General features: G+C 49.0%; 1 protein-coding gene across 1 annotated transcript; it reads left to right on the plus strand.

The window, feature by feature from the left end:
- Nucleotides 1-26,022: 26,022 nt before the first annotated feature.
- LOC128823287 (hydroperoxide isomerase ALOXE3-like) lies at nt 26,023-115,889 on the plus strand. The gene is made up of 14 exons (XM_054005511.1): nt 26,023-26,169; nt 35,954-36,158; nt 39,830-39,914; nt 40,093-40,215; nt 106,867-106,970; nt 107,427-107,599; nt 108,200-108,343; nt 108,927-109,130; nt 109,513-109,599; nt 111,707-111,876; nt 113,743-113,864; nt 114,323-114,423; nt 114,978-115,148; nt 115,710-115,889. Exons 1-14 carry the CDS (start codon nt 26,023-26,025, stop codon nt 115,887-115,889), a joined length of 2,016 nt encoding a protein of 671 aa, XP_053861486.1.
- The last annotated feature ends 28,290 nt before the right edge of the window (nt 115,890-144,179 follow it).

Consider the following 144,179-nt stretch of genomic DNA (forward strand, 5'->3'; position numbering starts at 1 on the left):
GGACCAAGCTGAATTTCAAATTAACCCGTTTCTTTCCTCAATAGACAAATTGCTCCCATTGTGTGTCAGAGGCTTTTTGGTGATTAAAAGCTCCTCTGAGATGTATGATCTTATCTAGATTGAAGGTACCTTCTAGTGGGCATTGTTTAGATGGATTTTCATGCGTGTAATGATTCCAATTCTCTAAATACCTGCAGGTTTTAGGACCATAATGTATGTACATGAAATCAGATGGGATACCCTTAGGGGGTGAGAGGGAATCCTTAGACTGTCCCCCACTCATTTTCCAATCACACACACAGGGAGGATGCCCTGTCCGCTCTAGCGGCACATAAACTAAGGATCTCTCCCTACCGGGTACCCACACAGGAGAGGCTAACGAGGATGGCCACGACCCTCCTACACCTCCCTTCAGCAAAGAGCGTCGGCTAGTCTCGGAGAGACGGCGCCGCTTACTCTCGTTGCATCCAGTGAGATGATCAGACTGTCAGTGGCTCACACAGAGAGGAAAAGGGGGAGGGAAGATGGGTTCACACATTCCAGGTAGCTTCCTTGCCGGACGATGCCAGGCCGAGTTAGCCCACCATGGGTCGGATCTCCTAAAAGATCCACTAGTTACTGGGCTTGTGTTACAGTAGTTCTGGTCACGAGCCAGAAGACTTTGCAGAGTACTCTGGGCATCTTCCAGTAACTCTCAATTCACACTGATGTACACCCCCCCCCCCCCCAAGGCCTCTATTTCCAGGTACTATTCCCAAGTACCACGATGCATCTACACTATGAAGCGGTAACAACACCTCTTGAGGCAGTAAAACCCCCTCAGCACTGGTGCATACCCATGTATCATATCTATAAAGGGAAGGGTAACCGCTCTCCTGTGTACAGTACTATAAAATCCCTGCTGGCCAGAGACTCCAAAATCCTTTTCCCTGTAAAGGGTTAAGAAGCTCAGGTAACCTGGCTGACACCTGACCCAAAGGACCAATAAGGGGACAAGATACTTTCAAATCTTGGGGGGGGGGGGGAGGCTTTTGTTTGTGCTCTTTGTTTGGGAAGTTGTTCACTCTTGGGACTGAGAGGGACCAGACATCAATCCAGGTTCTCCAAATCTTTCTGAAAAAGTCTCTCATATTTCCAACTTGTAAGTAAACAGCCAGGCAAGGCATGTTTGTTTTCTCAACTTGTAAATGTACCTTTTACTAGAGTGTTTATCTCTGTTTGCTGTATTTTGAACCTAAGGCTAGAGGGGGGTCCTCTGAGCTCTTTAAGTTTGATTACCCTGTAAAGTTATTTTCACATCCTGATTTTACAGAGAGGATTTTTACCTTTTTCTCTAATTAAAAGCCTTCTTTTTAAGAACCTGATTGATTTCTCCTTGTTTTAAGATCCAAGGGGTTTGGATCTGTATTCACCAGGGAATTGGTGAAGGTCTCTCAAGGCTACCCAGGGAAGAGAACTAGCTTTGGGATGGTGGCAGCGGACCAGATCTAAGCTGGTAGTTAAGCTTAGAAGTTTCATGCAGGCCCCCACATTTGTACCCTAAAGTTCAAAGTGGGGAAGCAGCCTTGACATGGTGGCAGAGCGGTGGGATCATTTTAAACCAAAAGCCAGTAAGATTTTTTCTTCTCCTTTCTAGCTGCTTGGAAAGCAGAGCTGAAGGTAGATGCATATCTTATCTCTCCTTGCCTGAAGGCAGAGGTGTTAAGTTTTCTTTAACAAGGGTCTTTGTTAAAGAGAAGGGTTCAATCAGTGAGCAAACAGCTGGTAAAAGGAATTTACAAGCTGAATTGTTTTTTTTCTTTCTACTCGGGGATAGCTAGTTAGAAAGTCTGTTATCTCAGCAGCAGCCTGAGCTGAGTGCATCCCAGTTTCAGTCAACTGCAGAGGGGTGTGACCCAGCACAAGAAAACAGGAAAATGACTACCAAAGAAGTAGCTAACAAAATAGAACTGGCCAGACTAGAAGCAGAAGAAAATGAAAAAAATCCATCAGAGACTGCTTCAATTAAAAAAAACTCGAGCAACAAGCTGAAGAGAAAGCCAAAGAGGAGGCCCACAAGAGAGCTATGGAGATGAGAGAAAAAGAGATGAAGCATGTACTGGAATTAGCACGGGCTAGGCTGGATACAACAGCCAATCCTAACAACCCCTCTCCAGGTACCACTTCCCATCCCAGAAAATTCCCCACCTACAAGGCAGGCGATGATACTGAGGCCTTCTTAGAAAATTTTGAAAGGGCCTGCTTTGGATACAGCATCACTACAGACCAGTACATGGTAGAGCTGAGGCCGCAGCTCAGTGGACCCTTAGCAGAGGTGGCGGCTGAAATGCCTAAGGAACACCTGAACAGTTATGAACTTTTTAAAAACAAGGCCAGAATCAGAATGGGGCTAACACCTGAGCATGCTGGTCAGCGGTTCAGAGCCCTAAGGTGGAAACCCGATGTGTCATTTACCCGACATGCCTACCACATTGGGAAAAATTGGGATCCCTGGATATCAGGAGCAAATGTTAAATCTACGGAAGAGTTGCCCTTCCTAATGCAAATGGAGCAGTTTTTAGAGGGTGTTCCTGAGGAAATAGAAAGGTACATCCTAGATGGGAAGCCCAAAACTGTAACCGAGGTGGGGGAGATTGGAGCCAAATGGGTGGAGGTGGCAGAAAAGAAAAGCTAGTAGCAGTTGGAGCGAATATCAGAAGGGGCAACCTGAAACCAAACCTTACCACCGGGGACAACCGAAGGCCTCATCCACATCCCAAGGGAAACCCCAGATGCCTTCTCACCCCACCACACCAGTCTCCACCAACCAACATCGCCCCGGTGATACCTTAGCAGGGCGATGTTTTAAATGTAATGAACTGGGACATATAAAGGCTTATTGCCCCAAGAACCCCAACTGATTACAGTTCATTACGCCCCAATCACACCAAAGATCCCCAGACCCAGATGCCTCTCTCATACCTTCGGAGCGAAGGGAAACCTTGAGAGTGGGCGGAAAGAAGGTTATCGCTTGGAGGGACACTGGGGCACAAGTGTCAACTATCCACCAATCCCTAGTGGACCCCAAACTCATCAACCTGGGGGCTCCAGTGACAATTCAACCCTTTGTGTCACAGTCTGTAACCTTGCCTACAGCCAAGTTGCATGTCCAGTACAAGGGCTGGTCAGGAATGTGGACTTTTGCAGTCTATGACAATTATCCCATTCCCATGCTGCTGGGGGAAGATTTGGCCAACCATGTGAAGCTAGCCAAGAGGGTGGGAATAGTCAGCCGCAGCCAGGCTAAGCAAGCTTGCACCCGCATCCCTGTTCCTGAGCCATCCACCAGGGCCCCGTCTGTGTTACCAGAGACCCAAACAAAGGTGGTGGAACCGGATCCCCTGCCAGCGACTGCAACAGATGTAGTGGATCCAATCCCAGAGACCCAGCCAAAGCCAGTCCCAGAACCGGAACTGGCAATGCGACCAGCAACAGAACCATTGCCAGCACTGAGTCCAGCGCTTGCAAACCCATCTAACACTCCAACGCCAGAGGGCACCAACGAGCCTGAACTGGCAGAAGCAGCAGATAACCCTACCCAAGAGGCTCATCGAGAGACTGAAATACCACATAGTGCACCAGTGGACAGCGGTTCACAGTCAACGGAAACAGCCCCAGCACCTGCATCGCTTCCAGAGGGACCAAGCCCCAGTCCACAGTCCAAGGAGGAACTGATGTCTCCAGCATCAAGGGAACAGTTCCAGGCCGAGCAGGAAGCAGATGACAGCCTTCAGAAAGCTTGGGCGGCGGCACGGAGCACCCCACCGCCTCTCAGCTCTTCTAACCGATCCCAGTTTGTGGTAGAACAAGGACTTTTATACAAGGAGACTCTGGTGGGCACGAGGAAGACTGGCATCCTCAAAGACAGTTGGTAGTTCCCACTAAGTATCGGGTAAAGCTCTTGAGCTTAGCCCATGATCATCCCAGTGGCCATTCTGGGGTGAACAGAACCAAAGACCGGTTGGGGAAGTCCTTCTACTGGGAGGGAATGAGCAAGGACGTTGCTAATTACGTCCACTTTTGTGAGGTGTGCCAACGAGTGGGAAAGCCCCAAGACCAGGTTAAAGCCCCTCTCCAGCCAGTACCCATAATTGAAGTCCCATTTCAGCGAGTAGCTGTAGATATTTTGGGTCCTTTCCCAAAGAAGACCCCCAGAGGAAAGCAGTACATACTGACTTTCATGGATTTTGCTACCCGATGGCCGGAAGCAGTACCCTTAAGCAACACCAGGGCTAAAAGTGTGTGCCAGGCATTAGCAGACATTTTTGCCAGGGTAGGTTGGCCCTCTGACATCCTTACAGATTCGGGAACGAATTTCCTGGCAGGGACCATGAAAACCTGTGGGAAGCTCATGGGGTGAATCACTTGGTTGCCACCCCTTATCACCATCAAACCAATGGCCTGGTGGAGAGGTTTAATGGAACTTTGGGGGCCATGATACGTAAATTCGTAAATGAACACTCAAATGATTGGGACCTAGTGTTGTAGCAGTTGCTTTTTGCCTACAGTGCTGTACCACATCCCAGTTTAGGGTTTTCACCATTTGAACTTGTGTATGGCCGTGAGGTTAAGGGGCCATTACGTTGGTGAAGCAGCAATGGGAGGGGTTTACGCCTTCTCCAGGAACTAACATTCTAGGCTTTGTAAGCAACCTACAAAGCACCCTCCGACACTCTTTAGCCCTTGCTAAAGAAAACCTAGAGGATGCTCAGGAAGAGCAAAAGGCCTCGTATGATAAACATTCCAGAGAACGGTCCTTCAAAGTAGGAGACCAAGTCATGGTCTTAAAGGCTCTCCAGGCCTATAAAATGGAAGCGTCGTGGGAAGGACCATTCACGGTCCAGGAGCGCCTAGGAGCTGTTAACTATCTCATAGCTTCCCCCACCTCCAACATAAAGCCTAAGGTATACCATGTTAATTCTCTTAAGCCCTTTTATTCCAGAGAATTAAACGTTTGCCAGTTTACAGCCCAGGAAACAGATGACGTGGAGTGGCCTGAAGGTGTCTACTACGAAGGAAAAAGGGATGGTGGTGTGGAAGAGGTGAACTTCTCCACGACCCTTGGATGTCTGCAGCGACAGCAGATCAAGGAGCTGTGCACAAGCTTTGCACCAATTTTCTCAGCCACTCCCGGACGGACCGAACGGGCATACCACTCCATTGACACAGGTAATGCTCACCCAATTAGAACCCCACCCTACCGCGAGTCACCTCATGCCCAAACTGCTATACAAAGGGAGATCCAGGACATGCTACAGATGGGTATAATCTGCCCCTCTAATAGTGCATGGGCATCTCCAGTGGTTCTAGTTCCCAAACCAGATGGGGAAATACGCTTTTGCGTGGACTACTGTAAGCTAAATGCTGTAACTCGTCCTGACAACTATCCAATGCCACGCACAGATGAGCTATTGGAGAAATTGGGACATGCCCAATTCATCTCTACTTTAGACTTAACCAAAGGGTACTGGCAAGTACCACTAGATGAACCCGCTAAGGAAAGGTTAGGCTTCGTCGCCCAGGCAGGGGTGCATGAATTCAATGTACTCCCTTTCGGGTTGCGAAATGCACCCGCCACCTTCCAAAGACTTGTATAGGGTCTCCTAGCGGGATTGGGACAATCTGCAGTTGCCTACCTCGATGATGTGGCCATTTTTTCTGACTCATGGACAGAACACCTGGAGCACCTGGAAAAAGTCTTTGAGCACATCAGGCAGGCAGGACTAAGTGTTAAGGCTAAAAAGTGTCAAATAGGCCAAAACAGAGTGACTTACCTGGAGCACCAGGTGGGTCAAGGAACTATAAATCCCCTACAGTCCAAAGTGGATGCTATCCAAAAGTGGCCGGTTCCAAAGTCAAAGAAACAAGTCCAATCCTTCTTAGGCTTGGCCGGATATTATAGGCGATTTGTGCCACACTACAGCCAAATCGCCACCCCACTGACAGACCTAACCAGAAAGAAACAGCCAAATGCAGTTCAGTGGACTGATGAGTGTCAAAAGGCCTTTCACCAGCTTAAGGCGACACTCAAGTCTGACCCTGTGCTAAGGGCCCCAGACTTTGACAAACCATTCCTAGTAACCACAGATGCATCCGAGCAGGGCGTAGGAGCAGTTTTAATGCAGGAAGGACCAGATCAAGAATTCCATCCTGTCGTGTTTCTCAGCAAGAAACTGAGAGGGAAAGCCACTGGTCAATCAGCGAAAAGGAATGCTACGCCATTGTGTACGCGCTGGAAAAGCTATGCCCATATGTTTGGGGATGGCGTTTCCAACTACAAACAGACCATGCTGCGCTACAGTGGCTTCATACCGCCAAGGGGAATAACAAAAAACTTCTTCGGTGGAGTTTAGCTCTCCAAGATTTTGATTTTGAAATACAACACATTTCAGGGGCTTCTAACAAAGTGGCTGATGCACTCTCCCGGGAAAGTTTCCCAGAATCAACTGGTTAAAAATTGTTCTTGGAATGTGGAACATATTGTTCGTTTTTATATAATCAGTAGTATGTGTAAAGGTGCATGTGTCTTAACTCTGTTTTCTCCTAGAGCTCCAGGAAGAAATCACAGCCAGTGTGGAACAGGCTGTCCAACACTATCTGTGATTTGGGGGGGCGTGTCATAACTATAAAGGGAAGGGTAACCACTCTCCTGGGTACAGTACTATAAAATCCCTCCTTGCCAGAGACTCCAAAATCCTTTTACCTGTAAAGGGTTAAGAAGCTCAGGTAACCTGGCTGACACCTGACCCAAAGGACCAATAAGGGGACAAGATACTTTCAAATCTTGGTGGGGGGGAGGGGAAAGGCTTTTTTTTGTGCTCTTTGTTTGGGAAGTTGTTCACTCTTGGGACTGAGAGGGACCAGACATCAATCCAGGTTCTCCAAATCTTTCTGAACAAGTCTTTCATATTTCAAACTTGTAAGTAAACAGCCAGGCAAGGCGTGTTAGTTTCTTTGTTTTCTCAACTTGTAAATGTACCTTTTACTAGAGTGTTTATCTCTGTTTGCTGTACTTTGAACCTAAGGCTAGAGGGGGGTCCTCTGAGCTCTTTAAGTTTGATTACCCTGTCAAGTTATTTTCTCATCCTGATTTTACAGAGAGGATTTTTACCTTTTTCTCTAATTAAAAGCCTTCTTTTTAAGAACCTGATTGATTTTTCCTTGTTTTAGGATCCAAGGGGTTTGGATCTTGATCCACCAGGAGTTGGTGAGAGAAAGGAGGGGGATGGTTAATTTCTCCTTGTTTTAAGATCCAAGGGGTTTGGATCTGTATTCACCAGGGAATTGGTGAAGGTCTCTCAAGGCTACCCAGGGAAGGGAACTAGCTTTGGGATGGTGGCAGCGGACCAGATCTAAGCTGGTAGTTAAGCTTAGAAGTTTTCATGCAAGCCCCCACATTTGTACCCTAAAATTCAAAGTGGGGAAGCAGCCTTGACACCATGCATCTCTCATACGCATATATGGGGGCGGCCAAACTAACAGGTCCCCAGAACCACATACAACTACCTTAGTGGGGGCGGCAAAACAATTCCCCAGAACCGCTCTGCATCTGACCTTGCTGCACAGTCAATAAGTTCGGATGGCGTGAGCCCAACAGGGACAGACGGCCCCACGGACAGTCCTCCTCCGACACCCCAATAGAGATTTCAAAAGGTCTCCTACCTCTATTGTGGCGCCATGGGATTCAAAGGGGAACGATCCGTAGCAGCTGCTGGTGCCTCTGCGGGCATTGCCATCCCGGACGAGCCCCCAAATTGTCAGAGAATAACGGAGTTCTCACTTTTTGTTTGGGTACAGCAAGTCAGATACTTTATTTTCTCTCTATCAATTGCACAGAGGGAGAGAGCTAAACAGGTCTCTCAACAGGTAAACAATTACAGCAAGCATTTATACCTTTTGTTACAGACAATAATGAGCAACAGCTGCATTTTGTTTATACATAGGTCATTCTGATATCTTGTTTTGCTCACTAATGTAGACTCAGTCTACATTCCATATTATCTACACATTATCTGTATAAGGTCGCAACAACTTCTCACACAGTTCTTTCCCATTCGCCTCACACATTCCTCGCTTCTACAAATCTCGCGTTATTAGGGTTACAGTTAGCCTGACTCTTGCTAACAAACTGTCATGCATTGCAATCCTCTTCCTGTCAGTTCTTTCTCTGCTTCCACAATTCCTACTCTGTTTTAACCAGTTACTGATCTATGGGAGAATCCATGAACTTTCCTGGAAGACATGGCGACATCCTGGTGATCAAGTCAAGAGGGGAATTTCCCGCCTTCAGAATCACCCTGCATCACCATGTTCGGGGGGGCCCCGGGGCTCGCCGATGACCAGCTGTTGGGCGGGCATAATGCGCTTGGGTAGGGGGTGCAGAGAGGAGGGAGCAGTGGGCAGGCAGGACCTGTGATCCCTTGTGTGAAACAGGGGAATTGGCTCTGGGAACCTACCTACCCCTTCTCGCAGCTCCACGGTGTGGTACCCCTCAATCCATTGGTAGCAGGGGAAGCGGTAGATGTCCCTCTCGGGCGATGTCACCTGGATGCAGTTGCAGAGCCAGCTGTCAGAGGGGAAGAAGGAATAGGCTCCTTGTGCCATTGGATCAGCATGATCGGCCCCAGGCATTGTGTGCTGGGCACCTGCTATTCGTCCACCTGAGGAGAGAGGGCGTGGGGAGGGGTGGGGGGAGCAGGGTTAGACCCCCTGCAGAGTTAGGGGATGATAAGGATTCTCCCTAATTCCTGCACGCTGCTCATTGCACTTCTGCTCCGGCTTCTGGGGCAAAAAGGGAATCGCCCTGGGGTTCATGGAGGCTCTGCCTGAAGTGACCTCCAGGGGTCACCACTCACACAGAGATTGGGGGTCAGCCAGAGGTGGATTTACAGTAAAACACAGGGTGCCATGGCACGGCCTCCCCAAAGACAGGAGGCCCCAGGGCCGGGCAGCTGTAGGGGCAGAAGCTTGATCCTGCCGGCTCCTGGGGCTCCTGCTGCAGGCTCCGCCCCCACCGGCAGCCAAGATCCCACTCCCCCCCTCTTCCCTGAGCATTCCCTGTTCCCGCTCCTCCCCCTCCCTCCCAGCACTTCCCCCATTACCAAACAGCTGTTTGCCAGTGCTCAGGTCGCTCCAGGAGGGACGTGGAGGAGCGGGGCCACAGCGTGCTCGGGGGAGGAGGTAGAGAAGAGGCAGGGGTGGGGCCTTGGGGAAGTGGGTGGAATTGGGGCAGGGTGGGGCCCCCGCACTCCTCCTACACATGTGACTGTGGGACTTATTTCCGGGTGGAGTTCCTCTGGGCAGCTTTCACTGGCTCCCTTGCCACCTTCGAGGAGCAGCGGGCGCTGTCCGGGGTTCTCTGCTCGGTGTCCCCGTCAGGTTCCCAGCGTTTAGCCCTGTGCCCTCACTCCCCTCCCTGTTTTATCTTTAGATGTCCCCCATAATTACTTGAGATCCTGGACCTTGTGGATCCTCCCCTTAGGCTGGGGGAGGTCCTTTCGCAGTGGGCGGGCTTCTGCCTGCCCACTTCCATGATCCCAACAGGACCCCCCCTACACACACAACCCCAACCCCCTACCACAAGCTGCTCAGGACAGAGGGCTGGGGTGGGGCAGGAAGGACTGCCAAGACCCCAGCCCATGACCCCAGCCCACACACCCAGCCCTGACTCCTGCGCACCCCCACATACCCAGCCCCCTGCCCTCCCTGACTCCTGCACCCCCACACATATCCAGCCCCCCCACACCCCATGCCCTGACTCCTGAATCCTCCCACATCATCACCCCCACTCTGAGCACCAAACGGGAGCTTCTGCACCCCCCTCATTCCCACGTGCACCCCGAGCATCAAATGGGAACTGCCCCAGGTAAGCGCTCCACACCCCAACCTCCTGCCCCAACCCTGAGTCCCTGCCCTCACCCTAGCTCCTGGCCAGACCCTGCACCCCCAGTCCAGACCCTGCACCCCCCTCATACATCCCCAGCCCCCTACCCTCCCTGATTTCTGCACCCCTTCACACACACCCAGCCCTGATTCCTGCACCCCCCACATACCCAGCCCCCTGCCCACCCTGACTCCTGAATCCCCCCTCCACACTTTCCTACCTACATACCTTGCACCAAATGGGAGCTGCCCCAGGTAAGCGCTCCACACCCCAACCTCCTGCCGCAACCCTTAGCCCCCTCCCACATCCTAAGTGCTGGCCAGACCCTGCACCCCAACATTTAAAAAAAAAAATTAATAATGTGCTCTTATCCAAAGCACTTTACAATAGTTAGCTAACGGTACAAACACTATTTGGAAAGATCATTAAGTAGTCCACCGAGACCCTCAGCAATTTTCAAGCAGTCTGTGGAAAAATAAGTTAGATGACAAAAACAATCAAGGTACCTGTAGCGTGGTGGTCACCCCCACTCCGGTCCAGAGGGGTTAAAAACAGCCCTGGGAGGGGTGTGTGGCTGGAGAAAGCAGCATTTAGGCTGAGCTGATTGGGGGAAGTGGCTGCAGCTGGGGCCATGCCCCAAACAGACTCAGCTGGCCCTATAAAGGCAGGGAAGCCGGGACAGACATAGACTCTCTCTCTGAATGTAGAGAGAGAAGGGCCTGATTGCAGGGAGCTTTACCAGACAGCTAGATTGGGAGTAGGGCTGGGGAAGGGCCAGAGGAGCTGGGAGCTCTAGCCTAGGAAAGCCTCAGGCTGCAGGCCTGGCAAGGCCTAGTAGGTGTAGGGTTGTAAGGAGTAGCCCATGGATAGGCAGAGGCAACAGGTCTGAACCCCTTTACCTGTGATGAGTGGCTGATACTGCAGTCTGCCCCAGTGAATGAGGCTAGATGGTGACTGGCAGTAGCCTTACACTGAAGTGAGGTGGTGTTAGTGGGTGGGGAGACCCAGAGTGTGGGGGTACTGCTAGGGGGGCAGCAACCCAGAGAAAGGGGTACTGGGAGGTATGGGACTAGTGGCATGGTGGATCACCAGCCTGCAGAGGGGGCCAGTGGCATAGCGGATCACCGGCCTGCAGAGGGTGCTCTGGAGCTGGGATTAGGTAACTCCCATGGATGACCAGCAGGAGGTGCCGCAGGGGTGAGTCCAACTCCTTACAGTACCTCACTTTATTTTTATTTACTTCCTATTACTTATAGGAGGAGGATGAAGGGGGGAAAAAAATGAAAAATGGGGGTGGGGGGAGATAAGACAATGTTCTTTTTCTTGGCTGGGTCCCAAGGAAGAGCCCCAAAAATGAAGCTGCGCAGAGGGCCCCACTAACTCTAAATCTGGGCTATAATACTGGCTTAGGCTCCCCAAAAATCACACAGGGAGAGTTAGGCATCAAAGAAGCTACAGGCAACTAGGCACAACTTTGGATGCCTAACTGAAGGGTAGAGGGCGGTGCCTGATTCATAGCCACAAATCTTCCCCTGGAATGAGGCCCTTAAAACAGGCCAGTCCCTTCCTCACAGGGTCCTGCAACACTAGGTCCCAATCATTGGAGTGCTCATTTACAAATTTATGTATCATGGCCCCCAAAGTTCCATTAAACTTCACCAGGTCATTTGTTTGATGGTGGTAAGGGGTGGCAACCAACTGGTTCACCCCATTAATTTTCCGAAGGCTTTTCATGGTTCCTGCAAGGAAATTAGTTCCCAAATCTGTAAGGATGTCGGAGGGCCAACCTACCCTGGCAAAAATGTCTGTTAATGCCTGGCACACACTTTTTAGTTGCTTAGAGCTACTGCTTCCAGCCATCGGGTGGCAAATCCATGTGAGTCAGTATGTACTGCTTTCCTCTGGGTGTCTTTTTCAGAAAAGGACCCAGAGTATTCACAGCTATTTGCTGAAATGGAACCTCAATTATGGGGAGTGGCTGGAGCAGGGCTTTGACCTGGTCTTGGGGTTTCCCCACTCTTTGGCATACTTCGCAAGATCGGACATAAATAGAAACATCCTTGCCCATTCCCTCCCAGTGGAATGACTTCCCCAAACGGTCTTTGGTCCTGTTCACCCCAGCATGGCAACTAGGATGATCATGGGCCAAGCTCAAGAGCTTTACCTGGTCCTTAGTTGGAACTACCAACTGTTTTTGAGGATGCCAGTCTTCCTGGTGTCCACCAGAAAGTTTCCTTGTATAGAAGTCCTCTTTCTATAACAAACCGGGATTGATTAGAAGAGCTGAGAGGTGGTGGTTTGCTCTGTGCCGCTGCCCAAGCTCCCTGGAGGCTGTCATCTGCTTCCTGCTCAGCCTGGAACTGTTCCCTTGATGCTGGAGACATCAGTTTCCCACTGGATTGTGGGACTTGGGCTTGGTCCCTCTGGAAGCGATGTAGGTGATGCGGCTGTTTCCGTTGACTGTGAACTGCTCTCCACTGGTGCACTACTTTGTATTTCAGCTCCGGCTGAGCCTCTTGTGTAGGGTTATCTACTGCTGCCAGTGCAGGTTCGCTGGTGCCCTCTGGCGTTGGAGTTGTAGTCAGGGTTGCAAGCACTGGACTCAGTGCTGGCCGTGGTTCTGGTGCTGGTTGCGCTGCTCATTCCGGTTCTGGGACTGCTTCTGGTTGGGTCTCTGGGACTGAATCCACTACGGCTGTTGCAGCCGTTAGCAGGGGATCCAGTTTTACCACCTCAGTTTGGGGCTCTGATAACACAGACTGGGTCCTTGTAGAAGGCTCAGGAACGGAGCTAGGTGTGAATGCTTGCTTGGCCTGGCTGTGGGTGACCATTCCCACCCTCTTGACTAGCTTCATATGGTTGGCCAAGTCTTCCCACAGCAGCATGGGAATGGGATAATCATCATAGACTGCAAAAGTCCACATTCCTGACCAACCCTGGACAGGCAACTTGGCTGTAGGCAAGTTTAAAGAGTTTGACATGAAGGGTTGAATTGTCACTTGAGCCTCTGGGTTGTTGAATTTGGGGTCCACTAAGGATTGGTGGATAGCTGACACTTGTGCTCCAGTGTCCCTCCACGCGGTAACCTTCTTCCTGCCCACACTCAGTTTCCCTTCACTCTGAGGGTATGTGGGAGGCATCTGGGCCTGGGGACCTTTGGTGTGATTCCGGTATAATGAACTGCAATCTGTTTGGGTTCTTGGGGCAGTTGGCCTTCATATCATTACATTTAAAACATCGCCTAGCTGACTGGTCACTGGGGTGAGGTGGGTTGCTGGAGACTGGTGTGGTGGGATGATAAAATGTTTGGTGTTTTCTTTGGTATGTAAGTTGGGCCTTGGACTGCCCTCAGTGGAAGGGGTTGATTCAGGTTGCCCCTTCTGATATCCGCTCCAACTGCTACTAGCTTTTTTCTTTTCCGCCACCTCCACCCATTTGGTTCCGATCTCCCCTGCCTCGATTACAGTTTTGGGCTTCCCATCTAGGATGTACCTTTCTATTTCCTCGGGAACACCCTCTAGGAACTGCTCCATTTTCATTAGGAAAGACAAATCTTCCAGAGATTTAACACTTGCTGCTGATATCCAGGCATCACAATTTTTTACAATGTGTTAGGAGTGTCAGGAAAATGCCATGTCTGGTTTCCACCTTAGGGCTCTGAACTGCCGATGGGCATGCTCAGGTGTTAGCCCCATTCTAATTCTGGCCTTTATTTTAAAGTTTGTAACTGTTCATGTGTTCCTTAGGCATTTCAGCTGCCACCTCTGCTAAGGGTCCACTGAGCTGTGGCCTCAGCTCCACCATATACTAGTCTGCAGAGATGCTGTACCCAAGGCAGGCCCTCTTGAAATTTTCTAAGAAGGCCTCTGTCTCATCGCCCACCTTGTAGGTGGGGGATTTTTTGGAATGGGGACCAGTACCTGGAGAAGGATTGTTAGGGTTATCTGGTAGACCCAGCTTAGCCCATTCCAGATCTAAGTGCTTCAGCTCTAACTCTGTAACCAAGCATTTTGCCTGTTTCTCCTCTTCTGCTTCCAACTCCAAGTGCTTTAAGGCCATCTGTCTTTCATGTTCTTTCTGTCTCCAGCTTCCAATCTGACTAATTCTAGTTTCTTTTGGACCTCAAAAAGAACAGGAGTACTTGTGGCACCTTAGAGACTAACAAATTTATTAGAGCATAAGCTTTCATGGGCTACAGCCCACTTTGGATGCATAGAATGGAACACACACACACACACACACACACACACACACACACCATGAACAGGTGTGAGTTGTCTTACCAACTCTGAGAGGCCAATTAAGTAAGTGGGGGGGGGGGAAACTTGCTGTAACTTAACTCTTCTGCCTCCAGGCAAAGAAAAAAAACTTCAGCTGCTCTCATCTTTTATTTATTTATTTAAAGGTATCCTTTGAAAACCAGGGAGGTTTTCTTTTAAATCAGCCAAAAGAAAAAAAGGCTGATGTCTGTGCTTCTGGCTGAAATGATCCCACCACGCTGCCACCATGTCAGGGTTCCCTCCCTACTCTGAATTCTGGGGTACAGAGGGGGGGAGCCACATGAAAGACTCCCTAAGCTTATCCTAGAATCATGGAATATCAGGGTTGGAAGGGACCGCAGGAGGTCATCTAGTCCAACCCTCTGCTCAAAGCGGGATGAATCCCCAACTGAATCCATTTTATATTTCACCAGCTTAAGTTAAAACTTCCCCAAGGCACAAATTCCATTCCTTGTCCTTGTATGGTATTGCTGCCACCACCAAGTGATTTAAACATTCAGGGATGGGGCTACTTGGAGCCCTATTCCCTCCCCCCCAAAAAAATTCCCCCCAAGCCTCTTCACCCCCTTTCCTGGGGGGAGGGCTTGAGAATAATATACCAACCGTTAGGTTAACAAAGTGAGCACAGACCAAATCCCTTGTTTTTAGGACACTGAAAATCAATCAGGTTCTTAAAAGAAGAAAGTAAAAGAATCACACCTGCAAAAACAGGATGGAAGATAACTTTACAGGGTAAATAAAAAGACTTAAAACCCAGAGGATTCCCCTCTTATTCCTGTTTTGTAACTGGAAAGCAGAATCAAATTAGCTCTTAGCATAGGGAAAACTCACAAGCTAACAAAGAGAATCTAACACATTTCCTTGCTATTACTTATCATTTTTGTAATCTTAGATGCTTATTTCAGGTAGGGTTTTAGGAGATTTTTTTTCTGCCCTGTTCCCTCTCTGTCCGAGAGAACAAGAAAGGGAGCACAAACAAAACCTTCCCCCACAGATTTGAAAGTATCTTTTCCTTATTGGTCCTTTTGGTTAGGTGCCAACCAGGTTATTTGAGCTTCTTAACCCCTTACAGGTAAAGGAGGGATTTTATGCTACCTGTAGCAGTATGATTATGACAAAGGTAGTCAGGGAAAGTGTTGGACCCTTACTGAATCGGGGAGGCAACCTAGTGACAGATGATGTCACTGGGGGAGGGGGAAGTCCCAGATGACTGGAAAAAAGGCTAATGTAGTGCCCATCTTTAAAAAAGGGAAGGAGGGGGATCCGGGGAACTACAGGCCAGTCAGCCTCACCTCGGTTCCTGGAAAAATCATGGAGCAGGTCCTCAAGGAATCAATTCTGAAGCACTTAGAGGAGAGGAAAATGATCAGGAACAGTCAGCATGGATTCACCAAGGGCAAGTCATGCCTGACTGACCTAATTGCCTTCTATGGTGAGATATCTATGGATATGGGGAAAGTGGTAGACGTGATATACCTTGATTTCAGCAAAGCTTTTCATACAGTCTCCCACAGTATTCTTGCCAGCAAGTTAAAGAGGTATGGATTGGATGAATGGACTATAAGATGGATAGAAAGCTGACTAGATCATCAGGCTCAACGGGTAGTGATCAATGGTTCAAAGTCTTGATGGCAGCCGGTATCAAGCGGAGTGCCCCAAGGGTCAGTCCTGGGGCCAGTTTTGTTCAACATCTTCATTAATGATTTGGATGGTGGGATGGATTGCACCCTCAGCAAGTTCATGGATGACACTAAGCTGCAGGGAGAGGTACATATGCTGGAGGGTAGGGATAGGGTCCAGAGTGACCGAGACAAATTGGAGGATTGGGCCAAAAGAAATCTGAGGTTCAACAAGGACAAGTGCAAAGTTCTGCACTTAGGATGGAAGAATCCCATGAAACCACTACAGGCTGGGGACCGACTGGCTAAGTGGCAGTTCTGCATAAAAGGAAAAAAATATGGATGAGAGCTAGAAGGGGTTAAATGGAATCAACTACATCCAGTAATGGCAAAGTTCTTGGTTCAGGCTTGGTGCAGTGATGGAATAAACTGCAGCTTCAAATCAAGTCTCTGGAGTCCATCCACAGCTGGGATGGGTCCTTTGTTCAGAGCTTCAGTTTGTAGCAAATTTCCTCCCGAGGCAAGAATCGGGATAGAAGACAAGATGGAGGAGATGCAGCTGCCTTTTATATTCTCTCTTGTGGGTGGAAACCCCTTGGTTCTCCTGTACAAAATCACAGCAAGATGGAATTTGAAGTAACATGGGCAAGTCACATGTCCATACATGATTTAGTTCTTTACAGGCTGACGCTATTGTTTACCTGTTAGTTTGAACATTCCCAGGAGAGTTCCAATGTGGATTGGTGTCTCCCAAAGTCCATTGTCTGTTAAGTGTTTCTTGATTGGGCACTTATTGAGAATTGTCCCTTCTCAAGAAGCTGACCAAATGCTTTGCTGAGGCTACTTAGAATCATAGAATATCAGAGTTGGAAGGGACCTCAAGAGGTCATCTAGTCCAACCCCCTGCTCAAAGCAGGACCAATTCCCAGCTAAATCATCCCAGCCAGGGCTTTGTCAAGCCGGGCCTTAAAAACCTCCAAGGAAGGAGACTCCACCACCTCCCTAGGTAACGCATTCCAGTGTTTCACCACCCTCCTAGTGAAATAGTTTTTCCTGATATCCAACCTGGACCTCCCCCACTGCAACTTGAGACCATTGCTCCTTGTTCTGTCATCTGCCACCACTGAGAACAGCCGAGCTCCATCCTCTTTGGAACCCCCCTTCAGGTAGTTGAAGGCTGCTATCAAATCCCCCCTCATTCTTCTCTTCTGGAGACTAAACAATCCCAGTTCTCTCAGCCTCTCCTCATAAGTCATGTGCTCCAGACCCCTAATCATTTTTGTTGCCCTCCGCTGGACTCTTTCCAATTTTTCCACATCCTTCTTGTAGTGTGGGGACCAAAACTGGACACAGTATTCCAGATGAGGCCTCACCAATGTCGAATAAAACTTAGAATCAAAACATATTAAGATACAAGTACATAACCAATATTCATAACTTCAACTACAAAAATGATACACACAGCCAGATAGCATAATCCTAATCAGCAAATCATAATCTTTCCATTGACACCTTACATGACAACCTTTGTACAATATTTGCTGCAAATATAGAACAGTGGTTGTAACAATGATCTATACGGTCACAGTTTGTCAATAACATCACAGTGCTCTCCTTGGAGGAGCTATGGAAGCAAATTGGGAGCAAGAGGTTTTGAATTTTTTTTTTTTTTTTTTAAGAGATGAGCAGCAAAGGCAGCAGCAAAGCTGGGAATCAACCCCCTGGTCCCCAGTGCTGCATCCACTGAGCCATACTTCCCACTTGACAGGCAGGAACTAAATTGCTTTTGGAAATATTCTCTCCAGGCCTCTTAAAAGGGCACAAACCCTCCATCCACCTGCATGGAATTCGGAGGGAGGAGCACAGGCTGCAGGAGGGAAGCATTTGGAGGAGGCATGTGGAAGTCAGTCTGTGCCCATGGCTGGAATGGCACTGCCAGAAGTGTCTCTAGAAATAGCTCTCTTAATAAAGAGCCGCTGTAGTCCTACAAATGCAGCATTCTCTCCTGTCATTACCCGCCATGTGGCCCATGAAACAAAGCCCAGGTGGACTTTCCTTTGGCAGGTCACCTTTCAAGATGACTCACGAGCGACCAGGAAGAGCTTCCAGACTGAACTGTGGCATAACACAGGCCAGGGAATAATTTCTGTACAGGGCCCAGAACTTGTCATTGTACTGGATCTTCTATAGCAGTTGTTTCTAAACTTTTTTTCTGGGGACCCAGTTGAAGAAAATTGTTGATGCCCACGACCCAACAGAGCTGGGGATGAGGGGTTTGAGGTGTGGGAGGGGCTCAGGGTTGGGGCAGAGGTTTGGGGTGAGGGATGTGGGTGGGGCCGGGAATGAGGGGTTCTGGGTTTGGGGGGGGCTCAGGGTTGGGGCAGGGGATTAGGGCACAGGATTTAGCACGGGGTTTCCTCTGGCGGCTCCTGGTCAGTGGCACAGTGGGGGTGCTAATGCAGGCTTCTCGCCTGTCCTGGCACCACAGACCATGCTGCGCCCCGGAAGTTGCCAGCAGCCGGTCCGGCTCCTAGGCAGAGGATTCTCGCCCGCAGGCACCGTCCCCCCTCCGTGTGGAGCCGGTGCTCGCGGCAGGGGCAGCGCACGGAGCCCTGTGGCCCCTCTGCCTAGAAAATGGACCCGCTGCTGGCCACTTCATAACCTTTCCCCTGATACATATAAAGCATGCCTTGTAACGTAAGATCATTATCATATGAAAATGAGGAATCTGGGGGTTACAGTACTACGCTCCCCCAAGGTATAGAATGTCACAGCCAGGTGCCCCGGGGGGAATGAACAGAACAGGGCAATTATTGGGTGATCCATCCCCTGTCGTCCAGTCCCAGTGTCTGGCAAACGGGCTGGTGGAACCCAGAGCATAATGGGGTTGCGTCCCAGACAATCTCGGCTAATGACCATCGACAGACCTATCCTCCAGGAATTTAGCTAATCTCTAAAGTGTCTTATTTCCAATTGGAATTTGTTTGGTTTAAGCTTCCGGTCATTGGTTCCTGTTCTGACTTTTGCCACGAGTCTTCAAAGCCCTTTAGTTCCCGGGATTTTCTGGCTGTTACATAACATGACAATCCTCTCTTTCATAAGCTAAACCATGTCTCCCTGTCAGGCAATTTCTGCAGCCCTCAAATCACTTTTGGTGGATTAGAGATGGGGTATAGCATTACAGTTATGGGTAGGAGTTCATTTAGGGTTAGGGATGGGGTATAGGGTTACAGTTATGGGTAGGGGTTAGTTTTAATACTTGGAGTGAAGTTTAGGGTTGAGTAGGGGCTTAGGGTTAGAGAGATGTGATTAGGGTTAGTATGTTGCTATTTACCCCTTTCACCATGTTATATGAGACCAAGGTGGCATGGCAAAATGGGGGAGGGGCCATGATCTGCACTGGGGTCTGTGCTGCACCCAGGGGCTGTGGTCTCAGCTGGGACATGTAGGCAGTTCGGAAACAATATCAATAGCGCAATGAACTGACGTCCAATAGAAAAGGAAATAGTTATCCATCACTGGAAATGTCACTTGTGGAACTCCCTGCTGCAGGAAATAATTGAAGTCCAAAAGCTCACCCCTGACATCCTTGGGATTTCAGGATAATCCCTGGCAGGTTTCACCCAGAGATTGCAATGGAGCCCAGTATCCTTAATCTCATTTTATCAGTGGGGAAACTGAGTCATGCAAAGGCAGAAGGGAGTTGCCTGAGATCAGGCAGCAGGCAAGAGCTGGAAATAGAAAGCAGGTCATCTGACTGTCAGGCCCTTGAACTACCCTACAATGCTATTGGAAAGAGGTTTAGTTTCCCCAGGCATCTGTAAAACTGTGGTGGGGAGACACATTCAGATATTTCCCAGGCCAAAAGGGACTTTGGTGATAATCTAGTCTGCCCTCCTATTGCAGGGCATGGGATTTCATGGGAAGGAATAGCCATTTTTGCTGCCCCTTTCACGGCCTGATGGGGGATTTGAACCCACAATGTTTGGCATCAAAAGCAGGCATCAAAATCACAGAAATGGTAGATTGGCAGGACCAAGTAAACGTAGGCCATCCTGACCTGTATTTGTCCAACCTCTTCTTAAAACCCTCCAGTGATGCGAATTCCACAACCTTTCTTGGCCACCTAGAATCATAGAAGATTAGGGTTGGAAGAGACCTCAGGAGATCATCCAGTCCAACACCATGCTCAAAACAGGACCAATCAGCTATTCCAAAGCTTAACTATTGTTAGTGTTAGGAAGTTTTTCTGAATATCTAAAATAAATCTTCCTCACTGCAGATTAAGCCTTGGCCTTCACAACATCTGGCAAGGAGTTTGACAGGTTGACTGTGCGTTGTGTGAAGAAATATGTCCTTTTGTTGTTTTTTTTTTTAAACCAAGCTGCCTATTAATTTCATTTGGTGACCCCTAGTTCTTGTTTTATGAGAAGGAGTAAATAACACTTCCTTATTTACTTCCTCCCCATCATGGGCACAGGCTTTGTTCTACTACCAATTTAGCAAGGAGAGTTGGCTCCTTAATTAGCCCCCACCCCTCCTGCTGCCTTTCCTTAAATATTTCTTTCCAAATTGTGAAATCACCCACAATATCACTCACAGAAAATACTACACTGCTCAAACTCCTGGATGATTCAGCATTTGGGCTAATAGAAGTTCTGTTTAAAAGGAGTGATTTCCTTAACAAAAGGTGAGGTTGGGACACCTTCAGTTCGACTTCCCCTTCAAGCAAAAGCTTACCCTGCCTTTTCTTGAACATTTTTTAAAAACTTGTTCAAACTTGCCCGTCACCCCTGACACGGTTCAGCAAGTGACACAGCCTAGATTTTTGAAATCATAGCTGAATAATATTTACCTCTACCTATACATATCCTTCAAGGCAAGGAGGTTGATTTACCCCTATCTATATATGTATCTTTCAAGACCTAAGGGGTGGACAAACTCCTATATCCTTCACAGTTTGTCTGGTTGTCAAGATAGAAGTGCCAAGCTCTCTAGAGCTGGCGGTGTGCACACCAATTTTCACAATAGCCAAGACATATGCCAATATTCCCCCTTTTGCAATTCTCCACCAAAATGTTATACCAAGAAAATAAAAACCATCCGGATCTTATTAAAGGGAATAAGGCAAAATGCCACGTTTATTGTGAATACAGAAAGAATCAGAGTAAGCAATCAGTTATAGCTGTCACATCTCATTCACTCACACACACAAGTCCTGCAAAGTTGTTATAGTTCCCAGCCTCGGAGTTGCTCGTGCCAAGTCACTGGCCAGGTGGCCTGGACACGACTGTGCAGCATGGTCTTGTGAGATGCGCATCTGATGCTCCTGGAGGTTGGTTTGCAGAATCAGACCCGAAGTCCTCAGTCTTCAGTAGGGTGACCAGATGTCATGATTTTATAAGGACCGTCCTGATATTTGGGGCTTTGTCTTAAATTGGTGCCAATTACCCCCCACCCATCTCGATTTTTCACCCTTGCTATCTGGTCACCATAGTCTTCAGGTTCTGTTTATTCTCATACAAGTTTATAGAGTTTGCTTCATCATGCTGTTCTCACATTTGAGGTGTTAGTCAACCATGCAGATGGCACAGCAATGACAAAATGACAGTATGTTATTATATTTTTCTTCGGTTCTTCGGCCTTCCTGTCCTTGGGGTTATCAGGGTATCTCGTCCACCTCTTTCTTCAGCCAGACAATCTGATTTTAAGGTTGGCATCTCAACCTTTAATCTTTCATTGCTCATTCAATCATGCATACATACAATCACATTCACATTCCAATGTATATCCTGTCACATCTGCATTTTTATCACCTCCCCATCCTTTAACATAACCATTCTAAAATCAGTGGGACATGGCAGACTTCAATAAGTCTTTTCATCCTACTTGTTATATCTAAAGGAAACGAACAAGATAAGCACGGAAGAGTGGGGGGTTCACACATCTTATTCCAGAGTTCAGGAAAACAAAGTTGTACAGTACCAGCAAACTGGATCTCTGGATGTTTTTCTACAATTAGCACAGACCTTGCAAACTGGCAGGCCTGTTTCAATTAGCACAAACTCAGCAGGATGAGAGAGCCGGCTGAGAGACATATTTCTTTCTAAGGGTCAGTCCAAATCCCGGGGTCCGCTGTGGAGTCACTCTTTCTTACATTTCCCATATCAGAAATATACCAGTTACCAATCTAGTCCAACACCTGGTTTGTCACCGCTTGTTTTATCACCCTGTGTGTTGTACTTAAAGTACTGCACAGGATTTTTTCAGGGGGAATAAGGCAAAACGCCACATTTATTAGTAATACATGTATTTATTAACACTGTATTATATGCATATAATATATTACACTTACGCTTTTACACACACACACACACACACACACACACACACAAACCCATTTCGTCTTGTTGTTACCAATTAGTTGCTCCCCTTAACTTTACTGGCCAGGTGAGTTAGATGGGGGAGGGGGTGGAGCCGGGCTTCTGCCGATCCGGATCGATGCTCCCATGTTGACAAGACGAGACCCGGGGTCCTCTGCAAGACACCTTACTTTTATAGCAGCTTTCCTCTTATGCAAATCTAGACCAGATTCAAACTCTGTGTCTGTGTCCATTGGTCCTTTGTGCTGCTTTCTTTTGAGTGTTGTCCCAATGCTGCAAAGAGGGTGTTTCCAAAAGAAGGTGCTTGCTTCTAACCCCCGAGGCCGTCAGTATGTCTGCTTGTCTTTAATGAGCCCACTTGACACGTTTTATTGTCCTTGGGTCTGGCTCCCAGCCCCTCTCCAACAGTTGAGGCTGTCTGGAGGTGCTGCCTTCCATGCCTTGCTCATCCACACCTCATTCATTCAACAGGGCAATTGATTAAGAGTGGGGGGTGGGGGGAGAGCTCTTGTTCTACTGCTAGCAAACAGAAATTTTTTTTCTATCTTATTCTATCCTTAGGGGCTATAATATTATACCAAGGGCAATGCAAAGTTTCTAAATGAGGCTTTGATACAAAGTTCCATGAAAACAGAGGTTACACGTGGGTAGACCCACCACAAGGTTATATGAAGAGGCACAACGTAAAGTCATATGAAAATTATCAGAGATTGATCTACATTGTCCCCCTTTTGACCTCTCAAGAACAATTCTTGAGTGGTCACCATATAAATCTTTTGTATTTGTTGCAAACAAACCAAACACTTATAAGCAGGTGAATATAACTAAAACCATTACAATTGACTAAACACCAGATATAACATAAACACAAATGCAAACAATTATAATTATAATAATTGGAAATACAACAAAACCATTACCATTACAATAATAGGGTACATTGACAAACAAAATGAGGCCCAAGTTTGATGCTGCAATAGCCATCAAACAATAAAAGTCACTTTTTAAGCACACACAACAAATAAGATTTTGTAGGAGTACCACAGTTGTTATGCAAGCTTAAGCTGATTTGGACTTAAACTAACATTCAGTTGCCAAAATGTTGCAGAATTTTTTATTTTTAACAGTTGTTTTTAAGAGGTTTCTGGGGACCTAAAAGATGGGGCCATACAATTATGGGCCAAGGTTTTACAGGTTATGGGGGCCCAAGAACTACCCTTTAGGGCTTGGGGAAGAAGAACCAGAGTGCATAGAGGAAAGTGTGGAATTAACAATACAAGCAAATGTAACTAACAATACAAATGTATTAATAACAAAAATTAACAACACAATGACTATTAGAGAACCTAACAAAAAATAAACCTGATGCCCTGGGGACCAAAGTGTTTTGGACACAAGTGGTGATTGATAAATTGGATGGACATGGGGGAAGTAGAGAGAGGAAAAGACATTTGCCCTGTCTAGTGTAGTATCCCCTCTTTTTCTGGACCCAATGCTAGCACAGGACACCACCAGAGACAGACACAGAACACTGAACACAGACTTTGTCATGACACTAGAACCATGGTATTTTATCACTCTTCAGCTGGTACCAGCTCTCCTGATGTTCTGGTTCAGAGCCTGAAAGATAGAAGCTTGGAAACAAATTAGCACAGTGCTTTCACCATGGCAGAACCTGCTTGGTCTCTGCCACAGTGTGTTTGGTACTTGGGGCTGCACAAATGCTAATTAAATGGTGCATTTTTTGTGAGTGTAAATCCTCCCTTTCTTTCAGTAAAAGGGCGTTAACACTCCATCTAGAAAAAAAATTTTGTTTTAAAATCTCCAGCCATTTTGCCATGGCCTGGAGATCTGAGGCAGAAGCAGGCACTGTTGTTAACTGTTTCAGTGGCATTTTGGCCCTGGGAGGAGGAATTTACCCAAATATCCCCCTTCCCAATCTCCAGAGGGGTCCCAAAGGTCTGCCCCCTTCTGGGGTCTTAAATGTTTCTTCTTCTGATGTTACTGCTGCTGTAAGATTTGAGAGTGCTGTTTTAACTTTTTGTACCCAACCTGTTTTCAGTTTCTCTATCTGTTGCTTGCCTGGGCCCGATTCTGCTTTTTTCAATAAACAGTTTCTTTCCATGGGCACAAGCCTTGTTCCACTACCAATTTAGCAAGGAGGGTGGGCTTTCCAACTAGCCCCCACCCTTCCTGGTCCCATTCCTTAAACATTTTCTTCAAAATTGTGAAATTACCACAATATTACTTACAAAAACAAACAAACAAACAAACATAAACCACACTACACTGCCCAAACTCCTATATTCTTCAGAGTTTGGCTTAACAGAACAAGATCTGCATCTTATGTTTTTAACCCACTTTGGGCCAGAGGGAGAGACGCTAAGCTTCCCTCTGTGGTTCATACACCAATTATACAAATTCTTCCCCGGATTAGATCCTTCCCCGGATCAGAGTGAGAAACACTAAGTTTTCCTCTTTAGCTCAGTCTTGCTACGGCTGAGGGTGTATGTACCTCTATTACACAATTTAAACCTAAACTCCTATATCCTTCAGAGTTTGGTTAATTAACTGAAAGTTTACACTCTTTTTCCTATAGTGCCAGGCTTGCTAAAGCTGGCGGTGTGCACACCAGTTTGATAATAACTGTGGATTTTATGCTTGCTCCCCCTTTCGCATTCTCCACCAAAATGTTGTACTTAAAGTACTGCCCAGGATCTTTTCAGGGGGAATAAGGCAAAACGCCACATTTATTAGCAATACATGTATTCATTAACACTGTATTATATGCATATAATATATTACACTTACGCTCTCTCACACACACACACACACACACACACACACAAACCCATTCCGTCTTGTTGTTACCAATTAGTTGCTCCCCTTAACTTCACTGGCCAGGTGAGTTAGATGGGGGAGGGGGTGGAGCCGGGCTTCTGCCGATCCGGATCGATGCTCCCATGTTGACAAGACGAGACCCGGGGTCCTCTGCAAGACACCTTACTTTTATAGCAGCTTTCCTCTTATGCAAATCTAGACCAGATTCAAACTCTGTGTCTGTGTCCATTGGTCCTTTGTGCTGCTTTCTTTTGAGTGTTGTCCCAATGCTGCAAAGAGGGTGTTTCCAAAAGAAGGTGCTTGCTTCTAACCCCCGAGGCCGTCAGTATGTCTGCTTGTCTTTAATGAGCCCACTTGACACGTTTTATTGTCCTTGGGTCTGGCTCCCAGCCCCTCTCCAACAGTTGAGGCTGTCTGGAGGTGCTGCCTTCCATGCCTTGCTCATCCACACCTCATTCATTCAACAGGGCAATTGATTAAGAGTGGGGGGTGGGGGGAGAGCTCTTGTTCTACTGCTAGCAAACAGAAATTTTTTTTCTATCTTATTCTATCCTTAGGGGCTATAATATTATACCAAGGGCAATGCAAAGTTTCTAAATGAGGCTTTGATACAAAGTTCCATGAAAACAGAGGTTACACGTGGGTAGACCCACCACAAGGTTATATGAAGAGGCACAACGTAAAGTCATATGAAAATTATCAGAGATTGATCTACATGTGTGGGCAGTGGGCAGAGGCGTCCTTAAGCATTCATTGGAAATGAAAATTAGCCAAGTCAGCCTCACCGCCCTTTGCCTGTGTCCAACCCCCAGTGCTAATCCATGGAAGAACTCACCACTCACATCACCAGCTGCTTAATGAGGGCAATATAAAAACCAGCAGCGGGGCAGGACTGGGAGATAACGGATCTCTGGCAAGGACGGCCAGCCAGACAAGGGAACCCTCTAGATACACTCCTCTCTTCCTCACCAACTACGATGGGCACCTACAAAGTCCGTGTTGCCACCGGGAACTTCCTGCTAGCTGGGACGTTCAGCTCCATCTCCATCACCCTGGTGGGGACCCATGAGGAGAGTGACAAGAAGCCCCTCGACAACTGGGGGAAGGACTTCAATCCCGAGGCGGTGAGTACTAGTAGAACGGAGCCAGACTCTGTGGACAGAACCTCCCAGTAGAAAGTGGGGGGGTCGCCAATGCTCATGAATTGGGGCATCAATCCCGAGCTTCTGGAGTCATGGGGTTACGCTGGGCGACTCTGCGTTCATTTGAAAAAATATTGAATTTCTAGTCCCTTCGGTTGCACAGAAAACGTGAACTAAGTGCAGCTTAAAAGATCTCCAAATAGTTGGTGTTTTTTTCTTAAATCTCCAGTGCCTGGAGTCACATGATTTTTACAGTAGACTGGCAGCTTTTATTGTGAGAATGTTACTGTTCATGCTAGAGAGGAGAAAGGGGTGCAAATTTTCAACTCTAATTTTTTTTGTGGTGAAAAATTGGTATTTGGCACGACCTTTCACAAATTTGCACTGATTCCATTGAACTGTTTGAGTTCCAAAACAAAAAAAATCAAAATGTTTCAGTCTTCTCATTTTCAAAATGAAAGTATTCAATTTTTCTAGGCAATGAGCATTTCTTTTATGTTTCATTTTGTTTAAAACATTAAAAAATGCTTGAAATCAAAACAAAACATTTTATTTCAGGTCGAATGAAATATTTTGTTCAACCTGAAATGATGTCCCCTGACTTTTTGATTGGCCAAAAATTTAATTTTTTCGGTTTGACCAGAAGTGAATTGTGCCCCCCAATTTTGTTGGAATTGCCAGAACTGAAAAATCCATTCTATGTCTTCATTACACTGTGTGGGGAGGATGGTCCAGTGGTTAAAGTAGTTGCCAGGGCTATGACAGATCCTGATTCTATTCCCTGTGCTACTGCAGTCTCACTGTCTGAAAGCCTTTCTGTGACTCAGTTTCCCCATTTATATAATGGGGATAACAGCACTGTACTACTTCACAAAGTGCTGTGAGGGTAAATGTGTTAAAGATTCAAGGTGCCTCAAGACAGCAGTGATGGGTGCCAGACAGGTACCTAAAATAGACTAGCTGTAGAAATGCCTCAAAAATACAAAGCACACGGGTTACTGCTTTAATCTCATGATTTGTAAATCAAACTCATGATGGTTTGGGAGGGACGCTGAGGGATGGTGCATGTTGGGGGCTTTCCCTTCACGCCCTCCCCTGGTTCTTGCCACATGGACAGTAAGCAGAAGACCAGAAGTCCAAAGTGCAGGTAACATGATGTTTATTGGGGTTAGTTCCAAGCAAACATCCATCGCTCTACACGCTGGCAAGGTCTATTTCCCAGAGTTCTGTTCCTAGCTCTGATGCTGCAGAGCCCGGCCTGTGTCCCTGTTCCCCAATTTCCCCCCTCCTTCTTATCAGCCCCAAATATACCAGCCTTGCACACCCCTGGTTCCACCCCTTACAGCTTATGGTCATATTCCGTTTTGGAGAGGCGTGAGTCTGGGGTCTTCATCCTACCGCTTTTGTACCCCACGGGAGGGTGTAACGGCGCGGAGGACTCACCAGCTGCTGGTTGCTCCGGGGATTAGCTCAGTCCACCTCTGGAGCGCCCTCTGCAGGGGGTGTCCGTTGTCTGCTCTACTCCACTATTTCAGACCTGCGTTGCTTCCCCACTCAGCAGAGTCCTCTACAGGACACTTCCTTGTGGCAGTGCCCACAACTTCTTCCTCACCTCCCTTCCAGGGGTTACGGCAGTCCTGTGGCTTGCACCCGCCTCAGGGGCCAACCACAACCCAAAGTCTAGCCCCTCACTTCAGGGCCAAGTTGCAGTCTGTATCAGCCCTGCTCCTCCATGGCCAGGTGCAGTGCAAGGGGGGACCCAGACCGATCTGCTACTCTGGGTCCCTACCCAGGGACCCTCTAGCAGCAGCCTCCTAGCCCAGCTTAGCAGGTAACAGGCCAGAGCTCCCCCTCTGCTCCCCTGAGCCTGCCCAGCACTGCTCTATCTCTGGTGCTATCCCTGGGAGCCCATCCTTCTCCCTTGCTTGTTGGGGAGAGACTCCCCTCCGCTCTGCTGGGCCGCTCCTTATAGCTGCTCTGTCCTGGCAGCTGCCTCCCGTCCGGCTCCTAACAAGCCTCGCCCTAATTAGCTACAGGTTTCCACAGCTTCCCTGGCTGCTTCTGCCCCACCCCTGGCTGGAGTGGGCCACTTGCACTACTACAGCGGGGTAAGGAGTGAGGTTGTGTCCTGGGCAAAGCCAGGCTCTTCTCCGGCTTTTAGTGTGTTGTGTTCCTCCCCCCCAGCCGCTCTTGTCCCTCCTAACTGGATGCTTGATCTTGGCTGGAAAGAGGAGCCAGGCAGCCTCCCAGTGTATGCTCATAGATTACACTCCCAGCACGCCCTGTAACATTTTAGTTCCACCTCTTATCACCCCATCTGGTTGTGGGCACATGTAACATGCCGTGTCTTTGTCTTTCCTTCCCACATATCAGTATAAGGATCACACCCAAAATTCTATTTCAGGCTGACAAACAAGCCTATATCCTCACACTCCACCCCCTTCTTTTTCTTTTCTTCTGGGATCCGCTGGCCCAGGTATCCCGGGAAAAGCCTAGGACATATGGTGACATTTCCTGATAGGGCCAGGCATCAAGGTGGAATGTGCAGAAGTTCCATTTGCCCCACTGCCCCCTGTGCCTGCACCTTCCCTCGTATGGACATCCATATTCCAATGAGTGTGTCAGAAGCCCCATAATGCTGTGCCTGAGAAGGTCGGGTCTGGGTTGTGTCACACTGTGGTGGAGGGCCTCTTCCATGACAATTAGTGGTTGTACCTTGTGGGTCTGTGCCCCCCTTCACCACCACAGTAGACATTGCAAAATTAGCATACTTAACAACAGGCCAATAGCCATAATAATCCACAGTAACATCTGGAGCCCTGGTTATTGTAATATAGTCCAACATCCAGGCCACCATCAGAACTGCTCCTCCTCCTCTGACAGGGTCAAGGTCTTTTAACACCATTCTGGAGTGTATGTTTTAAATCTGTCCGGTTGTTGGCAGTGGCAGCGAGCTGCTCCTGCAGGTATTGGGTGCTTTGTCCGTATTATGAGTCCACTAGATATTCAAAGGCAAACGGGGTATTGTCCACACCGGCTTGAGCACTTACTATTCACTGCTACTAATTGGAAGAGTTTAGCAAGGTTGAGCAGAAGGATTAAGTAATTCAATAAGTCATTGTAATATCATCCAGATTTCCACCTGCTGCAATAAACAAGGGTTGTCTACCCATCCAAGTGCAGAAGTTGCTGTATTTCTTTGTGGAGTCACAGCCTGGTGTCTAAAGAGACAGAAGAGAAGCTGCCAAACTGGCATTGATATGTTTCACGGTAGGCCCTAGAAGCCAACACCCTGACTCACGATATGCATCTACTCGCTAGTACTAGATCTCACCGCAGCAGCGTTAAGTGCCATGCCAGCCCCGAGCTGCTGCTCCTTTTGGATGGCAGGCCTGGTGTTTTGGTGAGTAGCCAGTGCCAGGGGTCACAGGGGGAAAATTTGCAGGGACCGTAATGCCTGGGGGACAGGGCGGGCTAAAGGGGGGTGTCTAGAGCAAGACTCAAGGGGTTAGATAGCCAGGAGGTCGATCAGTATCGGAGACATCTGGGGCAATGCTTGGTGTTTTCATAGAGGGCTGGAAGATCTGGTACTTGGTGCCGGGTCAGTGGATTGGGTGGAGATCACGTGAGGCCGTGGGACAGGGCCAGGTGAAGCCATGGCAGAGGGCTGGACGAGGCAACAGGCATCAGTCTGTGGCTCAGCCAGCTTCCTCTGGCTCTTGGGGTCTTTATATAGAGAGCGTGGCCAGCCCAGCCCATCGGGGACCTGGGCCACGGCTGCCCCGGGGCTGCAGGTTCAAGGAGGGGCAGCGGCTCAGGAGGGCGCCCGAGGACCTGTAAGGCTGGGGTTCAATACTGGGGCCCTGGGGAGTGGGGTGTGAAGGGTTCGGTCACAGAGACCTCCTTGGGACTGTCACCTGACGTGCTGAAATTACCTCTGAGCCCGTTTTCCCTGCCAGCTTGGGACTCCAGACCCCTGGCTTGTTGAGCCAGACATGCCAGCCTGCTACAGCACAGACCCAGGTCTGAACCACGTCCCCCAAAGCAGCAGACTTAACTGAAAACAGCTCAGCAAGTGCTCCTGTCTCCAGCACCCAGACACCCAGCTCCCAATGGGGTCCAAACCCCAAATAAATCTGTTTTACTCTGTATAAAGCTTATGCAGGGTAAACTCATAAATTGTCCAGGCTCTGAGAGAGATGCACAGCTGTTTGCTCCCCCAGGTATCAAGCACTTACTCTGGGTTAGTTAATATACAAAAGTGATTTTATTAAGTATAAAAAGGAGGATTTAAGTGATTCCAAGTAATAACAGACAGAACAAATGGCAGGTTTCAGAGTAGCAGCCGTGTTAGTCTGTATCCGCAAAAAGAACAGGAGTACTTGTGGCACCTTAAATAAATTTGTTAGTCTCTAAGGTGCCACAGGTATCCTGTTCTTTAGAGAGAACAAAGTAAGTTACCAAGCAAAATCAAACAAAACACGCAAGTCTAAGCCTAATACATTAAGAAACTCCATACAGGTAAATCTCACCCTCGGAGATGTTCCAATAAGCTTCTTTCACAGACTAGACTCCTTCCTAGGCTGGCCCAATCCTTTCCCCTGGTACAACCCTTGTTAGTTACAGTTCAGGTGGTAAGTCGAGGATTTATCATGACTGGTGGCCCCCTTTGTTCTCTTCCACTCCCTTTTATAGCTTTGGCCCAAGGTGGGAATCCTTTGTCTTTCTGGGTCTCCACCCCCCACCCCATTCTCAATGGAAAAGCACTAGCTTAAAGATGGATTACAGTTCAGGTGACATGATCACATGTGACTGCCAGATTTCATTACCCACTTGCTGGCATACATGTATACAGGAAGAATTACGAGTAAACAGAGCCATTTACAACCAATTGTCCTGATTAATGGGAGCCATCAAGATTAGAATATCAGAGTTGGAAGGGACCTCAAGAGGTCATCTAGTCCAACCCCCAGCTCAAAGCAGGACCAATTCCCAGCTAAATCATTCCAGCCAGGGCTTTGTCAAGCCGGGCCTTAAAAACCTCCAAGGAAGGAGACTCCACCACCTCCCTAGGTAACACATTCCAGTGTTTCACCACCCTCCTAGTGAAATAGTTTTTCCTGATATCCAACCTGGACCTCCCCCACTGCAACTTGAGACCATTGCTCCTTGTTCTGTCATCTGCCACCACTGAGAACAGCCGAGCTCCATCCTCTTTGGAACCCCCCTTCAGGTAGTTGAAGGCTGCTATCAAATCCCCCCTCATTCTTCTCTTCTGGAGACTAAACAATCCCAGTTCTCTCAGCCTCTCCTCATAAGTCATGTGCTCCAGACCCCTAATCATTTTTGTTGCCCTCCGCTGGACTCTTTCCAATTTTTCCACATCCTTCTTGTAGTGTGGGGACCAAAACTGGACACAGTATTCCAGATGAGGCCTCACCAATGTCGAATAAAGGGGAACGATCACGTTCCTCGATCTGCTGGCAATGCCCCTACTTATACAGCCCAAAATGCCGTTAGCCTTCTTGGCAACAAGAGCACACTGTTGACTCATATCCAGCTTCTCGTCCACTGTGACCCCTAGGTCCTTTTCAGCAGAACTGCTACCTAGCCATTCGGTCCCTAGTCTGTAGCAGTGCATGGGATTCTTCCATCCTTAGTGCAGGACTCTGCACTTGTCCTTGTTGAACCTCATCAGGTTTTTTTCTGCCCAATCCTCTAATTTGTCTAGGTCCCTCTGTATCCGATCCCTACCCTCTAGTGTATCTACCACGCCTCCTAGTTTTGTGTCATCTGCAAACTTGCTGAGAGTGCAGTCCACACCATCCTCCAGATCATTAATAAAGATATTAAACAAAACCGGCCCCAGGACCGACCCTTGGGGGGCCATTGATCACTACCCGTTGAGCCCGACGATCTAGCCAGCTTTCTATCCACCTTACAGTCCATTCATCCAGCCCATACTTCTTTAACTTGGTGGCAAGAATACTGTGGGAGACAGTATCAAAAGCTTTGCTAAAGTCAAGAAATAACACATCCACTGCTTTCCCCTCATCCACAGAGCCAGTTATCTCATCATAGAAGGCAATTAGGTTAGTCAGGCACGACTTCCCCTTCGTGAATCCATGCTGACTGTTCCTGATCACTTTCCTCTCCTCTAAATGTTTCATAATTGATTCCTTGAGGACCTGCTCCATGATTTTTCCAGGGACTGAGGTGAGGCTGACTGGCCTGTAGTTCCCCGGATCCTCCTTCTTCCCTTTTTTAAAGATGGGCACTACATTAGCCTTTTTCCAGTCATCTGGGACCTCCCCCGATCGCCATGAGTTTTCAAAAATAATGGCTAATGGCTCTGCAATCTCACCCGCCAACTCCTTTAGCACCCTCGGATGCAGCGCATCCGGCCCCATGGACTTGTGCACGTCCAGTTTTTCTAAATAGTCCCGAACCACTTCTTTCTCCACAGAGGGTTGGTCACCTTCTCCCCATGCTGTACTGCCCAGTGCAGCAATCTGGGAGCTGACCTTGTGCGTGAAGACAGAGGCAAAAAAAGCATTGAGTACATTAGCTTTTTCCACATCCTCGGTCACTAGGTTGCCTCCCTCATTCAGTAAGGGGCCCACACTTTCCTTGATTTTCTTCTTGTTGCTAACATACCTGAAGAAACCCTTCTTGTTACTCTTAACATCTCTTGCTAACTGCAACTCCAAGTGTGATTTGGCCTTCCTGATTTCACTCCTGCACGCCTGAGCAATATTTTTATACTCCTCCCTGGTCATTTGTCCAATCTTCCACTCCTTATAAGCCTCTTTTTTGCGTTTAAGATCAGCAAGGATTTCACTGTTTAGTCAAGCTGGTCGCCTGCCATATTTACTATTCTTTCTACACATCGGGATGGTTTGTTCCTGCAACCTCAATAAGGATTCTTTAAAATACAGCCAGCTCTCCTGGACCCCTTTGCCCTTCATGTTATTCTCCCAGGGGATCCTGCCCATCTGTTCCCTGAGGGAGTCAAAGTCTGCTTTTCTGAAGTCCAGGGTCTGTATTCTGCTGCTCTCCTTTCTTCCTTGTGTCAGGATCCTGAACTCTACCATCTCATGGTCACTGCCTCCCAGGTTCCCATCCACTTTTGCTTCCCCTACTAGTTCTTCCCTGTTTTGTGAGCAGCAGGTCAAGAAAAGCTTTGCCCCTAGTTGGTTCCTCCAGCACTTGCACCAGGAAATTGTCCCCTACACTTTCCAAAAATTTCCTGGATTGCCTGTGCACCGCTGTATTGCTCTCCCAGCAGATATCAGGGTGATTAAAGTCTCCCATGAGAACCAGGGCCTGTGATCTAGCAACTTCTGCTAGTTGCCAGAAGAAAGCCTCGTCCACCTCATCCCCCTGGTCTGGTGGTCTATAGCAGACTCCAACCACGACATCACCCTTGTTGCTCACACTTCTCAACTTTATCCAGAGACTCTCAGGTTTTTCTGCAGTATCATACCGGAGCTCTGAGCAGTCATACTCCTCTCTTACATACAACGCAACTCCCCCACCTTTTCTGCCCTGCCTGTCCTTCCTGAACAGTTTATATCCATCCATGACAGTACTCCAGTCATGTGAGTTATCCCACCAAGTCTCTGTTATTCCAATCACATCATAGTTCCCTGACTGTGCCAGGACTTCCAGTTCTCCCTGCTTGTTTCCCAGGCTTCTTGCATTTGTGTATAGGCACTTAAGATAACTCAATGATCGTCCCTCTTTCTCAGCATGAGACAGGAGTCCTCCCCTGTTGCGCTCTCCTGCTTGTGCTTCCTCCCAGGATCCCATTTCCCCACTTACCTCAGGGCTTTGGTCTCCTTCCCCCGGTGAACCTAGTTTAAAGCTCTCCTCACTAGGTTAGCCAGCCTGCTGGCGAAGATGCTCTTCCCTCTCTTCGTTAGGTGGAGCCCGTCTCTGCCTAGCACTCCTTCTTCTTGGAACACCATCCCATGGTCGAAGAATCCAAAGCCTTCTCTCCGACACCACCTGCGTAGCCATTCGTTGACTTCCACGATTCGACGGTCTCTACCCCGGCCTTTTCCTTGCACAGGGAGGATGGACGAGAACACCACTTGCACCTCAAACTCCTTTATCCTTCTTCCCAGAGCCACGTAGTCTGCAGTGATCCGCTCAAGGTCATTCTTGGCAGTATCATTGGTGTCCACGTGGAGAAGCAGGAAGGGGTAGCGATCCGAGGGCTTGATGAGTCTCGGCAGTCTCTCCGTCACATCGTGTATCCTAGCTCCTGGCAAGCAGCAGACCTCTCGGTTTTCCCGGTCAGGGCGGCAGATAGATGACTCAGTCCCCCTGAGGAGGGAGTCCCCGACCACCACCACCCTCCTCCTCCTCTTGGGAGTGGTGGTCGTGGAACCCCCATCCCTAGGACAGTGCATCTTTTGCCTTCCAATCGGTGGAGTCTCCTTCTGCTCCCTTCCCTCAGATGGGCCATCTAGTCCACTCTCCGCATTAGCACCTGTAGAGAGAACATGGAAACGATTGCTCACCTGTATCTCCATTGCTGGTGCATGGACGCTCCTCTTTCTTCTTCTGGAGGTCACATGCTGCCAAACCGCCTCACAATCCTTCTGTCCCTGCTGCGCCTGCTCTGAATCTTCAGAACATTGTGGCCGTAGAAGCATCTCCTGACGTCTGTCCAGGAAATCTTCATTTTCCCTTATGCAACGCAGAGTCAACACTCGTTTCTCCAGCCCTCGAACCTTCTCTTCCAATATGGAGACCAGCTTGCACTTTGTGCAGACAAAGTCGCTTCTGTCCTGTGGAAGAAAGACAAACATGGCACAACCTGTGCAGGTTACAACAGCTGATCGCTCACCTTCCATATCACTGTCCTCTTAAGAGCTTCCTCAACAGTTGCAGGAACTACTCGGAGAAACCTGCAGATGAAAGCCTCAGTGCGCTCTCCCCAAGTGAACTCCCTCTGTTAGCCTCCTCTGTTCGCCGCTCCAGGGTCCATATTCTGCTGATTCCTAACCACCATTAATGACCCACACTTTGCATAATTACAATAGGACCTAAGAGTTATATTTCATATTCCTAGTTTCAGATACAAGAATGATACAGTCATACAAATAGGATGACCACACTCAGTAGATTATAAGGTTTGTAATGATACCCTACAAGAGACGTTTTGCATAAAGAATATTCCAGTTACACCATATCCACACTTATAAAAATATTTTTATAAAACATATGAAGTGCAAAGTCACACGGGGTGCACCTCTCATTAAACTGCAAGGCATGGATGGGGCAGGCTGGGCCCACGGTAGAGGGCTTGGATGGCCGGGGGGCAGGATATCAGCCTCTGCTTTAACTGAGGCCAAGATTAGATGCACAGGGCTGCTCTGACCCGTTTCTGACAGCTTCTAAAACATGGTGGGCACCGCTTGAGGGCTCACAAAGGCTTTAAAGGGATTGTGCCCTTCTCCTATACATTGCTCGGCTATGCTGAGGTACCTCAAGCTGTAGTGAAACCAGAAAACCTTGGCCTCTACCTCCAGGCTAATGAAAGGCAGGTGCTGAGTAGAACAGTAGTTGCAACAGTGACCTGGCCAATCTGTGTTTCCTTGGAGACATCCACACAGTGAAGGCACAGGAAGCTAACAAGTATTTTATTTGCAGGCGTGGGGCGGGAGAGAGATGCTGACGGTTCACCCCGAGTTGCTGGATTAATCCCTGAGTCACATCCTCATGCTGCGGTCTCTCCCCCCCCCCCCCATTGCAGGTGGAGGAGTTCAAGCTGTGCTGCGGGCGCTGGCTGGGGGACATCATCCTGGTGCGGCTCCACAAGGAGCCCTACTCCTTCTACCCCACCGACAACTGGTACTGCAGCTTCGTGGAGGTCATCTCCCCCCAGGGCCAGACCTATCGCTTCCCCTGCTACCAGTGGATCGAGGGCTACCGCACCCTGGAGCTGCGGGAGGGCAAAGGTAGCGGGCTGTTGGCGGGGATAGGGCATGGGGGCTGGCCTGGTGCCGCTTGGGTTCATAGCTAGCTAGTTATCCTGGTACACACCCCTCTATCTATCCATCCCCATCAACACCCCTTTATCTTTCCATTCATCCCTATACACCCCCTTTATCTATCCATCCCCATACAACCGCTCTAGCTACCCATCCCTAAACACCCCCTCTGTCTATCCATCCCCATTTACCCTCTCTATCTATCCATCCCTGTACACACCCCTACATCTATCCATCCCCATACAAACCCATTAACCTATCCAACCCCATAAACTCTTTCTCTCTATCCTTCCCCCAAAACAGCCTTCTGTATATCCATCCCCGTACACCTCATCTATCTATCCATCCCCATCCACACCCCTCTATATATCCATCCCATACACCCTCTCTGTCTATCCATCCCCGTACACCTCCTATATCTATCCATCCCCGTCCAATCTCCTCTATCTATCCATCAATCCATCCCCGTCCACACCCCTCTACTTATTCATCCCCACACAACTCCTCTGTCTATTCATCCCTGTACACCCCCTCTATCTATCCATCCCCATCCACACCCCTCTATCTATCCATCCTCATACACACCCCTCTATATATCCATCCCATACACCCTCTCGGTCTATCCATCCCCGTACACCTCCTATATCTATCCATCCCCGTCCAATCTCCTCTATCTATCCATCCTCATACACACCCCTACATGTATCCATCCCCATACAGACCTCTATATCTATCCATCCCCATACAGACCTCTATATCTATCCATCCCCATACCCACCCCCATCCATCCATCCCTGTCCGCACCCCTCTATCCATCCATCCCTTTCCACACCCCTCTCTCTATCCATCCCCGTACACCCCCTCTATCCATTTCCATACATGCCCTCTATATATCCATCCCAGTACACGCCCCTCTGTCTATTCATCCCCCTACGTCCCTTCTATCTGTCCATCCCCGTATAAACACCTCTGTCTATCCATCCCTGTACACACACCCCTATCTATCCATCCCCATACACCCCCTCTCTCTATCCATCCCTGTATAACTCCTCTATCTATCCATTCCCGTCTATACCCTTCTATCTATCAGTCCCCATCCACACCCCTCTAGCTATCCATCCATCCCTTTATACCCCGTCTATCTATTCATCCCTGCACACATCCCTTTATCTATCCATCCATCCACATACACCCCTCTATCAATCCCAATACACCCTCCTCTATCTATCCATCCACATACACACACTTCTCTCTATCCTTTCCTATTCACACCCCTCTGTCTCTACATACCCGTCCACAGCCCTCTGTCTATCCCTCCCCGTCCACATCAATCTATCCATCCATCCCCATACACCCCCTCTGTCTATCCATCTCCCTGTACACACCCCTCTTACTATCAATCCATCCTGTAGCGAGCTGGTGTGGCTCCCCGCCACCCCGGAGGGGGAAGAGCCCATCCAGAGGCCAGAGTGGGCGGAGCTAGGGAGCTCAGAACCCACCCCTCAGAGGGTCAGGCGGCGACCCGGAAGTATAAAGGCTTGTCCTCAGAGCTCAGTAAAGCCCCAGCTGCCGGAGAGACCAGACGTCTCCAGCCTAGCTCGTGGCTGGGAAAACTCCACAGCCCAAGGCGGCCGCCAGGAGCTGCCGGGGCTGCCCTGCGCCCGCTCTCCGGGGGAGCTGCCGGGGCTGCCCTGCGCCCGCTCTCCGGGGGAGCTGCCGGGGCTGCCCTGCGCCCGCTCTCCGGGGGAGCTGCCGGGGCTGCCCTGCGCCCGCTCTCCGGGGGAGCTGCCGGGGCTGCCCTGCGCCCGCTCTCCGGGGGAGCTGCCGGGGCTGCCCTGCGCCCGCTCTCCGGGGGAGCTGCCGGGGCTGCCCTGCGCCCGCTCTCCGGGGGAGCTGCCGGGGCTGCCCTGCGCCCGCTCTCCGGGGGAGCTGCCGGGGCTGCCCTGCGCCCGCTCTCCGGGGGAGCTGCCGGGGCTGCCCTGCGCCCGCTCTCCGGGGGAGCTGCCGGGGCTGCCCTGCGCCCGCTCTCCGGGGGAGCTGCCGGGGCTGCCCTGCGCCCGCTCTCCGGGGGAGCTGCCGGGGCTGCCGATCAATCCCTGCCCTGAAGAACCCATGGTCCTGGATCCCCTAGAGGCCGACACCAGGACCTCGGTAGGCCCTGAGGGGGAGTGTGGAAGTAGCCCGGGGGCAGCCGACCCCAGTCTGGCTGCAGCACTGCCAGAGCCTATGTTGGTGTGTTGGGGCCAGGATCCCCACTGACTAAGCAGTGGGTCTTCTGTCACTGCTAGGGCCCCGGGCTGAGACGCAATGGAGTGGGAGGGCCTGCGTCCCCCCGCCACCCAACCCGTGGGTGGCAGACCCCCCCCCTCTCCTAGGCCTTTGGAGGCTTGGAGCCTACTGTTTGTTGCCCCGCCCTGACCTAGGGCCTGGGCCTAATCCTGTTGCTTCCAGTTACAGCAAGGGCTGCTGAGGGAGACCCCACATCTGGACTAATCCCCCCCCCCCCCCCCCAAGCTCAACGGGGTGTAGCGAGCCAGTGTGGCTCCCCGCCACCCCGGAGAGGGTCGAGCCCCAGCAAACCCTTGTACAATCCCCATATACCCGCTCTATTTATCCATCCCAGTTCACACCATTTATTTATCCATCCCTGTACACACCCTCTATCTATCCATCCCCATCCACCCCTACATCTATCCAACCCCCTACACACCCCTACATCTATCCATCCCCGTTCACACCCCATCTATCCATCCTCATACACAGCCCTCTATCTATCCATCAATACTCATACACCCCTGGTATTTATCCATCCCCGTACACCCCCTCTATTTATCCATCCCTGTACACCTTTCTGTCTATCCAACCCTGTCCTCCCCCTATCTATCCATCTGCATATACCTCCTCTTTCTATCCATCCCTGTACACCTTTCTGTCTATCCAACCCTGTCCTCCCCCTATCTATCCATCTGCACATACCTCCTCTTTCTATCCAACCCTGTACATACACCCCTATCTATCGAACCCGTACACACCTCTCTATCTATCTATCACTTTATACCCCCTCCATCTATCAATCCCGATATACCCCCTTTATCTATCTATCCCTGCACACACCCTTCTGCTATCCAACCTCGTATACACACCCATATCTATCGAACCCCGTATACACACCCATATCCATCCATCCCTGTGCACTTCCCTGCATCTATCCATCCCTGTACACACCCCCATCTTTCCATCCCTATACACACCCCCATCTATCCATCCCTGTATATACTCTTCTATCTATCCATCCCCGTACAACCCCTCTATCTATCCATCCCCGCACACAGCCTTACATTTATCCATCTCTGTACAACCCCCCCATCTATCCATCCCGATACATCCCCTCTGTATATCCATCCCTGTACACACTCTTTTATCTATCCATTCATCCCCTTACATCCCCTCTATTTATCCATCCCCATATATCCCCTCTATCTATTCATCACCGTCCACACCCCTCTATCTATCCATCCCTGTATATTCCTCTAGCTATCTATCCACCCCCATACACCCGCTATCTATCTATCCTATCTATCTATCTATCCCATACACATCCCTGTCTCTCTCTCTCTGATGTTCTGTCTCTCCCCCAGGCCAGATGATTTGTAATGATGCCGATTCCCCATTGCTGCTGGAGCAGCGGCAGGCTGAGCTGAAGCACCGACGTGAGTGCTACAGGTGAGTGAGATTCTGATGGGGGTTGGGGGAGCTCCCTGTGGGTCAGGGCTGTGCAGGGTCCCGGGGATGGAGGTGGTGGTAGAAACCACAAGACAGGTAGGCCTGGGACTGCGGCTGAGTGATTGTCGGGGCAGCAGCAGGCCAGAGCTAATATCCCCTGAGGTCTCTCCCTGCCCAGGTGGAAGGAGTTCGCCCCTGGACTGCCCCGGTGCCTGGACGTGGACAACATCATTGATCTGGACACTAACTCCACCTACTCCTTAACCAAGAGCACCAACGTCCTGCTGCGTGGGATGACCGCGTGAGTGCTGCTTAACCATGGCCCAGGCCTGTTCTCAGTGCCTGCCTCTAGGCCTGCCACTAGAAACTAACCCCAATCCTGTACACTAACCCTAACCCCGTACACAACCCTATAGAGTAATCCTAACGCTGTACACTAACCCATCCCTATACACAACCCTATAAACTATCCCTAACCCCGTACACAACCCTGTACACTAACCCTAACCCCGTACACAACCCTATAGAGTAATCCTAACGCTGTACACTAACCCATCCCTATACACAACCCTATAAACTATCCCTAACCCCGTACACAACCCTGTACACTGACCCTAACCCCGTACACAGCCCTATAGAGTAATCCTAACGCTGTACACTAACCCATCCCTATACACAACCCTATAAACTATCCCTAACCCCGTACACAACCCTGTACACTGACCCTAACCCCGTACACAGCCCTATAGAGTAATCCTAACGCTGTACACTAACCCATCCCTATACACAACCCTATAAACTATCCCTAACCCCATACACAACCCTGTACACTGACCCTAACCCCGTACACAGCCCTATAGAGTAATCCTAACCCTGTACACTAACCCATCCCTATACACAACCCTATAAACTATCCCTAACCCCGTACACAACCCTGTACACTGACCCTAACCCCGTACACAGCCCTATAGAGTAATCCTAACGCTGTACACTAACCCATCCCTGTACACAACCCTATAAACTATCCCTAACCCCGTACACAACCCTGTACACTGACCCTAACCCTGTACACAGCCCTATAGAGTAATCCTAACGCTGTACACTAACCCATCCCTATACACAACCCTATAAACTATCCCTAACCCTGTACACAACCCTGTACACTGACCCTAACCCCGTACACAACCCTGTACACTGACCCTAACCCCGTACACAACCCTGTACACTAACCCTAACCCCGTACACAACCCTATAGAGTAATCCTAACCCTGTACACTAACCCATCCCTATACACAACCCTATAAACTATCCCTAACCCCGTACACAACCCTGTACACTGACCCTAACCCCGTACACAACCCTATAGAGTAATCCTAACGCTGTACACTAACCCATCCCTATACACAACCCTATAAACTATCCCTAACCCCGTACACAACCCTGTACACTGACCCTAACCCCGTACACAACCCTATAGAGTAATCCTAACGCTGTACACTAACCCATCCCTATACATAACCCTATAAACTATCCCTAACCCCGTACACAACCCTGTACACTAACCCTAACCCCGTACACAGCCCTATAGAGTAATCCTAACGCTGTACCCTAACCCATCCCTATACACAACCCTATAAACTATCCCTAACCCCGTACACAACCCTATAGAGTAATCCTAACGCTGTACACTAACCCATCCCTATACACAACCCTATAAACTATCCCTAACCCTGTACACAACCCTGTACACTAACCCTAACCCCGTACACAGCCCTATAGAGTAATCCTAACGCTGTACACTAACCCATCCCTATACACAACCCTATAAACTATCCCTAACCCCGTACACAACCCTATAGAGTAATCCTAACCCTGTACACTAACCCATCCCTATACACAACCCTATAAACTATCCCTAACCCCGTACACAACCCTGTACACTGACCCTAACCCCGTACACAACCCTATAGAGTAATCCTAACGCTGTACACTAACCCATCCCTATACACAACCCTATAAACTATCCCTAACCCCGTACACAACCCTGTACACTGACCCTAACCCCGTACACAACCCTATAGAGTAATCCTAACGCTGTACACTAACCCATCCCTATACATAACCCTATAAACTATCCCTAACCCCGTACACAACCCTGTACACTAACCCTAACCCCGTACACAGCCCTATAGAGTAATCCTAACGCTGTACCCTAACCCATCCCTATACACAACCCTATAAACTATCCCTAACCCCGTACACAACCCTATAGAGTAATCCTAACGCTGTACACTAACCCATCCCTATACACAACCCTATAAACTATCCCTAACCCTGTACACAACCCTGTACACTAACCCTAACCCCGTACACAGCCCTATAGAGTAATCCTAACGCTGTACACTAACCCATCCCTATACACAACCCTATAAACTATCCCTAACCCCGTACACAACCCTGTACACTAACCCTAAACCCGTACACAACCCTATAGAGTAATCCTAACGCTGTACACTAACCCATCCCTATACACAACCCTGTACACTAACCCTAACCCCGTACACAACCCTGTACACTAACCCTAACCCCGTACACAACCCTATAGAGTAATCCTAACGCTGTACACTAACCCATCCCTATACACAACCCTATAAACTATCCCTAACCCTGTACACAACCCTGTACACTGACCCTAACCCCGTACACAACCCTATAGAGTAATCCTAACGCTGTACACTAACCCATCCCTATACACAACCCTATAAACTATCCCTAACCCTGTACACAACCCTGTACACTGACCCTAACCCCGTACACAACCCTATAGCGTAATCCTAACGCTGTACACTAACCCATCCCTATACACACCCCTATAAACTATCCCTAACCCCGTACACAACCCTATAAACTATCCCTAACCCCGTACACAACCCTGTACACTGACCCTAACCCCGTACACAGCCCTATAGAGTAATCCTAACGCTGTACACTAACCCATCCCTATACACAACCCTATAAACTATCCCTAACCCTGTACACAACCCTGTACACTAACCCTAACCCCGTACACAACCCTATAGAGTAATCCTAACGCTGTACACTAACCCATCCCTATACACACCCCTATAAACTATCCCTAACCCCGTACACAACCCTGTACACTGACCCTAACCGCGTACACAGCCCTATAGAGTAATCCTAACGCTGTACACTAACCCATCCCTATACACAACCCTATAAACTATCCCTAACCCCGTACACAACCCTGTACACTGACCCTAACCCCGTACACAACCCTGTACACTGACCCTAACCCCGTACACAACCCTATAGAGTAATCCTAACGCTGTACACTAACCCATCCGTATACACACCCCTATAAACTATCCCTAACCCCGTACACAACCCTGTACACTAACCCTAACCCCGTACACAACCCTATAGAGTAATCCTAACGCTGTACACTAACCCATCCCTATACACAACCCTATAAACTATCCCTAACCCCGTACACAACCCTATAGAGTAATCCTAACGCTGTACACTAACCCATCCCTATACACAACCCTATAAACTATCCCTAACCCCGTACACAACCCTGTACACTAACCCTAACCCCGTACACAACCCTGTACACTGACCCTAACCCCGTACACAACCCTGTACACTAACCCTAACCCCGTACACAACCCTATAGAGTAATCCTAACCCTGTACACTAACCCATCCCTATACACAACCCTATAAACTATCCCTAACCCCGTACACAACCCTGTACACTAACCCTAACCCCGTACACAACCCTATAGAGTAATCCTAACGCTGTACACTAACCCATCCCTATACACAACCCTATAAACTATCCCTAACCCCGTACACAACCCTGTACACTGACCCTAACCCCGTACACAACCCTATAGAGTAATCCTAACGCTGTACCCTAACCCATCCCTATACACAACCCTATAAACTATCCCTAACCCTGTACACAACCCTGTACACTGACCCTAACCGCGTACACAACCCTATAGAGTAATCCTAACGCTGTACACTAACCCATCTCTATACACAACCCTATAAACTATCCCTAACCCCGTACACAACCCTGTACACTAACCCTAACCCCGTACACAACCCTATAGAGTAATCCTAACGCTGTACACTAACCCATCCCTATACACAACCCTATAAACTATCCCTAACCCCATACACAACCCTGTACACTAACCCTAACCCCGTACACAACCCTATAGAGTAATCCTAACGCTGTACACTAACCCATCCCTATACACAACCCTATAAACTATCCCTAACCCCGTACACAACCCTGTACACTGACCCTAACCCCGTACACAACCCTATAGAGTAATCCTAACCCTGTACACTAACCCATCCCTATACACAACCCTATAAACTATCCCTAACCCCGTACACAACCCTGTACACTGACCCTAACCCCGTACACAACCCTATAGAGTAATCCTAACGCTGTACACTAACCCATCCCTATACACACCCCTATAAACTATCCCTAACCCCGTACACAACCCTGTACACTAACCCTAACCGCGTACACAACCCTATAGAGTAATCCTAACGCTGTACACTAACCCATCCCTATACACACCCCTATAAACTATCCCTAACCCCGTACACAGCCCTGTACACTGACCCTAACCCCGTACACAACCCTATAGAGTAATCCTAACGCTGTACACTAACCCATCCCTATACACACCCCTATAAACTATCCCTAACCCCGTACACAGCCCTGTACACTGACCCTAACCCCGTACACAACCCTATAGAGTAATCCTAACGCTGTACACTAACCCATCCCTATACACACCCCTATAAACTATCCCTAACCCCGTACACAACCCTGTACACTGACCCTAACCCCGTACACAACCCTATAGAGTAATCCTAACGCTGTACACTAACCCATCCCTATACACAACCCTATAAACTATCCCTAACCCCGTACACAACCCTGTACACTGACCCTAACCCCGTACACAACCCTATAGAGTAATCCTAACGCTGTACACTAACCCATCCCTATACACAACCCTATAAACTATACCTAACCCCGTACACAACCCTGTACACTGACCCTAACCCCGTACACAACCCTATAGAGTAATCCTAACGCTGTACACTAACCAATCCCTATACACAACCCTATAAACTATCCCTAACCCCGTACACAACCCTGTACACTGACCCTAACCCCGTACACAACCCTATAGAGTAATCCTAACGCTGTACACTAACCCATCCCTATACACAACCCTACAAACTATCCCTAACCCCGTACACAACCCTGTACACTAACCCTAACCCCGTACACAACCCTATAGAGTAATCCTAACGCTGTACACTAACCCATCCCTATACACAACCCTATAAACTATCCCTAACCCTGTACACAACCCTGTACACTGACCCTAACCCCGTACACAACCCTATAGAGTAATCCTAACGCTGTACACTAACCCATCCCTATACACAACCCTATAAACTATCCCTAACCCCGTACACAACCCTGTACACTGATCCTAACCCCGTACACAACCCTATAGAGTAATCCTAACGCTGTACACTAACCCATCCCTGTACACAACCCTATAAACTATCCCTAACCCTGTACACAACCCTATAAACTATCCCTAACCCCGTACACAACCCTATAGAGTAATCCTAACGCTGTACACTAACCCATCCCTATACACAACCCTATAAACTATCCCTAACCCCGTACACAACCCTATAGAGTAATCCTAACGCTGTACACTAACCCATCCCTATACACACCCCTATAAACTATCCCTAACCCCGTACACAACCCTGTACACTGACCCTAACCCCGTACACAACCCTATAGAGTAATCCTAACGCTGTACACTAACCCATCCCTATACACAACCCTATAAACTATCCCTAACCCCGTACACAACCCTGTACACTGACCCTAACCCCGTACACAACCCTATAGAGTAATCCTAACGCTGTACACTAACCCATCCCTATACACAACCCTATAAACTATCCCTAACCCCGTACACAACCCTGTACACTGACCCTAACCCCGTACACAACCCTATAGAGTAATCCTAACGCTGTACACTAACCCATCCCTATACACAACCCTATAAACTATCCCTAACCCCGTACACAACCCTGTACACTGACCCTAACCCCGTACACAGCCCTATAGAGTAATCCTAACGCTGTACACTAACCCATCCCTATACACAACCCTATAAACTATCCCTAACCCCGTACACAACCCTGTACACTGACCCTAACCCCGTACACAACCCTATAGAGTAATCCTAACGCTGTACACTAACCCATCCCTATACACAACCCTATAAACTATCCCTAACCCCGTACACAACCCTGTACACTGACCCTAACCCCGTACACAACCCTATAGAGTAATCCTAACGCTGTACACTAACCCATCCCTATACACAACCCTATAAACTATCCCTAACCCCGTACACAACCCTGTACACTAACCCTAACCCCGTACACAACCCTATAGAGTAATCCTAACGCTGTACACTAACCCATCCCTATACACACCCCTATAAACTATCCCTAACCCCGTACACAACCCTGTACACTGACCCTAACCCTGTACACAACCCTATAGAGTAATCCTAACGCTGTACACTAACCCATCCCTATACACACCCCTATAAACTATCCCTAACCCCGTACACAACCCTGTACACTGACCCTAACCGCGTACACAACCCTATAGAGTAATCCTAACGCTGTACACTAACCCATCCCTATACACAACCCTATAAACTATCCCTAACCCCGTACACAACCCTGTACACTGACCCTAACCCCGTACACAACCCTATAGAGTAATCCTAACGCTGTACACTAACCCATCCCTATACACAACCCTATAAACTATCCCTAACCCCGTACACAACCCTGTACACTGACCCTAACCCCGTACACAACCCTATAGAGTAATCCTAACCCTGTACACTAACCCATCCCTATACACAACCCTATAAACTATCCCTAACCCTGTACACAGCCCTGTACACTGACCCTAACCCCGTACACAACCCTATAGAGTAATCCTAACGCTGTACACTAACCCATCCCTATACACAACCCTATAAACTATCCCTAACCCTGTACACAACCCTGTACACTAACCCTAACCCCGTACACAACCCTATAGAGTAATCCTAACGCTGTACACTAACCCATCCCTATACACAACCCTATAAACTATCCCTAACCCTGTACACAACCCTGTACACTGACCCTAACCCCGTACACAACCCTATAGAGTAATCCTAACGCTGTACACTAACCCATCCCTATACACACCCCTATAAACTATCCCTAACCCCGTACACAACCCTGTACACTGACCCTAACCCCGTACACAACCCTATAGAGTAATCCTAACGCTGTACACTAACCCATCCCTATACACACCCCTATAAACTATCCCTAACCCCGTACACAACCCTGTACACTGACCCTAACCCCGTACACAGCCCTATAGAGTAATCCTAACGCTGTACACTAACCCATCCCTATACACAACCCTATAAACTATCCCTAACCCCGTACACAACCCTGTACACTGACCCTAACCCCGTACACAGCCCTATAGAGTAATCCTAACGCTGTACACTAACCCATCCCTATACACAACCCTATAAACTATCCCTAACCCCGTACACAACCCTGTACACTGACCCTAACCCCGTACACAACCCTATAGAGTAATCCTAACGCTGTACACTAACCCATCCCTATACACAACCCTATAAACTATCCCTAACCCCGTACACAACCCTGTACACTGACCCTAACCCCGTACACAACCCTGTACACTAACCCTAACCCCGTACACAACCCTATAGAGTAATCCTAACCCTGTACACTAACCCATCCCTATACACAACCCTATAAACTATCCCTAACCCTGTACACAACCCTGTACACTAACCCTAACCCCGTACACAGCCCTATAGAGTAATCCTAACGCTGTACACTAACCCATCCCTATACACAACCCTATAAACTATCCCTAACCCCGTACACAACCCTGTACACTAACCCTAACCCCGTACACAACCCTATAGAGTAATCCTAACGCTGTACACTAACCCATCCCTATACACACCCCTATAAACTATCCCTAACCCCGTACACAACCCTGTACACTGACCCTAACCCCGTACACAACCCTATAGAGTAATCCTAACGCTGTACACTAACCCATCCCTATACACAACCCTATAAACTATCCCTAACCCCATACACAACCCTGTACACTAACCCTAACCCCGTACACAACCCTATAGAGTAATCCTAACGCTGTACACTAACCCATCCCTATACACAACCCTATAAACTATCCCTAACCCCATACACAACCCTGTACACTGACCCTAACCCCGTACACAACCCTGTACACTGACCCTAACCCCGTACACAACCCTATAGAGTAATCCTAACGCTGTACACTAACCCATCCCTATACACACCCCTATAAACTATCCCTAACCCCGTACACAACCCTGTACACTGACCCTAACCCCGTACACAACCCTATAGAGTAATCCTAACGCTGTACACTAACCCATCCCTATACACACCCCTATAAACTATCCCTAACCCCGTACACAACCCTGTACACTGACCCTAACCCCGTACACAACCCTATAGAGTAATCCTAACGCTGTACACTAACCCATCCCTATACACACCCCTATAAACTATCCCTAACCCCGTACACAACCCTGTACACTGACCCTAACCCCGTACACAGCCCTATAGAGTAATCCTAACGCTGTACACTAACCCATCCCTATACACAACCCTATAAACTATCCCTAACCCCGTACACAACCCTGTACACTGACCCTAACCCCGTACACAACCCTATAGAGTAATCCTAACGCTGTACACTAACCCATCCCTATACACAACCCTATAAACTATCCCTAACCCCGTACACAACCCTGTACACTGACCCTAACCCCGTACACAACCCTATAGAGTAATCCTAACGCTGTACACTAACCCATCCCTATACACAACCCTATAAACTATCCCTAACCCTGTACACAGCCCTGTACACTGACCCTAACCCCGTACACAACCCTATAGAGTAATCCTAACGCTGTACACTAACCCATCCCTATACACAACCCTATAAACTATCCCTAACCCCGTACACAACCCTGTACACTGACCCTAACCCCGTACACAACCCTATAGAGTAATCCTAACGCTGTACACTAACCCATCCCTATACACACCCCTATAAACTATCCCTAACCCCGTACACAACCCTGTACACTGACCCTAACCCCGTACACAACCCTATAGAGTAATCCTAACGCTGTACACTAACCCATCCCTGTACACAACCCTATAAACTATCCCTAACCCCGTACACAACCCTGTACACTGACCCTAACCCCGTACACAACCCTATAGAGTAATCCTAACGCTGTACACTAACCCATCCCTATACACAACCCTATAAACTATCCCTAACCCTGTACACAACCCTGTACACTAACCCTAACCCCGTACACAACCCTATAGAGTAATCCTAACGCTGTACACTAACCCATCCCTATACACAACCCTATAAACTATCCCTAACCCCGTACACAACCCTGTACACTGACCCTAACCCCGTACACAACCCTATAGAGTAATCCTAACGCTGTACACTAACCCATCCCTATACACAACCCTATAAACTATCCCTAACCCCGTACACAACCCTGTACACTGACCCTAACCCCGTACACAACCCTATAGAGTAATCCTAACGCTGTACACTAACCCATCCCTATACACAACCCTATAAACTATCCCTAACCCTGTACACAACCCTGTACACTGACCCTAACCCCGTACACAGCCCTATAGAGTAATCCTAACGCTGTACACTAACCCATCCCTCTACACACCCCTATAAACTATCCCTAACCCCGTACACAACCCTGTACACTAACCCTAACCCCGTACACAACCCTGTACACTAACCCTAACCCCGTACACAGCCCTATAGAGTAATCCTAACGCTGTACACTAACCCATCCCTATACACACCCCTATAAACTATCCCTAACCCCGTACACAACCCTGTACACTGACCCTAACCCCGTACACAACCCTATAGAGTAATCCTAACCCTGTACACTAACCCATCCCTATACACAACCCTATAAACTATCCCTAACCCCGTACACAACCCTGTACACTAACCCTAACCCCGTACACAACCCTATAGAGTAATCCTAACGCTGTACACTAACCCATCCCTATACACAACCCTATAAACTATCCCTAACCCCGTACACAACCCTGTACACTGACCCTAACCCCGTACACAACCCTATAGAGTAATCCTAACGCTGTACACTAACCCATCCCTATACACAACCCTATAAACTATCCCTAACCCCGTACACAACCCTGTACACTGACCCTAACCCCGTACACAACCCTATAGAGTAATCCTAACGCTGTACACTAACCCATCCCTATACACAACCCTATAAACTATCCCTAACCCCGTACACAACCCTGTACACTGACCCTAACCCTGTACACAGCCCTATAGAGTAATCCTAACGCTGTACACTAACCCATCCCTGTACACAACCCTATAAACTATCCCTAACCCCGTACACAGCCCTGTACACTGACCCTAACCCCGTACACAACCCTATAGAGTAATCCTAACGCTGTACACTAACCCATCCCTGTACACAACCCTATAAACTATCCCTAACCCCGTACACAACCCTGTACACTGACCCTAACCCCGTACACAACCCTATAGAGTAATCCTAACGCTGTACACTAACCCATCCCTATACACAACCCTATAAACTATCCCTAACCCCGTACACAACCCTGTACACTGACCCTAACCCCGTACACAACCCTATAGAGTAATCCTAACGCTGTACACTAACCCATCCCTATACACAACCCTATAAACTATCCCTAACCCTGTACACAACCCTGTACACTGACCCTAACCCCGTACACAACCCTATAGAGTAATCCTAACGCTGTACACTAACCCATCCCTATACACACCCTATAAACTATCCCTAACCCCGTACACAACCCTGTACACTAACCCTAACCCCGTACACAACCCTATAGAGTAATCCTAACGCTGTACACTAACCCATCCCTATACACAACCCTATAAACTATCCCTAACCCTGTACACAACCCTGTACACTGACCCTAACCCCGTACACAGCCCTATAGAGTAATCCTAACGCTGTACACTAACCCATCCCTATACACAACCCTATAAACTATCCCTAACCCTGTACACAACCCTGTACACTGACCCTAACCCCGTACACAACCCTATAGAGTAATCCTAACGCTGTACACTAACCCATCCCTATACACAACCCTATAAACTATCCCTAACCCCGTACACAACCCTGTACACTGACCCTAACCCCGTACACAACCCTATAGAGTAATCCTAACGCTGTACACTAACCCATCCCTATACACAACCCTATAAACTATCCCTAACCCCATACACAACCCTGTACACTGACCCTAACCCCGTACACAACCCTATAGAGTAATCCTAACGCTGTACACTAACCCATCCCTATACACAACCCTATAAACTATCCCTAACCCCGTACACAACCCTGTACACTGACCCTAACCCCGTACACAACCCTATAGAGTAATCCTAACGCTGTACACTAACCCATCCCTATACACAACCCTATAAACTATCCCTAACCCCGTACACAACCCTGTACACTGACCCTAACCCCGTACACAGCCCTATAGAGTAATCCTAACGCTGTACACTAACCCATCCCTATACACAACCCTATAAACTATCCCTAACCCCGTACACAACCCTGTACACTGACCCTAACCCCGTACACAACCCTATAGAGTAATCCTAACGCTGTACACTAACCCATCCCTATACACAACCCTATAAACTATCCCTAACCCCGTACACAACCCTGTACACTGACCCTAACCCCGTACACAACCCTATAGAGTAATCCTAACGCTGTACACTAACCCATCCCTATACACAACCCTATAAACTATCCCTAACCCCGTACACAACCCTGTACACTGACCCTAACCCCGTACACAACCCTATAGAGTAATCCTAACGCTGTACACTAACCCATCCCTATACACAACCCTATAAACTATCCCTAACCCCGTACACAACCCTGTACACTGACCCTAACCCCGTACACAACCCTATAGAGTAATCCTAACGCTGTACACTAACCCATCCCTATACACAACCCTATAAACTATCCCTAACCCCGTACACAACCCTGTACACTAACCCTAACCCCGTACACAACCCTATAGAGTAATCCTAACCCTGTACACTAACCCATCCCTATACACAACCCTATAAACTATCCCTAACCCCGTACACAGCCCTGTACACTGACCCTAACCCCGTACACAACCCTATAGAGTAATCCTAACGCTGTACACTAACCCATCCCTATACACAACCCTATAAACTATCCCTAACCCTGTACACAACCCTGTACACTGACCCTAACCCCGTACACAACCCTATAGAGTAATCCTAACGCTGTACACTAACCCATCCCTATACACAACCCTATAAACTATCCCTAACCCCGTACACAACCCTGTACACTGACCCTAACCCCGTACACAACCCTATAGAGTAATCCTAACGCTGTACACTAACCCATCCCTATACACAACCCTATAAACTATCCCTAACCCCGTACACAACCCTGTACACTGACCCTAACCCCGTACACAACCCTATAGAGTAATCCTAACGCTGTACACTAACCCATCCCTATACACACCCCTATAAACTATCCCTAACCCCGTACACAACCCTGTACACTGACCCTAACCCCGTACACAACCCTATAGAGTAATCCTAACGCTGTACACTAACCCATCCCTATACACACCCCTATAAACTATCCCTAACCCCGTACACAACCCTGTACACTGACCCTAACCCCGTACACAACCCTATAGAGTAATCCTAACGCTGTACTCTAACCCATCCCTATACACAACCCTATAAACTATCCCTAACCCCGTACACAACCCTGTACACTGACCCTAACCCCGTACACAACCCTATAGAGTAATCCTAACGCTGTACACTAACCCATCCCTGTACACACCCCTATAAACTATCCCTAACCCCGTACACAACCCTGTACACTGACCCTAACCCCGTACACAACCCTATAGAGTAATCCTAACGCTGTACACTAACCCATCCCTGTACACACCCCTATAAACTATCCCTAACCCCGTACACAACCCTGTACACTGACCCTAACCCCGTACACACCCCTATAGAGTAATCCTAACGCTGTACACTAACCCATCCCTATACACAACCCTATAAACTATCCCTAACCCCGTACACAACCCTATAGAGTAATCCTAACGCTGTACACTAACCCATCCCTATACACAACCCTATAAACTATCCCTAACCCCGTACACAACCCTGTACACTAACCCTAACCCCGTACACAGCCCTATAGAGTAATCCTAACGCTGTACACTAACCCATCCCTATACACAACCCTATAAACTATCCCTAACCCCGTACACAACCCTGTACACTGACCCTAACCCCGTACACAACCCTATAGAGTAATCCTAACGCTGTACACTAACCCATCCCTATACACAACCCTATAAACTATCCCTAACCCCGTACACAACCCTGTACACTAACCCTAACCCCGTACACAACCCTATAGAGTAATCCTAACGCTGTACACTAACCCATCCCTATACACAACCCTATAAACTATCCCTAACCCCGTACACAACCCTGTACACTGACCCTAACCCCGTACACAACCCTGTACACTAACCCTAACCCCGTACACAACCCTATAGAGTAATCCTAACGCTGTACACTAACCCATCCCTATACACACCCCTATAAACTATCCCTAACCCCGTACACAACCCTGTACACTGACCCTAACCCCGTACACAACCCTATAGAGTAATCCTAACGCTGTACACTAACCCATCCCTATACACACCGCTATAAACTATCCCTAACCCCGTACACAACCCTGTACACTGACCCTAACCCCGTACACAACCCTATAGAGTAATCCTAACGCTGTACACTAACCCATCCCTATACACAACCCTATAAACTATCCCTAACCCCGTACACAACCCTGTACACTAACCCTAACCCCGTACACAACCCTGTACACTGACCCTAACCCCGTACACAACCCTGTACACTGACCCTAACCCCGTACACAGCCCTATAGAGTAATCCTAACACTGTACACTAACCCATCCCTATACACAACCCTATAAACTATCCCTAACCCTGTACACAACCCTGTACACTAACCCTAACCCCGTACACAGCCCTATAGAGTAATCCTAACGCTGTACACTAACCCATCCCTGTACACAACCCTATAAACTATCCCTAACCCCGTACACAACCCTGTACACTGACCCTAACCCCGTACACAACCCTATAGAGTAATCCTAACGCTGTACACTAACCTATCCCTATACACACCCCTATAAACTAACCCTAACCCCGTACACAACCCTGTACACTGACCCTAACCCCGTACACAACCCTATAGCGTAATCCTAACGCTGTACACTAACCCATCCCTATACACAACCCTATAAACTATCCCTAACCCCGTACACAAACCTGTACACTAACCCTAACCCCGTACACAACCCTGTACACTGACCCTAACCCCGTACACAACCCTATAGAGTAATCCTAACGCTGTACACTAACCCATCCCTATACACAACCCTATAAACTATCCCTAACCCCGTACACAACCCTGTACACTGACCCTAACCCCGTACACAACCCTATAGAGTAATCCTAACGCTGTACACTAACCCATCCCTATACACAACCCTATAAACTATCCCTAACCCCGTACACAACCCTGTACACTGACCCTAACCCCGTACACAACCCTGTACACTGACCCTAACCCCGTACACAACCCTATAGAGTAATCCTAACCCTGTACACTAACCCATCCCTATACACAACCCTATAAACTATCCCTAACCCCGTACACAACCCTGTACACTGACCCTAACCCCGTACACAGCCCTATAGAGTAATCCTAACGCTGTACACTAACCCATCCCTATACACAACCCTATAAACTATCCCTAACCCCGTACACAACCCTGTACACTAACCCTAACCCCGTACACAACCCTATAGAGTAATCCTAACGCTGTACACTAACCCATCCCTATACACAACCCTATAAACTATCCCTAACCCTGTACACAACCCTGTACACTAACCCTAACCCCGTACACAACCCTATAGAGTAATCCTAACGCTGTACACTAACCCATCCCTATACACAACCCTATAAACTATCCCTAACCCTGTACACAACCCTGTACACTAACCCTAACCCCGTACACAACCCTATAGAGTAATCCTAACGCTGTACCCTAACCCATCCCTATACACAACCCTATAAACTATCCCTAACCCCGTACACAACCCTGTACACTAACCCTAACCCCGTACACAGCCCTATAGAGTAATCCTAACGCTGTACACTAACCCATCCCTATACACACCCCTATAAACTATCCCTAACCCCGTACACAACCCTGTACACTGACCCTAACCCCGTACACAACCCTATAGAGTAATCCTAACGCTGTACACTAACCCATCCCTATACACAACCCTATAAACTATCCCTAACCCCGTACACAACCCTGTACACTGACCCTAACCCCGTACACAACCCTATAGAGTAATCCTAACGCTGTACACTAACCCATCCCTATACACAACCCTATAAACTATCCCTAACCCTGTACACAACCCTGTACACTGACCCTAACCCCGTACACAACCCTATAGAGTAATCCTAACGCTGTACACTAACCCATCCCTATACACAACCCTATAAACTATCCCTAACCCCGTACACAACCCTGTACACTGACCCTAACCCCGTACACAACCCTATAGAGTAATCCTAACGCTGTACACTAACCCATCCCTATACACAACCCTATAAACTATCCCTAACCCTGTACACAACCCTGTACACTGACCCTAACCCCGTACACAACCCTATAGAGTAATCCTAACGCTGTACACTAACCCATCCCTATACACAACCCTATAAACTATCCCTAACCCTGTACACAGCCCTGTACACTGACCCTAACCCCGTACACAACCCTATAGAGTAATCCTAACGCTGTACACTAACCCATCCCTAACACAACCCTATAAACTATCCCTAACCCCGTACACAACCCTGTACACTAACCCTAACCCCGTACACAGCCCTATAGAGTAATCCTAACGCTGTACACTAACCCATCCCTATACACACCCCTATAAACTATCCCTAACCCCGTACACAACCCTGTACACTGACCCTAACCCCGTACACAGCCCTATAGAGTAATCCTAACGCTGTACACTAACCCATCCCTATACACAACCCTATAAACTATCCCTAACCCCGTACACAACCCTGTACACTGACCCTAACCCCGTACACAACCCTATAGAGTAATCCTAACGCTGTACACTAACCCATCCCTATACACAACCCTATAAACTATCCCTAACCCCGTACACAACCCTGTACACTGACCCTAACCCCGTACACAACCCTATAGAGTAATCCTAACGCTGTACACTAACCCATCCCTATACACAACCCTATAAACTATCCCTAACCCCGTACACAACCCTGTACACTGACCCTAACCCCGTACACAACCCTATAGAGTAATCCTAACGCTGTACACTAACCCATCCCTATACACAACCCTATAAACTATCCCTAACCCCGTACACAACCCTGTACACTGACCCTAACCCCGTACACAACCCTATAGAGTAATCCTAACGCTGTACACTAACCCATCCCTATACACACCCCTATAAACTATCCCTAACCCCGTACACAACCCTGTACACTGACCCTAACCCCGTACACAACCCTATAGAGTAATCCTAACGCTGTACACTAACCCATCCCTATACACAACCCTATAAACTATCCCTAACCCTGTACACAACCCTGTACACTAACCCTAACCCCGTACACAACCCTGTACACTGACCCTAACCCCGTACACAACCCTATAGAGTAATCCTAACGCTGTACACTAACCCATCCCTATACACAACCCTATAAACTATCCCTAACCCCGTACACAACCCTGTACACTAACCCTAACCCCGTACACAACCCTGTACACTGACCCTAACCCCGTACACAACCCTATAGAGTAATCCTAACGCTGTACACTAACCCATCCCTGTACACACCCCTATAAACTATCCCTAACCCCGTACACAACCCTGTACACTAACCCTAACCCCGTACACAACCCTATAAACTATCCCTAACCCCGTACACAACCCTATAGAGTAATCCTAACGCTGTACACTAACCCATCCCTATACACACCCCTATAAACTATCCCTAACCCCGTACACAACCCTGTACACTAACCCTAACCCCGTACACAACCCTATAGAGTAATCCTAACGCTGTACACTAACCCATCCCTATACACAACCCTATAAACTATCCCTAACCCCGTACACAACCCTGTACACTGACCCTAACCCCGTACACAACCCTGTACACTGACCCTAACCCCGTACACAACCCTATAGAGTAATCCTAACGCTGTACACTAACCCATCCCTATACACAACCCTATAAACTATCCCTAACCCCGTACACAACCCTGTACACTGACCCTAACCCCGTACACAACCCTGTACACTGACCCTAACCCCGTACACAGCCCTATAGAGTAATCCTAACGCTGTACACTAACCCATCCCTATACACAACCCTATAAACTATCCCTAACCCCGTACACAACCCTGTACACTGACCCTAACCCCGTACACAACCCTATAGAGTAATCCTAACGCTGTACACTAACCCATCCCTATACACAACCCTATAAACTATCCCTAACCCCGTACACAACCCTGTACACTGACCCTAACCCCGTACACAACCCTACAGAGTAATCCTAACCCTGTACACTGACCCTAACCCCGTACACAGCCCTATAGAGTAATCCTAACGCTGTACACTAACCCATCCCTATACACAACCCTATAAACTATCCCTAACCCCGTACACAACCCTGTACACTGACCCTAACCCCGTACACAACCCTATAGAGTAATCCTAACGCTGTACACTAACCCATCCCTATACACAACCCTATAAACTATCCCTAACCCCGTACACAACCCTGTACACTAACCCTAACCCCGTACACAACCCTATAGAGTAATCCTAACGCTGTACACTAACCCATCCCTATACACAACCCTATAAACTATCCCTAACCCCGTACACAACCCTGTACACTGACCCTAACCCCGTACACAACCCTATAGAGTAATCCTAACGCTGTACACTAACCCATCCCTATACACAACCCTATAAACTATCCCTAACCCCGTACACAACCCTGTACACTGACCCTAACCCCGTACACAGCCCTATAGAGTAATCCTAACGCTGTACACTAACCCATCCCTATACACAACCCTATAAACTATCCCTAACCCTGTACACAACCCTGTACACTGACCCTAACCCCGTACACAGCCCTATAGAGTAATCCTAACGCTGTACACTAACCCATCCCTATACACAACCCTATAAACTATCCCTAACCCTGTACACAACCCTGTACACTGACCCTAACCCCGTACACAACCCTATAGAGTAATCCTAACGCTGTACACTAACCCATCCCTATACACAACCCTATAAACTATCCCTAACCCCGTACACAGCCCTGTACACTGACCCTAACCCCGTACACAACCCTATAGAGTAATCCTAACGCTGTACACTAACCCATCCCTATACACACCCCTATAAACTATCCCTAACCCCGTACACAACCCTGTACACTGACCCTAACCCCGTACACAACCCTATAGAGTAATCCTAACGCTGTACACTAACCCATCCCTATACACAACCCTATAAACTATCCCTAACCCCGTACACAACCCTGTACACTGACCCTAACCCCGTACACAACCCTATAGAGTAATCCTAACGCTGTACACTAACCCATCCCTATACACAACCCTATAAACTATCCCTAACCCCGTACACAAACCTGTACACTGACCCTAACCCCGTACACAACCCTATAGAGTAATCCTAACCCTGTACACTAACCCATCCCTATACACAACCCTATAAACTATCCCTAACCTCGTACACAACCCTGTACACTGACCCTAACCCCGTACACAACCCTATAGAGTAATCCTAACGCTGTACACTAACCCATCCCTATACACAACCCTATAAACTATCCCTAACCCCGTACACAACCCTGTACACTGACCCTAACCCCGTACACAACCCTATAGAGTAATCCTAACGCTGTACACTAACCCATCCCTCTACACACCCCTATAAACTATCCCTAACCCCGTACACAACCCTGTACACTGACCCTAACCCCGTACACAACCCTATAGAGTAATCCTAACGCTGTACTCTAACCCATCCCTATACACAACCCTATAAACTATCCCTAACCCCGTACACAACCCTGTACACTGACCCTAACCCCGTACACAACCCTATAGAGTAATCCTAACGCTGTACACTAACCCATCCCTATACACAACCCTATAAACTATCCCTAACCCTGTACACAACCCTGTACACTGACCCTAACCCCGTACACAACCCTATAGAGTAATCCTAACGCTGTACACTAACCCATCCCTATACACAACCCTATAAACTATCCCTAACCCCGTACACAACCCTGTACACTGACCCTAACCCCGTACACAACCCTATAGAGTAATCCTAACGCTGTACACTAACCCATCCCTATACACAACCCTATAAACTATCCCTAACCCCGTACACAACCCTGTACACTGACCCTAACCCCGTACACAACCCTATAGAGTAATCCTAACGCTGTACACTAACCCATCCCTATACACAACCCTATAAACTATCCCTAACCCCGTACACAACCCTGTACACTGACCCTAACCCCGTACACAACCCTATAGAGTAATCCTAACGCTGTACACTAACCCATCCCTATACACAACCCTATAAACTATCCCTAACCCTGTACACAACCCTGTACACTGACCCTAACCCCGTACACAGCCCTATAGAGTAATCCTAACGCTGTACACTAACCCATCCCTATACACAACCCTATAAACTATCCCTAACCCTGTACACAACCCTGTACACTGACCCTAACCCCGTACACAGCCCTATAGAGTAATCCTAACCCTGTACACTAACCCATCCCTATACACAACCCTATAAACTATCCCTAACCCCGTACACAACCCTGTACACTGACCCTAACCCCGTACACAACCCTATAGAGTAATCCTAACGCTGTACACTAACCCATCCCTATACACAACCCTATAAACTATCCCTAACCCCGTACACAACCCTGTACACTGACCCTAACCCCGTACACAGCCCTATAGAGTAATCCTAACGCTGTACACTAACCCATCCCTGTACACAACCCTATAAACTATCCCTAACCCTGTACACAACCCTGTACACTGACCCTAACCCCGTACACAACCCTGTACACTAACCCTAACCCCGTACACAACCCTGTACACTGACCCTAACCCCGTACACAGCCCTATAGAGTAATCCTAACGCTGTACACTAACCCATCCCTATACACAACCCTATAAACTATCCCTAACCCCGTACACAACCCTGTACACTGACCCTAACCCCGTACACAACCCTATAGAGTAATCCTAACGCTGTACACTAACCCATCCCTATACACACCCCTATAAACTATCCCTAACCCCGTACACAACCCTATAGAGTAATCCTAACCCTGTACACTAACCCATCCCTATACACAACCCTATAAACTATCCCTAACCCTGTACACAACCCTGTACACTAACCCTAACCCCGTACACAGCCCTATAGAGTAATCCTAACGCTGTACACTAACCCATCCCTATACACACCCCTATAAACTATCCCTAACCCCGTACACAACCCTGTACACTGACCCTAACCCCGTACACAACCCTATAGAGTAATCCTAACGCTGTACACTAACCCATCCCTATACACAACCCTATAAACTATCCCTAACCCTGTACACAACCCTGTACACTAACCCTAACCCCGTACACAACCCTATAGAGTAATCCTAACGCTGTACACTAACCCATCCCTATACACAACCCTATAAACTATCCCTAACCCCGTACACAACCCTGTACACTAACCCTAACCCCGTACACAACCCTATAGAGTAATCCTAACGCTGTACACTAACCCATCCCTATACACACCCCTATAAACTATCCCTAACCCCGTACACAACCCTGTACACTGACCCTAACCCCGTACACAACCCTGTACACTGACCCTAACCCCGTACACAACCCTATAGAGTAATCCTAACGCTGTACACTAACCCATCCCTATACACACCCCTATAAACTATCCCTAACCCCGTACACAACCCTGTACACTGACCCTAACCCCGTACACAGCCCTATAGAGTAATCCTAACGCTGTACACTAACCCATCCCTATACACAACCCTATAAACTATCCCTAACCCTGTACACAACCCTGTACACTAACCCTAACCCCGTACACAGCCCTATAGAGTAATCCTAACCCTGTACACTAACCCATCCCTATACACAACCCTATAAACTATCCCTAACCCCGTACACAAACCTGTACACTGACCCTAACCCCGTACACAACCCTGTACACTGACCCTAACCCCGTACACAACCCTGTACACTGACCCTAACCCCGTACACAGCCCTATAGAGTAATCCTAACGCTGTACACTAACCCATCCCTATACACAACCCTATAAACTATCCCTAACCCCGTACACAACCCTGTACACTGACCCTAACCCCGTACACAGCCCTATAGAGTAATCCTAACGCTGTACACTAACCCATCCCTATACACAACCCTATAAACTATCCCTAACCCCGTACACAACCCTGTACACTGACCCTAACCCCGTACACAACCCTATAGAGTAATCCTAACGCTGTACACTAACCCATCCCTATACACAACCCTATAAACTATCCCTAACCCCGTACACAACCCTGTACACTAACCCTAACCCCGTACACAGCCCTATAGAGTAATCCTAACGCTGTACACTGACCCATCCCTATACACAACCCTATAAACTATCCCTAACCCCGTACACAACCCTGTACACTGACCCTAACCCCGTACACAACCCTATAGAGTAATCCTAACGCTGTACACTAACCCATCCCTATACACAACCCTATAAACTATCCCTAACCCCGTACACAACCCTGTACACTGACCCTAACCGCGTACACAACCCTATAGAGTAATCCTAACGCTGTACACTAACCCATCCCTATACACAACCCTATAAACTATCCCTAACCCCGTACACAACCCTGTACACTGACCCTAACCCCGTACACAGCCCTATAGAGTAATCCTAACGCTGTACACTAACCCATCCCTATACACAACCCTATAAACTATCCCTAACCCCGTACACAACCCTGTACACTCACCCTAACCCCGTACACAGCCCTATAGAGTAATCCTAACGCTGTACACTGACCCATCCCTATACACAACCCTATAAACTATCCCTAACCCCGTACACAACCCTGTACACTGACCCTAACCCCGTACACAACCCTATAGAGTAATCCTAACGCTGTACACTAACCCATCCCTATACACAACCCTATAAACTATCCCTAACCCCGTACACAACCCTGTACACTGACCCTAACCGCGTACACAACCCTATAGAGTAATCCTAACGCTGTACACTAACCCATCCCTATACACAACCCTATAAACTATCCCTAACCCCGTACACAACTCTGTACACTAACCCTAACCCCGTACACAGCCCTATAGAGTAATCCTAACGCTGTACACTAACCCATCCCTATACACAACCCTATAAACTATCCCTAACCCCGTACACAACCCTGTACACTGACCCTAACCCCGTACACAACCCTATAGAGTAATCCTAACCCTGTACACTAACCCATCCCTATACACAACCCTATAAACTATCCCTAACCCCGTACACAACCCTGTACACTGACCCTAACCCCGTACACAACCCTATAGAGTAATCCTAACCCTGTACACTAACCCATCCCTATACACAACCCTATAAACTATCCCTAACCCCGTACACAACCCTGTACACTGACCCTAACCCCGTACACAGCCCTATAGAGTAATCCTAACGCTGTACACTAACCCATCCCTATACACAACCCTATAAACTATCCCTAACCCCGTACACAACCCTGTACACTGACCCTAACCCCGTACACAGCCCTATAGAGTAATCCTAACGCTGTACACTAACCCATCCCTATACACACCCCTATAAACTATCCCTAACCCCGTACACAACCCTGTACACTAACCCTAACCCCGTACACAACCCTGTACACTGACCCTAACCCCGTACACAACCCTATAGAGTAATCCTAACGCTGTACACTAACCCATCCCTATACACACCGCTATAAACTATCCCTAACCCCGTACACAACCCTGTACACTGACCCTAACCCCGTACACAACCCTATAGAGTAATCCTAACGCTGTACACTAACCCATCCCTATACACAACCCTATAAACTATCCCTAACCCCGTACACAACCCTGTACACTGACCCTAACCCCGTACACAACCCTGTACACTAACCCATCCCTATACACAACCCTATAAACTATCCCTAACCCCGTACACAAACCTGTACACTAACCCTAACCCCGTACACAACCCTATAGAGTAATCCTAACGCTGTACACTAACCCATCCCTATACACACCGCTATAAACTATCCCTAACCCCGTACACAACCCTGTACACTAACCCTAACCCCGTACACAACCCTATAGAGTAATCCTAACGCTGTACACTAACCCATCCCTATACACAACCCTATAAACTATCCCTAACCCTGTACACAACCCTGTACACTAACCCTAACCCCGTACACAACCCTATAGAGTAATCCTAACGCTGTACACTAACCCATCCCTATACACAACCCTATAAACTATCCCTAACCCCGTACACAACCCTGTACACTGACCCTAACCCCGTACACAGCCCTATAGAGTAATCCTAACGCTGTACACTAACCCATCCCTATACACAACCCTATAAACTATCCCTAACCCTGTACACAACCCTGTACACTGACCCTAACCCCGTACACAACCCTATAGAGTAATCCTAACGCTGTACACTAACCCATCCCTATACACAACCCTATAAACTATCCCTAACCCTGTACACAACCCTGTACACTGACCCTAACCCCGTACACAACCCTATAGAGTAATCCTAACGCTGTACACTAACCCATCCCTATACACAACCCTATAAACTATCCCTAACCCTGTACACAACCCTGTACACTGACCCTAACCCCGTACACAACCCTATAGAGTAATCCTAACGCTGTACACTAACCCATCCCTATACACAACCCTATAAACTATCCCTAACCCCGTACACAACCCTGTACACTGACCCTAACCCCGTACACAACCCTATAGAGTAATCCTAACGCTGTACACTAACCCATCCCTATACACAACCCTATAAACTATCCCTAACCCCGTACACAACCCTGTACACTGACCCTAACCCCGTACACAACCCTATAGAGTAATCCTAACGCTGTACACTAACCCATCCCTATACACACCCCTATAAACTATCCCTAACCGCGTACACAACCCTGTACACTGACCCTAACCCCGTACACAACCCTATAGAGTAATCCTAACGCTGTACACTAACCCATCCCTATACACACCCCTATAAACTATCCCTAACCCCGTACACAACCCTGTACACTAACCCTAACCCCGTACACAACCCTGTACACTGACCCTAACCCCGTACACAACCCTATAGAGTAATCCTAACGCTGTACACTAACCCATCCCTATACACAACCCTATAAACTATCCCTAACCCCGTACACAACCCTGTACACTAACCCTAACCCCGTACACAGCCCTATAGAGTAATCCTAACGCTGTACACTAACCCATCCCTATACACAACCCTATAAACTATCCCTAACCCCGTACACAACCCTGTACACTGACCCTAACCCCGTACACAACCCTATAGCGTAATCCTAACGCTGTACACTAACCCATCCCTATACACACCCCTATAAACTATCCCTAACCCCGTACACAACCCTGTACACTGACCCTAACCCCGTACACAACCCTATAGAGTAATCCTAACGCTGTACACTAACCCATCCCTATACACAACCCTATAAACTATCCCTAACCCCATACACAACCCTGTACACTAACCCTAACCCCGTACACAACCCTATAGAGTAATCCTAACGCTGTACACTAACCCATCCCTATACACAACCCTATAAACTATCCCTAACCCCGTACACAACCCTGTACACTGACCCTAACCCCGTACACAACCCTATAGAGTAATCCTAACGCTGTACACTAACCCATCCCTATACACAACCCTATAAACTATCCCTAACCCCGTACACAACCCTGTACACTGACCCTAACCCCGTACACAGCCCTGTACACTGACCCTAACCCCGTACACAACCCTATAGAGTAATCCTAACGCTGTACACTAACCCATCCCTATACACAACCCTATAAACTATCCCTAACCCCGTACACAACCCTGTACACTGACCCTAACCCCGTACACAACCCTGTACACTGACCCTAACCCCGTACACAACCCTATAGAGTAATCCTAACGCTGTACACTAACCCATCCCTATACACAACCCTATAAACTATCCCTAACCCTGTACACAACCCTGTACACTGACCCTAACCCCGTACACAACCCTATAGAGTAATCCTAACGCTGTACACTAACCCATCCCTATACACACCCTATAAACTATCCCTAACCCCGTACACAACCCTGTACACTGACCCTAACCCCGTACACAACCCTATAGAGTAATCCTAACGCTGTACACTAACCCATCCCTATACACAACCCTATAAACTATCCCTAACCCCGTACACAACCCTGTACACTGACCCTAACCCCGTACACAACCCTATAGAGTAATCCTAACGCTGTACACTAACCCATCCCTATACACAACCCTATAAACTATCCCTAACCCCGTACACAACCCTGTACACTAACCCTAACCCCGTACACAGCCCTATAGAGTAATCCTAACGCTGTACACTAACCCATCCCTATACACAACCCTATAAACTATCCCTAACCCCGTACACAACCCTGTACACTGACCCTAACCCCGTACACAACCCTATAGAGTAATCCTAACGCTGTACACTAACCCATCCCTATACACAACCCTATAAACTATCCCTAACCCCGTACACAACCCTGTACACTGACCCTAACCCCGTACACAACCCTATAGAGTAATCCTAACGCTGTACACTAACCCATCCCTATACACAACCCTATAAACTATCCCTAACCCCGTACACAACCCTGTACACTGACCCTAACCCCGTACACAACCCTATAGAGTAATCCTAACGCTGTACACTAACCCATCCCTATACACAACCCTATAAACTATCCCTAACCCCGTACACAACCCTGTACACTGACCCTAACCCCGTACACAACCCTATAGAGTAATCCTAACGCTGTACACTAACCCATCCCTATACACAACCCTATAAACTATCCCTAACCCCGTACACAACCCTGTACACTGACCCTAACCCCGTACACAGCCCTATAGAGTAATCCTAACCCTGTACACTGACCCTAACCCCGTACACAACCCTGTACACTGACCCTAACCCCGTACACAACCCTATAGAGTAATCCTAACCCTGTACACTAACCCATCCCTATACACAACCCTATAAACTATCCCTAACCCCGTACACAACCCTGTACACTAACCCTAACCCCGTACACAGCCCTATAGAGTAATCCTAACGCTGTACACTAACCCATCCCTATACACAACCCTATAAACTATCCCTAACCCCGTACACAACCCTGTACACTGACCCTAACCCCGTACACAACCCTATAGAGTAATCCTAACGCTGTACACTAACCTATCCCTATACACAACCCTATAAACTATCCCTAACCCCGTACACAACCCTGTACACTGACCCTAACCCCGTACACAACCCTATAGAGTAATCCTAACGCTGTACCCTAACCCATCCCTATACACAACCCTATAAACTATCCCTAACCCCGTACACAACCCTGTACACTAACCCTAACCCCGTACACAGCCCTATAGAGTAATCCTAACGCTGTACACTAACCCATCCCTATACACAACCCTATAAACTATCCCTAACCCCGTACACAAACCTGTACACTAACCCTAACCCCGTACACAACCCTGTACACTGACCCTAACCCCGTACACAACCCTGTACACTAACCCTAACCCCGTACACAACCCTATAGAGTAATCCTAACCCTGTACACTAACCCATCCCTATACACAACCCTGTACACTGACCCTAACCCCGTACACAACCCTGTACACTGACCCTAACCCCGTACACAACCCTATAGAGTAATCCTAACGCTGTACACTAACCCATCCCTAACACAACCTTATAAACTATCCCTAACCCCGTACACAACCCTGTACACTGACCCTAACCCCGTACACAACCCTATAGAGTAATCCTAACGCTGTACACTAACCCATCCCTATACACACCCCTATAAACTATCCCTAACCCCGTACACAACCCTGTACACTGACCCTAACCCCGTACACAGCCCTATAGAGTAATCCTAACGCTGTACACTAACCCATCCCTATACACAACCCTATAAACTATCCCTAACCCCGTACACAACCCTGTACACTGACCCTAACCCCGTACACAGCCCTATAGAGTAATCCTAACGCTGTACACTAACCCATCCCTATACACAACCCTATAAACTATCCCTAACCCCGTACACAACCCTGTACACTGACCCTAACCCCGTACACAACCCTATAGAGTAATCCTAACCCTGTACACTAACCCATCCCTATACACAACCCTATAAACTATCCCTAACCCCGTACACAACCCTGTACACTAACCCTAACCCCGTACACAACCCTATAGAGTAATCCTAACGCTGTACACTAACCCATCCCTATACACAACCCTATAAACTATCCCTAACCCCGTACACAACCCTGTACACTGACCCTAACCCCGTACACAACCCTGTACACTAACCCTAACCCCGTACACAACCCTATAGAGTAATCCTAACGCTGTACACTAACCCATCCCTATACACAACCCTATAAACTATCCCTAACCCCGTACACAACCCTGTACACTGACCCTAACCCCGTACACAACCCTATAGAGTAATCCTAACGCTGTACACTAACCCATCCCTATACACAACCCTATAAACTATCCCTAACCCTGTACACAACCCTGTACACTAACCCTAACCCCGTACACAACCCTATAGAGTAATCCTAACCCTGTACACTAACCCATCCCTATACACAACCCTATAAACTATCCCTAACCCCGTACACAGCCCTGTACACTGACCCTAACCCCGTACACAACCCTATAGAGTAATCCTAACGCTGTACACTAACCCATCCCTGTACACAACCCTATAAACTATCCCTAACCCCGTACACAACCCTGTACACTGACCCTAACCCCGTACACAACCCTATAGAGTAATCCTAACGCTGTACACTAACCCATCCCTATACACAACCCTATAAACTATCCCTAACCCCGTACACAACCCTGTACACTGACCCTAACCCCGTACACAACCCTATAGAGTAATCCTAACCCTGTACACTAACCCATCCCTATACACAACCCTATAAACTATCCCTAACCCCGTACACAACCCTGTACACTGACCCTAACCCCGTACACAACCCTATAGAGTAATCCTAACGCTGTACACTAACCCATCCCTATACACAACCCTATAAACTATCCCTAACCCCGTACACAACCCTGTACACTAACCCTAACCCCGTACACAGCCCTATAGAGTAATCCTAACGCTGTACACTAACCCATCCCTATACACAACCCTATAAACTATCCCTAACCCTGTACACAACCCTGTACACTGACCCTAACCCCGTACACAACCCTGTACACTAACCCTAACCCCGTACACAACCCTATAGAGTAATCCTAACGCTGTACACTAACCCATCCCTATACATAACCCTATAAACTATCCCTAACCCCGTACACAACCCTATAAACTATCCCTAACCCCGTACACAACCCTGTACACTAACCCTAACCCCGTACACAACCCTATAGAGTAATCCTAACGCTGTACACTAACCCATCCCTATACACAACCCTATAAACTATCCCTAACCCCGTACACAACCCTGTACACTGACCCTAACCCCGTACACAACCCTATAGAGTAATCCTAACGCTGTACACTAACCCATCCCTATACACACCCCTATAAACTATCCCTAACCCCGTACACAACTCTGTACACTGACCCTAACCCCGTACACAACCCTATAGAGTAATCCTAACGCTGTACACTAACCCATCCCTATACACAACCCTATAAACTAACCCTAACCCCGTACACAACCCTATAGAGTAATCCTAACGCTGTACACTAACCCATCCCTATACACACCCCTATAAACTATCCCTAACCCCGTACACAACCCTGTACACTGACCCTAACCCCGTACACAGCCCTATAGAGTAATCCTAACGCTGTACACTAACCCATCCCTATACACAACCCTATAAACTATCCCTAACCCCGTACACAACCCTGTACACTGACCCTAACCCCGTACACAACCCTGTACACTGACCCTAACCCCGTACACAACCCTATAGAGTAATCCTAACGCTGTACACTAACCCATCCCTATACACAACCCTATAAACTATCCCTAACCCCGTACACAACCCTATAAACTAACCCTAACCCCGTACACAACCCTGTACACTGACCCTAACCCCGTACACAACCCTATAGAGTAATCCTAACGCTGTACACTAACCTATCCCTATACACACCCCTATAAACTATCCCTAACCCCGTACACAACCCTGTACACTGACCCTAACCCCGTACACAGCCCTATAGAGTAATCCTAACGCTGTACACTAACCCATCCCTATACACAACCCTATAAACTATCCCTAACCCCGTACACAACCCTGTACACTGACCCTAACCGCGTACACAACCCTATAGAGTAATCCTAACGCTGTACACTAACCCATCCCTATACACAACCCTATAAACTATCCCTAACCCTGTACACAACCCTGTACACTGACCCTAACCCCGTACACAACCCTATAGAGTAATCCTAACGCTGTACACTAACCCATCCCTATACACAACCCTATAAACTATCCCTAACCCCGTACACAAACCTGTACACTAACCCTAACCCCGTACACAACCCTATAGAGTAATCCTAACGCTGTACACTAACCCATCCCTATACACACCCCTATAAACTATCCCTAACCCCGTACACAACCCTATAGAGTAATCCTAACGCTGTACACTAACCCATCCCTATACACAACCCTATAAACTATCCCTAACCCCGTACACAACCCTGTACACTGACCCTAACCCCGTACACAACCCTATAGAGTAATCCTAACGCTGTACACTAACCCATCCCTATACACACCCCTATAAACTATCCCTAACCCCGTACACAACCCTGTACACTGACCCTAACCCCGTACACAACCCTATAGAGTAATCCTAACGCTGTACACTAACCCATCCCTATACACACCCCTATAAACTATCCCTAACCCCGTACACAACCCTGTACACTGACCCTAACCCCGTACACAACCCTATAGAGTAATCCTAACGCTGTACACTAACCCATCCCTATACACACCCCTATAAACTATCCCTAACCCCGTACACAACCGTGTACACTGACCCTAACCCCGTACACAACCCTATAGAGTAATCCTAACGCTGTACACTAACCCATCCCTATACACAACCCTATAAACTATCCCTAACCCTGTACACAACCCTGTACACTGACCCTAACCCCGTACACAACCCTATAGAGTAATCCTAACGCTGTACACTAACCCATCCCTATACACAACCCAATAAACTATCCCTAACCCCGTACACAACCCTGTACACTAACCCTAACCCCATACACAGCCCTATAGAGTAATCCTAACGCTGTACACTAACCCATCCCTATACACAACCCAATAAACTATCCCTAACCCCGTACACAACCCTGTACACTAACCCTAACCCCATACACAGCCCTATAGAGTAATCCTAACGCTGTACACTAACCCATCCCTATACACAACCCTATAAACTATCCCTAACCCCGTACACAACCCTGTACACTGACCCTAACCCCGTACACAGCCCTATAGAGTAATCCTAACGCTGTACACTAACCCATCCCTATACACAACCCTATAAACTATCCCTAACCCCGTACACAACCCTGTACACTGACCCTAACCCCGTACACAGCCCTATAGAGTAATCCTAACGCTGTACACTAACCCATCCCTATACACACCCTATAAACTATCCCTAACCCCGTACACAACCCTGTACACTGACCCTAACCCCGTACACAACCCTATAGAGTAATCCTAACGCTGTACACTAACCCATCCCTATACACACCCTATAAACTATCCCTAACCCCGTACACAACCCTGTACACTGACCCTAACCCCGTACACAACCCTATAGAGTAATCCTAACGCTGTACACTAACCCATCCCTATACACAACCCTATAAACTATCCCTAACCCTGTACACAACCCTGTACACTGACCCTAACCCCGTACACAACCCTATAGAGTAATCCTAACGCTGTACACTAACCCATCCCTATACACAACCCTATAAACTATCCCTAACCCTGTACACAACCCTGTACACTGACCCTAACCCCGTACACAACCCTATAGAGTAATCCTAACCCTGTACACTAACCCATCCCTATACACAACCCTATAAACTATCCCTAACCCCGTACACAGCCCTGTACACTGACCCTAACCCCGTACACAACCCTATAGAGTAATCCTAACGCTGTACACTAACCCATCCCTATACACAACCCTATAAACTATCCCTAACCCCGTACACAACCCTGTACACTGACCCTAACCCCGTACACAACCCTATAGAGTAATCCTAACGCTGTACACTAACCCATCCCTATACACACCCCTATAAACTATCCCTAACCCCGTACACAACCCTGTACACTGACCCTAACCCCGTACACAACCCTATAGAGTAATCCTAACGCTGTACACTAACCCATCCCTATACACAACCCTATAAACTATCCCTAACCCCGTACACAACCCTGTACACTGACCCTAACCCCGTACACAACCCTATAGAGTAATCCTAACGCTGTACACTAACCCATCCCTATACACACCCCTATAAACTATCCCTAACCCCGTACACAACCCTGTACACTGACCCTAACCCCGTACACAACCCTATAGAGTAATCCTAACGCTGTACACTAACCCATCCCTATACACACCCCTATAAACTATCCCTAACCCCGTACACAACCCTGTACACTGACCCTAACCCTGTACACAGCCCTATAGAGTAATCCTAACGCTGTACACTAACCCATCCCTATACACAACCGTATAAACTATCCCTAACCCCGTACACAACCCTGTACACTGACCCTAACCCCGTACACAACCCTGTACACTAACCCTAACCCCGTACACAACCCTATAGAGTAATCCTAACGCTGTACACTAACCCATCCCTATACACAACCCTATAAACTATCCCTAACCCCGTACACAAACCTGTACACTGACCCTAACCCCGTACACAACCCTATAGAGTAATCCTAACGCTGTACACTAACCCATCCCTATACACAACCCTATAAACTATCCCTAACCCCGTACACAGCCCTGTACACTGACCCTAACCCCGTACACAACCCTATAGAGTAATCCTAACGCTGTACACTAACCCATCCCTATACACAACCGTATAAACTATCCCTAACCCCGTACACAACCCTGTACACTGACCCTAACCCCGTACACAACCCTATAGAGTAATCCTAACGCTGTACACTAACCCATCCCTGTACACAACCCTATAAACTATCCCTAACCCCGTACACAAACCTGTACACTGACCCTAACCCCGTACACAACCCTATAGAGTAATCCTAACCCTGTACACTAACCCATCCCTATACACAACCCTATAAACTATCCCTAACCCCGTACACAAACCTGTACACTGACCCTAACCCCGTACACAACCCTATAGAGTAATCCTAACCCTGTACACTAACCCATCCCTATACACAACCCTATAAACTATCCCTAACCCTGTACACAACCCTGTACACTGACCCTAACCCCGTACACAGCCCTATAGAGTAATCCTAACGCTGTACACTAACCCATCCCTGTACACAACCCTATAAACTATCCCTAACCCCGTACACAACCCTGTACACTGACCCTAACCCCGTACACAACCCTATAGAGTAATCCTAACGCTGTACACTAACCCATCCCTATACACAACCCTATAAACTATCCCTAACCCTGTACACAACCCTGTACACTAACCCTAACCCCGTACACAACCCTATAGAGTAATCCTAACGCTGTACACTAACCCATCCCTATACACAACCCTATAAACTATCCCTAACCCCGTACACAACCCTGTACACTAACCCTAACCCCGTACACAGCCCTATAGAGTAATCCTAACGCTGTACACTGACCCATCCCTATACACAACCCTATAAACTATCCCTAACCCTGTACACAACCCTGTACACTAACCCTAACCCCGTACACAACCCTGTACACTGACCCTAACCCCGTACACAACCCTATAGAGTAATCCTAACGCTGTACACTAACCCATCCCTATACACACCCCTATAAACTATCCCTAACCCCGTACACAACCCTGTACACTAACCCTAACCCCGTACACAACCCTATAGAGTAATCCTAACGCTGTACACTAACCCATCCCTATACACAACCCTATAAACTATCCCTAACCCCGTACACAACCCTGTACACTAACCCTAACCCCGTACACAACCCTATAGAGTAATCCTAACGCTGTACACTAACCCATCCCTATACACAACCCTATAAACTATCCCTAACCCCGTACACAACCCTGTACACTGACCCTAACCCCGTACACAACCCTATAGAGTAATCCTAACGCTGTACACTAACCCATCCCTATACACAACCCTATAAACTATCCCTAACCCCGTACACAACTCTGTACACTAACCCTAACCCCGTACACAACCCTATAGAGTAATCCTAACGCTGTACACTAACCCATCCCTATACACAACCCTATAAACTATCCCTAACCCCGTACACAACCCTATAAACTATCCCTAACCCCGTACACAACCCTATAGAGTAATCCTAACGCTGTACACTAACCCATCCCTATACACACCCCTATAAACTATCCCTAACCCCGTACACAGCCCTGTACACTGACCCTAACCCCGTACACAACCCTATAGAGTAATCCTAACGCTGTACACTAACCCATCCCTATACACACCCCTATAAACTATCCCTAACCCCGTACACAACCCTGTACACTGACCCTAACCCCGTACACAACCCTATAGAGTAATCCTAACGCTGTACACTAACCCATCCCTATACACAACCCTATAAACTATCCCTAACCCCGTACACAACCCTGTACACTAACCCTAACCCCGTACACAACCCTGTACACTGACCCTAACCCCGTACACAGCCCTATAGAGTAATCCTAACGCTGTACACTAACCCATCCCTATACACAACCCTATAAACTATCCCTAACCCCGTACACAGCCCTGTACACTGACCCTAACCCCGTACACAACCCTATAGAGTAATCCTAACGCTGTACACTAACCCATCCCTATACACAACCCTATAAACTATCCCTAACCCCGTACACAACCCTGTACACTGACCCTAACCCCGTACACAACCCTATAGAGTAATCCTAACGCTGTACACTAACCCATCCCTATACACAACCCTATAAACTATCCCTAACCCCGTACACAACCCTGTACACTGACCCTAACCCCGTACACAACCCTATAGAGTAATCCTAACGCTGTACACTAACCCATCCCTATACACAACCCTATAAACTATCCCTAACCCCATACACAACCCTGTACACTAACCCTAACCCCGTACACAACCCTATAGAGTAATCCTAACGCTGTACACTAACCCATCCCTATACACAACCCTATAAACTATCCCTAACCCCGTACACAACCCTGTACACTGACCCTAACCCCGTACACAACCCTATAGAGTAATCCTAACGCTGTACACTAACCCATCCCTATACACAACCCTATAAACTATCCCTAACCCCGTACACAACCCTGTACACTGACCCTAACCGCGTACACAGCCCTATAGAGTAATCCTAACGCTGTACACTAACCCATCCCTATACACAACCCTATAAACTATCCCTAACCCCGTACACAACCCTGTACACTAACCCTAACCCCGTACACAACCCTATAGAGTAATCCTAACGCTGTACACTAACCCATCCCTATACACAACCCTATAAACTATCCCTAACCCCGTACACAACCCTGTACACTGACCCTAACCCCGTACACAACCCTATAGAGTAATCCTAACGCTGTACACTAACCCATCCCTATACACAACCCTATAGACTATCCCTAACCCCGTACACAACCCTGTACACTAACCCTAACCCCGTACACAGCCCTATAGAGTAATCCTAACGCTGTACACTAACCCATCCCTATACACAACCCTATAAACTATCCCTAACCCCGTACACAACCCTGTACACTGACCCTAACCCCGTACACAACCCTATAGAGTAATCCTAACGCTGTACACTAACCCATCCCTATACACAACCCTATAAACTATCCCTAACCCCGTACACAACCCTGTACACTAACCCTAACCCCGTACACAACCCTATAGAGTAATCCTAACGCTGTACACTAACCCATCCCTATACACAACCCTATAAACTATCCCTAACCCCGTACACAACCCTGTACACTAACCCTAACCCCGTACACAACCCTATAGAGTAATCCTAACGCTGTACACTAACCCATCCCTATACACAACCCTATAAACTATCCCTAACCCCGTACACAACCCTGTACACTGACCCTAACCCCGTACACAGCCCTATAGAGTAATCCTAACGCTGTACACTAACCCATCCCTATACACAACCCTATAAACTATTCCTAACCCCGTACACAACCCTGTACACTGACCCTAACCCCGTACACAGCCCTATAGAGTAATCCTAACGCTGTACACTAACCCATCCCTATACACACCCCTATAAACTATCCCTAACCCCGTACACAACCCTATACACTGACCCTAACCCCGTACACAACCCTATAGAGTAATCCTAACGCTGTACACTAACCCATCCCTATACACAACCCTATAAACTATCCCTAACCCCGTACACAACCCTGTACACTGACCCTAACCCCGTACACAACCCTATAGAGTAATCCTAACGCTGTACTCTAACCCATCCCTATACACAACCCTATAAACTATCCCTAACCCCGTACACAAACCTGTACACTAACCCTAACCCCGTACACAACCCTATAGAGTAATCCTAACGCTGTACACTAACCCATCCCTATACACAACCCTATAAACTATCCCTAACCCCATACACAACCCTGTACACTGACCCTAACCCCGTACACAACCCTATAGAGTAATCCTAACGCTGTACACTAACCCATCCCTATACACAACCCTATAAACTATCCCTAACCCTGTACACAACCCTGTACACTGACCCTAACCCCGTACACAACCCTATAGAGTAATCCTAACGCTGTACACTAACCCATCCCTATACACAACCCTATAAACTATCCCTAACCCTGTACACAACCCTGTACACTGACCCTAACCCCGTACACAACCCTATAGAGTAATCCTAACGCTGTACACTAACCCATCCCTATACACAACCCTATAAACTATCCCTAACCCCGTACACAACCCTGTACACTGACCCTAACCCCGTACACAACCCTATAGAGTAATCCTAACGCTGTACACTAACCCATCCCTATACACACCCCTATAAACTATCCCTAACCCCGTACACAACCCTGTACACTGACCCTAACCCCGTACACAACCCTATAGAGTAATCCTAACGCTGTACACTAACCCATCCCTATACACAACCCTATAAACTATCCCTAACCCCGTACACAACCCTGTACACTGACCCTAACCCCGTACACAACCCTATAGAGTAATCCTAACGCTGTACACTAACCCATCCCTATACACACCCCTATAAACTATCCCTAACCCTGTACACAACCCTGTACACTAACCCTAACCCCGTACACAACCCTATAGAGTAATCTTAACGCTGTACACTAACCCATCCCTATACACAACCCTATAAACTATCCCTAACCCCGTACACAACCCTGTACACTGACCCTAACCCCGTACACAGCCCTATAGAGTAATCCTAACGCTGTACACTAACCCATCCCTATACACAACCCTATAAACTATCCCTAACCCCGTACACAACCCTGTACACTGACCCTAACCCCGTACACAACCCTATAGAGTAATCCTAACCCTGTACACTAACCCATCCCTATACACAACCCTATAAACTATCCCTAACCCCGTACACAACCCTGTACACTGACCCTAACCCCGTACACAACCCTATAGAGTAATCCTAACGCTGTACACTAACCCATCCCTATACACAACCCTATAAACTATCCCTAACCCCGTACACAACCCTGTACACTAACCCTAACCCCGTACACAACCCTATAGAGTAATCCTAACGCTGTACACTAACCCATCCCTATACACAACCCTATAAACTATCCCTAACCCCGTACACAACCCTATAAACTATCCCTAACCCCGTACACAACCCTGTACACTGACCCTAACCCCGTACACAACCCTATAGAGTAATCCTAACGCTGTACACTAACACATCCCTATACACAACCCTATAAACTATCCCTAACCCTGTACACAGCCCTGTACACTAACCCTAACCCCGTACACAGCCCTATAGAGTAATCCTAACGCTGTACACTAACCCATCCCTATACACAACCCTATAAACTATCCCTAACCCTGTACACAACCCTGTACACTAACCCTAACCCCGTACACAACCCTATAGAGTAATCCTAACGCTGTACACTAACCCATCCCTATACACACCCCTATAAACTATCCCTAACCCCGTACACAACCCTGTACACTGACCCTAACCGCGTACACAACCCTATAGAGTAATCCTAACGCTGTACACTAACCCATCCCTATACACAACCCTATAAACTATCCCTAACCCCGTACACAACCCTGTACACTGACCCTAACCCCGTACACAACCCTATAGAGTAATCCTAACGCTGTACACTAACCCATCCCTATACACAACCCTATAAACTATCCCTAACCCCGTACACAACCCTGTACACTGACCCTAACCCCGTACACACCCCTATAGAGTAATCCTAACGCTGTACACTAACCTATCCCTATACACAACCCTATAAACTATCCCTAACCCCGTACACAGCCCTGTACACTGACCCTAACCCCGTACACAACCCTGTACACTAACCCTAACCCCGTACACAACCCTATAGAGTAATCCTAACGCTGTACACTAACCCATCCCTATACACAACCCTATAAACTATCCCTAACCCCGTACACAACCCTGTACACTGACCCTAACCCCGTACACAGCCCTATAGAGTAATCCTAACGCTGTACACTAACCCATCCCTATACACAACCCTATAAACTATCCCTAACCCCGTACACAACCCTGTACACTAACCCTAACCCCGTACACAGCCCTATAGAGTAATCCTAACGCTGTACACTAACCCATCCCTATACACAACCCTATAAACTATCCCTAACCCCGTACACAACCCTGTACACTGACCCTAACCCCGTACACAGCCCTATAGAGTAATCCTAACGCTGTACACTAACCCATCCCTATACACACCCTATAAACTATCCCTAACCCCGTACACAACCCTGTACACTGACCCTAACCCCGTACACAGCCCTATAGAGTAATCCTAACGCTGTACACTAACCCATCCCTATACACACCCTATAAACTATCCCTAACCCTGTACACAACCCTGTACACTGACCCTAACCCCGTACACAACCCTGTACACTAACCCTAACCCCGTACACAACCCTATAGAGTAATCCTAACCCTGTACACTAACCCATCCCTATACACACCCCTATAAACTATCCCTAACCCCGTACACAACCCTGTACACTAACCCTAACCCCGTACACAACCCTATAGAGTAATCCTAACGCTGTACACTAACCCATCCCTATACACAACCCTATAAACTATCCCTAACCCTGTACACAACCCTGTACACTGACCCTAACCCCGTACACAACCCTGTACACTGACCCTAACCCCGTACACAGCCCTATAGAGTAATCCTAACGCTGTACACTAACCCATCCCTATACACAACCCTATAAACTATCCCTAACCCCGTACACAACCCTGTACACTGACCCTAACCCCGTACACAACCCTATAGAGTAATCCTAACGCTGTACACTAACCCATCCCTATACACAACCCTATAAACTATCCCTAACCCCGTACACAACCCTGTACACTGACCCTAACCCCGTACACAGCCCTATAGAGTAATCCTAACGCTGTACACTAACCCATCCCTATACACAACCCTATAAACTATCCCTAACCCCGTACACAACCCTGTACACTAACCCTAACCCCGTACACAGCCCTATAGAGTAATCCTAACGCTGTACACTGACCCATCCCTATACACAACCCTATAAACTATCCCTAACCCTGTACACAACCCTGTACACTGACCCTAACCCCGTACACAACCCTATAGAGTAATCCTAACGCTGTACACTAACCCATCCCTATACACAACCCTATAAACTATCCCTAACCCCGTACACAACCCTGTACACTAACCCTAACCCCGTACACAACCCTGTACACTGACCCTAACCCCGTACACAACCCTATAGAGTAATCCTAACGCTGTACACTAACCCATCCCTATACACAACCCTATAAACTATCCCTAACCCTGTACACAACCCTGTACACTGACCCTAACCCCGTACACAGCCCTATAGAGTAATCCTAACGCTGTACACTAACCCATCCCTATACACAACCCTATAAACTATCCCTAACCCCGTACACAACCCTGTACACTGACCCTAACCCCGTACACAACCCTGTACACTGACCCTAACCCCGTACACAACCCTATAGAGTAATCCTAACGCTGTACACTAACCCATCCCTATACACAACCCTATAAACTATCCCTAACCCTGTACACAACCCTGTACACTGACCCTAACCCCGTACACAGCCCTATAGAGTAATCCTAACGCTGTACACTAACCCATCCCTATACACAACCCTATAAACTATCCCTAACCCCGTACACAACCCTGTACACTGACCCTAACCCCGTACACAACCCTATAGAGTAATCCTAACGCTGTACACTAACCCATCCCTATACACAACCCTATAAACTATCCCTAACCCCGTACACAACCCTGTACACTAACCCTAACCCCGTACACAGCCCTATAGAGTAATCCTAACGCTGTACACTAACCCATCCCTATACACAACCCTATAAACTATCCCTAACCCCGTACACAACCCTGTACACTGACCCTAACCCCGTACACAACCCTGTACACTAACCCTAACCCCGTACACAGCCCTATAGAGTAATCCTAACGCTGTACACTAACCCATCCCTGTACACAACCCTATAAACTATCCCTAACCCCGTACACAACCCTGTACACTGACCCTAACCCCGTACACAACCCTATAGAGTAATCCTAACGCTGTACACTAACCCATCCCTATACACAACCCTATAAACTATCCCTAACCCCGTACACAGCCCTGTACACTGACCCTAACCCCGTACACAACCCTATAGAGTAATCCTAACGCTGTACACTAACCCATCCCTATACACAACCCTATAAACTATCCCTAACCCCGTACACAACCCTGTACACTGACCCTAACCCCGTACAAAACCCTATAGAGTAATCCTAACGCTGTACACTAACCCATCCCTATACACAACCCTATAAACTATCCCTAACCCTGTACACAACCCTGTACACTGACCCTAACCCCGTACACAACCCTGTACACTGACCCTAACCCCGTACACAACCCTGTACACTAACCCTAACCCCGTACACAGCCCTATAGAGTAATCCTAACGCTGTACACTAACCCATCCCTATACACAACCCTATAAACTATCCCTAACCCCGTACACAACCCTGTACACTAACCCTAACCCCGTACACAACCCTGTACACTGACCCTAACCCCGTACACAACCCTATAGAGTAATCCTAACGCTGTACACTAACCCATCCCTATACACACCCCTATAAACTATCCCTAACCTTGTACACAACCCTGTACACTGACCCTAACCCCGTACACAACCCTGTACACTAACCCTAACCCCGTACACAACCCTATAGAGTAATCCTAACGCTGTACACTAACCCATCCCTATACACAACCCTATAAACTATCCCTAACCCCGTACACAACCCTGTACACTGACCCTAACCCCGTACACAACCCTATAGAGTAATCCTAACGCTGTACACTAACCCATCCCTATACACAACCCTATAAACTATCCCTAACCCCGTACACAACCCTGTACACTGACCCTAACCCCGTACACAACCCTATAGAGTAATCCTAACGCTGTACACTAACCCATCCCTATACACAACCCTATAAACTATCCCTAACCCCGTACACAACCCTGTACACTGACCCTAACCCCGTACACAGCCCTATAGAGTAATCCTAACCCTGTACACTAACCCATCCCTATACACAACCCTATAAACTATCCCTAACCCCGTACACAACCCTGTACACTAACCCTAACCCCGTACACAGCCCTATAGAGTAATCCTAACGCTGTACACTAACCCATCCCTATACACACCCCTATAAACTATCCCTAACCCCGTACACAACCCTGTACACTAACCCTAACCCCGTACACAACCCTATAGAGTAATCCTAACGCTGTACACTAACCCATCCCTATACACAACCCTATAAACTATCCCTAACCCCGTACACAACCCTGTACACTGACCCTAACCCCGTACACAACCCTATAGAGTAATCCTAACGCTGTACCCTAACCCATCCCTATACACACCCTATAAACTATCCCTAACCCCGTACACAACCCTGTACACTGACCCTAACCCCGTACACAACCCTATAGAGTAATCCTAACCCTGTACACTAACCCATCCCTATACACAACCCTATAAACTATCCCTAACCCCGTACACAACCCTATAGAGTAATCCTAACGCTGTACACTAACCCATCCCTATACACAACCCTATAAACTATCCCTAACCCCGTACACAACCCTGTACACTGACCCTAACCCCGTACACAACCCTATAGAGTAATCCTAACGCTGTACACTAACCCATCCCTATACACAACCCTATAAACTATCCCTAACCCCGTACACAACCCTGTACACTAACCCTAACCCCGTACACAGCCCTATAGAGTAATCCTAACGCTGTACACTAACCCATCCCTATACACAACCCTATAAACTATCCCTAACCCCGTACACAACCCTGTACACTGACCCTAACCCCGTACACAGCCCTATAGAGTAATCCTAACGCTGTACACTAACCCATCCCTATACACAACCCTATAAACTATCCCTAACCCCGTACACAACCCTGTACACTGACCCTAACCCCGTACACAACCCTATAGAGTAATCCTAACGCTGTACACTAACCCATCCCTATACACACCCCTATAAACTATCCCTAACCCCGTACACAACCCTGTACACTAACCCTAACCCCGTACACAACCCTATAGAGTAATCCTAACGCTGTACACTAACCCATCCCTATACACAACCCTATAAACTATCCCTAACCCCGTACACAACCCTGTACACTAACCCTAACCCCGTACACAACCCTATAGAGTAATCCTAACGCTGTACACTAACCCATCCCTATACACAACCCTATAAACTATCCCTAACCCCGTACACAACCCTGTACACTGACCCTAACCCCGTACACAACCCTATAGAGTAATCCTAACGCTGTACACTAACCCATCCCTATACACACCCCTATAAACTATCCCTAACCCCGTACACAACCCTGTACACTGACCCTAACCCCGTACACAACCCTATAGAGTAATCCTAACGCTGTACACTAACCCATCCCTATACACAACCCTATAAACTATCCCTAACCCCGTACACAACCCTGTACACTGACCCTAACCCCGTACACAACCCTATAGAGTAATCCTAACGCTGTACACTAACCCATCCCTATACACAACCCTATAAACTATCCCTAACCCCGTACACAACCCTGTACACTGACCCTAACCGCGTACACAACCCTGTACACTGACCCTAACCCCGTACACAACCCTATAGAGTAATCCTAACGCTGTACACTAACCCATCCCTATACACAACCCTATAAACTATCCCTAACCCCGTACACAACCCTGTACACTGACCCTAACCCCGTACACAGCCCTATAGAGTAATCCTAACGCTGTACACTAACCCATCCCTATACACAACCCTATAAACTATCCCTAACCCTGTACACAACCCTGTACACTAACCCTAACCCCGTACACAGCCCTATAGAGTAATCCTAACGCTGTACACTAACCCATCCCTATACACAACCCTATAAACTATCCCTAACCCCGTACACAACCCTGTACACTGACCCTAACCCCGTACACAACCCTGTACACTGACCCTAACCCCGTACACAGCCCTATACAGTAATCCTAACGCTGTACACTAACCCATCCCTATACACAACCCTATAAACTATCCCTAACCCCGTACACAAACCTGTACACTGACCCTAACCCCGTACACAGCCCTATAGAGTAATCCTAACGCTGTACACTAACCCATCCCTATACACAACCCTATAAACTATCCCTAACCCCGTACACAACCCTGTACACTGACCCTAACCCCGTACACAGCCCTATAGAGTAATCCTAACGCTGTACTCTAACCCATCCCTATACACAACCCTATAAACTATCCCTAACCCCGTACACAACCCTGTACACTGACCCTAACCCCGTACACACCCCTATAGAGTAATCCTAACGCTGTACACTAACCCATCCCTATACACAACCCTATAAACTATCCCTAACCCTGTACACAACCCTGTACACTAACCCTAACCCCGTACACAACCCTGTACACTGACCCTAACCCCGTACACAACCCTATAGAGTAATCCTAACGCTGTACACTAACCCATCCCTATACACACCCCTATAAACTATCCCTAACCCTGTACACAACCCTGTACACTGACCCTAACCCCGTACACAACCCTATAGAGTAATCCTAACGCTGTACACTAACCCATCCCTATACACAACCCTATAAACTATCCCTAACCCTGTACACAACCCTGTACACTGACCCTAACCCCGTACACAACCCTATAGAGTAATCCTAACGCTGTACACTAACCCATCCCTATACACAACCCTATAAACTATCCCTAACCCCGTACACAACCCTGTACACTGACCCTAACCCCGTACACAACCCTATAGAGTAATCCTAACGCTGTACACTAACCCTCCCTATACACACCCCTATAAAACTATCCCTAACCCCGTACACAACCCTGTACACTGACCCTAACCCCGTACACAACCCTGTACACTGACCCTAACCCCGTACACAACCCTATAGAGTAATCCTAACGCTGTACACTAACCCATCCCTATACACAACCCTATAAACTATCCCTAACCCCGTACACAACCCTGTACACTGACCCTAACCCCGTACACAACCCTATAGAGTAATCCTAACGCTGTACACTAACCCATCCCTATACACAACCCTATAAACTATCCCTAACCCCGTACACAACCCTGTACACTGACCCTAACCCCGTACACAGCCCTATAGAGTAATCCTAACGCTGTACACTAACCCATCCCTATACACAACCCTATAAACTATCCCTAACCCTGTACACAACCCTGTACACTGACCCTAACCCCGTACACAACCCTATAGAGTAATCCTAACGCTGTACACTAACCCATCCCTATACACACCCCTATAAACTATCCCTAACCCCGTACACAACCCTGTACACTAACCCTAACCCCGTACACAACCCTATAGAGTAATCCTAACGCTGTACACTAACCCATCCCTATACACAACCCTATAAACTATCCCTAACCCTGTACACAACCCTGTACACTGACCCTAACCGCGTACACAACCCTATAGAGTAATCCTAACGCTGTACACTAACCCATCCCTATACACAACCCTATAAACTATCCCTAACCCCGTACACAACCCTGTACACTGACCCTAACCCCGTACACAACCCTATAGAGTAATCCTAACGCTGTACACTAACCCATCCCTGTACACACCCCTATAAACTATCCCTAACCCTGTACACAACCCTGTACACTAACCCTAACCCCGTACACAACCCTATAGAGTAATCCTAACGCTGTACACTAACCCATCCCTATACACAACCCTATAAACTATCCCTAACCCCGTACACAGCCCTATAGAGTAATCCTAACGCTGTACACTAACCCATCCCTATACACACCCCTATAAACTATCCCTAACCCCGTACACAACCCTGTACACTGACCCTAACCCCGTACACAGCCCTATAGAGTAATCCTAACGCTGTACACTAACCCATCCCTATACACAACCCTATAAACTATCCCTAACCCTGTACACAACCCTGTACACTGACCCTAACCCCGTACACAACCCTATAGAGTAATCCTAACCCTGTACACTAACCCATCCCTATACACAACCCTATAAACTATCCCTAACCCCGTACACAACCCTGTACACTAACCCTAACCCCGTACACAGCCCTATAGAGTAATCCTAACGCTGTACACTAACCCATCCCTATACACAACCCTATAAACTATCCCTAACCCCGTACACAACCCCATAAACTAACCCTAACCCCGTACACAACCCTGTACACTGACCCTAACCCCGTACACAACCCTATAGAGTAATCCTAACTCTGTACACTAACCCATCCCTATACACACCCCTATAAACTATCCCTAACCCCGTACACAACCCTGTACACTGACCCTAACCCCGTACACAACCCTATAGAGTAATCCTAACGCTGTACACTAACCCATCCCTATACACAACCCTATAAACTATCCCTAACCCCGTACACAACCCTGTACACTGACCCTAACCCCGTACACAACCCTATAGAGTAATCCTAACGCTGTACACTAACCCATCCCTATACACAACCCTATAAACTATCCCTAACCCCGTACACAACCCTGTACACTAACCCTAACCCCGTACACAACCCTATAGAGTAATCCTAACGCTGTACACTAACCCATCCCTATACACAACCCTATAAACTATCCCTAACCCCGTACACAGCCCTGTACACTAACCCTAACCCCGTACACAACCCTATAGAGTAATCCTAACGCTGTACACTAACCCATCCCTATACACACCCCTATAAACTATCCCTAACCCCGTACACAACCCTGTACACTAACCCTAACCCCGTACACAACCCTATAGAGTAATCCTAACGCTGTACACTAACCCATCCCTATACACAACCCTATAAACTATCCCTAACCCTGTACACAACCCTGTACACTGACCCTAACCCCGTACACAACCCTATAGAGTAATCCTAACGCTGTACCCTAACCCATCCCTATACACAACCCTATAAACTATCCCTAACCCCGTACACAACCCTGTACACTAACCCTAACCGCGTACACAACCCTATAGAGTAATCCTAACGCTGTACACTAACCCATCCCTGTACACAACCCTATAAACTATCCCTAACCCCGTACACAACCCTGTACACTAACCCTAACCCCGTACACAACCCTATAGAGTAATCCTAACGCTGTACACTAACCCATCCCTATACACACCCCTATAAACTATCCCTAACCCCGTACACAACCCTGTACACTGACCCTAACCCCGTACACAACCCTATAGAGTAATCCTAACGCTGTACACTAACCCATCCCTATACACAACCCTATAAACTATCCCTAACCCCGTACACAACCCTGTACACTGACCCTAACCCCGTACACAACCCTATAGAGTAATCCTAACGCTGTACACTAACCCATCCCTATACACAACCCTATAAACTATCCCTAACCCCGTACACAACCCTGTACACTGACCCTAACCCCGTACACAACCCTATAGAGTAATCCTAACGCTGTACACTAACCCATCCCTATACACACCCCTATAAACTATCCCTAACCCTGTACACAACCCTGTACACTGACCCTAACCCCGTACACAACCCTATAGAGTAATCCTAACGCTGTACACTAACCCATCCCTATACACAACCCTATAAACTATCCCTAACCCCGTACACAACCCTGTACACTGACCCTAACCCCGTACACAACCCTATAGAGTAATCCTAACGCTGTACACTAACCCATCCCTATACACAACCCTATAAACTATCCCTAACCCCGTACACAACCCTGTACACTGACCCTAACCCCGTACACAACCCTATAGAGTAATCCTAACGCTGAACACTAACCCATCCCTATACACAACCCTATAAACTATCCCTAACCCCGTACACAACCCTGTACACTGACCCTAACCCCGTACACAACCCTATAGAGTAATCCTAACGCTGTACACTAACCCATCCCTATACACACCCTATAAACTATCCCTAACCCCGTACACAACCCTGTACACTGACCCTAACCCCGTACACAACCCTATAGAGTAATCCTAACGCTGTACACTAACCCATCCCTATACACAACCCTATAAACTATCCCTAACCCCGTACACAACCCTGTACACTGACCCTAACCGCGTACACAGCCCTATAGAGTAATCCTAACGCTGTACACTAACCCATCCCTATACACAACCCTATAAACTATCCCTAACCCCGTACACAACCCTGTACACTAACCCTAACCCCGTACACAGCCCTATAGAGTAATCCTAACGCTGTACACTAACCCATCCCTATACACAACCCTATAAACTATCCCTAACCCCGTACACAACCCTGTACACTGACCCTAACCCCGTACACAACCCTATAGAGTAATCCTAACGCTGTACACTAACCCATCCCTGTACACAACCCTATAAACTATCCCTAACCCCGTACACAACCCTGTACACTGACCCTAACCCCGTACACAACCCTGTACACTGACCCTAACCCCGTACACAGCCCTATAGAGTAATCCTAACGCTGTACACTAACCCATCCCTCTACACACCCCTATAAACTATCCCTAACCCCGTACACAACCCTGTACACTAACCCTAACCCCGTACACAACCCTATAGAGTAATCCTAACGCTGTACACTAACCCATCCCTATAAACAACCCTATAAACTATCCCTAACCCCGTACACAACCCTGTACACTGACCCTAACCCCGTACACAGCCCTATAGAGTAATCCTAACGCTGTACACTAACCCATCCCTATACACAACCCTATAAACTATCCCTAACCCCGTACACAAACCTGTACACTGACCCTAACCCCGTACACAACCCTATAGAGTAATCCTAACGCTGTACACTAACCCATCCCTATACACAACCCTATAAACTATCCCTAACCCCGTACACAACCCTGTACACTGACCCTAACCCCGTACACAACCCTATAGAGTAATCCTAACGCTGTACACTAACCCATCCCTATACACACCCCTATAAACTATCCCTAACCCCGTACACAACCCTGTACACTGACCCTAACCCCGTACACAACCCTATAGAGTAATCCTAACGCTGTACACTAACCCATCCCTATACACAACCCTATAAACTATCCCTAACCCCGTACACAACCCTGTACACTGACCCTAACCCCGTACACAACCCTATAGAGTAATCCTAACGCTGTACACTAACCCATCCCTATACACAACCCTATAAACTATCCCTAACCCCGTACACAACCCTGTACACTGACCCTAACCCCGTACACAACCCTATAGAGTAATCCTAACGCTGTACACTAACCCATCCCTATACACAACCCTATAAACTATCCCTAACCCTGTACACAACCCTGTACACTGACCCTAACCCCGTACACAACCCTATAGAGTAATCCTAACCCTGTACACTAACCCATCCCTATACACAACCCTATAAACTATCCCTAACCCCGTACACAACCCTGTACACTGACCCTAACCCCGTACACAGCCCTATAGAGTAATCCTAACGCTGTACACTAACCCATCCCTATACACAACCCTATAAACTATCCCTAACCCCGTACACAACCCTGTACACTGACCCTAACCCCGTACACAGCCCTATAGAGTAATCCTAACGCTGTACACTAACCCATCCCTATACACAACCCTATAAACTATCCCTAACCCTGTACACAACCCTGTACACTGACCCTAACCCCGTACACAACCCTATAGAGTAATCCTAACGCTGTACACTAACCCATCCCTATACACAACCCTATAAACTATCCCTAACCCTGTACACAACCCTGTACACTGACCCTAACCCCGTACACAACCCTATAGAGTAATCCTAACGCTGTACACTAACCCATCCCTATACACAACCCTATAAACTATCCCTAACCCTGTACACAACCCTGTACACTGACCCTAACCGCGTACACAACCCTATAGAGTAATCCTAACGCTGTACACTAACCCATCCCTATACACACCCTATAAACTATCCCTAACCCCGTACACAACCCTGTACACTGACCCTAACCCCGTACACAGCCCTATAGAGTAATCCTAACGCTGTACACTAACCCATCCCTATACACAACCCTATAAACTATCCCTAACCCTGTACACAACCCTGTACACTAACCCTAACCCCGTACACAACCCTATAGAGTAATCCTAACGCTGTACACTAACCCATCCCTATACACAACCCTATAAACTATCCCTAACCCTGTACACAACCCTGTACACTGACCCTAACCCCGTACACAACCCTATAGAGTAATGCTAACGCTGTACACTAACCCATCCCTATACACAACCCTATAAACTATCCCTAACCCCGTACACCACCCTGTACACTGACCCTAACCCCGTACACAGCCCTATAGAGTAATCCTAACGCTGTACACTAACCCATCCCTATACACAACCCTATAAACTATACCTAACCCCGTACACAACCCTGTACACTAACCCTAACCCCGTACACAACCCTATAGAGTAATCCTAACGCTGTACACTAACCCATCCCTATACACACCCCTATAAACTATCCCTAACCCTGTACACAACCCTGTACACTGACCCTAACCCCGTACACAACCCTATAGAGTAATCCTAACGCTGTACACTAACCCATCCCTATACACAACCCTATAAACTATCCCTAACCCCGTACACCGCCCTGTACACTGACCCTAACCCCGTACACAGCCCTATAGAGTAATCCTAACGCTGTACACTAACCCATCCTTATACACAACCCTATAAACTATCCCTAACCCCGTACACAACCCTGTACACTGACCCTAACCCCGTACACAACCCTATAGAGTAATCCTAACGCTGTACACTAACCCATCCCTATACACAACCCTATAAACTATCCCTAACCCTGTACACAACCCTGTACACTGACCCTAACCCCGTACACAGCCCTATAGAGTAATCCTAACGCTGTACACTAACCCATCCCTATACACAACCCTATAAACTATCCCTAACCCCGTACACAACCCTGTACACTGACCCTAACCCCGTACACAACCCTATAGAGTAATCCTAACCCTGTACACTAACCCATCCCTATACACACCCCTATAAACTATCCCTAACCCCGTACACAACCCTGTACACTGACCCTAACCCCGTACACAACCCTATAGAGTAATCCTAACGCTGTACACTAACCCATCCCTATACACAACCCTATAAACTATCCCTAACCCCGTACACAACCCTGTACACTGACCCTAACCCCGTACACAACCCTGTACACTAACCCTAACCCCGTACACAACCCTATAGAGTAATCCTAACGCTGTACACTAACCCATCCCTATACACAACCCTATAAACTATCCCTAACCCCGTACACAACCCTGTACACTGACCCTAACCCCGTACACAACCCTATAGAGTAATCCTAACGCTGTACACTAACCCATCCCTATACACAACCCTATAAACTATCCCTAACCCTGTACACAACCCTGTACACTAACCCTAACCCCGTACACAACCCTATAGAGTAATCCTAACGCTGTACACTAACCCATCCCTATACACAACCCTATAAACTATCCCTAACCCCGTACACAAACCTGTACACTGACCCTAACCCCGTACACAACCCTATAGAGTAATCCTAACGCTGTACACTAACCCATCCCTATACACAACCCTATAAACTATCCCTAACCCCGTACACAACCCTGTACACTGACCCTAACCCCGTACACAACCCTATAGAGTAATCCTAACGCTGTACACTAACCCATCCCTATACACAACCCTATAAACTATTCCTAACCCCGTACACAACCCTGTACACTGACCCTAACCCCGTACACAACCCTATAGAGTAATCCTAACGCTGTACACTAACCCATCCCTATACACAACCCTATAAACTATCCCTAACCCCGTACACAACCCTGTACACTGACCCTAACCCCGTACACAGCCCTATAGAGTAATCCTAACGCTGTACACTAACCCATCCCTATACACAACCCTATAAACTATCCCTAACCCTGTACACAACCCTGTACACTAACCCTAACCCCGTACACAACCCTGTACACTGACCCTAACCCCGTACACAACCCTATAGAGTAATCCTAACGCTGTACACTAACCCATCCCTATACACACCCCTATAAACTATCCCTAACCCTGTACACAACCCTGTACACTAACCCTAACCCCGTACACAACCCTATAGAGTAATCCTAACGCTGTACACTAACCCATCCCTATACACAACCCTATAAACTATCCCTAACCCCGTACACAACCCTGTACACTGACCCTAACCCCGTACACAACCCTATAGAGTAATCCTAACGCTGTACACTAACCCATCCCTATACACACCCTATAAACTATCCCTAACCCCGTACACAACCCTGTACACTAACCCTAACCCCGTACACAGCCCTATAGAGTAATCCTAACGCTGTACACTAACCCATCCCTATACACACCCTATAAACTATCCCTAACCCCGTACACAACCCTGTACACTGACCCTAACCCCGTACACAACCCTATAGAGTAATCCTAACCCTGTACACTAACCCATCCCTATACACAACCCTATAAACTATCCCTAACCCTGTACACAGCCCTGTACACTGACCCTAACCCCGTACACAACCCTATAGAGTAATCCTAACGCTGTACACTAACCCATCCCTATACACAACCCTATAAACTATCCCTAACCCCGTACACAACCCTGTACACTGACCCTAACCGCGTACACAACCCTATAGAGTAATCCTAACGCTGTACACTAACCCATCCCTATACACAACCCTATAAACTATCCCTAACCCTGTACACAACCCTGTACACTGACCCTAACCCCGTACACAGCCCTATAGAGTAATCCTAACGCTGTACACTAACCCATCCCTATACACACCCCTATAAACTATCCCTAACCCCGTACACAACCCTGTACACTAACCCTAACCCCGTACACAACCCTATAGAGTAATCCTAACGCTGTACACTAACCCATCCCTATACACAACCCTATAAACTATTCCTAACCCCGTACACAACCCTGTACACTGACCCTAACCCCGTACACAACCCTATAGAGTAATCCTAACGCTGTACACTAACCCATCCCTATACACAACCCTATAAACTATCCCTAACCCCGTACACAACCCTGTACACTGACCCTAACCCCGTACACAACCCTATAGAGTAATCCTAACGCTGTACACTAACCCATCCCTATACACACCCCTATAAACTATCCCTAACCCCGTACACAACCCTATAGAGTAATCCTAACGCTGTACACTAACCCATCCCTATACACAACCCTATAAACTATCCCTAACCCCGTACACAACCCTGTACACTGACCCTAACCCCGTACACAGCCCTATAGAGTAATCCTAACGCTGTACACTAACCCATCCCTATACACAACCCTATAAACTATCCCTAACCCCGTACACAACCCTGTACACTAACCCTAACCCCGTACACAACCCTATAGAGTAATCCTAACGCTGTACACTAACCCATCCCTATACACAACCCTATAAACTATCCCTAACCCCGTACACAACTCTGTACACTGACCCTAACCCCGTACACAACCCTATAGAGTAATCCTAACGCTGTACACTAACCCATCCCTATACACAACCCTATAAACTATCCCTAACCCCGTACACAACCCTGTACACTGACCCTAACCCCGTACACAACCCTATAGAGTAATCCTAACGCTGTACACTAACCCATCCCTATACACAACCCTATAAACTATCCCTAACCCCGTACACAACCCTGTACACTGACCCTAACCCCGTACACAGCCCTATAGAGTAATCCTAACGCTGTACACTAACCCATCCCTATACACACCCCTATAAACTATCCCTAACCCCGTACACAACCCTGTACACTGACCCTAACCCCGTACACAACCCTGTACACTGACCCTAACCCCGTACACAACCCTATAGAGTAATCCTAACCCTGTACACTAACCCATCCCTATACACAACCCTATAAACTATCCCTAACCCTGTACACAACCCTGTACACTAAGCCTAACCCCGTACACAACCCTATAGAGTAATCCTAACGCTGTACACTAACCCATCCCTATACACACCCCTATAAACTATCCCTAACCCTGTACACAGCCCTGTACACTGACCCTAACCCCGTACACAACCCTATAGAGTAATCCTAACGCTGTACACTAACCCATCCCTATACACAACCCTATAAACTATCCCTAACCCCGTACACAACCCTGTACACTGACCCTAACCCCGTACACAACCCTATAGAGTAATCCTAACCCTGTACACTAACCCATCCCTATACACAACCCTATAAACTATCCCTAACCCCGTACACAACCCTGTACACTGACCCTAACCCCGTACACAGCCCTATAGAGTAATCCTAACGCTGTACACTAACCCATCCCTATACACACCCCTATAAACTATCCCTAACCCTGTACACAACCCTGTACACTGACCCTAACCCCGTACACAACCCTATAGAGTAATCCTAACGCTGTACACTAACCCATCCCTATACACAACCCTATAAACTATCCCTAACCCCGTACACAACCCTGTACACTAACCCTAACCCCGTACACAACCCTGTACACTGACCCTAACCCCGTACACAACCCTATAGAGTAATCCTAACGCTGTACACTAACCCATCCCTATACACAACCCTATAAACTATCCCTAACCCCGTACACAACCCTGTACACTGACCCTAACCCCGTACACAACCCTATAGAGTAATCCTAACGCTGTACACTAACCCATCCCTATACACAACCCTATAAACTATCCCTAACCCCGTACACAACCCTGTACACTGACCCTAACCCCGTACACAACCCTATAGAGTAATCCTAACGCTGTACACTAACCCATCCCTATACACAACCCTATAAACTATCCCTAACCCCGTACACAACCCTGTACACTGACCCTAACCCCGTACACAACCCTATAGAGTAATCCTAACGCTGTACACTAACCCATCCCTATACACAACCCTATAAACTATCCCTAACCCCATACACAACCCTGTACACTGACCCTAACCCCGTACACAACCCTATAGAGTAATCCTAACGCTGTACACTAACCCATCCCTATACACAACCCTATAAACTATCCCTAACCCCGTACACAACCCTATAGAGTAATCCTAACGCTGTACACTAACCCATCCCTATACACAACCCTATAAACTATCCCTAACCCTGTACACAACCCTGTACACTAACCCTAACCCCGTACACAGCCCTATAGAGTAATCCTAACGCTGTACACTAACCCATCCCTATACACAACCCTATAAACTATACCTAACCCCGTACACAACCCTGTACACTAACCCTAACCCCGTACACAACCCTATAGAGTAATCCTAACGCTGTACACTAACCCATCCCTATACACAACCCTATAAACTATCCCTAACCCCGTACACAACCCTGTACACTGACCCTAACCCCGTACACAACCCTATAGAGTAATCCTAACGCTGTACACTAACCCATCCCTATACACAACCCTGTACACTAACCCTAACCCCGTACACAACCCTGTACACTAACCCTAACCCCGTACACAACCCTATAGAGTAATCCTAACGCTGTACACTAACCCATCCCTATACACAACCCTATAAACTATCCCTAACCCCGTACACAACCCTGTACACTGACCCTAACCCCGTACACAACCCTGTACACTGACCCTAACCCCGTACACAACCCTATAGAGTAATCCTAACGCTGTACACTAACCCATCCCTATACACACCCCTATAAACTATCCCTAACCCCGTACACAACCCTGTACACTGACCCTAACCCCGTACACAACCCTATAGAGTAATCCTAACGCTGTACACTAACCCATCCCTATACACAACCCTATAAACTATCCCTAACCCCGTACACAACCCTGTACACTGACCCTAACCCCGTACACAACCCTATAGAGTAATCCTAACGCTGTACACTAACCCATCCCTATACACACCCCTATAAACTATCCCTAACCCCGTACACAACCCTGTACACTAACCCTAACCCCGTACACAACCCTGTACACTGACCCTAACCCCGTACACAACCCTATAGAGTAATCCTAACGCTGTACACTAACCCATCCCTATACACAACCCTATAAACTATCCCTAACCCCGTACACAACCCTGTACACTGACCCTAACCCCGTACACAACCCTATAGAGTAATCCTAACCCTGTACACTAACCCATCCCTATACACAACCCTATAAACTATCCCTAACCCCGTACACAACCCTGTACACTAACCCTAACCCCGTACACAACCCTATAGAGTAATCCTAACGCTGTACACTAACCCATCCCTATACACAACCCTATAAACTATCCCTAACCCCGTACACAACCCTGTACACTGACCCTAACCCCGTACACAACCCTATAGAGTAATCCTAACGCTGTACACTAACCCATCCCTATACACAACCCTATAAACTATCCCTAACCCCGTACACAACCCTGTACACTGACCCTAACCCCGTACACAGCCCTATAGAGTAATCCTAACGCTGTACACTAACCCATCCCTATACACAACCCTATAAACTATCCCTAACCCCGTACACAACCCTGTACACTGACCCTAACCCCGTACACAGCCCTATAGAGTAATCCTAACGCTGTACACTAACCCATCCCTATACACAACCCTATAAACTATCCCTAACCCCGTACACAACCCTGTACACTGACCCTAACCCCGTACACAGCCCTATAGAGTAATCCTAACGCTGTACACTAACCCATCCCTATACACAACCCTATAAACTATCCCTAACCCCGTACACAACCCTGTACACTGACCCTAACCCCGTACACAACCCTGTACACTAACCCTAACCCCGTACACAACCCTATAGAGTAATCCTAACGCTGTACACTAACCCATCCCTATACACACCCCTATAAACTATCCCTAACCCCGTACACAGCCCTGTACACTGACCCTAACCCCGTACACAACCCTGTACACTAACCCTAACCCCGTACACAACCCTATAGAGTAATCCTAACGCTGTACACTAACCCATCCCTATACACACCCCTATAAACTATCCCTAACCCCGTACACAACCCTGTACACTGACCCTAACCCCGTACACAACCCTATAGAGTAATCCTAACGCTGTACACTAACCCATCCCTATACACAACCCTATAAACTATCCCTAACCCCGTACACAACCCTGTACACTGACCCTAACCCCGTACACAACCCTATAGAGTAATCCTAACGCTGTACACTAACCCATCCCTATACACAACCCTATAAACTATCCCTAACCCCGTACACAACCCTGTACACTGACCCTAACCCCGTACACAACCCTATAGAGTAATCCTAACGCTGTACACTAACCCATCCCTATACACACCCCTATAAACTATCCCTAACCCCGTACACAACCCTGTACACTAACCCTAACCCCGTACACAACCCTATAGAGTAATCCTAACGCTGTACACTAACCCATCCCTATACACAACCCTATAAACTATCCCTAACCCCGTACACAACCCTGTACACTGACCCTAACCCCGTACACAGCCCTATAGAGTAATCCTAACGCTGTACACTAACCCATCCCTATACACAACCCTATAAACTATCCCTAACCCCGTACACAACCCTGTACACTGACCCTAACCCCGTACACAACCCTATAGAGTAATCCTAACGCTGTACACTAACCCATCCCTATACACAACCCTATAAACTATCCCTAACCCCGTACACAACCCTGTACACTGACCCTAACCCCGTACACAACCCTATAGAGTAATCCTAACGCTGTACACTAACCCATCCCTATACACAACCCTATAAACTATCCCTAACCCCGTACACAACCCTGTACACTGACCCTAACCGCGTACACAGCCCTATAGAGTAATCCTAACGCTGTACACTAACCCATCCCTATACACAACCCTATAAACTATCCCTAACCCTGTACACAACCCTGTACACTGACCCTAACCCCGTACACAACCCTATAGAGTAATCCTAACCCTGTACACTGACCCTAACCCCGTACACAACCCTGTACACTGACCCTAACCCCGTACACAACCCTATAGAGTAATCCTAACGCTGTACACTAACCCATCCCTATACACACCCCTATAAACTATCCCTAACCCCGTACACAACCCTGTACACTGACCCTAACCCCGTACACAACCCTATAGAGTAATCCTAACGCTGTACACTAACCCATCCCTATACACAACCCTATAAACTATCCCTAACCCCGTACACAAACCTGTACACTGACCCTAACCCCGTACACAGCCCTATAGAGTAATCCTAACGCTGTACACTAACCCATCCCTATACACAACCCTATAAACTATCCCTAACCCCGTACACAACCCTGTACACTGACCCTAACCCCGTACACAGCCCTATAGAGTAATCCTAACGCTGTACACTAACCCATCCCTATACACAACCCTATAAACTATCCCTAACCCCGTACACAACCCTGTACACTGACCCTAACCCCGTACACAACCCTATAGAGTAATCCTAACGCTGTACACTAACCCATCCCTATACACAACCCTATAAACTATCCCTAACCCTGTACACAACCCTGTACACTGACCCTAACCCCGTACACAACCCTATAGAGTAATCCTAACGCTGTACACTAACCCATCCCTATACACACCCCTATAAACTATTCCTAACCCCGTACACAAACCTGTACACTGACCCTAACCCCGTACACAACCCTATAGAGTAATCCTAACGCTGTACACTAACCCATCCCTATACACAACCCTATAAACTATCCCTAACCCCGTACACAGCCCTATAGAGTAATCGTAACGCTGTACACTAACCCATCCCTATACACAACCCTATAAACTATCCCTAACCCTGTACACAACCCTGTACACTAACCCTAACCCCGTACACAGCCCTATAGAGTAATCCTAACGCTGTACACTAACCCATCCCTATACACAACCCTATAAACTATCCCTAACCCCGTACACAACCCTGTACACTGACCCTAACCCCGTACACAACCCTATAGAGTAATCCTAACCCTGTACACTAACCCATCCCTATACACAACCCTATAAACTATCCCTAACCCCGTACACAACCCTGTACACTGACCCTAACCCCGTACACAACCCTATAGAGTAATCCTAACGCTGTACACTAACCCATCCCTATACACAACCCTATAAACTATCCCTAACCCCGTACACAACCCTGTACACTGACCCTAACCCCGTACACAACCCTATAGAGTAATCCTAACGCTGTACACTAACCCATCCCTATACACAACCCTATAAACTATCCCTAACCCCGTACACAACCCTGTACACTGACCCTAACCGCGTACACAGCCCTATAGAGTAATCCTAACGCTGTACACTAACCCATCCCTATACACAACCCTATAAACTATCCCTAACCCTGTACACAACCCTGTACACTGACCCTAACCCCGTACACACCCCTATAGAGTAATCCTAACGCTGTACACTAACCCATCCCTGTACACAACCCTATAAACTATCCCTAACCCCGTACACAACCCTGTACACTAACCCTAACCCCGTACACAACCCTATAGAGTAATCCTAACGCTGTACACTAACCCATCCCTATACACACCCCTATAAACTATCCCTAACCCCGTACACAACCCTGTACACTGACCCTAACCCCGTACACAACCCTATAGAGTAATCCTAACCCTGTACACTAACCCATCCCTATACACAACCCTATAAACTATCCCTAACCCCGTACACAACCCTGTACACTGACCCTAACCCCGTACACAACCCTATAGAGTAATCCTAACCCTGTACACTAACCCATCCCTATACACAACCCTATAAACTATCCCTAACCCCGTACACAAACCTGTACACTGACCCTAACCCCGTACACAACCCTGTACACTGACCCTAACCCCGTACACAACCCTGTAGAGTAATCCTAACGCTGTACACTAACCCATCCCTATACACAACCCTATAAACTATCCCTAACCCCGTACACAACCCTGTACACTGACCCTAACCCCGTACACAACCCTATAGAGTAATCCTAACCCTGTACACTAACCCATCCCTATACACAACCCTATAAACTATCCCTAACCCCGTACACAACCCTGTACACTGACCCTAACCCCGTACACAACCCTATAGAGTAATCCTAACGCTGTACACTAACCCATCCCTATACACAACCCTATAAACTATCCCTAACCCCGTACACAACCCTGTACACTGACCCTAACCCCGTACACAACCCTATAGAGTAATCCTAACGCTGTACACTAACCCATCCCTATACACAACCCTATAAACTATCCCTAACCCCGTACACAGCCCTGTACACTGACCCTAACCCCGTACACAACCCTATAGAGTAATCCTAACCCTGTACACTAACCCATCCCTATACACAACCCTATAAACTATCCCTAACCCCGTACACAACCCTGTACACTGACCCTAACCCCGTACACAACCCTATAGAGTAATCCTAACGCTGTACACTAACCCATCCCTATACACAACCCTATAAACTATCCCTAACCCCGTACACAACCCTGTACACTGACCCTAACCCCGTACACAGCCCTATAGAGTAATCCTAACGCTGTACACTAACCCATCCCTATACACAACCCTATAAACTATCCCTAACCCCGTACACAACCCTGTACACTGACCCTAACCCCGTACACAACCCTATAGAGTAATCCTAACGCTGTACACTAACCCATCCCTATACACAACCCTATAAACTATCCCTAACCCCGTACACAACCCTGTACACTAACCCTAACCCCGTACACAACCCTATAGAGTAATCCTAACGCTGTACACTAACCCATCCCTATACACAACCCTATAAACTATCCCTAACCCCGTACACAACCCTGTACACTGACCCTAACCCCGTACACAACCCTATAGAGTAATCCTAACGCTGTACACTAACCCATCCCTATACACAACCCTATAAACTATCCCTAACCCCGTACACAACCCTGTACACTGACCCTAACCGCGTACACAACCCTATAGAGTAATCCTAACGCTGTACACTAACCCATCCCTATACACAACCCTATAAACTATCCCTAACCCTGTACACAACCCTGTACACTAACCCTAACCCCGTACACAACCCTATAGAGTAATCCTAACGCTGTACACTAACCCATCCCTATACACAACCCTATAAACTATCCCTAACCCCGTACACAACCCTGTACACTGACCCTAACCCCGTACACAGCCCTATAGAGTAATCCTAACGCTGTACACTAACCCATCCCTATACACAACCCTATAAACTATCCCTAACCCCGTACACAACCCTGTACACTGACCCTAACCCCGTACACAACCCTATAGAGTAATCCTAACGCTGTACTCTAACCCATCCCTATACACAACCCTATAAACTATCCCTAACCCCGTACACAGCCCTGTACACTGACCCTAACCCCGTACACAACCCTATAGAGTAATCCTAACGCTGTACACTAACCCATCCCTATACACAACCCTATAAACTATCCCTAACCCCGTACACAACCCTGTACACTGACCCTAACCCCGTACACAGCCCTATAGAGTAATCCTAACGCTGTACACTAACCCATCCCTATACACAACCCTATAAACTATCCCTAACCCCGTACACAGCCCTGTACACTGACCCTAACCCCGTACACAACCCTATAGAGTAATCCTAACGCTGTACACTAACCCATCCCTATACACAACCCTATAAACTATCCCTAACCCCGTACACAAACCTGTACACTAACCCTAACCCCGTACACAACCCTATAGAGTAATCCTAACGCTGTACACTAACCCATCCCTATACACAACCCTATAAACTATCCCTAACCCTGTACACAACCCTGTACACTGACCCTAACCCCGTACACAACCCTATAGAGTAATCCTAACGCTGTACACTAACCCATCCCTATACACAACCCTATAAACTATCCCTAACCCTGTACACAACCCTGTACACTGACCCTAACCCCGTACACAGCCCTATAGAGTAATCCTAACGCTGTACACTAACCCATCCCTATACACACCCTATAAACTATCCCTAACCCCGTACACAACCCTGTACACTGACCCTAACCCCGTACACAACCCTATAGAGTAATCCTAACGCTGTACACTAACCCATCCCTATACACAACCCTATAAACTATCCCTAACCCTGTACACAACCCTGTACACTAACCCTAACCCCGTACACAGCCCTATAGAGTAATCCTAACGCTGTACACTAACCCATCCCTATACACAACCCTATAAACTATCCCTAACCCCGTACACAACCCTGTACACTGACCCTAACCCCGTACACAACCCTATAGAGTAATCCTAACGCTGTACACTAACCCATCCCTATACACACCCCTATAAACTATCCCTAACCCCGTACACAGCCCTGTACACTGACCCTAACCCCGTACACAGCCCTATAGAGTAATCCTAACCCTGTACACTAACCCATCCCTATACACAACCCTATAAACTATCCCTAACCCCGTACACAACCCTGTACACTGACCCTAACCCCGTACACAACCCTATAGAGTAATCCTAACGCTGTACACTAACCCATCCCTGTACACAACCCTATAAACTATCCCTAACCCCATACACAACCCTGTACACTGACCCTAACCCCGTACACAGCCCTATAGAGTAATCCTAACGCTGTACACTAACCCATCCCTATACACAACCCTATAAACTATCCCTAACCCTGTACACAACCCTGTACACTGACCCTAACCCCGTACACAACCCTATAGAGTAATCCTAACGCTGTACACTAACCCATCCCTATACACAACCCTATAAACTATCCCTAACCCCGTACACAACCCTGTACACTAACCCTAACCCCGTACACAACCCTATAGAGTAATCCTAACGCTGTACACTAACCCATCCCTATACACAACCCTATAAACTATCCCTAACCCCGTACACAACCCTGTACACTGACCCTAACCCCGTACACAACCCTATAGAGTAATCCTAACGCTGTACACTAACCCATCCCTATACACACCCCTATAAACTATCCCTAACCCCGTACACAACCCTGTACACTAACCCTAACCCCGTACACAACCCTATAGAGTAATCCTAACCCTGTACACTAACCCATCCCTATACACAACCCTATAAACTATCCCTAACCCCGTACACAACCCTGTACACTGACCCTAACCCCGTACACAACCCTGTACACTGACCCTAACCCCGTACACAGCCCTATAGAGTAATCCTAACGCTGTACACTAACCCATCCCTATACACAACCCTATAAACTATCCCTAACCCTGTACACAACCCTGTACACTAACCCTAACCCCGTACACAGCCCTATAGAGTAATCCTAACGCTGTACACTAACCCATCCCTATACACAACCCTATAAACTATCCCTAACCCTGTACACAACCCTGTACACTAACCCTAACCGCGTACACAACCCTATAGAGTAATCCTAACGCTGTACACTAACCCATCCCTGTACACAACCCTATAAACTATCCCTAACCCTGTACACAACCCTGTACACTGACCCTAACCCCGTACACAACCCTATAGAGTAATCCTAACGCTGTACACTAACCCATCCCTATACACAACCCTATAAACTATCCCTAACCCCGTACACAACCCTGTACACTGACCCTAACCCCGTACACAACCCTATAGAGTAATCCTAACGCTGTACACTAACCCATCCCTATACACAACCCTATAAACTATCCCTAACCCCGTACACAACCCTGTACACTGACCCTAACCCCGTACACAGCCCTATAGAGTAATCCTAACGCTGTACACTAACCCATCCCTATACACAACCCTATAAACTATCCCTAACCCTGTACACAACCCTGTACACTAACCCTAACCCCGTACACAACCCTATAGAGTAATCCTAACGCTGTACACTAACCCATCCCTATACAGAACCCTATAAACTATCCCTAACCCCGTACACAACCCTGTACACTGACCCTAACCCCGTACACAGCCCTATAGAGTAATCCTAACGCTGTACACTAACCCATCCCTATACACAACCCTATAAACTATCCCTAACCCCGTACACAAACCTGTACACTGACCCTAACCCCGTACACAACCCTATAGAGTAATCCTAACGCTGTACACTAACCCATCCCTATACACAACCCTATAAACTATCCCTAACCCCGTACACAACCCTGTACACTAACCCTAACCCCGTACACAACCCTATAGAGTAATCCTAACGCTGTACACTAACCCATCCCTATACACAACCCTATAAACTATCCCTAACCCTGTACACAACCCTGTACACTGACCCTAACCCCGTACACAGCCCTATAGAGTAATCCTAACGCTGTACACTAACCCATCCCTATACACACCCCTATAAACTATCCCTAACCCCGTACACAACCCTGTACAGTGACTCTAACCCTGTACACTAACCATAACCTATACATAAGAACATAAGAATGGCCGTACTGCGTCAGACCAAAGGTCCATCTTGCCCAGTATCCTGTCTACCGACAGTGGCCAATGCCAGGTGCCCCAGAGGGAGTGGACCTAACAGGCAATGATCAAGCGATCTCTCTCCTGCCAGAAGGCTAGGGACACCATTCCTTACCCATCCTGGCTAATAACCATTAATGGACTTAACCACCATGAATTTATCCAGTTCTCTTTTAAACGCTGTTATAGAACTGGCCTTCACAACCTCCTTAGGTTGACTGTGCGCTGTGTGAACAAGAACTTCCTTGTATTTGTTTTAAACCTGCTGCCTATTAATTTCATTTGGTGACCCCTAGTTCTTGTATTATGGGAATAAGTAAATAACTTTTCCCTCTCCACCTTCTCCACATCACTCATGATTTTATATACCTCTATCATATCCCCCCTTAGTCTCCTCTTTTCCAAGCTGAAGAGTCCTAGCCTCTTTAATCTCTCCTCATATGGGACCCGTTCCAAACCCTAATAATTTTAGTTACCCTTTTCTGAACCTTTTCCAGTGCCAGTATATCTTTTTTGAGATGAAGAGACCACATCTGTATGCAGTATTTGAGATGAGGGCGTACCATCGATTTATATAAGGGCAATAATATATTCTCACTCTTATTCTCTATCCCCTTTTTAATGATTCCTAACATCGTGTTTGCTTTTTTGACTGCCTCTGCACACTGCGTGGACATCTTCAGAGAATATCCACGATGACTCCAAGATTTTTTTCCTGACTCGTTGTAGCTAAATTAGCCCCCATCATATTGTATGTATAGTTGGGGTTATCTTTTCCCATGTGAGAATTTACATTCTGAGAATTTACCATTAATTCCTACCCTTTGTTCCCTGTCTTTTAACCAGTTCTCAGTCCATGAAAGGACCTTCCCTTTTATTCCATGACAGCTTAATTCATAAAAGCCTTTGGTGAGGGACCTTGTCAAAGGCTTTCTGGAAATCTAAGTACACTATGTCCACTGGATCCGCCTTGTCCACATGTTTGTTGACCCAATTGTATACACAATTCTATACAGTAACCCTAACCCAATAAACAACCCTACACTAACCATATCCCCATACAAACACAATATAGTAACCCTAAGCCTGTACATTAATCATAACCCTAACTCTATACTATAACACAGTAACTCCAATCTTTCATCAAGACTTCTCCCTTCCTCGAGCATGGGGTCAATGTGTGACTGCCAGCCCCCACAGCCCCGGTCATTCCCAGAGACTAAACCCAAACCCTACCCCTAACCCTAACCCTGTACCTCTCCTTTCCCTAATCCTACCGTAACCCACATCCCATACTCGTCTCTTACTCTGCCTAGGCCCTATAGTCCTTCCCTAGCCCTAACCCAACCGTGTAGCCTAGTGCCTTTCCGTACCCTTAACTCTGACCCTTCAGCAAGACATCCACTTTCCTGTGGTGTGGGAGGCATATGTGTGTGCAGCCCAGACCCCAAGGCCCAGCCCCAGGGACTAACCACTAACCCTGCTCTATACCCTAACCCTTATCCCTAGCCCTACTCTATAACCTAACTCTATCTGTTCCCAGACACATCCATTCTCTCTCTCATTCTCTCCATCCCCACCGATCAATCTGTCTATCTATCCATCCCCATACACCCCCTAATCCCATATTACTCACTCTAGTCCTTGTTGTAGGGGAGAAGAGCTTGAAAACCCAGGTGTAACCATTGCAGCCATGCTGCCTGAGTTTGACGAGAGCCTGAGCCCATCACTGCAACAGGGGGCAGCTGCCCCGAGCGTGGCTCCACTTTGCCACCAGTGCATCTTTGTGGGGAAGAAAGGGGGGCCCCATTTGTTATTGTCGGGGGCAGAAATGGCCATCCCCATCCCAAGCCCCCCCCCCAGGGGCTCTCACATGTCTCTCTGCCCCCCCAGGAAGGTGGAGCTGCGGCTGAAGGGTTTCCTGAGCTGCACCGACTCCTGGGTGAAGCTGGACGACATCAACAAGGTTTTCTGCTTCAACAAGACCCTGATCACAGGTGGGTGACCCCCCCACTCCTCCAATTCCCACTCGCCTGGGCCCACAGGAGCCCCCACACACAGACCACAGTGATAGGGATGAGTGTGATGCAAGTGGCTAGAGACAGCAGCACTGCTTGTGCCAGGCCTTGCACAGACCACCCAGACCATGCTCAGGAACCCCCTTGTGCCGGGCGCTGCCCAGACCCCTTGACCATGCTCTGGGACCCCCTTGTGCTGGACACTGCTCAGACACCCCCCCCAACTGGGGGCTTCATTGTGCCAGGTGCTGCCCAGACCCCCACTGAGATTGGACCTCCCTCATGCTGGACCATTAGCCTCGTTTTCCAGCTGGGGGAGGCCATGGCCCCGAGAGACAACAAAAGCTGCCCCAGATGCCCAGGGCAGGACTCGAACCCGGCTCCCTTGAGTCCTGGCCCATCAACCCCGTGGTTGCCCTGCCTATGTCCCCCCAGAGTACGTGCAGGTGCACTGGCGAGAGGACACATTCTTCGGGTACCAGTTCCTGAACGGGGTCCACCCGGTGGTGATCCGGCGCTGCACAGAGCTCCCCTGCAACTTCCCCGTCATGCCAGCCATGGTGGCCTCCTTCCTGGGGGAAAGCACCAGCCTGCAGGATGAGCTGGAGGTAAGTGGGGCTCTGGGGACACCCCTGGGGGGACTAGGCTGCAGTCTCAGCTCTCGCTGCAGCTCCCTCCCCAGCATCGCTCCAGGCACAAGCAGCCATGGGTCAGAGCTGACTAGTGGGCCCTACTCCAGAGCCAGTGGCTGCGCTCACACTGGCCACTCGGCTCCAGAGTCTAGTCCCAGGGCAGTGCTGTGGGGAAGCTCACAGCATGGGGAGAGGGCACTGCTGCTGTGAAGCTCACAGAGCTGGGAGAGGGCACTGCTGCGGGGAAGCTCATGGCACTGGGAGAGGCATGGCTACGTGGAAGCTCACAATGCTGAGGGCACTGCTGTGGGGACTCTTTCAATGCTGGGAAAGGGCACTGCTACATGGAAGCTCACAGCGCTGGGAGAGAGCACTAGTGTGGGGAAGCTCACAGAGCTGGGAGAGGGTACTGCTGTGGAGAAGCTCACAGCACGGTGAGAGGGCACTGCTGTGGGGAAGCTCACAGCACGGACACCCCAGCTTTCCCCCACGCCCTGGGGTCCCCGCTCTGAACCCCTGGAAGCGCTGGCACCCATGAGCCCCCACACTCTGGTCTGCTCTCCCTGTGCCTTGCAGAAGGGAAACATCTTCCTCGCTGACTATAAAATCCTGGAGGGCGTCCCGGCCAACACGATCAATGGCTACCAGCAGTACATCGCCGCGCCCCTCTGCCTGCTGCACGTGCAGCCCTCCGGGGAGCTCGTCCCCATAGCCATTCAGGTAACAGTCCCTGGCACCCCCAAAAGCTGCCTGATGGGACCCCCATGCAACCCCGACTGCTACACAGTCCCAGGGCTGGCCATTGCCATCTAAAGGACCGGCCCACGGAGAGAACCCCGAAGTCCTGGCTCCCAGTCCCCCTGCTCTAACTGCCAGACCCCACTGCCCTCCCAGAGCTGGGGAGAGAACCCAGGAGTCCTAGCACTCAGCCCCCCTGCTGTAACCACTAGTCCTCCCCTTCTCTTCCCTTCCCTTCCCTCCCCTCCTCTCCCAGAGCCAGGGAGAGAAACCAGGAGTCCAGGCTCCCTAATCCCCCCACACCCTTCTGTGCATGCATGCATGTGCCCAGCTGTGTGAGTATGCACACCCCAGCTGTATGTGTGGGCCCAGTTATGCATGTGTGCACACCCCAACTCTGTGTCTCCTCTTTCTAACACTGGATTTGTGACACCGTCATGTCCCCTCATCCTGGCAGCTGGGTTCCAGCCCCTGGGCTCCCCTGGGGGAAGCAGCAGGATTCACACACTTGGTTTGTGCCAATCCATCCTCCCACCCATCCTGGGCCTCTCCCCCTCCCCCGCAGCTCAGCCAGTGTCCAGGCCACGACAGCCCCATCTTCCTGCCCAGCGATTCCGAGTGGGACTGGATCCTGGCCAAGACCTGGGTGCGCTACGCTGACGTCCTGGTGCACGAAGCCGTGAGCCACCTGCTGCTCACTCACCTGATCAACGAGGCCTTCGTCCTGGCCACCCTGCATCAGCTGCCCATGTGCCACCCGCTCTTTAAGGTGAGAGAGGGGAGGGCCACCCTCCCAGAGGGGACAGGGCCAATAGGCACCCCCGGGGCCAGCTGTGCCCAGATGTGTGGGAGAGAAGAGCCCTGCAGGGGAAGCGTGCCAGATGTTCCCCACTGCCGGCATCCAGCTGTGCCCAGCTGCACATGCGTGTGCCTGGCAGGTGCTTGTGCCAGGCTGGGCGTGGCCCACGCTCGCCACATTCTACCCATCATGGTCCAGCATCCTCCCGACCTCGTGGATGAAGGGGGAGAAGGAGCCGCTGCTGATTTCTTGGAGGGGCTGTGTCCTTGCCCCCCGGATATATGCAGGGCTAGGGCTTGGGGGTGGCTCCCTACTTGCCCTCACCCATCCCTGTGTCTCTTCCCCTCCCTAGCTGCTGCTGCCCCACACCCGCTACACGCTGCACATCAACGTCGTGGGCAGGACCCGGCTACTCGGACGCAGAGGGAACTTTGAAAGAGTGAGAGGACACCACAGTCAGGGGCACTGGACCCCGCTGCCCTCCCAGGGCCGGGGCGAGAACCCAGGAGTCCTGGCTCCCAGCCCCCCCGCTTTAACCAGTAGGCCCCCACTCCTGTCCCAGAGCTGGGAAGACAATCCAGGAGTCCTGGCTCCCAGCCCCTTCTTCTCTAACCATTAGACCCCACTCGCCTCCCATAACTGGGGACAGAACCCAGGAGTCCTGGCTCCCTGCTCCTCCAGCTCTAACCACTAACCCCCATTCCCCTCCCAGAGCCACATACTTGGGAGTACCGGGCTCACCTGGAACCACTGAAGCTCTCGTCCCATATTGTCTCTCCATGAAAACTGCATCGGGAACCTCCTGGAGAGCAGGTACTTCGGGCCAGCCTCCATCTCAGTTAGTCCCGGTGTTTGCACCATATGGCTCTGCTTTCAGCTCATTGGAACTGTTAGCAATTAACTTCCAGAACTCCTGGAGGACGGGTGAGGTCCCAGCAGGCTGGAGAAGGGCAAACATGACATCTGTCTTTGAAAAGAAGAACAAAGAGGACCCAGGGAATTATAAACCAGTCAGTCTAACTGGAAGATACTGGATCAAATTATTAAACAATCAATATGTTCCCATAGGGTTAGAAGGAATGGCCCACATGGATTTGTCAAGATCAAATCATCCCTAACCAACCTAATTTTCTTCTTGGATAGTGTTGCTGGCCTTGTGGCTGGGGAGAAGCAGTAGATGTGATATATCTTCATTTTAGTCTTTTGACACATCCCACATGCCAACTAGTGAAATTTGGGCTGGATGGAATTACTATGGGTGGTTGAAAGACCAGACACCAAGAATGGTTCTCAATGGTCCGCTGTCAAACAGGGAATCTAGTGGGGTCCCACAAGAGGTCAGGCCTGGTACGGCACTATTCAATATTGTCATGAATGACTTGGATAACGGAGTGGAGACTTTGTTGATAAAATTTATGCTGACACCAAGCCAGGAGGGTTGCAAGCACTTCAACGGGCAGGATTAGAACTCAAAGCCACTGCGACAGCTCCAAAAATTGGGCTGAAATTGACAAGCTGAAATTTAGTGAAGACACGTGCAAAATGCACCACCAAGGAAGGAAAACTCCAATGCTCAACTGCACAATGGGACATAACTGGCTGCCGGGGGGAGGAGGGGTCGTACTGCTCAAAAGGATCTGGGAGTTATAGTGGAATATAAGACAACAATGCAACACATTTGGAAAAAAGGCTAATATTATTCTAGGCTGTATTAACAGGAGTGTCATGTGTAAAACCCAGGAGGACATTGTCTGGCCCTGATGATACCTCAGCTAGAGAACTGGTTGTGTGTGTGTGTGTGTGTGTGTGTGTGTGTGTGTGTGAGAGAGAGAGACACACACCTTGGAAAGAAGTGGCCAAATTGGAGAGAGTCCGGAAAAGAGGAACAAACATGATAAAAGGTTTAGAAACCCTGATCTATGAAGCCAGGTTAAAAAAAACCTGGGCACATTTAGTCCTGAGATAAGAAGACTGAGAGGAGGGACCTGATAGTCTTCAAATATGTTACAAAGAGGACGATGATCAATTGTTATCTGGTCCTGCTGAAGGCAGAAGAAGAAGTAATGGGATTAATCTTCAACAAGGGAGATTTAGGTTAGATATTAGGAAAAGCTTTCTCTCTCTAAAGATAAAAAGCACAGGAGTACTTGTGGCAGCTTAGAGACTAACAAATTTATTTGAGCATCAGCGAAATTTGTTAGTCTCTAAGGTGCCACAAGTACTCCTGTTCTTTTGCAGATACAGACTAACACAGCTGCTACTCTGAAACATCTCTAAAAATAATTAACTCTGGAGCAAGTATAGAGGTTGTGGAATTTCCAGCATTGGAGGTTTCTAAGAACTGGTTGGACATACACCAGAGGTTGCGAGTGATCGGTCATTTTTGGGGTACAATGCAAAGCGAAACATAGGGGAGGCATATTTGTCATGGGGCGTATTGTCAGTTATCTCATTGCGCTGAAATAGATCGTGGTGGTATTTCATTCTAACCTGCTCCGGGCCCGGTGGCTCAGAGGTTGAAGGATCTGTCTCTGGTTCCTTCCCAGAGTATGGGTTCGGGGATTGAGGGGACGAAGGTGCTGATGGCCAAGGGCATGTCCTGCTTCTCCTATGCCTCCCTCTGCTTCCCTGATGATATCCAAGAGCGCGGGGTTGACTGCATTCCCAATTACTACTACAGGGATGATGGGTTGAAGATCTGGTTGGCCATTGAGAGGTAAGGAGCAGGAGCCAGGGCAGAGGGTGGCAAGGATGCAGATGGCATGTGGAAAATTCCCACTGGCTCAGAGTTGCTTGGAAACACGGCTTTCCTGCCACATAAAGAATTCTGAGTTTTAAAAAAAACTGTAATTCCCCAAAAGGCACTTTTTCAAAGACACCCCCCACACACACACACAGCTAGATTGCATGAATGATCCTTGAGCCACTCATGAATCACACAGAGAAGGGCACCAGCCAATTCTCTCCAGCCTTACACACCAGAACTATACCATCTTGCCCTAATCAGAAGCCTGGCCAGTTTCAGTTTATTACCCAGTCCGCCCCTCCCTCAATGCGGAGAGGACATGCACCAGTCTTTGTACCTGAGCTGAGATTTCCTGAGCACTTCAACCAAACCAAATTGTTTTAGGTAAAATATAAAACTGATTTATTAACTACAGAAAGATCTAGATTTTTTTAGTGATTATACGTGGTAGGCATAAGAGGTTATAGATAGGTATCAAAGAAAATAAAAGGTAAGTGCACAGTCTAAATCATAAACCTTATTACCTAGGCAGCATTTACATCAAGCAATTTTCTCATCCCACTGGATGTTACAGTTCTTAATACACAGGCTTCTCCCAGAAGCCTGGGACCAGTCTCCTCAGTTAAAGTTTTTGTCTTCCTGGTGGGCTTTGCTGAGTCATCGGGTTGAGCAATCCCCCTGGTGGTCTTGTGCAACTGAGTCAGAGAGTGGAACAGTCCCCATTGTGTGGTGCTTGGGCAGCCCTCATTGAAGTGTAAATCCCTTGATTACAACTCCCCTGCTTATTCATGATCGTTGAACACTCTCCTGGGTGGGGGGAAGTTCTTTGTATGTCACTAGCAAATTTACAGCATATTTCAGTGACAACCACCCAGCAAAATCTCATAACTTCATACACACTAATGATACACATATTTGGAAAGAACAAGGGGTTTCAGCAGATCATGACCTTTCATACGATATTGTACATGGCATGCTTTGTATGAAATATCACAACTATATATGAATGACACATATGTTTTTTACAGGGAGCTATTTTGAGGTACAGTGTGTCACAGATTACATTCCTGATACCTGGAGGTTCCCTGGTAACAAGGCAGTGTGGTGCCAACAGGCAGCTTTGGGCACTGAAAAATTAACCCTATCACAATGGAAAAGTCAACCCCCATCAAACATTGATGCCTGGCTTGGCGATCTGGCTGATCACTTAGCTAACGAATGGCTGGCATTCCGGAGAAAGGGAATGCCCGAAAAATTCAAAGCAATTTGGGCTGACTTATTAGAGGTCTATTATTAATGTATACCCTGAAGATAGATATGTCACATCCCCTCCCCTGCCTTTATCCGAACCCCCGTTACTTACTTTGTGTGGTTGATTGGTTGGCTTTGGAAAAATGAATGAAAACTTGTAAATATGCAAAAATGGAGAGGAAAAGTCAAACTTTTGGGAATTTTCCCCAAAACCAAATTCCTGGAAAAGGTCTCATTGGGGGTGAATGGAAACACTTGGTTTCAGTCAAGCCAAGATGTTTTGTTGCAATGGCAACTCTTGTTTAACATATTAACTTCCAGAAGAGCAAGCCCAATTTGAAATGGAAAGTTAAACTCTGCCTCGAATGAGATCTAGGATCACCTGGAGTTCAGGCCAGAGGCTTAGCCACCAGGTCATGCTCCCACAGCTAGGAATGGGTGAAGTGGAGGGGACACTAGGTACCGGCAAGGGTCCGTGGTAGCACTGGGCTGTTTGCAGATGCTGGCTGACTGATACTAGTGAACTGGGGAGTGATGAGGCCTGCATTGCTCCACCAAGATTATATATATCTCTTCTCTTTCCAGCTTCGTCTCCGGCATCATCAGACACTATTACCGCAGCGATGCCCATGTCCTGGCCGACTGCGAGCTGCAGGCCTGGGCAGACGAGATCTTCCATGAAGGCTTCCTGGGGAATGAGGAGTCCGGTAGGGGCCATGTGAACCCAGAGCTCTGCAGCCGTTGGTCACTGGGCTCCATGCAGGGTCACTGGGGGGCATCTCCAGACTTCATGACTGTCAGCCAGATCCCAGCTGGTGTCACTGGGTTTCTCTCCATTGGAGTCAATGGGGCCAGATCCCAGCAGTTGTCCATGGGCGTCATGACCCCCAGACGGGGAGCAAGGTGTCCGACCCTGGAGGGACAGGGTGGCCTGGGTCACAGTGGTGGGATGGGACTGTGGGGTGACTGGGAACATCCCTGCTGTGATAACAGGCAGGGTGGGGAGATGGCACATGGCTGAGCTGAGGCCCAGAGCAGAGGAGCGACTCTCCAAGGGAGGCTCCAGCAGAGGGAGGCATCAGACTGGCTCTAGGGGTCCCAGCTCAAGGCCACGGAGCAGGGCAGCGCCGGGCCAGGTCTGTGACGCCTGTTCTGCATCCCACAGGCTTCCCCTCATCCCTGCAGAGCATCCCTGAGCTCATCAAGTACCTGACCATGTGGATCTACTGCTGCTCGGCCCGGCACACCGCCCTCAACAACGGGCAGGTAGGGAGAGGCCAGCCTGGGCACTTGGGGACTCATTCCCTGACCCCTACTGGGATCTGGGGTCAAGCCACAGACACCCCACCCTGCACCCCACACGGGGCCCTGGGGTCCAGCCACCAACACCCCCACCCTGCCCCCACCCCACTGACACCTCACTCTCCAGGACCCTGCTCTAGCAGCCAATCCCCGACCCAGCATCCAACCCCAGTGAGACCCAGGACACCTCAGGACTGTGCCCCAGCCCCCCAGGACCCTCCCCCATTGCCACACTCAGCACCCCAACCCCCATCTTGACTTTCCTAACCGTTCCCCGTGGGAGACATTCTGACCAAGCCCCGGGTGCCCAGGTCTCTTGGTTGAGCCAGACCTTCCCTGTGCTGGTGCCTCCTGGGCAGGATGATGAGGGGATCCCCAGCTGGGCTCTGAGGAGTCCCTGTCAGGGCAGGGGGGATCCCTGTCTGGGCTAGGCCAGTCCCCGTCTGGGCTGCGGGATCCCTTGCTGGGCTTGGGGGGTCCCCGGCTCCTCTGACTGTGGGGGTCTCTCTGGCCCGCAGTATGAGCTCGGAGCTTGGATGCCCAACTTCCCGGGCTCCATGAGGAACCCCCCACCCCAGGCCAAGGGCACCACCTCCCTGGAGAACTACCTGGACACCATTCCAGAGGTCAACAGCACCAGCATCGCCATCTACACCCTATGGGTCCTCTGCTGTGAACCGGGGGACTCGGTGAGGACACGGGAGCTAGGGGGCGCTGTGGGCCAGGGAGCAGGGTGCGAGCAGCAGGGGCACTTTCCCTGGCAGGCAGGGCTGTCCCCAGGGTGGCACTAGGGGGAGCTGTGCTGAAGGGAGTGGGGGCGGGGCTTAGCAGGGGGCACTCTCCCTTGGCAGGCCTGGCCCCAGGGTGGTGCTAGGGGGCACTGGGCTGTGGCTGGGGGTGTCCCTTTAATGAGCTGTTCAGCTGAGTTCTTCCCCCGCTTATGGTGACAATAAAGGACCCGCTGACATTTCACCTGAGCTGGGGCATGAACCCAGGTGTCTCGGCCCAGCTGCACTTTGGGGGATTCCGTTCAAACACCCATAAATTCCACCCGTGTTGTTTCAACTGGCCACAGGGTTCTGCTTCCCTCCCTGGCCTGAACTCTTCCCAGTGTTGCTACACAGCTGTTAAACACCTGCCCCATTCTCTAGGGCATGTGAGGGATCCTGGCCCTAGAGGTGGCTGCATCTCAGCCCCGGGCAATGGAGCCCTTCCGTGCTGTCTCTCACCGCTCTCCTGTTCCTTTGCAGAGATCCCTGGGCACATACCCTGATGAGCACTTCATAGAGGAGGAGCCCAAGCAGCTGATCGCAGCCTTCCAGGGGCGCCTGGCCCAGATCTCCCAGGAGATTCAAGAGAGGAACAAATCCCTGCCCATCCCCTACCGCTACCTGGATCCCCACCAAATCGAGAACAGCACGTCCATCTGAGTCCGACCAGTGAGCACCAGGGACGGGCCCCATGCAGCTGCTGGCAACGCTGTCCCTGAGATCCTGTCCTGGGTGCAATAAACCACAGACTGGTTCCACTCTGAATGGCTGATTCTGTCTAGTGGGGTACAGCACGGGGGGCTGGGAGCCAGGACTCCTGGGTTCTCCCCCTGGCTCTGGGAGGGGAGTGGGGTTTAGTGGTTAGGGCAGGGGAGTTGTGACGTTACTCATGTAACCGTATAGATCATTGTTACAACCACTGTTATATATTTGCAGCAAATGTTATACAAAGGTTGTCATGTAAGGTGTCTATGAAAAGGTAATGGTTTGCTGATTATGCTTATGCTATCTGTATGCATGCAACATTTTTTTAGTTGAAGTTATGAATATTGGCTATGTACTTGTATATTAATGTGTTTTAATTCTGAAGTAGCCTTGGTAAAGCATTTGGTCAGCTTCTTGAGAAAGGAATTTGCAAGTTAAGTGCCCAGTCAAGAAACACTTAACTGACAATGGACCTTGGAAGACTCCAGTCCACATAAGAAGTCTTCCTGGGGACGTTCAAGATAGTATGTGGGCAATGGCTGCCGTCTGTAAAGAACTGAGTCATGCATGGACATGTGATTTTCCCATGTGATGTCAAACTCCATATTGCTGTAATTTTCCACAGTAAGAACAAAGAGATGTCCTTACACCTGGAGGAGACTATAAAAGGCAGCTGCCTCATCTCCATCTTGTCTTCAATCCTGCTTCATTCCTCTGGAGGGACTTTGCTACAAACTGAAGCTCTGAACAAAGGACTGAATGACCCATCCCGCTGTGGATATACTCCAGAGACTTGAGTTGAACCTGCAGTTTAATCCATCACTGCTACAAGCCTGAACCAAGAACTTTGCCATTAGTGTACGTAATTGATTTCTTTAACCAGTTTTTGCTCTCCTCTGTATTTCTTTCTTTTATGAATAGAATCTAAAGGTTTAAAGGAGTGGCAACAGCGTGATTTGTGGGTAAGATCTGATTTGTATATTGACCTGGGTCTGGGGCTCGGTCCTTTGGGATAGGAAGAAATTTTTTTCTTTTACTGGGGTATTGGTTTTCATAACCATTCGTCCCCATAACGAGTGGCACTGATGGGGATACTGGGAAACTGGAGTGTCTAAGGGAATTGCTTGTGGGACTTGTGGTTAGCCAGTGGGGTAAAACCAAAGTGTTCTCTGTTTGGCTGGTTTGGTTTGCCTTATTATTAAAGGAACCTCAGCCTTGGGCTGTAACTGCCCTGCTTTAAGCAATTTGTCCTGAATTGACACTCTCAGAAGTGTCCCACCAGAACCAGCAGCGTTACAGGGACTGGTGGTTAGAGCCGGGGGGGCTGGGAGCCAGGACTCCTGGGTTCTCTCCCCAGCTCTGGGAGAGGAGCAGGGGTCTGTTTGTTTTTCCTTGATGAAAACCCGCCCCCTTGGTTCACTCTACTTCCCTGTAAAACAACTGCCCTCCCCTCCTCCCTTTGATCACTGCTTGCAGAGGCAATAAAGTCATTGTTGTTTCAAATTCTTGCATTCTTTATTAATTCATCACACAAATAGGGGGATAACTGCCAAGGTAGCCCGGGAGGGGTGGGGAAGGAGGAGGGAAGGACAAGGCCACACTGCACTTCACAACTTATTGAATGCCAGCCTTCTGTTGCTTGGGAAGTCTTCTGGGGTGGAGTGGTTGGGTACCCGGAGCCCCACTCCCCGCGTTCTTGGGTGTCTGGGTGAGGAGGCTATGGAACTTGGGGAGGAGGGCGGTCGGTTACACATGGGCTGAAGCGGCGGTCTGTGCTCCTGCTGCCTTTCCTGCACCTCAACCATACGCCAGAGCATATCAGTATGATCCTCCAGTAGCCTCAGCTGCATGAGCTCAGAGAACATTTAATCGCAAGTGTGTTTTTTTCCGCCGTCTTATCTGCGCTAGCCTCTGTGACGGAGATGATAGGGGGAGTGTTGAAATATTTGCAGCTGTGGAAGGGGAAAAAAAGGGAGAGTAGTATTTAAAAAGACACATTTTAGAGTACAAGGTCACATTTTGCCTCTTATATTGAAGACCTGCCAGTTTGGTGTGAGAGATCTCACACACAGAGCCGGGCAACAGAATTCGGCTTGCAGGCAGCCATGGTAATCCACAGTCTTTTGGCTTCTTTAAGTCTTCAGGGCAAATTAATAATTAAAAACACTTGCTTTTAAACCATGTATTATATTTACAAAGGTACACTTACCAGAGGTCCCTTCTCCACATTCAAGGTCTGGGAGCCCGCCTTGGGAGGGTGATAAACAGTTCCTGGCTGTCAGGGAGCATGGTTTCTCCGCTTGCTTGCTGTGTGCTATCTTCAACCTCCTCCTCCTCATCATCCTCATCCCACAAATCCTTATCCCTGTTGCGTGAAACTCCCCCCTTGCAGGAGTCTCCAAACAGGGGTGGGGACACCCCCTGGAATTGCATACAGCTCATCATAGAAGCGGCATGTCTGGGGGTCTGACCTGGAGCAGCCATTTGCCTCTTTGGTTTTTTGGTAGGCTTGCCTCAGCTCCTTAAGTTTCATGCGGCACTGCTGCGGGTCCCTGTTACAGCCTCTATCCTTCATATCCTTGGAAATTTTTCAAATATTTTTGCATTTTGTCCTTTGGAACGGAGTTCTGATAGCATGGATTTGCTCCCCCCCCCCCATACAGCGATCAGATCCAGTACCTCCTATTCGGTCCATGCTGGAGCTCTTTTGCTATTCTGGGACTCCATGGTCACCTCTGCTGGTGAGATCTGCACAGTCACCTGTGCTGATGAGCTTGCCACGATGACCAAACAGGAAATGAAATTCAAAAGTTCCCGGGGAGTTTCCTGTGTACCTGGCCAGTGCATCTAAGTTGAGAGCGCTGTCCAGAGCGGTCACAATGGAGCACTCTGGGATAGCTCCCGGAGGCCAACACCATCGAATTGCGTCTACACTACCCCAAATTCGACCCAGTGATGTCGATTCAACACTAGTCCCCTCATCGGGGTGGAGTACAGTAATCGATTTTAAGAGCCCTTTAAGTTGACAAAAATGGCTTCGTCGTGTGGACAGGTGCAGGTTTAAATCGATGTAAGGCTGTTAAATTTGACCTAAACTCGTAGTGTAGACCAGGGCTTAGATTCCTGTGTAGCAGTAAAGAATGCAGCTCTGGGGGCAGGGATGGTTGTGGCCAGTTCCTGTAACCCTGGGGCTCAAGGCAAGCTCCAGAGGGAGGGGCTGGACAAAGTTTTCAGAGGGGAAAACTTCCAAGAGGAACTTCTGCAGAATGCAATAAAAAGGCACAATACCCATTGCCTGAAACTATCAGCAGTTGGGCTCCATCTCAAATTCATGGGTGTGGTTTGGTTCAGGGGCCGCAGCATAGACCCTCTTGAGCCAACCCAAAGAGGCAGTGGGGGGGCTACGTACTACCTGAGAGAAATGCCAAGTGACGGAAATCAGTCCGGGGACAATGAGAACCGGAGTTTCAGCCCCAGCTGTGTGTAAGAGAATAAGACAAGAGGAAGATTTTATAAAAAGCTGCCAAAGGAGGTAGGGGGCTGAATCTTAGGAACCTCTTTAACAAATCTCCCCATATTTGACCCACTAACCCTTCCCTGAACGCCCATGAAAAATGTGCCCTACTAATTTCAAGAGAATCCAAATAAACATGTGGAATTTAGGGTAGTTAGAATAGGTGGCTTTTAAACAGAAAATAATGCTTCCGTCGAGCTAGCTACTGCCTCTCGCAGAGATGAATGACCTGCACTAATGGGAGAACCTTTCCCGTTGCTGTAGTGAGTGTCTACACTTACGCACTATAGCAGTAGAATCATAGAAGATTAGGGTTGGAAGGGACCTCAGGAGGTCATCTAGTCCAACCCCATGCTCAAAGCAGGGCCAATCCCCAACTAAATCATCCCAGCCACGGCTTTGTCAAACCAGGCCTTAAAAACCTCTAAGGATGGAGATTCCACCACTTCCCTAGGTAATGCATTCCAGTGCTTCACCACCCTCCTAGTGAAATAGTTTTTCCTAATACCCAATCTAGACCCCCCCCACTACAACTTGAGACCATTGCTCCTTGTCCTGTCATCTAATTCAGCTGCCCAATGAGCACACTTTAAATGCAAGTCTTGCCAACACCATGTGTTCAAATCCCATGAGCCAGGCCCTCCATAATCACAAGAATGGCTTAAAAATAATGAGATTAATCATAACATATGTGAGGTTCTTTTTATTTGCCTTCTGGTATTGGTGCCCCTAGGGGGTCACATTCTGAGCACTGCCAACCAAATCTTCCTGAAACCTCCCGCTGGCTCTGTCGAGACATTCTCAGGCCAGGTGGAAAGTGCTCTGAGCACTGGGAGGAGATGCCCTGCAGGGTTATATGGACACGCTGTTCTGAGCCTCTGCAGGGTCCATGTAGGGGTAGCTAATGGGCAGTGACGTGTTCCTCTGCTGGATTTCCTTGGAGATCTCTGCCAGACATGCCTGGAAGGCTGCAATAAGCCGCTTGGGCTCTGCCTCAGTGAAGTGCTCCTCAGGGTAGTAGCCCAGGGGTCTCTGGAAAGGAGCGAAGAGAGAAGTGACTATGGAGGTACTGAACTCACAGATCCCCCTCGGCAAAGGGGAAGAACCAGGGTCCATTCCAAGCTGGCCCAAATGTACTTCTTCTTGGATCCCTTCTGATTCTCCTGGGTAATGGACAATCAGGCACAACTGGTGCTCTCTCTTGCCCTTTGGGTACCAGGGAATCTCTCACTAGCCACCTATGAGAACAACTCCAATATCTGCTTCCAACAGAACATAAGAATGGCCACACTGGGTCAGACCAATGGTCCATCTAGCCCAGTGTCCTGTCTTCCAACAGTGGCCAATGCCAGGTGCTGTAGAGGGAATGAACAGAACAGGGCAACTATCAAGTGATCCATCCCCAGGCACCTGATGCCCACTTCTCTCCACCTCCTTCCCAAGGCTCCCCCTGCCTGCTGCTCACTCTTCTCTGAGCCCCCAAGTGTTTCCCGCCCACCACTCCCTCCTTTCTGCCCCATCCTGCCTTTAGGGTGCGTGACAGGAGGAGGGAGTGGAGAGGAGTGACAAAAAAGGTTTAGACTTTCTCGTTTAATTTTGATCTGGTGAAAATGTTTTGTTTTGACTTTCTCACTTCATTTAAACTTATATATTCTATTATAATCTTTTAATATTCTATTCTATTTAATATTATATATATTTTATATTATCCTGTAGTGTTTTGATGTGATCAAAATATTTTAATATATTTGTATAGAGTATATTTAATACTAAATTACAGTGTTATGCCATTATAGAAACAAAACTTTGAAATATTATAGTGTGTGTGTATATATATATATATATACACACACACATACACACACACACACACACACACACACTATATTTAACATGTGTGACAGACCCAGACCAGTGGGGTACAGGAGTCTGGTAGAGGGCAAATATACTGGTCACTGGATGAGTAGTTTTCTGTTCCCTGAGTGACCAGACCAGGGCTGCACTAGAGTAATCAGGAACCTGCTAGAATCAGTTAAGGCAGGCTAATCAGGGCACCTGGGTTTTAAAAGGAGCTCACTTCAGTTTGTGGTGTGAGTGTGAGGAGCTGGGAGCAAGAGGCACAAGGAGCTGAGAGTGAGAGGGTGTGCTGCTGGAGGACTGAGGAGCACAAGCGTTATCAGACACCAGGAGGAAGGTCCTGTGGTGAGAATAAGGAAGGTGTTTGGAGGAGGCCATGGGGAAGTAGCCCAGGGAGTTGTAGTTGTCATGCAGCTGTTACAGGAGGCACTATAGACAGCTGCAGTCCACAGGGCCCTGGGCTGGAACCCGGAGTAGAGGGCGGGCCTGGGTTCCCCCCAAACCTCCCAATTGACCTGGACTGTGGGTTCTTCCAGAGGGGGAGGTCTCTGGGCTGTTCCCCAACCCACATGGTGAATCTGAGGCAAGAAAATCCGCCAATAAGCTCAGGACTCACCAAGATAGAGGAGGAACTAGAATGCAAAGGTGTTCAATAAATATTTCTGTTCTGTAACTGGGGAAAAGAAACAGATGTTGCAGTCATATCATACAAGGATGATAACACTCTTTCCTTTCCACTAGTATCTCAGGAGGAATTTAAACCTCAGCCACTAAAGATAGACATTTTTTAAATCAGCAGATCCAGATAACTTGCAACCAAGAGTTTTAGAAGAGCTGGCTGAGGAGCTCACTGGGCTGCTAACGCCGATTTTCAATAGATCTTGGAGCACTAGGGAAGTTCCAGAGGACTTGAAGGAAGCTAACATTGTGCCAATATTTAAAAAGAGTAAATGTGATTTCCCAGGCTGGTCAGCCTGATGTCGATCCTGAGCAATATAATGGAGCAGCTGATAAGGGACTTAATAAAGAATGAAAGGAGTGTAATCTAATGAATGCCACTCAGCATGGGTTTAGGGCAAATAGATCCTGACAAACTAGCTTGACATATCTTTTTTGGGTGAGATTACAAGTGTGGCTGATAAAGGTAATAGTATTGATGTAATAGACTTAGGGTATGTCTACACTACGAGAGTAGTTCGATTTTACTTAAATCGAATTTTTGGAATTGATATTGCAAAGTCGAACGTGTGTGTCCACACTAAGGACAGTAATTCGACTTTGTGAGTCCACACTAACGGTGAAAGCGTCGACATTGGAAGCGGTGCACTGTGGGCAGCTATCCCACAGTTCCCGCAGTCCCCGCTGCCCATTGGAATTCTGGGTGGAGCCGCAAATGCCTTCTGGGTAAAAAAAATGTCTCAAGGGTGCTTTTGGGTAACTGTCGTCATCCGTCCATCACTCCCGCCCTCCCTCCCTGAAAGCGCCGGCGGGAAATCAGTTCGCGCACTTTTCCAGTCAGTGACAGCGCGGACGCCACAGCACTGCGAGCATGGAGCACGCTGCGACCATCGCTGCAGTTGTGGCCGCTGTCAACGCCTCGCAGCTTATCATCCACCTTTCCCTGAGGCAGATGCAGATAAGTCAGGCGAGGAGGCTACGGCACCGTGGTGAGGGCCTGAAGTCTGAGAGTAGCACAGACCTCTCAGAAAGCACGGGACCCAGCGCCGAGGACATCACGGTGGCAATGGGTCATGTTGATGCCGTGGAACGGCGATTCTGGGCCTGAAAAACAAGCACTGAGTGGTGGGACCGCATAGTGCTGCAGGTCTGGGATGAATCCCAGTGGCTGCGAAACTTTCGCATGCGGAAGGGAACTTTCTTTGAACTTTGTGAGTTGCTGTCCCCTGCCCTGAAGCGCAATGACACCCGGATGCGAGCAGCCCTGACTGTCCAGAAGTGAGTGGCCATAGCCCTCTGGAAGCTTGCAACGCCAGACAGCTACCGGTCAGTCGCGAACCACTTTGGCGTGGGCAAATCTACCGTGGGGGTTGTTGTGATGCAAGTAGCCAAGGCAATCGTTGATGTACTGCTGCCAAAGGTAGTGACCCTGGGAAACGTGGAGGCGATCATAGATGGCTTCGCAGCGATGGGATTCCCAAACTGCGGTGGGGCCATAGATGGAACTCACATCCCTATCCTGGCACCGGACCACCAGGCCAGCCAGTATATTAACAGAAAGGGATACTTTTCCATGGTGCTGCAAGCACTGGAGGACCACAGGGGACGTTTTACGAACATCTACGTCGGATGGCCGGGCAAGGTTCATGACGCTCGTGTTTTCAGGAACTCTGGTCTGTTTAGACGGCTGCAACAAGATATTTACTTCCCGGACCACAAAATAACTGTTGGGGATGTGGAGATGCCTATAGTCATCCTCGGGGACCCAGCCTACCCGCTAATACCCTGGCTCATGAAGCCCTATACAGGCGCCCTGGACAGTGAAAAAGAACTCTTCAACTACCGGCTGAGCAAGTGCAGAATGGTGGTGGAGTGTGCTTTTGGCCGTCTCAAGGGGAGATGGAGAAGCTTACTGACTCACTGTGATCTCAGCGAAACCAATATCCCCATTGTTATAGCAGCTTGCTGTGTGCTCCACAATCTCTGTGAGAGCAAGGGGGAGACCTTTATGGCGGGGTGGGAGGTTGAGGCAAATAGCCTGGCTGCTGATTACGCACAGCCAGACAGCCGGGTGATTAGAAGAGACCAGCGGGACGCGCTGTGCATCCGGGAGGCTTTGAAAGCTAGGTTCCTGAGTGAGCAGGGTAACCTGTGACTTTAAAGTTACTGTACAGAGAAGCTGAACCTGCCCCCGTTTCTTTACCCAGTTAATGTTGACTATCCTATCCAGTTACATACCCCCTTCACCCCCTTCCAACACACGTTTCGAAATAAAATCACTTCTACTTTGTTAATGAACACCGTTTTCTTTATTACTGTTTTCGCGGGAATGTTTTAAAACTGGGATGTAGACTCTGGTGGGGAGCGGGTGTAGTGTACTGATGCAAATGAAGCTTCTAAACTCCAGGATTGACAGGCTCCGCTGCGGTGGGATGGTTGTTTCAACGGAGCCTGTCACCCCTCCTGATCGGGACTATGTGTATGGGGGGGCGATGTGACTTTGTGGCGGGGGGAGGACGGTTACAGATCCCCTGCTGCGTGGCTCTGTGATCCAGGATAAGGACAGCCGCTTAAGATCTGTAACTGCCCTCCCCCGCCACAAAGTCACAGAGCAACCCACCCCCCACCACATAACATGAAAACCACCTCCCAGACTGACCAGGTTAACTAGTCACTGCATCACTGCACTGTGTATGTGCCCTGCTGCTGGACCTGCCCCCGCCTATGTACCCTGCCAAAGGTGACTGTCCTGTCCAATTACCAACCCCCTTTCCCCTCCTCCTCCAAAAGAACATGATGGAAACAGTAGTTAACAGAAACGTATTTTTTATTATCAACTACACATGGAACTGGGAGGTGAAACTTGGACGGGGGCTTGTGTCAGGCGGGAAGGAAAGAACTTTTCAAATTTTGGGGAATGAGAGCCTTCTGCTACTCGAGCTCTCTGCAGGGGTGGAGTGAGAGTTAGCAGGGACTCTGCCGCCTCTCCTTCTTTGCACTTTGGGTGAGGTGGGTATGGGACTTGGTGGCGAGGGAGGGCGGTTAGAGATGGACTGCAGCGGGGCTCTGTCCTCCTGCCTCCGTTCCTGCAGAACATCCACAAGGCGCCAGAGCGTGTCTGTTTGCTCCCTCAGTAGTCCAAGCAGCGTTTGAGTCGCCTGCTGGTCTTCCTGCCGCCACCTCTCCTCCCGATCCATCTGTTAGTCTATAAGGTGCCACAGGACTCTTTGTATCTTTATTAATGATCTGGATGATGGGATTAATTGCACCCTCAGCAAGTTCGCAGATGACACTAAGCTGGGGGAAGAGGTAGATACACTGGAGGGTAGGGATTGGGTCCAGAGTGACCTAGACAAATTGGATGATTGAGCCAAAAGAAATCTGATGAGGTTCAACAAGGCCAAGTGCAGAGTCCTGCACTTAGGTTGGAAGAATCCCATGCACTGCTACAGGCTGGGGACCGACTGGCTAAGCAGCAGTTCTGCAGAAAAGGACCTACGGGTTACAGTTGATGAGAAGCAGGTTAAAAGTCAGCAGTGTGCCTTGTTGCCAAGATGGCTAACAGCATATTGGGCTGTATTAGTAGGAGCATTGCCAGCAGATCGAGAGATGTGATTATTCCCCTCTTTTCGGCACTGGTGAGGCCACACCTAGAGTATTGTGTCCAGTTTTGGTCCCCCCACTACAGAAGGGATGTGGACAAATTGGAAAGAGTCCAGCGGAGGGCAATGAAAATAATCAGAAGGCTGGGGCAGATGACTTACAAGGAGAGGCTGAGGGAACTGGGGTTATTTAGTCTGCAGAAGAGAAGAGTGAGGGGGGATTTGATAGCAGCCTTCAACTACCTGAAGAGGGGTTCAAAGAGGATGGAGCTCGGCTGTTCTCAGATGACAGAACAATGGTCTCAAGTTGCAGTGGGGGAGGTCTAGGTTGGATATTAGGAAACACTATTTCACTAGGAGGGTGGTGAAGCACTGGAATGGGTTCCCTAGAGAGGCGGTGGTTTTTAAACCATCCTTAGAGGTTTTTAAGGCCCGACTTGACAAAGCCCTCGCTGGGATTGGTTCTGCTTTGAGCAGGGGGCTGGACTAGATGACCTTCTCAGGTCTCTTCCCACCCTAATCTATGATTTTGTGATCAGGGGAAAGGTTATTGTCCACTTAAAGTCATTTCTCTATCCATATATGTGTATCATTAATGCATATGAAGTTATAGAATCATAGACTATCAGGTTGGGAGGGACCTCAGGAGGTCATCTAGTCCAACCCCCTGCTCAAAGCAGGACCAATCCCCAGATATATTTTTGCCCCAGATCCCTAAAGGCCCCCTCAAGGATTGAACTCACAACCCTGGGTTTAGCAGGCCAATGCTCAAACCGCTGAGCTATCTCTCCCCCAAAACACGCTGTAAGTTGGGGGAATCAGCCAGAGATTAGCTCCCCAGAGGCAACAGCAAGGAAAGTAACCAACGCCCAGGTGGGGTGTGAAACAGCCCATGAGCAGCCATTGTCCAGCAAGGGAGCTACAATGCAATGACTCAGTTGCATGAGGCCACCCCAGGGGAATTGCTCAGCCTTGCTTGGAAAGACTCAGCATTGCCCCCAGACATGCCTGGACTTGTGTTCTACAGGTACGTGGGCTGAGGGTATAAGACAGACAGAGTGGACACATACTGGGCCCTTCTGCTGCCCTCACCTCTGCTGCAAGCAACCAAGACCCTGAGAAGAAGACAAGACTCCAACACAGGAGATTAGCCCAGGTTTAAGGAACAAACCTGTATATTAAGGACTGCAATATCCAGTGGGGTGAGAAAACCTGCTTTATCTAGTTGCTGCCCAGTCAAATAGGGTTGAGAATTTAGAGTGTGCTTCGATTTTCTTTTCTTTTGGTAGCCACACCAACTTGTTATGGTTTGACTTATAATCACTTAAACTCTATCTTTATAGTTAATGAATCTGTTTGTTTATTCTACCTGAAGTAGTGCGTCTGGTTTGAACTGTGCCAGGGACTCCCCTTGGGATAACAAGCCTAGTACATATCAATTTCTTTGTTAAATTGACATATTTATATAAGCTTCCAGCGTCCAGGAGGCATGACGCGACACTGCAAGACGGAAATTCCTAGGGTTGTGTCTGGGACCAGAGATATTGGCTAGTGTCAGTCACTTGCAAGTAGCGGAGAGCAGCTTACATGCCAGAGGCTGTGTGTGAACAGCCCAGGAGTGGGGGTTCTCACAGCAGAGCAGGGTAAGGCTGGCTCCCAGAGTCAAGGATTGGAGAGGCCTAGCAGATTGCTGGCCCAGACAACATCAGAGTGGAACGTCACATAGCTAGCTACTCTGTTGTCTAGCTGTTAACCAGTTACTGATCCATGTGAGGATCCATGAACATTCATGGAAGACATGGCGACATCCTGCCAATCAAGTCAACAGGGAAATTTCCCTCCCTCAGAATCACCATGTTTGGGGGGGCCCCAGGGTTCACTGCTGACCAGCTGTTGGGTGGGCGGGAGGCGCTTGGGTTAGCGGGTGCAGAGAAGAAGGAGCAGAGGGCAGGCAGGGCCTGTGATCCCTTGTGTGAAGTGTGGGAATTAGCTTTGGGAACCTACCTGCCCATTCCCGCAGCTCCACGGTATGGTACCCCTTGATCCATTGGTAGCAGGGGAAGCAGTAAGTGTCCCCCTCGGGTGACATCACCTGGACGCAGTTGCAGAGCCAGCTGTCTGGGAGGAAGAAGGAATAGGGCAGGGACATGGGCCAGGGACTGCTCTCGGGGCCTCCACCCTGGGCAGGTCGAGGGTCCGCAGCTCCCCACAGCTGCTTGAGCTCCCTAGCTGGGCTCCACCTTCTGGCCTGGCTGGGGTGGAGCCTCAGGGGGAAGAGGCGGGACAGCGGGCGGGGCCCATGGAAAAAGTGAATGGGCCATAGCCCCCTGGCTCCCCTCCCTATTGTGGCACCCCTGGAGCAGGGTGCTAAGGCCCTGGCTCAGTGGTCACAGGGGCACTACCACATGAATGCCCGAGACAATGCTGTCAGCTCAGTGAGCGGCGGGACTTTCTGTTCCGCTGTTGGCTGGACAAAGACACCTGCTCCACAACCCCTCTTTATACCCGGATACAAACAAGTGACGCATTGCCCGCAGGGCTGCCAGTCTTGGGTGGATGTATTCCTGGAGATTTCATCATGATATAATCTTTAATTAAAGATTCATCTTTAATTCCTGGCAACTCCAGGCCCACCCTAATTTTTGCCAGAAGCTGGGAATGAGTGACAGGGGATGGATCACTTGATGATTACCTGTTCTGTTCATTCCCTCTGGGGCACCTGGCATTGGCCACTGTTGGAAGACAGGATACTGGGCTAGACAGAATGGTCTGACCCAGTATGTCCATTCTAATGTTTTTATATGTTACCACCCTTTACCTTGTACATGTTGATTCAATCAAAACATCTCTATCCAGCACGCTGTCATCTGACCTTATCTTTAGGAGAGGCCAATGTGTCCTTGTTTTCTTTGGGGAGAGTGTTTTTACCCTACATGGTACCAGGGTGTTCTCGTACCACCCTTCTGGACTGCGTTTATGTCCCATGTCTCGTATGTCTCAGGAACATGTGTGTTTTTGCAATACCAGCCCTTGTCTTGCCAAGTTCTGTGAGCTTGCCAGCGGGCATGTTTTATACTGGCCTGATTTCTCCTCACAGCCAGACTTTTGCTCACTTTGCTTTATATCAGCAGGGTCTGACTACCACTTTAGTCCAGGCCCCGGCCTCATACTGGACCCCTTATACAAGGCCTCATGGCTCAGGCTCTCTTTCTCCTACAGCAGATGAGGGAGGAAATGTTTTGGGTAGAGCTAGTCAGGAATTATCAACAGAACTTTATTTGGAGGGGGTGTCAGAAAATACTGTGACATTCTGCACCCCATATTCACCCTAGTGCAGGGGTGGGAAAACTTTTTAGCCCGAGGGCCACATCTGGGAATAGAAATTGTATGGCGGGCCATGAATGCTCAAAAAATCAGTGTTGGGGTGTGGGAGGGGGTGAGGGCTCTGGTTCGGGGGGCTGGCTCCAGGGTGAGGCCAGAGATAAGCAGGGCCAGATTAACCTTTTGTGTGCCCAGAGCCAAACATATTTGTGGGCCCCCCATGGGGGCAATGGAGCATGGCACAGGAGGGGTCGGTCCCCGGAGTAAGGGGCCAGCCAGGGGCAATGGGGCAAGGCAGGTGTGGCCCTGCTCCACCCAGCCCAGTGCAAGGGCACTATTTACAAACTGGCAGTTGCCAGAAGCACAATGGCCCACTCGGCTCTGTGCTGCCAGCGTGCCCCTTCCCCTCAGGGGTGGACCCATGTCATGCCACACAGCCCCCCACCCTACTCCACAACACCCCACCGATTCCCTATGGCCAGAACCCCACCAGACCAGCTATGCCCAGCGCCCCCCAGACCCAGCCACAAATACACAGCGCCCTGCACAACACCACAACTGCCCAGCACCCCACACAGAATCCCCACTCTCAAGTGCCCCAACACACAGAGATCTTCCCTGCCCCCTCACAGCCCAGCACCCCCTGCATGCCCTCCAGAGACCCACTCCCCCACGCCCTGCTTCCTGCCCCACTCACCGGCCCTGCTGGAATGTGACTGTCTGCCAGACTGAGCTGCCAGTGCAGCCACGGCTGATCCCGGGGCAGGGAATCACTCTGGGCCCTCAGGAGTGGTGAGATCAGCCAGGTCAGGGCCTGCCCTGCCTGGGCTCCCTCAGGACCCGCTTGCCTGGAGGGGCCCAGCCAAGCCCCCCACACTGTGCCCCCACCGCAACTGTCTGAGACTGGCCAGGCTTCTGCACCAGTCCCAGGTGGCTCAGCTCTAGGGAGACAGGTGGGGCCCCCCAGCTGGTGGGAAGCAGAGACTGCCCGGAGCCGGAGGTGCACTGGGGTCCAACCAGGGAGCAGAGAGAATCCGGCGGGTGAGGCCAGGGGGTGGAGAGGAGCCATCGGCTGACCGGCAGGCTGGCCGAGAGGAGCAAGAGGTGGGGGGGGGGGGTCTGAGGAGAGAGCCAGCAGGCTGGCTGGGTCTTGGGGTGCAGCACAAGCAGAGCAGGCCGGGGCCCCTTCTGAGCATGGGCCCAGCTCCAGGGTGCCATTGTAAACCCGGCACTATCCCAGGGCGGCACGTTTCTCGTCCTGCCTCTCCATTGCAAAACAGCCCCTGCTAGGCAGAGGCTGGGGCTCCCAGGTGCACCTGGTTACCTCAAATTGCTGGGAACAGGTGGAGACAAAGGGACTGGAGTTATTTCAAGGCAAAGAGCTTCATAGTTCACAGTGCCCTGCCAGGATCCGGGGAACAGTCCCAGCGGGTAGCGAATTGCTGCTCTCATGAGTTGTTGGCTGCGCGAGTGCATTGGCGGTGTTTGCCATCCTGGCCCTGCGCAGAGAGCCGGGCCAGCAGACCTCGATCGAACCCCCATGAGGCCACCAGACGCAGCTAGCAGCAAAGGCGCCCGGCCAGAGTTATTGCCGACAGAGCAGGGCAGGGGCCCCTGCCCCCTCCATGGCCCCAGCCCTGCCCCTTCTCTTTACCCCCAGGTCCGGCCCCGTCCAAGTCGGAAGCCGGAGTGGGGCCAGGAGCTGCGGACCCTCGACCTGCCCTGGGTGGGTGGGACTGAGAGCAGCCCCTGGCCCATGGCTCCCACAGCAGCCTGCGCGGCGCTTACTCCGACTCGACTCTGGCCGGGGGATGGGGTCTCAGAGCCGCAGCCGGGCCATGGTCAGAGCCGCCCGGGCAGCTGTGGGGAGCCGCGGACCCTCCATCTGCCCTGGGCGAGGGTCTTGGGGGGCAGGGACATGGGCCGGGGGCTGCTCTCAGGGCCCCCACCCTGGGCAGGTCGAGGGTCCATGGCGCCACACAACTGCTCAGGCTCCCCAGCCAGGCTCCACCATCCAGCCTGGCTGGGGCGGGGCCTCAGGGGGAAGACACAGAGCAGAGGGCAGGGCCCATGGCAAAAAGTGGATGGGCCATGACCCCCTGCCGCGCGTCCTATTGTGGCACCCCTAGTGCAGGGTGCTAATGCCCTGGCTCAGTGGTCACAGGGGCACTACCACATGAATGCCCGGGACAATGCCATCAGCTCAGTGAGCGGAACTTTCTGTTCCCCTCTCGGCCGGAGAAAGGCACCCACTCCACGACCCCTCTTTATACCCCAATAGAAACAAGTGACACGTTGTCCACAGGGCTGCCAGTCTTGGGTGGATGTATTCCTGGAGATTTCATCATGACATTGTCTTTAATTATAGATCAATCTTCAATTCCTGGTGACTCTGGGCCCACCCTAATTGCCCTTCTGTCGCGGAAAAGTGGATAAGGAAGCATTATTTACTGTTTCTCACAACACAAGAACTAGGAGGGGTCTCCCAATGAAATAAATAGGCAGCAGGTTTAAACCAAACAAAAGGAAGTATTTTTTTCACACAACACACAGTCAACCTGGGGAACTCCTTGCCAGAGGATGTTGTGAAGGCCAAGACTATAACACGGTTCAAAAAAGAACTAGATAGCTTCATGGAGGGCAGGTCCAACAAGGGCCTGACTACCACTTTAGTCCAGACCTCGGCCTCATACTGGACCCCTTATACAAAGCCTCATGGCTCAGGCTCTCTTTCTCCTACAGCAGCTGTGGGAGGAAATGTTTTGGGTAGAGCTAGTCAGGAATTATCAACAGAACTTTTTTTTTGGGGGGGATGGGTCAGAAAATACTGTGACACTCTGCACCCCATATTCACCCCTAGTGCAGGGGTGAGGGAACTTTTTGGCCTGATAGCCACATCTGGGAATAGAAAATAGAGGTCCATGAATGCTCACAAAATCGGGGTTGGGGTGTGGGTGAGGGCTCTGGTTCGGGGGTCTGGCTCTGGGGTGGGGCTTCCACACCACTGTCACTTTTTCCTTCATAGTAGACACCTTCAGGCCACTCTGCATTATCTTCTCCCTGGGCTGTAACCTGACAAACCTTTAATTATCTGGAATAAAAGGGCTTTAGAGAATTAACATAGTACACCTTAGGCTTTAGGTCTGAGGTGGGGGATGCTATGAGATAGTTAACAGCTCCCAGGTGCTCTGGGACCGTAAATGGCCCATCCCAAAATGCTTCCATCTTATGGGCCTGGAGCGCCTTTAAGACCATGACCTGGTCCCCTACTTTGAAGGACCGTTCTCTGGCATGTTTATCATACCAGGCCTTTTGCTCTTTCTTAGCATTTTTTAGGTTTTCTCTAGCAAGGGCTAAAGAGTTTTGGAGGGTGTTTTGTAGGTTGGTTACAAAGAATGTTAGTTCACGGAGAAGGGGTAAACACCTCTCATTGCTGCTTCACCAACTGTAATGGCCCCTTAACCTCACGGCCATACACAAGTTCAAATGGTGAAAACCCTAAACTGGAATGTGGTACAGCCCTGTAGGCAAAGAGCAACTGCTGCAACACTAGGTCCCAATCTTGGAGTGCTCAGTTACGAATTTACGTATCATGGCCCCAAAGTTCCATTAAACTTCTCCACCAGGCCATTTGTTTGATGGTGGTAAGGGGTGGCAACCAAGTGATTCACCCCATGAGCTTCCCAAAGGCTTTTCATGGTCCCTGCCAGGAAATTAGTTCCCAGATCTGTAAGGATGTCAGAGGGCCAACCTACCCTGGCAAAAATGTCTGTTAATGCCTGGCACACACTTTTTAGTTGCTTAGAGCTACTGCTTCCGGCCTTCGGGTGACAAAATCCATGAAAGTCAGTATTTACTGCTTTCCTCTGGGTGTCTTTTGGAAAAGGACCCAGAATATCCACAGCTACTTGCTGAAATGGAACCTCAGTTATGGGGAGTGGCTGGAGAGGGGCTTTGACCTGGTCTTGGGGTTTTCCCACTCTTTTGCACACCTCACAACACCGGACATAAGTAGAAATGTCCTTGCCCATTCCCTCCCAGTGGAATGACTTCCCCAAACGGTCTTTGGTCCTGTTCACTCCAGCATGGCCACTGGGATGATCATGGGCTAAGCTCAAGAGCTTTACCCGGTATTTAGTTGGAACTGCCAACTGTCTTTGAGGATGCCAGTCTTCCTGGTGCCCACCAGAAAAAGTTTCCTTGTATAGAAGTCCTCTTTCTGTAACAAACCAGAATCGATTAGAAGAGCTGAGAGGTGGTGGGTTGCTCTGTGCCGCTGCCCAAGCTCCCAGGATGCTGTCATCTGCTTCCTGCTTGGCCTGGAACTGTTCCCTTGATGCTGGAGACATCAGTTCCTCACTGGATTGTGGACTTGGGTTTGGTCCCTCTGGAAGCGATGTAGGTGACGCGGCTGTTTCCGTTGACTGTGAACTGCTCTCCACTGGTGCACTACGTTGTATTTCAGCTCCAGCTTAGCCTCTTGTGTAGGTTTATCTACTGCTGCCAGGGCAGGCTCGCTGATGCCCTCTGGCGTTGGAGTTGTAGTCAGGGTTGCAAGCACTGGATTCAGTGCTGGCAATGGTTCTGGTGCTGGTTGCGCCGCCCATTCTGGTTCTGGGACTGCTTCTGGTTGGGTCTCTGGCACTATGGCTGTTGCAGTCGTTTGCAGGGTATCCAGTTTTACCACCTCAGTTTGGGGCTCTGATAACACAGACTGGGTCCTTGTAGAAGGCTCAGGAACGGAGCTAGGTGTGAAGGCTTGCTTGGCCTGGCTGTGGGTGACCATTCCCACCCTCTTGACTAGCTTCACATGGTTGGCCAAGTCTTCCCGCAGCAGCATGGGAATGGGATAATCATCATAGACTGCAAAAGTCCACATTCCTGACCAACCCTGGACAGGCAACTTGGCTGTAGGCAAGTTTAAAGAGTTGGACATGAAGGGTTGAATTGTCACTTGCGCCTCTGGGTTGATGAATTTGGGGTCCACTAAGGATTGGTGGATAGCTGACACTTGTGCTCCAGTGTCCCTCCATGCGGTAACTTTCTTCCTGCCCACACTCACAGTTTTCCTTCACTCTGAGGGTATCTGGGAGGCATCTGGGCCTGGGGACCTTTGGTGTGATTCTGGTGTAATGAACTGCAATCTGTTTGGGTTCTTGGGGCAGTTGGCCTTCACATGCCCCAGCTCATTACATTTAAAACATCATCCAGCTGACTGGTCACTGGGGCGAGGTGGGTTGCTGGAGACTGGTGTGGTGGGACAATAAGGTGTTTGGGGTTTTCCTTGGGATGTCGGTGGGACCTTGGGCTGCCCCCGGTGGTAGGGTGTTGTTTCAGGTTGCCCCTTCTGATATCCGCTCCAACTACTACTAGCTTTTTTCTTTTCTGCCATTTCCACCCATTTGGTTCCAATCTCCCCCACCTCGATTCCAGGCATCCCAATTTTTTACAATGTGATAGACGTATTGAGAAAATCCCATGTCTGGTTTCTACCTTAGGGCTCTGAACTGCCGACGGGCACGCTCAGGTGTTAGCCCCATTCTAATTTTGGCCTTTTAAAAAAAAAGTTTGTAGCTGTTCATGTGTTCCTTAGGCATTTCAGCAGCCACCTCTGCTAAGGGTCCACTGAGCTGCGGTCTCAGCTCCACCATATACTGGTCTGTAGAGATGCTGTACCCAAGGAAGACCCTTTCAAAATTTTCTAAGAAGGCATCTGTATCATCACCTACCTTGTAGGTGGGGAATTTTTTGGAATGGGGAGCAGTACCTAGAGAAGGATTGTTAGGGTTATCTGGTAGACCCAGCTTAGCCCTTTCCAGATCTAAGCGCTTCAGCTCTAATTCTAACTCTAACTCCATATCCAAGCATTTCACCTCTGCCTCCAAGTGTTTCACCTCCATTTCTGTCTCCAAGCCTTTTGCCTGTTTCCTGTCCTCCGTTTCCAACTCCAAGCGCTTTAAGGCCATCTGTCTTTCATGTTCTTTTCTGTCTCTCTTCAGCTTCCAATCTGGCTAATTCTAGTTTCTTTTGGAGCTCACTTTCCGTCATCCTAGCCTTCCTGAGCTTAGCCTAGCTTAACCCGAGAGCTAGAACATAAGAACATAAGTGATCTCTCTCCTGCCATCCATCTTCACCCTCTGGATCTATACTGTTCTCAGTGGTACCAGATGACAGAACAAGGAGTAATGGTCTCAAGTTGCAGTGGGGGAGGTTTAGGTTGGATATTAGGAAAAACTTTTTCACTAGGAGTGTGGTGAAGAACTGGAATGGGTTACCTAGGAAAGTGGTGGAATCTCCTTCCTTAGAGGTTTTTAAGGTCAGCCTTGACAAAGCCCTGGCTGGTATGATTTAGTTGGGAATTGGTCCTGCTTTGAGGAGGGGGTTGGACTAGATGACCTCCTGAGGTCCCTTCCAACCCTGATATTCTATGATTCTATGACAACTTAATTTACATAAGAGCCTTTGGTGAGGGACCTTGTCAAAGGCTTTCTGGAAATCTAAGTACAATATGTCCACTGGATCCCCCTTGTCCACATATGTGTTGACTCCTTCAAAAGACTCTAATAGATTAGTAAGACGTGATTTCCCTTTACAGAAACCATGTTGACTCTTGCCCAACAATATATGTTCTTCTATGTGTCTGACAATTTTATTCTTTACTATTGTTTCAACTAATTTGCCCGGTACTGACCAGTCTGTAATTGCCGGGATCACCTCTAGAGCCCTTTCTAAATATTGGCATTACATTAGCTATCTTCCAGTCATTGGGTACAGAAGTTAGAGCAGGGAGGCACGAGTCTCAAGTGAAATCATCCAGCCAACACCAAGCCATGTCTCTATGGGTAGCAAAATACCTGTGTGTCCAAAACCTGCACTGGACAGGAAGTGGTTAAAGGACAGCTGTGGCTTTAATTAAGGCCTTGGAATTATGAGCTATTAAGATTGAAGAACTGCCCCGGCCCCAAGGCCTTTGAGAAAGCCAGAACAGAGGGCTAGGAGAATAAACCCCTATTCCACCCCGGTCTAACAGCTAGATTTCTTCCATCTACCTCAAAGCCGCTGATGCCTTTTAGTGCAGCTCAAGAGATTTCTGCTTTTTCCCTGGCTGCGAACATGTATGTGAATTCAAAAGCCCATGAAATGAACATCAAACATAGACGTATTGCGATATCTCGGATACCGTTGTCGAAAAGGGAACCTGATGGAATTGGATATTATAATTAAAAGGCGTATAAAAGGACATGACACCAAACAGTGTGAATATCAGGACGCTCGACCGCAGAGTGGAAGCATCCAAAATGGCAGGTACAGATGCAGCTCAGCCCTACGTACCAAGGTCTTGTAACAGGGAGAACAGAAACGGAAGGGTTTCGACTGCTGGAGGCCAACAGGTCTTCAAGTGACCTTGCATGCCGTGACGTGATGTACTGTCATAAGAACGGCCAGACTGGGTCAGACCAAAGATTCATTTAGCCCGGTGACCTGTCTTCATAAATCATAGAATATCAGGGTTGGAAGGGACCTCAGGAGGTATCTAGTCCAACCCCCTGCTCAAAGCAGGATCAACACCAACTAAATCATCCCAGCCAGGGCTTTGTCAAGCCTGACCTTAAAATGGGTTCCCTAGGGAGATTCCACCACCTCCCTAGGGAACCCATTCCAGTGCTTCACCACCCTCCTAGTGAAAAAGTTTTTCCTAATATGCAACTTGAGACCATTACTCCTTGTTCTGTCATCTGGTACCACTGAGAACGGTCTAGATCCATCCTCTTTGGAACCTCCTTTCAGGTAGTAGAAAGCAGCTATCAAATCCCCCCTCGTTCTTCTCTTCTGCAGACTAAATAATCCCAGTTCCCTCAGCCTCTCATCGTAAGTCATGTGCTCCAGCCCCCTAATCATTTTTGTTGCCCTCCTCTAGACTCTTTCCAATTTTTCCACATCCTTCTTGTAGTGTGGGGCTCAAAACTGGATGCAGTACTCCAGATGAGGCCTCACCAATATCGAATAGAGGGGAATGATCACGTCCCTCGATCTGCTCGCAATGCTCTTGCTTATACCGCCCAAAATGCTGTTAGCCTTCTTGGCAACAAGGGCACACTGTTGACTCATATCCAGCTTCTCGTCCCTTTTCCTAGGTTCTTTTCTGCAGAACTGCTGCCTAGCCACTCAGTCCCTAGTCTGTAGAAGTGCATGGGATTCTTCTGTCCTAAGTGCAGGACTCTGCACTTGTCCTTGTTGAACTTCCTCAGATTTCTTTTGACCCAATCCTCTGATTTGTCTAGGTCCCTCCGTATCCTATCCCTACCCTCCAACATATCTACCACTCTTCCCAGTTTAGTGTCATCTGCAAATTTGCTGAGGGTGCAATCCATCCCATCATCCAGATCATTAATGTCTTCCAACAGTGGCCAATGCCAGGTGCCTCAGAGGGAATGAACAGAACAGGCAATCGCCAAGTGATCCATCCCCTGCTGCCCACTCCCAGCCTCTGGCAAACAGAGGCTAGAGACACCGTCCCTGCCCATCCTGGCTAATAGCCATCAATCCTCCATGAATTTATCTAGTTCTTTTTTGAACCCTGTTATAGTCTTGGCCTTCACAACATCCCCTGGCAAGGAGTTCCACAGGTTTAAAGACCATCAAAGAATATGGCGGGATTTTGTATGCATTACGGGGACTGGATGTTTCAGCAGCTAGCGGCGTGTTGATGGGGAAATGTTACAGTGCGGGAAGGTCTAGGTTAGATATTAGGAAAAACTATTTCACTAGGAAGGTGGTGAAGCACTGGAATGGGTTCCCTAGGGAGGTGGTGGTGGAATCTCCATCCTTAGAGGTTTTTAGGGCCCGGCTTGTGTCACGGAGTATTGGGGGACTCAGGGCCCTGCACCCCCGGCTTCCTGCGATTCACCATGACTCTCAGCCAGCCAGTAAAGCAGAAGGTTTATTTGGATGACAGGAATACAGTCTAAGACGGGTCTTGCAGGCACAGACAACAGGATACCTCTCAGTTAGGTCCAGCTTGGGGTCCCAGGGCATCCCAGCCCACCCCCCTTTGGGGGGTCAGAGCCATCTCTGCCTCCCAGCCATCTCTCCAGCTCGCTTCCCACACTCTGCCTTCAGCGACCCCTCCCACAGCCTTTGTTCAGTTTCCCGGGCCCCGGAGTCACCTGGCCTCCAACCCCTTCCTGGGTTCTCATGTTACAAGCTCAGGTATGTTCCCTCGGACAGACTCCCATCCCCCGATGCAGACCATCCTAGCCACACTCGCCTGTCAGCATTCACACACCCCAGCAAGAACAGTCCCAGTTCGTCACATCTCTCCCCCCTTCGAGACCGAACTGAGCGGGGTCACTTTAGCCAGTGACCTGGGGAAGTTCGAACCTACCCCCGTTCCCATGGATGCCCCCGCATCCCTCCCATTCCTTGGTGAGAATTACACCAGGCCCCTCCAGTTTCACGCCCCCCCTTAGGTCGGGGATGCTTGATGGCACTCGCAGTTCGCATGTGGGAAGGTTTATGCGGCCTGTGCCCTTTTCCCACCCCCATACCTCTGGGGTTCCAACTGGGCTGTGGTCTTCTCCCAGCGCTCCAGTCTGGAGGTCTGTGCTTTGGGCTCTCTTGGTTTAGAGCTGCCCTTTTAACCTTGGCCACCCTCCGGAAAGGATCCTTTATGCTGGGCAAGGGTCCTAAAGCTGTTTTCCCCTTGTCCCAGGCCTTCCTCCCCCTCTGACAGGGGTCACAGGATCCGCAGTACTGTCGGACAGTAACAAAGACCCCAGGCCAGTAAAAGCTCCGTAGCAGCCTCTGCTGGGTACGCCAGGTTCCCTGGTGCCCTGAGAGGGGAATGTCATGGGCCCGGCACAGCAGCTGGCGGCGATACTTCTGGGGTACCACCAGCTGCCTCCTGATCCCCCCTGACTCCATTTTCCCTGGGGGAGCCCATTCTCGGTACAGGAACCCCTTCTCCCACAGGAACCTTTTCCGGCCACCTCGTCCCATGGTCTGTACCACATTGAGGTCGGCCAGGTCCCTTATCTTCCGCAGGGAGGGATCTCTCTGTAACTCGGCCTGGAACTCAGCAGCTGGGACAGGGATGGCCACCTGCTCTTTCTCGCCCGCTGGGTCCGAAGCTGCAGCCTCCCTGAGCCGTGTCCCTGGGCGTTCCCTCCCCACCAGGTTAGGGTTCTGCGCCTCAGGCAAGGCACCCCCCCCAAGGCCAGGGCGCAGTGCCCCTCGCCGGCTCTGACTGCGGGTCACAACTAAGGTGGTCTGGGGGCTGCTTGGCCAGTCCTCTAGGTCCCCCCCCATCAACACCTCAGTGGGCAAATGGTGGTGCACTCCGACGTCCTTGGGGCCCTCCTTAGCCCCCCATTTCAGGTGTACCCTCGCTACGGGAACCTTGAATGGGGTCCCGCCCACCCCGGTCAGGGTCAGGAAGGTGTTGGGCACCACCCGATCTGGGGCCACCACCTTGGGCCAGGCCAGTGTCACCTCTGCGCCCGTGTCCCAGTATCCATAAACTTTCTTCCCATCCACCTCCAGGGGAACAAGGCACTCGCTCCGCAGGGACAGCCCTGCGCCAACCCTGTAAACGGCGAACTTTGAGTCCGGAGCATCTGGCCCCCCAGAGAAGCTGGCCTGGGGCCCTTCTCTCTCTTGAGCCGTTGATAAGCTGCCAGCCCCTCTTGCATGAGAAGCCTGCCCCTCGTCCGTCTGGGCCTCTACCAAGTTAACCCGGTGCGGGTTCGGTCTGCTCAGTCTGTCCTTGAGCTTGGGGCACTGGGCCCGAACGTGGCCTCTTCGGCCGCAGTAATAGCAGCTCATGTCCCGTGGGTCCCCTCGAGCCGGTCGGTTGTCCCTGACGCTGGGCATTCCCCGTGGGAGGGGATTCCCCATATTCCCCCTTTGGGAGGTCCCAGGGTGACTCTCTCTCTGCATCGCGGCGGGCCTGTTCCTTTGGGGCTCCTCCCTGCCACCCCCTGACCGGCTCTTTACAAACTCATCAGCCAGCTGCCCTGCGTGTCGCGGGTTCTCTGGCTTTCTGTCCACCAACCACAGCCTCAGGTCGGATGGGCACCGCTCATACAGTTGCTCCAGTACCAGTAGTTTAATCAGGTCCTCCTTCGTCTGGGCCCCACCAGCCCACTTGCTGGCGTATCTTTCCATGCGGACGGCTAGTTGCAGATATGAGATCTCAGGGGTTTTATCTTGACTCCGGAACCTTTCCCGGTACATCTCAGGAGTCAGCCCAAACTCACGTAGCAGGGCCTTTTTGAATAGTTCGTAGTCCCCTTTCTCTGCCTCTCCCAGTTGGCAGTACAATGCCACGGCTTTGGGGTCCAGTAAGGGGGTAAGGACCCGGAGTCTGTCCGTGGGATCAACCCGGTGCAGCTCGCAGGCCGTCTCAAAGGCCTCCAGGAAGTCATCCATGTCCTCCCCCTCCTTGCGTGGGGCCAGGATGCACTTATCAAAGCTCCGTGCAGTCCTGGGTCCCCCCTCACTCACCGCAGCCGGGGGTTCGCTGCCCTTCAATCTCGCCAGTTCCAGGTCATGCTGACGCTGTCTCTCATTCTCCTGTCTCTGTCTCTCATTCTCCTCCCGTTCATGCTGAAGCTGTCTCTCTTCACGCTGATGCTGTCTCTCTTCATGCTGTCTCTGTTGTTCACGATCCTCCAGCTCTCTCAGTTTTAGCTCTTTCTCCCATTCCAGCCAATTCCGCTCCACGGATGCCGAACATCGCCGGGAGGATCCCCTGCTGGCCGGGGGGATCACGGCGCCCTCGGTATTTGCTGGGCTCCTCCCCACCCTTCCCCTAAGCATAGGAAGGAGGGGTCTCGGGAAGCCCTCAGCAGCCAGCTGACCACTTCCAGCTGGGACAGACACTGGTGCCTGCGCTGCATTTGCCAGGCTGCTTCCCTGAGACACAGGGATCAGTTCATTCGCGCGATCTTCCGCCTCCAGCCGGGCAATGAGCTGTGCTTTGGTGAGCCTCCCAATGCACAGCCCCCTCTGCTTGCACAGATCCACCAGGTCGCTCTTAAGCCGCTTGGCATACATCTTCCTGCTGGCCACTCACCGGCCTGTGTGCTCACAGCTCCCCACAGTTCCCAGGGGGCCCCCTAGTGTGCCAGCCCTTCTCGAGGTCACCACCTCTCTGCCAGGGTCGAGCTGCAGACTCCTCCGCCCCTGGGACCACTCGCTGCGATCCCCCCGGGGGACCCTGTTACTGCAAAAGTCCTTCTCGCTGGTCACACACTCCCAGGGGTAATAACCGTCTCTCTCTCACTCTTCAGCACGCCTGGTCCCCGTCAATCCCCCTTCGTTTTACTGCTCCCCAGTCACTTACTGCAGGAAGCGCCGTCCACGGGGTGCAGTAGATCCCGCCGCTGCCACCAGTTGTCACTGAGTATTGGGGGACTCAGGGCCCTGCACCCCCGGCTTCCTGCGATTCACCATGACTCTCAGCCAGCCAGTAAAGCAGAAGGTTTATTTGGATGACAGGAATACAGTCTAAGACGGGTCTTGCAGGCACAGACAACAGGATACCTCTCAGTTAGGTCCAGCTTGGGGTCCCAGGGCATCCCAGCCCACCCCCCTTTGGGGGGTCAGAGCCATCTCTGCCTCCCAGCCATCTCTCCAGCTCACTTCCCACACTCTGCCTTCAGCGACCCCTCCCACAGCCTTTGTTCAGTTTCCCGGGCCCCGGAGTCACCTGGCCTCCAACCCCTTCCTGGGTTCTCATGTTACAAGCTCAGGTATGTTCCCTCGGGCAGACTCCCATCCCCCGATGCAGACCATCCTAGCCACACTCGCCTGTCAGCATTCACACACCCCAGCAAGAACAGTCCCAGTTCGTCACAGCTTGACAAAGCCCTGGCTCGGATGATTTAGTTGGGGTTGGTCCTGTCTGAGCAGGGGGTTGGACTAGATACCTCCTGAGGTCTCTTCCAACCCTGATATTCTATGATTCTAAAACCAGACACCTGGGTCCCTAGCCACTAGCCCATAGGGTTACCCCATTACCTGTCTCTATTTTCCAGCAATTTGGGTTGCCCACTAGGAAAGGACGTTGGTCACGTCCATCTTTTACTCTCCCTGGCAGTGTCAACTCTTTCTGGGAACAGCGACTGAGCAGACGACTGAGCAAAGAGGTGCGGATAAGTAACGCCTGAATGTTCTCTCAGGTCATGACCCAAATCGGTCTGTTGACCCCTTCCCGAAATGGAGACCTAGGTAGTGCCAGTGTGTGTATGTCAAAGCTACGACGTGTGTCTTTGTTCGGTAACGGGTTCCAGTCAAGGTTGCCATAAAGTAGCTTTAAAATTGAACCAAGTATTGTCGCAGATGAAGATTGTTAGACACTGGACATGTATCCACTGTGGTGAATGGTTTCACGCGGCCTTTCATGTTCTAGGTATGTGTGGACATAAAATGATACCAAGCCTGCACATTTTTTAAGCTGCGCTCCGTCTGTCATAAATGTCAGAGTTGTTGTTAGATAATGTTGTGGCCAGGGCTAATATCGTTCATTTGGAAATCAGTGACAAGCATGGCCAACACATCCCTTGGGAAGGAGACCGTGGGGAACCGGCATGCAAGTCATTGACCAGATTGTCTCATGATCTGGATCTGAATCGTTTTCCCTCCATTGCGTTAGCAGCGCCGGCGTTGAGAACCAAACGGGCACAAATGTGGCCGTATCCTGGGGGATTCAGAGTCAAAAATCTAAACAAAGTCACCTTCCAGAGATAGCCCTGGATAGAGTATAAGTGTGACTTGCTGTCGTGGTTTTGGGTGATTAGATTCTGAAAACCTGAAGGGTCAGATTGACTGATTTTCTAGTTGATGTTGGCCAGATCATATTAATTTCTCTTCTTTTATGGACACTATGAATTGCCACTAAGGACTTTTAATAAAACTCGACAACACTATAGTCCTTTTCTTTTGCCAAGGAATCAAAATTAACAGAACCCAAAGAAAGGTGACGCGGATAAACAGTTTGGCAGTTGCTTAATTAAGGTTTGTTTTATACCCTGCCTTTCGTGCGGCCACTACAACACCTGCTGTAAGGGACTGCTAAACTATATTACAGAGACAAGGTAGGAGAGGTGATATCTTTCATTGGACCAACTCCCCCACTGTCTCTCTCTAATATCCTGGGACCAACTCAGCTACAACAACACTGCATGAACCTAGATTACAGCCGCTAAGTGGTACGTGAATAACATACCGTCCCTGAGTTTAACAGTTGTTGAAGGGACACATCTCTGCTATCTCTCTCTCTTTACCAACAGCTTGGTAGCCAGTCCATGCCTGGGACAGAAACCTGTGTTGCTAGTAGTAGCCCTGTGACCTATTGTGTACAGAAGTATGAGGCATGGGCAGGGCCGGCCCACAACATTTTGGCACCTGAGGCGGGGAGCTCAAATGACACCCCATGCCCCCTCGCTTGGGCCAAAACTTTGATAGGTCTCAATTCTGCCTTCTTCCTGTTCTACTCCTCTCATGGTACTGCTCTTCTACCTACCCCAATAAAGGAGAACTAACAACTTAAAATGCCTTGTTCAAAAATTTGAAGTAACATTTAACTTTCAAACACCTGAACCGCAAATGTAACTTTTCCTTTCTGCATAATAAACACTGGCATTTTTATCTGTTTGAATAATCAAAGTGGTGCTTTCCGTGCCTTCTTGGTTGCAAAGATTTGAACTGCTTCCTGCTGAAGGTCCATAGTCTGGGCCAGCTCATGCTCTATTGAGATGGTTGCAAGGCCGATCAGCCTCTCCTGTGTCGTTGAGGAGCATAGATGTGTTTTTATTAACTTCAGCTTGGAGAAGCTGCGTTCTCCACTGGCAACTGTTACAGGAAGTGTTAGAAGTATGCGCAGAGCAACAAAAGCATTTGGAAAGAGGGTGGTCATCTTATTTGTGCGCATATATTCCAGAACAGCCTTTGGAGTTGATCCTGCTGAAATGTGTCTTGAAAGGGCTTTCAGTTCATCACCTAAATCATTCGCATCAATATTGCGCATATCATCATGTGTCAGCACTGTCTCTAGTGCCCTGCATTGCTGGTGTAGGTCTTCTTCAGGTATAGTGAGGAGTTTGGGAATATCATATAACATCCCAAATATACTGCTATGTTCCTTGAGCTGCATGAAACGTTCTTCAACTAACTGTATTGCACAATCTAGCACCTGGTTAAAGAATTCAACTTTGAATTGTTGTTTGGGTCTCTTATGGGATTAGCCCGTGCCTCATAATCAAAATGTCT

This window comes from Malaclemys terrapin, chromosome 15 (assembly GCF_027887155.1).
Source record: "Malaclemys terrapin pileata isolate rMalTer1 chromosome 15, rMalTer1.hap1, whole genome shotgun sequence".
Taxonomy (NCBI): domain Eukaryota; kingdom Metazoa; phylum Chordata; order Testudines; family Emydidae; genus Malaclemys; species Malaclemys terrapin.

Coding starts and splice junctions, on each gene's coding strand:
- LOC128823287 (XM_054005511.1), top strand. CDS start 26,023: ATGGGCACCTACAAAGTCCGTGTTGCCACCGGGAACTTCCTGCTAGCT. Junction 26,170..35,953: donor AGGACTTCAATCCCGAGGCG/GTGAGTACTAGT, acceptor CCCCCATTGCAG/GTGGAGGAGTTCAAGCTGTG. Junction 113,865..114,322: donor CCTGGGGAATGAGGAGTCCG/GTAGGGGCCATG, acceptor TGCATCCCACAG/GCTTCCCCTCATCCCTGCAG.